The sequence below is a fragment of the Gobius niger genome (assembly GCF_951799975.1).
Source record: "Gobius niger genome assembly, chromosome: 3".
NCBI lineage: Eukaryota > Metazoa > Chordata > Actinopteri > Gobiiformes > Gobiidae > Gobius > Gobius niger.
Window position 1 is genome coordinate 21266006 of NC_136854.1, and position 144179 is coordinate 21410184.

A 144179-nucleotide genomic window follows, 5' to 3' on the forward strand; every position below is an offset into this window, starting at 1 on the left:
ATGTAAAGCGCTGTCCATTTTTTTGTAACTCACTTCGCTTTATATCAAATTATGTTTCTTTTTTGCTGCCATGCAAAGCTGCAAAATGGAGGATATGTCGAGCAACGCAATGCACCCCGAGGTCATATCTGTTGTTGCACAGGAGAGAAGTTTGTTTGTCTCTACGGAAACCGCTCGAAAACACACAGACAAGAGAGGAAAACCGCAGAGACTGAGGCACAGGGAGAGTCGCCTTTTGATGTGAACGGTAAGAGCTGTGCCGGTAATAATCCACATTGGGATGCTGTAACGTTAGCTGCTAAACAGCGGGTACAGCATTAGTGGTGTAAGTGTGGATGACGGTCAGAGCCCAAAGCAAAGAAATACAGCAAATTTGTGCTGCACATACAGGCTGAAACTAGGAACCTAAAGAATGTTATATATAAAGTGTAATAAAGAGTAATCAGTTAAAAGCACATAGTTCATTCAGTGGCTGTCATTGCACATAAATGAAATGACTTTTATTGTAAAGAATGTTGAAAGGAGGAAGTCGGTTTAGCATCCTCACAGTGTCGTAAGTACAAGAATACACACCCACACACACACTCTTGTACTGCTATCTTAGTGTTCTGTTCACCTCGGCTCTCACAAGTCAAATGTAGCTCCTCTAAACTGTGGAGTTCCTCAAGGTTCAGTTCTGAGAGAAATATTTGAAAGATACAACATCGCTTTTCATTGTTTTGCTGATGATGTTCAGATATACATTCCAGCAAAACCAAACACTATTGAATCTCTCTTAAAGTGTCTGCAAGAAGTAAAAACTTGGTTGGCCCAGAACTTCCTAAGTCTTAACGAGAAAAAGACAGAAGTTATTGTTTTTAACAACAGCAAATCTGCAAATGACCCGCATGACGCTCTTGGCTCTCTGGCTCCCCACCTTCGAGCCTCTGCCAGAAACCTTGGGGTAATTTTTGACAACCAAATTAATTCTGTGATAAAAGCCAGCTTCTTCCAGCTTAGAATTCTAAGCAAAGTTAAAGTTTATCTTCCGCACAGCGATTTGGAGCGAGTTATTCATATGTTTATATCGTCGCGTCTCGACTATGGTAACTCGCTCTATTGTGGGCTGGACAAATCCTCACTCAACCGCCTACAACAAGTCCAGAACGCTGCTGCACGCTTACTGACAGGGACAAGGCGGCGGGAACATATCACTCCTGTGCTGGCCTCCCTCCATTGGCTGCCCGTCAGCTATAGAATTGACTTTAAGATCTTGATGCTTGTGTTTAAATGTCTTCATGGATTTGCTCCTGAGTATCTCTCTGAGCTTTTGTCCGTTTATGCCCCAGTCAGATCAGTAAGGTCTGTGAACAAGCTGTCTTTGAACGTGCCCAGATCCCGTTTAAAGACGCGAGGAGATTGAGCATTTAGTGGGGCTGCTCCCAAACTCTGGAACAGTCTCCCCCTAAATGTCAGAGCTGCTCCAACCATAGAAACCTTTAAGACTGCCCTTAAAACACATCTGTTTGCGTTGGCGTTCAATTCAAGTTGAGCTCTATTGTGTGTACTTCTCTTGTTGTTTTGTACTGTAATTTTATATTGTGTACCTGTATGTGAAGCACTTTGGGCACCTAGTGTTGTTGTAAACGTGCAATACAAATAAAGTTGACATTGACATTAGTGAGGACACTCATAGACATAATGTATTACCCAGACCCTGACCCTGAACCCTAAACCCCTAACTTTAATCCTAACCCTAATCTTAACCCAATTCTAACCCTTACCCTAAAACCACATCTTGACCCTCAAACAGTCCTTCAATGAAGTGGTCCTCTCAATGTCGCAGTTACAAGAACACACACACACATTCACCTATCTATTGTCATAAAGTAGATTTCACTGTCCTGCAGTGTGGATGTGACTCTTGTGTCATATCCTCACTGTCCTGCAGTGTGGATGTGACTCTTGTGTCATATACATGGGGATTTGTAGTTAATCAGATCACCAGCATATTGTGCATTATGCTCTATAGCTTCAAGCTACATTTTTGCAGATTTCACATTTTCATTTAATTTGTCTGAAGATGCCCCAAGGCGATGTTGGCCATGTTGACTGATCTTGGAGCAGTGACCTTTAAATCAGGTTCACAACACCAATTAATCTGAACAAAGTGAAACATGCGCAGAAGATGGGAAATACAGGAGCTCAATGGTGAAAACTTTCTTTACATGGTTTGTTAAAATATGAATATTGAAACATTTCTTTATAAAAAATGTACGTTTGGGCTCAAATCCAGTTCTGGTTTGGACCCAACGTGCTGGAATATTGCCGTGAGTGGGCGGGTTTACATCACCGACATGAACAACACAGTGACAAGAGAAAAAGTATGCTGTGGCATATACAAACAAAAGTTTAGTTTAGTTTTGAGACTTGCCTGGCTGGCAAAAACAAGGTGCAAATGTCAGTAAATGTACAGCTCCGTACAACTTAAAGGGATATTTCAGTATTTTTGACATCGGGCTTCGTTTCCTAGTTATCTAGAGTGCTGTTGATTTCTGGAGCTAGATTTTTTTTTTTTATTAATACAATCCATATATATACAGTGCCTCTCGAAAGTATTCATACACCTTGAACCTTTGCACATTTTGTCATGTTTACAACCCTAAACATAAAGATTTTATTTTTATTTTTTTACTGAACGTTCACACACAAGTAACAGACAACTGTGAAGTGAAAGCAAAATGATACATGATTCTGTTATTTTTCAAAAAATAGAAAAGTGAAAAGTGGGGCTTGCATAAGTATTCATACAGCATGAATGAATACTTTGTGGAACCCCCTTTTGCTCTTATAACAGCACAAGTCTTTTGGGGTTTGACTCTAGAAGATTTGCTCATGTAGAGACTGACATTTTAGCCCATTCCTCTTTACAAAACAACTCAAGCGCTGTCACATTAGAAGGAGAGCGTTTGTGAACAGCAGTTTTCACATTTTTCCACAGATTTTCAATAGGATTTAGGTCAGGACATTGACTGGGCCATTCTAACACATTAATATGTTTTTATTGAACCATTCCATTGAAAATTTAGCTTTGTGTTTAGGGTCATTGTCCTGCTGGAAGGTGAATCTCCGCCCCAGCCTCAGTTCTCTTGCTGACTCCAGCAGGTTTTCCTCCAAAATGTCTCTGTATTTGGCTCCATCCATCTTCCCAACTATTCTTACAGTCTCCCCAGTCCCCGCTGAGGAAAAGCAGCCCCACATCATGATGCTCCCCCCCGTATATTTGACACTGGGGATGGTGCACTCAGGACGATGAGCAGTGTTAGGTTTGCTCCATACATAACGTTTTGCATTTGGGCCAAAAAGTTCAATTTTTGTCTCATCTGACCAAAGCTCCTTCTTCCACATGGAGCTGTGTCCTCTATATGACTTCTAGCCAACTTCAAACGGGATTTCTTATGGCCTCCTTTCAATAATGGCTTTCTTCTTCCACTCGTCCATGAAGGCCAGATTTGTGTAGATACGACTTATAGTTGTCCCATGTACAGATTCCCCCAGCTCAGCGGCAGGACTTCACAGCTCCTCCAGAGTTATCTTGGGACACTTGGTTGCATTTCTCACCAGTGCTCTCCTTGTTCAGTTTGTTAGTTTACGTGAACAGCTGTGTCTTGGTAAGTTGGCAGTGGTGCTTTACTCTTTCCATTTCCAAATGATGGATTGAACAGTGCTCCGGGAGATGTTTAAATCTTGGGAAATCTTTGTATAACTTAATGCTGCTTTAAACTTCTCCACAACTTTATCCCTGACCTCTCTGGTGCTCCTTTACCTTCATAATGTTGTTTAGTGACCAATACACTCCGACCAAAGCTCTGAGGGCCTAAAAAAACAGCTGAAATTATACTGAGAGTAGATTACACACAGGTGGCCTCTATTAAATGGTTAGGCCAAGGTGTGAACATTCTGCCGTCATTAGGAATGTCATAAAGGCAATTTAATGCACTCAGAAAATGCTGTATGAATACTTATGCACGCCCCACTTTTCACTTTTCTATTTTTTGAAAAATAACGGAATTATGTATCATTTTGCTTTCACTTAACAGTTGTCTGTTACTTGTGTGTGAACGTTCAGTAAAAAAAACAAAATAAAATCTTTATGTTTAGGGTTGTAAACATGACAAAATGTGCAAAAGTTCAAGGTGTATGAATACTTACGAGAGGCACTGTATATTTAAAGAGTTTAGTGGCGCTAGGCTAGTGCTAGGCTAGCGCATGTCTATGGTAACTAGTAGCCTGCATTAAAAACCTCTTCAAAATCATTGGATAGTCCTCCAAACGTTGCCATATCTGATTTGTAGAAAGCTCCTTTGTGAATAAACAAACTACTGTAGATCCGGAAACATAGCAGATCACTCCACCGCTGCGTAGCCAACCAGGAAGCTGATGCTGCTCAAATATAATTATTTTTATTTTCAATGCAAAATGGTTATATTTCAAAAATCATTCAGTCAACACAGACATCCATATCAGTAGTCTGGTGTTATAAGTGATTTGCCAAAGGCGCACGGTGACTGTTTTCAATGCAGGCTACTAGTTACCATAGACATGCGCTAGCCTAGTGTGGTAGTTCGGGGTGCGCTACCCCTCCCTGCCTATAAAAGGCCACTACCTTCATCCGCACTTTCCCTCACCTGACCTCCCACCCCGTGACGTCACACGCTGGCGCAGCTGTCATGGCGGCGAGACTGGGGCTCCAAGCTGTTTGGGCACGATAAGGCGCACCGTAGCTTCTGAGGGCGTCAAGCGCAGTAGCTCGAGATGGTGGCGCGTGCATCGTGGGTAAGCGTTGGAGCAGTCTCGTGGTTTTAAGTAACTTAGCGTGTGGCTAACGGCCCTGTTCTTTCTAGTCTTCGGCGGCTCGGGGATCCTTGCGGCTGTTGCGGGCCAAAGGGTGGCGCAGCGTCGCTCTATACGTCTCGGTATGTCCTTGGTGTTATGTCTTTGTTTATGTGCGCATGTTGCCTACTCATTTGTATGTAAACTGAATGTATCCATGTTGTCCAGGCTTCTGCTGGCGGGAGTCTCCCCCTTTTTCCTGTGTGCACTGGCCTTCGGGTGCACAGTTGTAACCACTGGACTCACTAACGGACTATGTTTTTGTTTATACCCAGTTGTGAATGGGATGTTGCACCACTTGTCTTTAAACGTCAAAGTCGAACATATATTTTAATGCTGTTTTATATAGCAGAAAATAAATTAATCTAAGAAACGAAACTTCCGTCCTGTAATCATGTGTTTCTGTCACTTCAGTCAACGAACCTGCGTAGCCTTTTGGTGTATAGAACAAAATCTTTCTGGTTTAACCAGTGGCGTTGTCATGGATCGAACATAATTGTATAAACAAATATCACCATCGCCCTCACTTGGTCACACTAGCACCACTAAACTCTTCAAATATAAGGAGTGCATGAATAAAAAAAAATAAAAAAAACATCTCCAAAAATCAACAACACTCTGGATAACTAGGAAATGAGGCCCTATGTCAATAATCCTGAAATATCTTTAAATTCAATAGGGCTTTTGCCAGGTTATATGCACACTAATCCAGAAGTTGGCAGTTGGGTCCCTGTTCTGACCAGTGCATTCAATAGCATTGTGTTTTTGGGCAAGACCATTCATCTGCTTCGTCTCCAGTGTCTGTGTCCACTGGTGAATGAACATGTTTTTTCTTTTGTGTCTGTTTCTTTTTGGCATGGGTCACAACAATTGCCACAATCCCAGATGTGTCTCATGTATGTTCCTTGACATGGAATGCTTGATCAAAGAAATATAAACTGACCCAATTAACATGTGCCTCGCTTCACATCACCACAAACCCATTAACATAGTCCCTTCCCCCTCCAGCTGCCCCCAAATGTGCAGATCTCAGTTCTTCAATTATGTGTTTACCTTTTAATCTACACTGCAATAACACTGCAAAACAACGGCACCACTATGTAAAAAGCCACAGCATGTTACTGACAGTAAAATGTGAAATAAAAGTTAGTTGTGAATTCTGGCTCGGGCTGGCTAATTTGACCAGGCTAAGCGATAACTCTGTGTACACAATACAAATATAGAATCTGAATGCAGGGCAGTGGTTGGCTGAACTGATAGGGTATACATTAAAGCCGTGGAGAATGCTGTCTCTAGGGCAAATAAGATCTTTGGGGAAAGTCGGCCGAGAAATTCATGAGACAAATATTTGCACCAAAAAGATAAAAGTAAAGGAGCTGAGATTTGAGTGGTACTCCTCAGTGAGCAAAGCTGGTCTGGTATTCATCGCCCCAGCTGAATGAAAGCAGGATTTAGAGGACACATTGATCTTTAATGTGTGATTCCAATTTTGCAACCATACGGCGCCAGCATTGGGACAGTGCTGTTTAGGATATAAAAAGATATACAGCCCTGGGCAACGTTATTATTGGGTCCTATTTATTGTTTATTTATTTTATTTTTTTACAGTATTTATGATTAAAATAATTTCTGGATAACGTGTGACTGACAGAAACAGATGAAATAAAAAGCTTGGTAGGGCTGCTGCTGCTCACCTCGCACTCACACTTGCTCTGAACGCAGCAAAGAATAAAGGGTTACCATAGCAATGGATGCACCTAAAAAAGGGAATAACTACTTCTCTATGTTGTGCGGGGTCACCATGCAAAATGCTGATTAAAGCGAGTGCCGTAAACAGGACTAACATGCATTGTACCAAAACAACAATCAATCATTTTCCGGTTTCGGTGTTAAATATTCATAATTTGTATGTGTGACTCTTCGCCCTTGAGTGAGACATTGTGCTTCAGTGACACCAGTCTGTGGTCACTGGCAAACACTACAGATGTACTCAGCTGCTCCCAAGTGTGAACTTGTGCCGTGCTATGAATGTTAAACAGAGAGGAGTCACAAAGACGCAGGCTCAAATAACTTTACAGAGATAAATAACCGTCACGAACGAGAGGAAATGTGAGCAACTCAAGGACTTTTTTTAACGGACAGTGCTTCAAAGGTTATGCAGAACATTTGTAACGCAGTGGTTAATACATAATACTACATCATTTATAAAACATTTACAAAGCATTCTTTTTCATTTTACCATTTAAAAGCTTGAGCCCTGGAGCAGCATTTCAGGAGTGGAACAGGGCATGCAATAAGGGGTTGTGTCCACAGCCTTGAAAGTGGAAAGATCATACAAAAGGAGCTTGAAAAGCACATCAAAACAATATTTTGGGGGCCTCAGCATTGATACATTTTACAATTTAAAATGATGTCTCTCCAAGAATGAAATAACAAGCTGCAGCTGTAGAAATAACTTAAAATTGGATTCTAACAATGACACAGTAGTGTCCAGGAAGTATAGAACGAAGTGCTGATAGAAGATGAAACAGTGACATTTAACAGGATTACAGGAGGATTACTCAAATATATGTTTTGATGATGGAAAAACATGACATGGTTTTAAACTTAAAAAAATCTACAAACATAAGTAAACCAATTCTTGCCCAGGAGGGAGGCCAGATTGTTCCAATTTGGAGCCACCTCTGCAGTGAAGTTTGAACTGGTCACCTTTGATATTGGTTTGCCAAAGGAGGAGAACACAACATGCCAGAAATTAGAACCATTATCATTTTTAAGATCAAAGCTAGCTTAGCAGCATCAGCAAACTTGACACAAGAGTGATACACCTACAGTGTTGTTATTGGGTAAAAACACTATATATGTACATATACTGCTATTATGAAAAATGTTTGTAAGTATTTCTATAATTTAGTAATGGTGAGTCTTTGTGGCGCCACGGTAGCGACACGGTTAGTGCTCGTGCTTCACAGCTTGAAGGTCCTGGGTTCAATTCCCACCTGGACATGTGGAGTTTGCATGTCTGTGTAGGTTTCCTCCGGGTACTCCAATTTCCCATACCACTAAACACGTGTACAATAGGCCAGGATGATTGAGAGTGCGCATGGGGGACGACAGATGGAAATTAGCCCATGGCTACAATCCGGTGTGGCGCGTTTATATGCATGAGATCCATGCATGTTCATCAACATGCACTTTCTGACCTAACAAACCAATAAATAAATAAATAATGTTTGCAGCATCAGAGTAGATAACTTCATTTGTGTCTTGTAAAAGAATACAGCGCTTTTTTTGAAAAGCAAACATGTACTTCTGTAATCTGTCGGTCTTCTGACAGTAACAGTTCAATGACAAGCTAGGAGCTCATTAACTGTGCTATTATTATCTATAACCTTGGGGGTAATTGCAATACATACATCAAAATAACACTCCTGATGGCTGTAATTGAACTCAATGTCTTTTGACATTAATAAATATCCTCATCTGCGACTGACTGAATGAAGATTATTAATTCCCCAAATTGCAAAACAAGTAAGACGCTTTCAAATAACAGGACAAAATGCCTCCATCAAAGGGAAACAAGTCCTTGCTGGTTTACGAGTATAGAGATGTAAATCTGCTGCTGTGGCCTTCGCACTCACCAGATCTTGCCCAATTGAACAGCCGAGGGAGAAATTTCAGGCCAATGTGGCAGGCAGCCTTGGATTCTACTTCCAATTACCACAACAACACAAAAAGCAAGGATATGGAGATTGATTTGAGAAAGCAATCGGCCAACACACCGCCTTAGACCTTCACCAAGGCGCTGGCATTGAAGGTGTTGCACATAAATATAGAGGAACCAGTCAGAAAGAAAATACATGAATCTTGATATAAATCTGGATGTGAAACTTAAAACAAACACAAAAAAAGTTATGGTTGGATAAACTTATAAAAGCTAAAAATCTGCCATGCTGTTACGGCCCCAGTCCTATAGGGTCTCCCTCGTTTTTGTGCAAGTTGTGCTTTGTGTTTTTCCCACTATGTAAATTTATTGCTGTGGTCCTTGGCTGTGGTTGGTGCATTGTGTTCGGAGTTCTGGCTGGTGATTGGTTCCATTGCTCTGACGCTGGCTGATTGATGGGGCAGCTCTACATCTCGGCGAATTTGTTAAAGCCGCCTGTGCCAACGACTGCTATAAAAGGACCCCACCTCGGATCATTCGGGGCTGCTGGTCTTTGTGGCCAGTACGCCATTTTGTGTATGTGTTCCTTCATGCCTGTACAGATGTTGATTTATAGGAACACTTTGTTTTAGCTAGGTTAACTTGGCTTTGCTTTAACTAATGCTGAAGGTTGCAATAAAAAAACAGGGTCAATATTGTAGGTTTAGAATTTTGAGAGCTTCAGAGACAGGATTGCAGGTGTATCTTTTGTAACGGGTTAGAAATTCAGAGCCGAGAAGGAAGATGAAATGTAATACATAAATATATTTAAAAAAACGCTACAGCACACAACACGCCGTGAGGAATCCGTCATACCTCATTAATCTTACATTTTCATTTCCAACATAATTCATCATTATGTACTCTGTTGACATTTAATCAAATCAGTTTTAGGATGTACCTACAATACAGTGCTGTGATGAACTTCCAAGTGTAATCCTCACGGGATTATCTTTGGTCAGCGGCGTATGAGGTATGAGCCCATATAAACCAATTACAATCTAATCAGCTAAAACAGTAGGCCATAACATGCTTTCTTCGGCACTGATCAGACTAATGAAGCACAGTTACCATTAAGCTTATGATTAATAATATGCCTAGCTGTGTACCTGTGCCACCACAACTCACGCTAATGCAGGCTAATACCCAACACCTACAATCTCCCAGTGAATAAGTGTTTCCCTAAACGGTGCAGATCAGGTACTACAGCAGCAAATTTAATCCCATAAGTGAAATGATTTTGTAGCTCAGTGGAGCAGCTCGGGGGATAGCCCTAAACAAATGAGTTGCCCCGGCAGGTTTTTGCTAGACCCCTGGGGAACACTTCCACAGGCCTCTATTGTTAATTCAGGCCAGCCTATAATGAAATACAGTCAAAAAGTGCTCGGAGTACAGAATATATGACTACATGGAGGGGGGAGGTTTGAGGGAGACAAGGCGTAAAGGCAGGATTTTAGCACTTCAGATCAACTGTAAAGAGCCCCAGTGGTGTGCATGTTAAAATAGTGGCAATATGTTCTTTTAGCCAGACCCTGTGTGTTAACAGACAGTTTTGGCTCCAATCGTGGCCTTGGTGTTGCTGTGACATGTCTGGTCAGTTGTGTAAAATGTAATTTATGTGACAGTTATGTAAACCAACAAAAAAGTGACAAAAACATGGCGAAGTAAGACGGGTAAGAGGTTCAAATGCGAACTAAAATCAAATGATTGTAGTATTTCAAAGAAAGAAAAAAGCCGTGACTCCTCCGCCAACATCCAGGAGCCTTTTAAGTGTGCTTTCTCTTTCCGTGGGCATAAAAAACACTCACTGATAAATCACATTTTTGTTGGACTGCTGTGTCAGTTTCTATATCTTGGTCTCCCTCAATGAGCTCTCCATGCTCTTTTCAAACTCTCAGAAGTCTTTAAAGCCAACAAAAGCACCAGCATTTTGTTCCTTTTCCCAAGCATCAAACAGCTGACCTTTAAATCACCAGAGATTCTGTCTGGGACTTTTTCACAGCACTTTTTTCCGAGAGCTGTAGGTTTTTGTCTACCTATTACGGGCCCCTTGCCATACTAACAGCTCTGAATGCAATAAGAGCATATGATAGAGCTAAGCAACAATTACATTAACATTATGCGCTGTGTTCTCTGCGGACACTATAGGTGCGCAACTCAATTTGGAGCGGTAAGCTTTAGAGCCTGACTCTGGAGGTCTGCTCGATGTCATAAATGCAACAATGTTTCGATTTTTAAATTAAAGACGAATCTTCTTCCATTCACATTTTCGCTATAAGATTAATTTGAATAATTGGGTCCTGCTTGGGCACGTCTTGCCATACAGGCCCTGCAGCTGATGTTTTTTATTCATTATTATTACCAGTGAAAGAGGGAGCAAATACACTCTGTTTGGAGTGGTCCAAGTACAGGGCCAGTCATTTTTACGTCTCTATCCCACTTTACAATCATTTTAACAACACATCATGTAAGTCAAAGTGTAGAACATTTGATGCCTTATGCCTTGTGGAAATGCGCCTTATACAGCCAGGCCAGAAATGTGCCCCAATGTGGTAAACTGGGCTTTTCTTCAATCTCCCCTCTCAGAGGTAAACTAACTACATTAACTCACTGTAGGGATCGATATATCAATCAAGAGTCGTTCTGGACTGGAGGCAGGTCTTATAAGCAATCATCCACTTGAGTTATCCTTGTGGTCATGATATCAGTATCATCAGCTCGATGTGAGAAGGCCCAAAGCATCCCCAGAAGAGGTCTTGAGGTGAAAGCTAAAACCACCACAAGTGTTCGATCAATATTCGCTGAACGTTACTATAGGACTTTTTGACACCGGGTTATTTTGTGTGTTTTTTTTTGCTATATAAATTGACAGATTAAACGCTTTTTAGTTCCCGTCTGATGTACCACCCCCCCCTCGTCCTTAGGCATCGCCCGCAGCTGCTAATCATGGCTCTTAAAGAGATACAACATAACCTCCTCTGGCAGCTCACAAATAAACCATGTGAAATGAAATGGCCTCAGGAGGACGGTGCACTGACGTTTGTGCTCGGTGAAGAGTAATAAAGAGTAATTTGTCTGAATACAGCAGCAGCCGCAGCGAGTTTACATTGGCAATCAAAATGGTGATTACTATTATAAAATTGAAACTGTGGTAGTGGAAATAAAATAGGTAATAGCAACTGTAATGTGCATGATGACCAAAAAAAAAAAATCCTTGTTGTGAACCTGTTCATAACCACGGCAATAAAAACAATTCTGATTCTGACATGTGTATATAGATTAAGACAGTTTTCCATAAGACGATTGAAAATAGAAAACAACTGTCAAAGTTTTGGAGAGGCCATAACTTCAAATAAGTTCAACGAGCAATGAGCAGAATGCTAATAATCTGATGTAGAGGTACAAAATGTCCCCATTATGGAGAACAGCGCAAGGTCATATTCGGGGCGTATTCCTTCATGAACTGATAGTGAAACCCATGAGGTGATTCAAAATGGATCCATTATGTCATTCAGGATATCATCTTGTCATTTTTATATTTATTTTTTTGGCTGCTTGCTGAACTATAATACGTGCGTCAGTATCACATATAGACTGTACACTGGCACATCGAACAATAGCCCGCTGCACAGGTGTTCCCTCGAGAACCGGTGAGACATGAGAACCCAGTCATTATACGGACTCCAAGAGTACTGTATTTGAACAAACGAGCAATGACAGGAAGAAGGGGGTTATGATAGTAATGGTGATGAATGTATTAATGCAGTACTGTCCATATAGGCCCTAAAGATAATGTGTTGTGGAATGGAAGTTTTGTGCAAATGAAAAGCAATGTTTGGAATTGTTGAAATGTTGATTTTATGCACTCACGTTTATCTTCCTACCCTATGTATGTATAATGTAAATACTGTACATTTTTACGGAAAATTCACAGCTAAAATAATAAAGATGTATATTTTTGTAATTGTACTGATGTGATTTGTTGTCCGTGTTTTTTTTGTGTTTTTTTTTTTTAGATCATTGGACATTTACCAAACTGTACTGATACCTGTGCTGTTGTATAGGTTGTTATGCTGCTTGACCTTTTTTTTTTAAAGCAGACCTAAGCAACTCATGCCCCTAGAGGCCATAAGCACCACTGCAGGTGTCTTAGGTTTTTTACTCATGCATTGTCCGTGAGAGTAAATACTACACTGCCAGAGAAGACAAAGGAAGAGAGAGATATTGTACATCCAATTACGCAATGGAGATCTTTTTTTTTCACTCAAACTTGGCTGTAAATACTGTTCAAGTGGTGCTAGCCTGCAGTTAGCATTGCCCGTTAGCCTGTTAGCTTCTTCTTCGTGATGCCATTAGTGTGTATTGGTGGCTCTGACCCGGAGGCAGTGGAGTTGTGGTTTTCTGTTAACACTTTCATTACCCCCAGAGGAACTACAAAAAGGATGTATTAAAGAGAGGGTATTATGCTTTTTTCAATCACATAGCACCAGTCTATAGCACACTACAATGATGACGAAAGCTTCTGTTGGTCTGTAAATGCAGTAAATGAAAATAACTGCCTTGTATAAAATTGCTCTCTCAAAATGGCTGTAGCGAATGTCTTGAAATAGGCCTCTGTCTCTTTAAGAACCTCTGACCCTTTCCGACACGCCCCCTCCACACGCTGTCTGTGGCATCAGTGGGGAGGGGGTTCTGCTGAGGAGCAGTGGTTGGTTACTCGGCTGGTGATGAAAGCTCGGAGGCGTCTCCAGGAGGTGGGGGCGTTCCTAGGAGGACTCAGGCAAACCTATCCCTAAGATGGCTGCCATCGGAGTTTTTACAGATTACTCAAAAATACGTGAATGTGCCAAGGCAACACTTCAGGCATGTTTTTAAAGAGGGAATGACATAATAACATGATGTAAAGCTTGAAAAAGTCGATTTTGCATAATACCCCCCCTTCAAGGTAAACAAGTTACCTAATACTGCTTTAAATCTTTTGTGTCCATTCTGTCAATAAATGTCACATGGGTCTTCAATGGAAAGTTCTGCTTTGCACCCCCAGAACGCAGTGATATTTCTTGGTATGGCAAATGTCACGCCATGTAACAACATCTTAAAACATATAAGTGTGCATGAGTGAGTCATATTTGCTTAGCAGGCCCAAAGAAGGAAAAATGTGTTTTTTTATTTTATTTTTTGGACACAATAAAAACTACACACTCAGGGATGTTGACAAAGGAACGCTATATTTATCATTGCCATTGCAATAGCGACAATCAAACAAATCGATTAAAGTTACAAGGGGTCTCTAAATCAGTGTTGGTGAATTTCTCAGTAACTAAATGAAACAGGTGAATGAAGCTTATACTACAGGATGGGCCGTGGGAACTTCCTTTTTAGACAAGGGGTAGTATCAGGAGGGTCACAGTGGGACCGTGGGAGAGGGCCCAAAGGATGCAAAGTTTTTGTCCATACCCGCTTCACTCGCTGTGGTTGAGGGAGCATCGCGCTTTTGACAGTTATTCTGTCATCACGTTGCATTGCACCTTTCGTCATCACTTTGAAATTCCCCAGTGAGGCCACGTTCCCGATCGCAAAACCATTTTATTTTGGGTGGATGCCTTCAGGGAAACAGGGAATGTGTCCAAAAGAAAGAAAGAACGACAAGGACCATCACCTGACACCGTCTGTCTAAGCTGCGCTTCCCCAAGTGTTCTACTCGTAAACATGCAGTTGCCAATCAAATTGTTCACCCATACAAAATGATTTCAATGGATTTTTTGAGAGAAGCCTTCCCTGGGCGACTGATCTCCCTGAGAGAGGACGTTGACTGGCCTGCGGATTTAGTCCCCTGTGATTATTTCCTGCAGGGTTATCGCAAATCCGTGTTTTTGTTGTCCAAGCCCTGGAAGACCTGCAGAATTGCCAATATATTGTCAACATGCTTGAAAGAGTGGACCGAAAATCTCTTCAGAATTCTTTTAGCCTGGTTTTTACCATATCCTCGTACTCATTTCGTTTCGCACCACGGTCTGGATCTTCACAGGTGGGAGGGGTGAACTCCTTTGAAACGATTGGATCTGATTTTCGCTAGCGTTTCGTAACTCTTGGGAGCATTCCTTGCACATTCCAAGGATTCAGTTTTAATTTCTGAATATTTGGAAGCTGAGCCAGAACGGATTGAAGAGCTTCTATTACTTTCGTATCCGCCGCCATCGCCAAACTACAACCAGCAAATGCGGCGCAAATGCTTGACGTCACCGACAACCCCCGCCTCCCCCGCTCGCTGAATGGTAGGTGGAAATTCAACCGATGTAACGCGGCCACTGAGATCAAACCCAGACGTACATGTAGGGAAATTATAATTGACCGGAGTTTACGGATGGCTAAGGGCAGGCTTGAACTCTTTAGGAGTGAAGATACTGCGCGGACGTCGAAGTGCTCCTTAGGTGTTATTACGCCGCACAATATAGAACCCCTCTTTATCCACTTAGAAAATCAACATGTTTAATTTTGTGTAACTATACTTAGATCGGGTAACTACTCGCTTAACCATATTTAAATAGTGGAAGAGCTTGCTCGCGTCTAATTTCCCTTTGGGACCATAGGAATATGCTGGGAGAGGCTAAATGCTAGCAACATCTTTGGTCCTCTTGCGTGACGGAGCGCATGCGTAAAGACCAGACAGGTACTCGTCAACTCGTCTAAGCTCAGACGCCTTGAGGGTTTTTTTCTTTTATAATGTTCTCTGTACTTTAAACCGTTTATAGATTTCTCTTTTTAATGATTATCATTTGCTATAAATACAACATTGGAGGCCAAGCTAAGAATAAAATGTAGCTGTAATCCCATCGGTGCAACAGTAACAATCAGGAGAGTAATCATCCCAGGAACACAGCAGTCTTTAAAAGCCCACAATGTCTCTGCTGAGAAAACTTCCTGCTTCATTTGTTCTTTTGCTTGGCTATCCAACACAGTACATCCATACATCATAACCATATCCATTTTTAGCACTAGACATTAGTACTGGTAGAAATGTGGGGCGCTCAGCTATCCCCAGAGCAGCTATAAAACATTGTTTGCCTTTACGCCTGGCTTGACGGATTATAACCGACCTATAAAGCACTGGTAATTGTTCTTTTCCCTTTTCGTAAATGTTCCTTTGTTTACTGCAAAACTATGAGACATGAGGCCGTTTTGTTCACTGTCCCTCATGAACGCATTTTATTAATGAATTTATTAAACCGTAAAATACAAGCAAAGCCACAAATGAGCCCTTCTGAACGCAGCCTTTTGTCTCACAGAAAATGGGAGAAGAAACTAATCCACGTCTCACTTGATAAAAATGGGCTCTGTGCTAAGATCCTTCCACATCCGCCTTTCTGTCCCCATTCCTGCCCTCAATTCCCAAAGCAATCTCAAGCCAGTGATTCTATTAAAACAATACTGCCTCATGCAAATTGTGAGCATCGGGGCCTCCTCGTTTTATTTTATTTCTTGTCCTACGAAGGAGCTATGGGTCGTTTTTTTTAAATAGGCACTGTACCAAACCGGGCTCGCTGTGCCATAGACCTAGATCAATGGTATCAATAAACCCATCTAGCCATGATTGCCAGCACCTCGCTGCTAAAAGAGGCTAGCCCATGTGCGACACGGAATGGATGGATGTTTTATTGAGAAGTGGAGCGAGATAATCTGGTTCAGACAAGTATTGATGAAATCACCTTGTCAGAAACAGGTTATTATTTGGGTGTGTTTTGTAGACAGTGATGAGGAGTGAGGTAGTGCGTCTGGTGATCAGATAAAGAAGAAAGATGGTTAGGGTTTTGCTGCTGAGGTGATGGGATGGAGTTGTAACCTCATGGCTTAGTGTACTTAGTATACTAAGCTGTTACGACCTCTTTGTTCTAGGGTACAAAGGAAGGAACACAGTAGATGGAATTACTAAAACTGCAGATTTTAATATTACAAAAATAAGGAATAAGGGAACAAAAGGAGGCCCAACAGGTAAAACAAAAATAACACTAACGAAATCCAAAAGATGAAAACGAACCACATAAGAACTACTTAGAAAAGTTAGCCAACAAAGATTCAAACAAATATTCAAATTAGTTCCTAAAACAAACAACACAACTTAAGGAACTAATACTAAAACGTCTGAACTGAAACAAACAAGTCACTAACAAATTTCGGCTAGCCATAGTGACAGAACATAACGACGCTAAGGCGAACTGGGTTGCTCAACTCCCAGCCGCCTCGAACAAGGCGAAAGTCCTTTGCTTTATTGGGAGTGGCCTTCCAGGAGCTGATTCCGATTGGCAAGCCGGTTGACGAGCCTGGTCTGTGGATTGGTCCGCCGTGGTGTCGGTTGTCCAATCCGTGACGAGCCGGCGGAACAGGTGCGGACCAGTCATACGGCGGGCCTCGCCAAGCGGTTTCGCATATATTAAAACAAAACAGAAATGCTGAACAGAAATAAAGGGAGTGCCACGGGGCTGAAAATCCCCATCCGTAACATAAGCCATGAAGAAATTAGTATAATAAGTAAGTAAGTAAGTAAGTAAGTAAGTAAGCGCTTTATTTGTCATTGTACAAGCACACAACAAAATAGTGTTCAGGTGTTAGTCCTGAGCCGCGCTATCACTGTGGGTGCCTCCTCTGTTTGTCCTTGTTTCAGAGCGTGGTGTCTTGCACTGGTCAGCTTCACCTCCTCCTTCCTGCGCAGCTCCCTCCACTCCAAACCAGGAAGAGTGAACGTCCATTAGTCAGAACAATATTATGTGTGGCTTAGCTGTGAGTCTTGCCTGGATACGTGCTTGTTTGTCCCTTTTTCCTGTAGCTCCTCTTGCGAGGCCTCCACTGTAAATGGTAAATGGACTCAACTTATTTAGCGCTTTTCTACCTTTATCAGGCCCAAAGCAGTTTACAGTAAGGCACCATTCACTCTCTCATTCATACACCAATGTACACTGGACACTGGAGGTCTTGTGCCCCAAGGACACAGCGACAGTGTGCATTTGCAGGAGCTGGGATTCGAACCCCAACTCTACCGACTGTGCCACCGTCACCCAGACTTTGCAGTGGGGAAGAAAGAAAAAAAATGCAGTTCGCAGAAAAAATGGCAAAAAAATTCAGCTGTACCAAGAGAGAGGGAGGTTGCTGTCTGTTTACACGTTACCATAGAGGTTAATATGCTGCTGATGTGGTGAGATGATGCTGAGTAGGTGGGTCTTCCGTTTTTGTGTTTTTCATGAGTAAAGTTTAAACTTGAAATGTAAGAGAGGAGCTCTATGGATGGTTGGGCTCACTTCTGCCCGAGCATTCCTCCTTTTCTTGCACACCAGTGGTTCCCAATTTGGGGAGCACCAGGGATTTCAGGGAACTGAAGCTTTGTCCTTTGAGTGAGTTTAGAGAAAATTCTAAGACCGAGAATAGTCCAAATTTAACAAATGACTGATTAATATATTTTTAATAGTCTGAAATGGTATTCTTATCTACGCCACTGGATATTTTTGGTTGTTTCATGATATTACTCAGGATTCCTCTGGGCTATTTTTGATTAATCTGAGCAATCTGGTTGGTTAATGAAAAGCTAAATATAGTCATTTAAACTTGAACCAACATTCTGGCTTAAAATAGAATCAAATACTTTGGTGAAGCAAATGCATTATAATGAATTGACTGTGACAGCAAGTGAGACAAATGTGTCAATGCAGAGTATTAAATATAAGGTCAATAAAGTCCGGATAATGACATATTGAGACTTTATCCCCCCATGGACACTACTCCTTGCTGAATCGTCTATAGTTCCAGAATGTTTCATGGTGGATGGGCACTCACTGACAGAGCTGAGTTCATTAGGACAGCTCCTCCTCACACCAGCAGCAGAGCTTAAGTCTGCGCTCCTGTAATGAAGCCTTCGCTGCACTCTGTGGGTGGTCAGCTAGTTCACACTCAGTGAATATACTTGCACTTATAAAGAAAATGATGGGAATAGTCAGCTCAAGGTTCACAACCACATGAAGCTTTTGTCAGCACTGCTTTTGTGAAGGTTGACGCCAGTGACACACGTTGCGTGGAAAAAGAAAAAAAGGAACTTAACTTTAATCATAACAAATTAGTCATATAAATGAAAGAAAGAAAACAATCAATGTTTGAGACAAGTCTAATTTAAGAAATCTAGACATTTGATTATTTATGGAGTTTCCATTAGCCTACTTATGAAGGTGTGTAGTCCATCCTAGGGTAATACAATTTGGCCAAAAATCAATATTGCTTCATCGTATTGTAATTAATTAGGCTTACTATTCACTTGTTAAGGACTTTGTAAGAATAAGTAGACCTATAAACATATCACCTGGGTCACTTACCATAATCATATGTAGAAATATAATTATGAATCATGTATATAAACTGTAATAATCAGGGCCAATAACAGACAAGGCAATCAGGAATTTGAACATAAAATATGAATGAATAAAGCCTGAATACTTTTACACTGGTTTGTATGTGCTACTGTTTGTAAAGCTTCATTAATTATCACAAATATGTTTGTAAAATAATGGCTTTCCCATATGCAGTGTATAATTATTATGAATTAATCTTGTATTTACATTGTTTATTGGACTGATTTCACCAGAGCAAAGGTCTGCAAGGCTAATTACACCACGGTTCTGTAAAGCGGCGTCAAACATTTGCAAACAGCAGATTACCAGCAGCAGGCCCACTTCTGCCAGCTCCACATCTTACGAGCGAGTTATACCAAAAGCTTATTGCAAGCTTTGCAACTTCAATACAGGAGCAAACTTCTAAGCTTCTAAACAAATAGGCTTTCTATCGCACTGTCAGTCACTGTGTTAATTCACTAATACAGATTAAAAAGTATAATTGTTGACAATGTATGCACAAAATAATGGGCCTGACTGCTGTGGCGCAGATAAGCTGTAGAGGGAGGTCCAGTCGAGGGCAATATACGCCTAATTACGCCTTTTTCCTGCTGGTGTTATAACTAAAATATGCATCAAAAAGAATCAAACACTGTAAACTTCGAAAACATATTACATTGTTAATAACCCATTGATTGAACCCATTTTGTTACTTAAATGTCCACCTTATAGATTGGTTTTATACGAACATTTTGTGATTGCACTCAATATGCCATATGGTTCCACTTATAAACCCATTTCCTACGTCCATTAAGAGCTGGTAGCACACTATACATAATCATTAGATACTGGTCCAAGTCAGAGTCATTAAAGTAAAATGTTTTAAGTAGTGTCAGTGCCACCTAAAACAAGTCCAGCCCATTTAAGAGGAGCTCTATCATAAAAAAGTGAATACTATTTTACAGCTTAAATTAGTTGGTTGACTTTAGGTTAATTAGAAATCCGCAAGAACAGTTCGAACAATGTGGCAGAAACGCCCATTTATACCGTTCTTTGACACTTTCCCTGCAAACATGTGTTGCTTTTCATTTCACAATCTGTTCCTCGCATGCAGTATGTGGAAATGTGCGCTCCCTATGCAGCCTTAAACAGTACGACGCGCTGCTATAATGAGAACGCATCTGTTTGTCAGGCGCAGCGTGTGGAAGCGTGCAGACAAAAACACAGCAGGGAAAGTGATGGGAGAGATGTTTCTTATTCAGGTGGACAGTCAGTCAGCAGCTCAATACATCTTACAACAAGAGTATAAGAAAACAAACAAACAGATCACCTAGGTTACCATGGCTTCCAGCCCTTAAAACCACTGTATGGAAACAAAAGCGAACACTGTGAACACTGAACAGGGTGTTATGTGGAATAGCATTAAGACACCATTTCTTTATTTATTCTTTCTGTGCAAGGTACAAGATCATGGCAGAAATTACAATATAAACATTGCGAGTGTGCGTTGAAAGATATTTGGATAGTTGTTACACACTGTATGACAATTCCACCATGAGAGTTGGGAAGCTTGTTTTCATGGCGGGCCAGGGGTTACAGGTCGGGGGTGCTGTTGCGCATACTTTAACTCAACAGCTTCCTCTTCTCGAACTCCTACAGACACAAACGAGGGGAGAGAAAAGGGAGAAATAAGTGAAAAGAAATCATTTATTCATGCGGAATTCACACGGCTTGGTTATTTCACCCAGCACATCGGAGCTGCAGGAACCTGTTGTGTTTTATTCCTAGAGTGTTAGCAAAGCTACGTCTGCATCTTTGCTAACTTCCAGTTGTCATTAAATCGGCTTCTTTTCTGTATGATTGATGCCTGACACATCTGCAAAATCTGATTTACGTGTCACAGTCTTAATGAGTCAAAACAAAGAGCAAGCATTAAGCTGGACATCATAAAGATATACACATTTACATATTCAATGTCGAACATTTCTATCAAACAATGAAAAACATGTCCGTCTTTTCCAAAGGAAAAGTAACTGCACATGTAATTTATCAGGTTTGTAGCAGAAAACACAAGTGCTTTTGAGCATGGCGACCCACTGCGGACTGGGCATACCTTGAGATATACTGCCACCTAGAGGACACTTGGCAAAGAGTACGCCCTAGTTGCTCTACCTATAGTTAAGTCAATGAGAAGATATTTATTTTGTTTGAAAGGTCCAGCAGTGCAGGTATAATGCTGGCAAACACTGGTTCAGATAGATGGAGGCGCAGGCAAAAGGAGTGGGAGCCTGAGTTTTAGTGAAAGTAACGTTTGAAGAAGGAAGAAAAACAGAGGAGAAAGGTAGAAGTGACAGTAGTGAGGGATGTGCAGGGCACAGGCAGGGGAAAGGCAGGGTGTCTGTGTGACAGAGGCAACTGTGAAAGCAATGCTTGTCAAGCCACGTCAAGATGAAGCACAGGTTGCCACTCGAAAGGAGGACAAGAGAAATACAGCTGGACGGGAAGTGAATAGACAGGGTATGTGAGGTGAACATCAACTTTTCAAAATGACTGACAGATCAAGACAGGAATAGACAACTCTGATTTGTGCATCACAAAACTGGACAATGGTGTCTGAAACCTTGAAATGACTATTGTGTTTCAAGTCAAATGCAATTCTTTCATAATTTCACCATTATTATTTAATTCTCTGACTTTCATAATCCTCACAACAGTTCAACTGAGGCCAGCATGTGATGGTACATCCTTCAAGTATTTAATACACAGGGACAGTAATCAGTAAGCACATCGTAGATTCACAATATTATGAGTCATCAATAAAACCTGCATTGTGCATTATCAATATAATAGAAATTGCAGGGAGTTTTCACCATTTACAGCACATTTCAGAATTGGCTTGCATGTGAAAATGTTTCATTTTAGCAGAGGAATACATCAAAATTCTTGAGGCAGAATTTCTTTTCACTTTCCAGCATCCTTGAAGCCAAAGGCTATTAGAGCTGGAAGCGTCTTTCTAATTTCCCTGAGCCAAGGGTTAGTTTTTACCAATTAAACCAGTTTCTGAACCATACTGTCAGGAACCTGAATAACCACGGGCAAGGTCTTAACAAATGGAGAAAGTATGGGGCAGAATTTGCAATGTGCTGGTTGACTTTGCACATAGTTTAAGCAATTTACTAACCTCTCATTAAGTAAAGGTGACTTTTTAGTCAGTCTCTCGCTCTCTCCAAGTTTAATATTAAAGGCATAATGTTGTTTATGTATGTTTATTTTTTAACCTTCTACTAAAACCAGTGCAATTTCCCCTGATCTACATTCAAAAGTCTGATTTCCCTCTTATCTCAAATTTCTCAATGTGCCACTTAGCATAGATTTTTTTTTAAGGAAGCCATTTTATCTTGTCTTTAAACAAGATTTATGGTTCAACCTACAAAAGCAGTAAAGAATATTTGTTCCTACCCAGCAGAAGTTTTGTTTTTAAAACATTTCACACTAACTACTTGGAGTTTTACATTCATTAAGAATTCATCACCATGTAACAAATGTACGCTGGGTGATAGAACTAAAATCCACAGAGAACCGTTTTGTCTACTGAAAACAAAACAAAACAGCTAAAGCATAGGAGGAGAGGGCAACTGTTTGGATGTCTTTATGAAATGTCAATGCAATGTGAAATGTGTTTGTTGTGATGACGCAGAGCTACTGAATTCAACTCAACTAATTTTAGATCTGTGATCTGACAATAAGCAGAATGCCCATTTCAACTGTGCATGCGTGGGTCAATCAGGTTCCTACATTTTGGCTACCAAACAAACCACACCGCCATTGAAATGTGTGTCGAGTCCAGGTAGTGGAGCGTGAACACGGAAGTAAGTCTCAAATGACATTTTTGCACTATTTATGCTGTCAACATCTTGAAGCCGAGAGGACTATAGCGGGCCATAGCGGACTATAGCGGGCCATAGTGCACAGGGAAACGAGCTGAGAGACAATGACACGGTCATTTTTGTCATTATTACAATTCGTCCTGGAATCGCAGAGAAAAGTTTCAAAATGGTGTTGATGTGAAACATAGTGGATAAATTGCCGCGTGTCAAATTGGCGATTCGCTGCGTTGTACAACATCAGATCACTCACAAAATGTAGACGGCATATGTGTGTGGATCAAGTGCACAGTTTAATAAGGATTTTGTTTCTTGTCCACCTTATTGATAAAAAAAAAAAAGATTATTTTCTTTCTCATCCCTGTTTAAATATTTAGCAATATCGGCCACAGTTTCAGACCCTGATCTTCGTCCGACCTTCCACCAGTCGGCTTCAAGGGTCAGAAATGTTTTTCTCCAACTATGTGAACATGAACTGGTCGTCACTTTGGACAGCATCTTTCCATTCCTGTCTATCGCCGTACGCAGTCCTGGTTATAAAAATATACTTTAAGCTAATATTGTAACAGGCTCCACGGTGACTTCAAAAACTTTTAAATCGTCAACTTTCCAGCGGTTGAAAAGGTCCAAATCACAGCTTTCTACGTTGCTTTACGCCAACTATCAATATTGTTTGGTAGCCAAAAAAATTCTCTTACCCATAATGCAACACGTGGCCCGAGATGGGCATTCGGCTTATAAAGTATTAACTACCAAAGACTGCCGCTGATTTTTTATCATGTGGATAATTGAGTGAAAACTGAACACATGCATTGAAGATTTAATCAATAGGTATATGTTGCAAATCATGCCATTGTGTCATTTTTATGGATCAAGTAAGTAGAGTGAAGATTTAGTGAGGTAGAAAAACAGCACGGTAAATAATGCATTATCATAATTGTTTGATGGAAATTTCATCTCAAACGTCAGTAATGGCCCAAAGGCTACATTAAGGCATGTGTTCTAGATCAGATTCTAGTTTGATTTCATCACTTTAAAGCCTTAAGGGGAGACATTTTCATACAGTATATTAGTGGATAATTTATCACAGAGAGATATGGGGTTTGTGGTGCCATTAAGGCTCAAATGTAAGAGCCCTCATCTTTGAATTCAAAACCAATGGCCCAAGTGTGGTCAGTTTTACAACTGTAATTGGAGAAGGTGCCCAAGAAGTTTTTTTTAGAAAGTGCCACAAACGCAGGCCCGCGGGCTGAAAGAAAACCCCTGCCCCACACATCACTGACCTCTATTGTGACACACGCTTACACAAAGCTCCCAATTCTAAGACATACTTTCATTAAATTAATTATGCCAAAATTAAGGCCTTAAAAGCATTACACTGAATTCAAACTGACATTAAAGCTAAATTTCTTAGAAAATACACATTTTCTTTAGAGACAACCCACCACAATGCCTTTACTATATGTTTATAGTAAAGAAAATTTAGTTTTCCCCTCATTCCCGTTTGGTTGGACGTCAACAAATCTTGAATGAAATATGCATCGATAATTGGCCTTTATTCATTTATATCAATCTTATTAAGTAGATCTGTGTAATTTGAATAATAATGCCGCCACTGTCGTAAAAATCATCTTATCATTTACCTTGAAACATTTGCAGCCCATTAAGCATTGAATATTCAACATGCAGAAGTCAATGCCATGTGATTACAGAGGTCTGTATTGTAGTTGAATGAGTATGACCTGGCTGCGGTGGGAGGTTTCTCCAGTCCTCTCCTCGCCCACATGTTATTCCCTACATTATAATGGTCAATAAGATTAACAGAGATGTATGAACACCATGTGCGGCGCCGAAATGAGCGAGAGCGCGGCACGTTTTTCATCATTACACACAATGATTATGAATTAAACTTGGGGGGGGGAGAAACGTGTGTAAATCCATATTTGCGTGCAGTAGTTGCCAGTAGTGGTAATGAAAGTATAAGATGATGAATGGTTGTAATATACGCTTTCACTTTTTATACATCTTGTTAACAGCGTTTCCGAACAGATAAATTGAAATAAAAAAGCAGAGCTGCCGAATCAGCCGCCGTCAACACATGATTATTAATTTCTGCCCTATTCAGCCTCTTGATACGCTGAATTAAAAGTTCAATCACGACTTCGCCACTCACACGAAAATAATTTTCACAGTAAACTTGATTAGTAATGGGTTGTGCAGCATCGAGACGAGGAATCTAAAGTACTACAAGACTGTAGTTAGACGGACTGAATGTCAGCGTCTATTAGCTCGCTCTGTCGAGTGTATAATGAAAATATGACCTTTCAGATTGTTTTGTTTATCTGCATATGATTTCCAAAGATAAGGGAAATCAATTCTTCTCGCACTATTCATATTTAAATTTTAAATAAAAGCAGTGACCCCAGTAAGTCATTTGTTATTCAGTCTTCACTTGCAAATTTAGGAGAATAATGAGAAGAATTGCAAACAATAGGGGGCATTTGCATTTATATTTCAGACTGTTTTATACGAAAAGCTTTGATTGAAAAATATTGGGAGTGAGCAAACACAGATGAGTAACAGTGAGATTTAGTGTTTGGGCACGCCGACTAGAAGAACTTGGGTCAGAAAAGGAAAACAGGTTTGTTCCAACCATCTGTTCTCTGAAAACGTCAAGAGTTAGGTATAAACGGATTGGCATTTACCAAAACAGCATGCATAATACTATACTGTATATTGCTTTCATTTTGACAGTATTTGTGTTTGTCAGACTGTAACTTGAAATGGCAAGCCAAGAAAACATTTGGGGTAATATTCTTAATAGCTTTTGTACATTCAAGATGTGGTTTGTCTAAATAACGACTGAGCATGTTATTATCCATTCCCTCGACACACTTAAGGTCCTTTCTTTGTAAACATTTCTATGTGGTTGACATCTATGACCTGTTAAGGGTATGCAGATGATGTTAAGTCAAATGTTTTGACACGCAGTCCAGAATGTTGGGGTTTCTGTTTAGTAACGTCTCTGGGTCCTGTACTGATGGTCGTCATAGATTATCTTTATTAACCAAGTTAAACTGATTCACTCTCCCCCTTTGTCATCCCCTCCCCGTTTTGCACAAATCATGTGGTCTTTGGAAACGCTGCCACATGGAGTTACACGTGACATTTCCATGTGGCATTTTATTTCAACATGTAACGCTACGGTTCATGACTCGTGGGGGTTCAGCGCCTCGTGTCTGTGGCTGAGGTCTGCTAGACAGGGAGGGAGAATGAAATATATGAAAATATATAGCAATCTTGGTGTTAAAACAGCATCTGTTTGTTACAGTTACTGATCAGCTGGTTCAGTAGAGACATGCTGTAAAGAAGGCGACACTTGCTTTGCAAAATTGATTTCATTCAAGTGTGGTAATGTTAAAATAATAAGTCATAATTGACAAAAATGATAAAAACTAGATCATCGACTTCATATTTGTGCTTGTTGTAAATGCAGGGTAAGGGTTAGGGTAATCGAAGGCTGTCCTGTTTCTTAGGGCCAAAAGGGCCAGGGCTGAGGCTAAGAGGAAAAAATACTGAAATGGGGCCTCGTCTTATTTGGACATTTATCTTGAACCCTTTTGTGTTGTGTGTCACTTAAACTAATACAATTTGAATTAAGACCATACCAGAAGATTCTCTGATTGTAAATAGTGATTCTCATAAGGAAAACATCTCACCTTGTACATGGTGCTGCCCAGCTGAGCAGGGGACATGCTGACTACCACTCCAGCTGACTGCAGGGCTGCGATCTTCTCTTTGGCTCCGCCCTTGCCTCCAGCAATGATGGCACCGGCGTGCCCCATCCTACGACCAGGAGGAGCCGTCAGGCCCGCGATGAAGGACACCACTGGCTTGGCATTAACACCCTGGACACATCAAGCAACAGAGAGACAAACAAAACATAAGAAAATAGGGTGTGGGGTTCAGAATGGAAAATGTGAGTGCAATTAGAAGGGCCACTAAATGAAAAAAAAACTCAGGACAGGAAAACATCAGCACACCAGTGGTGCCAACTGTGCAGAAGCCGAAATAGTGTCTGCACCTGCATTTGATTCATTCATTAGAAATTAAACACTGCATGTCCCCCCATTACAGGTTTCCATGATAACAGGATTGTCTCAGCAGCCATCTCAGTCTCAGTCTCCATTATTAAAACAAAGGGTCAATCAAGCCATTTAATTGCAAGGCTTGCTGTATGACCAGATAGGAGCCCGGGCTCCTGCCATTTCCTATCATCTCATTTCTGAGGTGGTAATTAGTCATGCAGCCACTGATTAGCCCAGCGCCTGTCTATGCTGCTTGCTCCGTGATGGATGTTTCGTTCAACAGTTAAGATCATTTCCAAGGTGAAGTGAGCTAATATTTCATCTTCAGCAATAACATCATAACCGGCGTGAGAGGATCTGGGCGTGAACCGCGTGTGTGGCTAATATTTCATACTTAGGAATAACAACATAATTGAAGGGGAAGGCTTTTGAGGCACATGCACACGGACACACACATACCCTCCCTTTTCAGCACAAGCCGGAGATCATCTGGCACTCTCTTTTCAGAGAGAGTGAATGAGACATGTTCAACAGCCACATTAACACAGAGAGGTCCTTTAAAAGAGGTTCACGTCTCCAACTTCCAATTTAACATTTGTCTCAACGAGGAGAAATTCTTCTTGGAGCAGGGTTACTTAAACATTGTATATAAATGCAAATAGTCAGGGCAAAAACAGACAAAAAAACATAATATAAACAACAACAAAAAAAGGGAGGTACAGTATGATTTAGACACTTTCACAAACCGGTGCTCAGTCCATGTGTTATTCAGTTTTATAGCCCAAGGCAGGAAGGAGTGAACCCTGGATCTTCTTCCAGGCTGCGTAAGCTCATACACAGAAGATTTTTAGATTGCAGGATGCAAGATTGTTAAATCGTGAGCCTGAACTTCACTGTGCGATGGTACAAAGAGAATCTACGGCCAAAGTTTGTCGTAGTGAGTGTTTATTTGAGGCACGTTTGGTTTGCCATGTTTATTTTCCAGAAAAAAATCTGGGAAAGTAAAATGTGGCCCTGTCTTGCCTGAGCTCTATTGCTTTGACAGTAGTCGGACAGTGCAGATGTTGTATTTTGTCACCGAGACAGTTGACAGAGCTCCTAGTTGTAGCGAGACAAGGCTCACTCTGCGACTAGCATTCCAAAATATCAGACACTGCCCGATGTTCATCCAGTTCACAATAATTATGCTGCATATCCAAACAGAAAACACTGGGGGGAAAAAAAGGGCAATATTTCAAAATACTGAGGGGATGAGAGTAATTTCTAAATATGTTTTAATCCTCGGATCGTAAATTGGCGCTAAATCCCATTTAAGTATTAAGAATTCAAATCACACCGTGGATAGACACCTCTCATGTGAATCGGGTCTTAAATCTACGATAAACCAAGCCGCATTAATTGCTTTATTAATCCGTGCCTCCCTGGACTGCTAACGATGCGTATGAGCGAAAGGAGTGAACGCCGCCATTCACTTCACCTCACATATATTAGGCAAACTTTGAGCCCAGTGAGGTCGCTCTGCACCTTTGTGAGTTAATACAACTGCGGGGAAAGCTGTGCATTGTTAATAAACAGGCCTAAACATCTGCTTACAGCATTAAAAAGCCAAGACAATGAACCACTTCTACGCACATGGCGGATAGACCCTGAGAATGCATTATGTTGCTCGCTGCAAAATGACAAGGATTTTGCGACGCTCAGTGGGAGGCAGATGAATCAGACGCATGATAGAACGTAAACCTGCGTTAGAGGTGCCGAATACCCTGACCTACTTGATATGCATGAAGCAATTTGTTACATGGTTATTTTGTGTAAACGCTATTCCCGACTTCAGAAAGCGCGTGTAACTCGAGCAATGATAGGCAGCGCTTTGATGCAGACTTTTAACGGCATATTACATTGGCGAGTGTGGCAGCTGTTGATGGGACGTGAATCCTCAAATGTGCCCTGGAACATGACATCTGACAGCTAACCCAAGGTAGCGAGGGACTTTTCTACCCCTCAAAAAAAAAACGTGTAGATAAGCTATGTGAGGCAAAGGACAGGAAATTCAATACTATAACCTTGTGGTCCAATATTAAAGAAGCTTAATATAAGTCAGGATGCACGATGGCCATCGACTGACACTAGACCCCTCATTTTCCAGAGGATTTAATATAGTACGTAGGCTCTACATGATTCACAAGAAGAGGTATTATGATTTTTGCAGGTATTGATTATCGATTTCATTATCACTACCATACACTTTGATTGATAGAAAAATGCAACATTGATCTAAAACGGCTCAAACAAAATATCCAGTAGTTTCACTTCCTGACTTTCACGCATCCTCCCATAAGCTCATCACACCTTTCCTGTGTTTCAATAAAGAGAACTGCAGAAGCTCACCAAGACATTTACATGTAAACTGCCTGTCCGATGGCGCATCATCTATTTTTCTTTTTTCCTCGCAGACCCCACCCAAAATCAGAGCTCACCAAGTATTCATTTTCTAACCCTGTTACTTGCATATCGGTGAATGTTTGCTACATTAATTCTTGCGATTTCAGGCTCCAGACCCGATTCTCATAAGTCACTAGCTCAGGCCGAACAAAAGGAAGATAGAAAATTGGCTCTTTTGTTCAGTATTAGGGCTGGGAACCTCACAACTCAGTACGATACATGGCTCACGATAACCTTACTATACGGTGTTACTGCGATAATCGATGTAGAGAAACATAATATTCAGCATTTTACATTTGTTTTACGTGAGTGACTATGTGACAGTGTTTGGTCCAAGTGCTGCCCTCTGCTGTTCTGACTGGGTTCTTCATTATTATTGGCCACTGCAGGGCTGGGTACCGTTCAACAAAAAAAAGGTTTGGTACTACCGGTATAAAAAAAATAAAAGTAGCGAAAGTAGGTACTGATAAAAAATAAAATAAAAAACTCTTTAGTTCCAAGTTTTGATGCTGTTGGTCCAGGGACGGCATTAAAGGAAGTGACCAAATTTTACGTAATTTTTTCCATATGTTTTTTTATTTTTTTGCCCAATGTTTGCCCCATTTCTTTTTTACATTTTTTTTTCAAGCAGTAGAGCCTCAGTAATATGCATAACGTCATCAAAAGTATTGATATTGTTATGGTGTCATGCCGCAGAATATCGCGATATAATGCATAATCTATCACAGCGTGATTCTGTATACATTTTAATCACAGATAAAAAAGTAGTCCAAAAGATGATACAGGCAAATTATTACAAATAAAACAAAACTGAGACCATGAAAAACCGCTCTCAAAAATTTTACAATGAACAGACCCTGTGGATTCAGGAATTTAAAACGGACAAATTGTATTACGATGAAAGAAGATGGAGGTCATTTAAATGGACGACGGCAGCTTATTTGAATTGTGCATTCATCAACCTATTAAAACCATTTGAAAAGAAGAGCTCAAAGGAAGTCTCAGAAGGCCTTCATGGTGCATATTTTGAAAGTATTGGAATCTTTTTACAGCGGCCCCATGTGTCATGTTAATACGAACACCTACGGGAGCTGCTCTTGGTTATTGTTTGGGCATCTTGAATTCTAATAAGTTCCTGTCAGAAGGAAAGAAGAAAAAAAAAAGTACCCTTGGAAAAAGTAAAAAAAAAAAAAAAAAAAAAGGTCTACCACAACACTACTGTTCTTATTACTTCTGAGTCAGAAATGCAAAAGTACAACACAGAAATATTGCTCTCCATTTAACCCCCTCTATTTCTGTCTTATTTGCACAGTCCCTCACCGTGCACACTCTTACTGGGTGGGAGGCTGGCTGCAGAGATTTGCATGCATTAGAGCAGCAAGGGCAAATCAAATCCATATTTCAGCTGGGGAACGCCATTGTCACATGCACGCCCTCTCATACGCTGAAACAAGACTGTGCAAACAAGCCGCACAGACCGGCAAAACGCACAAAGAGGAAAAGTCGTGTCGCAGAAAATGTCAATTACAAGTGTTGTGGGGACTGCGCAATAGTGGAGGCACTTTGTGTGGAGAGGGAACATCGCATTAAGATTGTGAACTTGTCACAGCCATGAATTCCAGGAACAATTTCTGAATTCTACCTTCATCTCACCTGCCAGGTTTTTATTTTTTTTATTTTTCCACCACACAGACCCACGCGGTCACCAGAGAAAGCCTGAGGCAGGGATCAAACGTAAAAATAGGACATTTTTACAGCCCCTCTTGTTCTGAAGGTACAACTCTTTCCGCACTTCACTCACACTGATATATATATGAAAGGGCATGACTAGGAGCTAATTCAGGGAGGGATGAATAATTGATGGGAGCTGATATATGAGCGAAGGTGAAGTGGAAGTAGGAGAGAGTTTTGTATGGGTTCCGTACCGAGTTGTGTTCTTTGAGGAACTCGGCGGCATTCTCTTCTGCGTTGCCTCCGATCTCGCCGATCAGAATGATGCCTTCTGTCTTCGGGTCCTGGAGGAACACTTCCAGACAGTCTATGAAGTTTGTTCCGTTGAATGGGTCCCCGCCAATCCCTGATAAAAGACAGAGCAAACATGTGTAGTACACTTGGGGTTCCCACACGGATCATTTGAGTGAATATGGAAGGATTGTGCGCCTGTTTAGCTGCGGGGCAAACAGCAACGTAGGTGAAAGGTTTACTCAAGCTTTTCTTTCCACAGACAAAGTCCTGACGGTGTTTCCAATATTTGCGCTCAACAAAAATATTGATTTCAAAAAGTTCTTCTTTGTGGAGGGACACGAACCGGTTAGGGTAAAAGGCCAAACTTGCTTTTCTTTTTCTCCAAGTAAACTGATTTAATGCGAGGACTGGGAGCTAAACAAAACAGATCCACATATGAATTACATTATAGGAGGAGCAAATCTGTTTTAGCTATCATAAAGACAATATGCATTTTATTTCAATCTGGTTATCGCTATAATTCACTGAGGGATATTTTATTTTAGCAACATCTTTTATCATTGACTCAGTAATGTGCAAATTGTTTTATAAAGGACTTCCAATGATTGTGTTCAAACGCAGACTCGCCCTATAGTATAGCAATTGTACTAGCAATCTAGATTCAAAACAATATCTATTTCCGGAAGGTATAAAAAATAATAATCACGATCATTTTAGTCATAGTTGAAATCTAAAACTATTATTTGTTGCCTTTAAAAAAAGTATATCTTTATCTTATTTATTTATCAATCAAAAAACTATGCTGAATATTTTCTGCTTTCTGAACAGTCATAAAAGTACAAATGCTTTCAAGTATGCCTCGATAAAGAAGAGGTCTCTGTTTCACAACTGCCCCCTGCTGGCCAGCCCGCACACCTGCGCAAGTAAACTGAGCAGCGCGGCCTGATGACATCGCACAGCGCCGTTTGTTTTTATGTCAGGCAAAAACATGAGAGCCATGACACGTGAAATGCGAAGGGAAAATAATCCCAGCGGCATGAAATAATGTAAATTCGCTTTGCTTTGTGAGATCGTTTCGGATGGACAAGCGGGAGGGCATCCTTAATAATCGTTTTTACTTTAATAAGTTAACAGGATGAACACCCTCATCATCAACCAAACATTTACTAAAGCGAATCCCTGCTCCCGCAGGAGCACATTGTCATTGTGTCCAAGGGAAAGACATTTCACCCTCCAGTGTCGGCATGCATTGGTGTATGAATGAGTGCGAACGGGTGAGTGGTTCCTTGATGTAAGTCAGACTATTTAAATATTGTTGTGCTGCACCTTTAACAAGAAATGACAACAAAGATATGTATTTCAGGGATCTGTCTGAGGAATGTTATGTGTGCTCTATATATTTCAAGATTTAATTGCCACACTGACAAACTACCTACAAGTCCTTAAACGAAAGGAAAATGTATAAAACGTTTCACATTCCTATACAAGTGTTTTGTTCCTGTACTGTAATTAAAAAATCCTGAGCACAGACAAAAATCATTGCATAATTATAGCTAAGGCGAGCGACATAGCCAGCAACAAAGTCTGCATTGACATTAAATATTGTGGTAAGTGCAATTTGTGGGAGCCCTTAGGTCATTCTCAGATTTAAGAGGTCTCCTGCAGAAGCACTAATAAACCCCTTTAATGAACTCTCCAATGCAGCACACCATTACAGCATTGGCTTTATGAAGTCTGGCGGGGACAGTCATTAATTAAAATGTCTAAATAATAATGTAGCTCGCTTGTTTTAAAGCATTTGGGCGTCCAAGGTGCTCTTTGACATACAGTGAAATGTGTAACCTGCAGATGGAAGGGCCCAAATGTTTTCATTGGATTGTTACTAAAGCCCTATTCAGTCATCAGTAATATTACATAAAAGCATTTTCCAATTTCTGCAGAGATAAACGATAATACTGATGACCGATTAATGCTTTATACTGTAAAAATATGTGACCCTATGTGATTATTTGACCCTCTACAGCAGGCCTTCTTGGGGAAAATTGGGAGATTATAAAATTTGAATTTGGTGAGTATGTGACTTGGTGTGTGTGAAATATGAAGAAAAATATATATAGAAAATAACTTTATCTTTGTGAAAGTGCATTCTTCATCGTGAGCGTTGGAAAGATCATCAAGTGCAGCTGTCTGAGAAAAGTACATTTAGATCAGTCCCAGTTCCTTTCAAGAGCTCACAGACAACAGACTGTGCTACTCTGTCTCTCATTAGAACTGGAGTGAATTTCTCCATTGTGAGATCAACAAAGGCTTATCATAGGGCAGCTTTTTATGATATATAAAAAAAGAAATTCCAATATTATGCATTTTATTGCTCATATTAAATGTACTCTGAATTAATTATATTCACAAATGCATTTTATATTTTTACTATTTGAGTATTTTCAGTTTAGTGCAACGAGCATTTTCAATTATGTAATGGAACACATTTATTGGACCTTTTACTTCTGTGAATTTTATTTTTCTGACCTTTTAATTGAAAGTTTGAAAAACCCTGCTCTACAGCTTATATTATTGAACGGCAAATAAGATTCCTGTTCCAACACAAAGCTTCCATTTTTTGCAAATAGTTACATATAGTGATATGCAAAAGTTTGGGCACCCCTTTAACTTTGACATTTTGCCATACTATGGACCATAAACATAAATATATTTCACTTTTTTTGTGTGAAAGACACACACTAAGTGACACACAATCGTGAAGTGAAATGAAATTTATACATGATTTACCAATGACCCAATGACTAAATGGAGTCTACCTGTGTAATCTAATCTCAGTTCAAATACAGCTGCTCTGTGATGGTCTCAGAGGTCTGTTATGAGACTATTGGGGAGCAGACAGCATCATGAAGTCCAAAAACACACCAGACAGCTGGGTTAGGTTATATAAAGATTTCCAAAGCTTAGAACATCTCTCAAGAATGGAAAGAGTATGGCGTCACTGCAAACCTATCAAGACCCGGCCGTCCTCCTACACTTACTAACCGAACAAGGACAGCACTGACCAGAGCTATTACCAAGAAGCCTATGATGACCCTGGATGAACTGCAGAGAGCTACAGCTCAGGTGGGGGAAACTGTCCACAGAACAACTATTAGTCGTACACAGCACAAATCTGGCCTTTATGGAAGAGTGTCCAGAATAAGCCATTTTTAAGAGAAAACCATAAGAAGTCCTGTTTTCTGTTTGCCAGAAGCCACATGGAGGCTTCTGGCAAACAGAAACGAGACTTCCTATGGTTTTCTTTCAAAGATTTCTGTCATAAAGGCCAGATTTGTGCAGTGTACGTTTTTTAATAAAAAAATATGAATTCAGGAGTGTTAAATCAAAGAAATTGAGAGCAACTATTACTGTGAATGCGTCTGAGAAATCCTGAAGAGAATTTCGCATTGTAGCAAGCACTGGTCTTATTATTTCTTTGGTTTGAAAAGTGTAATTATATTGCTCAAAGTGCAGTAAGATATTTTCAATCCAAGCTGAAAAGCTGACTAAAAGAAGGCCCATTTAAAAGGTTTAAGGTGAACACATTTGTTCTTCTTCCGCGACTAGCAACAGTATGCTAATGCTAACGGCAACTAATCAAAGCTGGTACAAAAGTTATGATTGAATCACCTACAGTAATAAAATATGCTGGAGTGGCCAAGTATTTATTTAGAGACATTTGGAAAAATCATCCAAAAATGTCAGCTGCGTATATCGGCCAAAAAAAAAAAGGGAATCGGCCTTAGAAAAACCCATATCGGTCGACCTCTAGACATTTCAAATTAAATCATCGAACCGAAAAGGAAATAAGGTATCCTGCAAAGTACCCCCCACTTTGGAAAGTATCACAGCTTTTTGTAGACAACCAAGAGTCAATTATGTTTAGATCAGGAGACTGAAGGCCAGCGCCTCTTGAGGAAGTCCATTGTGGATTTTGAGGTGTTCAGGATCATTATACATTTGCAGAATCCATCTTTGTTTTAACTTTGACTTTTTCATAGATAGTGTTGTGTTTGCTTCCAAATATCTAAATTGATTTTCATCTTCCCCTCTACCTGTGAAAAGTTTTTTTTGCCACTGGCTGCCATAAAACTCCAAGCATGATCGATCCACGGCCTTTCTTCTCCAAACGTACCTCGACTCATTCCGGCCAAAAAGTTGTATTTTACCTCATCAGCCCACAGAACTAGTTTCAACAATGCATCAAGCATCAGAATGTTCTTTTGTCAACTTCCGATGGTGATCTTTGTGGTGAGGACGCCAGAGAGGTTTTTGCATGTCCCTGTATATCAGAGTGGGGGCTGGCATTTTGAGTGGAGCAGAGGGAGACAGACAGGATTACCGAAACATGCACAAACGAAACAAAGCCACTCTAGGCAGAGGGTATAGCTTCATGACATAGCTAAAACCTCTAAAAGGTCTATTTTGCATGATAAAAGCACTTCAATTGTTCTTATATTACATTACGGCTGCTATTGGGTCTCATATATCCAGAAAGTTAACATTCTGCGCAGGTAAACGTGCAACATTTTAGGTTGCCTTTTTCCTGGGGGAACAAAGTGTAGTAGCTTTCAAAACCTTGACCTTTTAAGAGCTGCCACCGAGTATGCTAAATTTAAATTCACATGCCGGAGAGGTTAGTGGAGGCTTACCCACGCAGAGCGACTGGCCGAGGCCCACTTGTGTGGTTTGGTGCACAGCTTCATATGTCAAGGTGCCCGATCGTGACACAATACCTAAAACAAAGATTTAGAGACTTAAGTATTGGGCTGCAAGTAGAATTCTTCATAAAACAGCGCTGCAAAGAAGACATATTTTCGTTATGGCACGGCTCCGCAACAGCTGTTCCGTCCGAGCCGCAGGAACGATGGCTGTCAATACCTTAAGGACTCACAGGTTCACTTGCCAACTACAACACACTGTGCTGAAGAAGCTGTCAGCAGCAAAGGAAAGCAGACAAACCATTTACTATCCTCTAATAATTTCATGGCTATCAAAATGACAAAGTGTCCTTAAATTCTCATGCATTTCAACTGAGTGTAACTATTCCATCCTTACCAATTCTTCCTTTCTTGTGAATGTGACCAGGCATGATCCCTATTTTGCACTCTCCAGGCTGGGAAAACAACATTTAACTAAACATTAAAAGACAAAAATATAACACATATTAAATGGACAAAGAACACAACACTGAAACTTACAAAAAAAATAAACTCCTGTTGCTTATTTGATTTCCCAGATATTCCTGAACTCATGTGGAAGACAACTCCTTAACGCACTAGTGCAGTTTGGAAACTTTTTTTGATATTGATATTTTGAAAGAGGTCATAGATGCATCAAAAGGGAATTGATTCATTTTTGGTGTTGTTCCAGAAGACTTGAGGGGGCGGGATCGGGCCAAGGACAGCCGAAAGGGGTCTGCAATCAATAAACTATAAAGTATTGCAGTCTGCTCGTTGCCAAAGTCATCATTTTTTATGTTGATTTAATGTGCGTCAAACATTTTCTTTTTTTTTTTAATTGAAAGTGCATTAGACAGGTCACTAATGCTTTAGAACATTAAATCCTTCAAAACTCTTAAAATGGCACTTTACTAATGTCAGTGTATGATTTATACCACAGGCACTCTTGCTTCTAAATAAGTAACAATTCGAAAAACATGAAAGAGTTGTGTGGACTAGGAAGGTACAGTGAATAATCTAATTAAGATTTCTATTTGCCTGTGATGAATAGTGGGAGTGCGAGCTTACATTGATGACTCCAGGGCAGTTGGGGCCTATGAGACGTGTAGTGCCCTGGCGCAGCAGCTTGTGTTTGACTCGGACCATGTCCTGCTGGGGGATGCCCTCAGTAATGCACACGGCCAGGGGTATCTCGGCGTCAATGGCCTCGATGATGGCCGCCGCAGCAAATGGTGGGGGCACATAAATCACGGTTGCATCAGCGCCAGAGCCCTCTCTTGCCTGAGGAGTGCAGACAAAGAGGTGTTAAAGCGTCAGCATTATTCAACAGTTATGGAACAGTGCCACCTAATGTCACCCAAGAGTCTGAGCATACATTGTTTTTTTACTATGCAGTATTTCTGAAAGATATCCAGCATGACACGCTTGTTTATATCATATGTGCATCAACATGGATTTATTAATAATCAACGATCTTTGCTGCTCAAGTATAGGCTTCGGGTGGGTTTGCATTATGAAATTCAGAGGACCAAGACTAAACATGTTAAAAGTAGACAGATGTGTTAATTTGGCTACACTTATCTTTATAGAAATATTCAAATTTAAACTTATTGGCATTAGATGTGTCAAGGTCCATTTTAAGTTCATGTCATTCACACACAAAATGTTTTTATATATATTTTTAAAAAGCATTTTACCTACCTGACCATTTAAAGTAAATATGTCTGTTTTTTTGTGCATATTGAACAAAACATGAGACACATGCATGTAAACGCACCACAGTATGGCCTTTTTTCCATCTGTCTATCTCACAAACACACACACACACACACACACACACTTAGGATGAAGTGTCTTGCCCATGGATACAGTGACTTACCTCCTTCACTGAGTTGAATACAGGCAGTCCAAGGTGCTCTTTCCCGCCCTTACCAGGGGAGACACCTCCGACTAACCGGGTGCCATAGTCAATAGCCTGCTGACTGTGAAATGTTCCCTAAAGGAGAGAGGAATGTGAGCACAAGTGTGTAATGGCATAAACTCAGAGACTTGTGCAGCACCAACTCTGAGATATCACTCCTGACAGAGACTGGCACGCTGGAGTAATCACCTGAGTAAGAAGACATGGAGGGGAGTTCGGGTGCAGTTTGTGCGAGTAGTTTCTCGACACATGAATAATGATGTAAGCCTAGTTTAATCTGCTTTCAGAAGTGTCACAAAACAAATCAAATGCAAAGGATTTGCTCCAGAGCAGACTGTAAAGACACAGGGTAGCTCAGATGCTTGTAAAATTGAGGTCTTACGCTACACAGGTACAGGAATATCTTAACATAGACGTTCCCCGGCGTATTTTGGATGAAAGTAGTGCTTAATGGTATCATTAAATTAAGAGCATCAAATGTACCAGGGAGGAAAACAAATTGATATGGCAATGTCATAATCAGTCTTTTGAGAGAGAATCAGAAGTTATGAATCTGCATTTTCCTACTTGAATCATCTCTCATCAGTCCTTCACACTGCCAGTGCCGACATTGCCATTTTTTGCTTTGAGTATTTGTGTAAATGTTGGGACAATCAATTTGATAAATGACATCAGAACTGCACTCAAGAGCACTGCATCATTCCTCCTCCTCTTCTAATTACTCCAAGTGTTCACAGAGACAATATTAAATAACTCTTTTGATGTTAAAAAGAAGATGGGAGATGGAAGATGGAATGTTACAGGGGAAAGAATAGGATATAGTAAAAAATATATTTTTACATCTTAAACACCAACATTTTTACCACCCTTGATTAGATGTGTGGGCTCTGTATGTTCTCTTGTGTATTTAAATAAGGGATTGTTGTTTTAAGCTGAATTGAACACTTTCATTGTAATTTAGTGATGAACTCCTCTTAATGTCGTAATAGAGTATGATTCCTGTGTGCTGAAAATGTTATCATATTTCCTTGATTATCAAACCAGTTCTCTCATTCAAGATCATTAGATTCACTTGTTCCAATGCTGTTGTCTGATTAACAACCACTGGTTCCAGTGTCGTGAAAGTTACAGTAAAGCAACACCTCAAAAATGACAAACCTGCTTCCCTGTGAACCCTTGGCAGATGACTTTAGTGTCCTTATTGATGTACAGGTGTTTTCTTGATCCTGTATAACAGTGCCTCACTCCCCGCTGCTGCACTAAACACAAAAAGAAAAAGAAAATACATTTTCATTTCAAAACAAGATCCAGAGTTTACAATAATTCTGTTTTTTTTTTTACTTTTTTTTTTTACAATTGTAATTTCATTGATCATTATAATTCAAGTCAATTGGCTCCAAAAGACAGCAAATACCATGTCACAACCTTCAATGATTTGTATGCTAAAGGTCCAAAAGAACACCGGTCTAGTGCTAGACATATTTATATTATTCTTGAAATCACTTACATTTTTACTAGTTAAACATTAAGTACATAATCCACCCTACAACATTATTTATTGTTTTTAACATATTGCAGCCACAAAAACATCACTGTCAATCAATGCTGAGTTGATCTTTGACCTCATGACTTTGTCTCAGTTAAGACCTGACTTATCAACAACCAGGAACAAAGTCCAGTTCGACCAGGAGAATATCGATGTGGTCAATATTACTATTATTATTATAGATTAGCTTTGAGCAATATGACCCTCAGAAATGAAGCACCACGTGAACACCTAATGTGCATTAAACATTTACAAGATAGATAACACAGTAGTTCTCAGTACTTTCACACAGAAACCTGAAGACTAAAGAGATACCAGCACCGACAACAAGAGGTCACAGATCACCAGGGCTGAGGCAAAGTGAGATTTTAGCTGCATGTCACACTGGTGCAGTTGTTGTCCATGTCTATTCTGACAAACTGTCAGTAAAGAAAGTGGTGCTAGTGCTAATCCTGCTAGCATACCAACTGACCGCCCGTCACAGAGGCCAGTCTCATGAGCCCGTCTACACACGTTATCTGCGGATATGAAAGTACACAAACAATGCTGCTCAACATTTAGTTATGTCAAACCTGTAAAAAAGTGAAATACTTACGAAGCAGCTTGGCAAACAACCTGCTATGGGACATCTTCGGTCACTCACCAATGACACCGGAGCCTGAGGACCTAACACACAACGGTTAGTTTGCCTGAATTATCGGTGTTGATTTCCGAAAAATATTGTGGATAAAAAACCTTCTCTGTGCCACAGTAGCAATGAAAAAAAAATTTCACACACCGCCTATGGACTCTGCTCATTTCTGTTCTTGGCGCAGATGTGGAATTTGCGCTTTTATAGATTTTATTTCAAGGCAAAAGTAGTGGGCGCGCTTCTGATCACAGTGAACTATGGGTAATGAAGTCCTCGGGCAGCTTCGACGGTTCCAACCTTTGACCATTAGAGGGCGACAAAACCACCTAACACACATCGATGCGAATGTGTCCTAACCTAACCTAACCTAACCTAATCCTAACCCTGACGATAGCGAGCATATTTCACTAGAATAATATATGCTTCATGGGTAGAAAATATAAATGTGCTGCACTAGTGAAAGAAAAATAATAATAATTCTCCCACACTGCCACCGGCTAGCTGTGTGCAGGAATTACTGTTTTATTCGTGTACATTGGGATTGTCCCTCCTCCTCCTCCTCCTACTATTAGTATTACTATTACTACTACTAGCCTACTGCGTCGCCTCCTACTTCTACTACTACTACTTGCTTAAAGGTGCACTATGCAACTTTTTAAGTGAAAAATATACAATTTTAATATTTGTGTGTTTGACCTTGTAGTGACTCAGTGGCTTTATGGGCTCAGCATGGCACCTTTGCTTTTCCACACAGTGCCGTCCATGATGCTCCAGAATTACTTGTTTTGGGGTTTTGTTTGGGGACAGTTTCTGGTATCGACCCACAAAAACAACTGATCCTGGGGCGTCATAAAGGTCAAGCTGCACCCATAAACCACAAGGTCAAATATACACAAGATTTTTCTTTCTTTCTTCCTTTTTCCACTTCAAAAGTTATAGTGCATCTTTAAGTAAAATAATCTGATCAAATCTCTTCTAAAGTAAAGGTATAAAAGAAGAATCCACGTTCGGATCAGTGTTTTTTTTTTTATGAGGAAGTTCTGTTAATATCAAACCAAATTAGATCTAAAGTCTGACTGCATATCAAAACCAACCCAGGTTAAATGTCGACTCACCTCACCGACTGAGGTCACTGTGAAAAATGTATATAGTAAGTATATTATGTACTTGGCTAAAAGGCTCTTCTGTTAAGAAAAAGTAAAAAGAATCCATAAAGCAAAAGTATCTCAAATGTGTTTCCACCACAGAGTTTGGACATCAGAGCTCAATGCAGGTCATCATCAAGATGTTTTGAATGCAACCATTTCCGTAAAACATTGCATTTTATTGACTAGTTGACGTTTTGTTTTGTTTTGTTTTGTTTTTAGAACGATCAACAGTTTTCACAAAATTCATCCAATCCAAAGTCTACAACTCCTTGAACGCCCATTGGCTCCGTCTGAAATCCGCTGTGACGTGTATTCACGGAGGTCTTTGCGCTGTCTTCAGGTTTGTGCGCTGCGTTTTCTAATGGTTTTCTAAAGAGTTCATCTGAACTTTACGCACCGAAGAGAGGAGCTACGGTGCTGGCGTTATGACATAAACGAACATCAGGAACTATCCATGTCGAGCAGAAAACTTGTCCATTGAGCATTTCAGAATGGTTTTAGAAGCAATTTCCAAAATAATAAAAGTCCAACTTCCAGCCTATCTCAAGCGGCTGCCACTTCCTGAATCTATCGGTGGATTCGCAAGATTAACAGGTAAATATTTGATATTTGTTGTAGGCTTCACCTGAAAAGAGTTTTCCATCCTTCAAAAGTATCCACCTCTTCAGTTATTCACCGCAGTCCAGCTGTGTTGTGTTCTGGTTTAATGGTAATCTGCTTCTGATGAAAAGTATAACCTACTGTGCCCTTGTGACTGGACGTATGGAATAGTTTAGTGGGTCTAACATGGTCCAAATAGCATAGGGCTACATGGACTGTTAACATTTACACTTATTGATTATTTGACAACTAGCATACAAGCAATTGTGTTAATTGTGATTTAATTTAATTGTAATGATTGCATTCATCAAATCTCAAAAGCTGACTTACTTAGACAGGCTAATATAAGTCCACAGAACACATCATAAATAATCTGTCTCCAGTGGAAGGGTTTACCTCCCTAATATTTTAGGTCTTTTAGTTTAGACCTAAAAATATGTTATTTTAGTTTAGCAGTTCATGAGTTTTATGTCAAATGTTGATGTACTCACCTGAACATGTGTAATACGTGCACTGCATACAGAACCCAAAACTATTTTGTTTAAAACTAAAGGAATTACAAGCTCTTGTCATGCATCAGATCAACAAACATGGGTCATGTTTGCAGTTTCAGAGTGGCTTCGGTTGCTTCCCCTTCTGGGTATTCTGGCATTGCTGGGTTACCTCACCATTCGGCCATTCCTGCCAAAGAAGAAAAAGCAAAGGGACAGTTTGATCAACCTCAAAATCCAGAAGGAGAATCCTAAAGTGGTCAATGAGATAGACATTGAGGACCTGAATAGTGCAAATGTTTGTTACTGTCGTTGCTGGCGGTCCAAAACGGTCAGTATACTTCATATAAAACACATAAAGCATGGACTTATTCATTGTTGTAATTTTGCATAAAAGTTCAATGCTAATGAAAGTTGTTTCCTGTTTTAGTTTCCTGTTTGTGATAAGTCACACTTAAAGCACAACGAGCTGACTGGAGACAATGTGGGACCACTTATACTCAAAAAGAAGATTCTTTAACTTGCTGCTTTTCTGTCTATTGTTTCCATACATGTACAAGAATGTAATCTCTCATTTCTATCACCTATGCTGTTCTGTTTAAATGTGTCTTTTACATAACACAGACCGGCACTTGTTCTAATTCTTATGTATTTACTCTTACATTTTGTTCAGTTTTCACAATTTTTGTTTGGGGTTTTTCTTGTCTGTTTGTTTTGATGGGGACAACAGAGACCACCAAGTACAACATGCATCTTTTCTGATGAGTTTTGGCAAACAGCCTTATCCTTACATGCTTTTACAGTTTAGGTCATTTGACTTTGAGATTGTGCCATTAGTCTCCAAGTGAAATATCTTATTGTTTTTTACATAAGTTCATTTATACATAAAGATTTGTTTGCGATTAATTTAACTGCAATATGTTTAAGTTATTGTGTAGGTTTTAGTGTTTGTTTTTTCACATACTATATAGTGACAATGCCAAGTTTGACTGAATCGCTTTAGCAAAAGGGGTTTCCTGCACCAACGACATATTTTGTGAAACTATTCAAAATTCTCATGTAACAAAATACAAGTTGATATAACATAGAAACTCAATATACAATGCACTTCCAAATGTTAACTTTTTCTATGCAGTCCTGATCTAAAGACCAGTTGAAACATGGCAAAACTCTTCCAAGTAGAACTTCAATATTCAGCGGCAAGAAATGCAAGTGAGATAAAAAAAAAATAATCTAAATCTGTTGAAAAATGTGGACTCATTTCCTGTCAGGCATTCACACTGTCGTGATGTCCTGATGATCCCTGTCAAGATGAGATGTAGGAAGACATTTTGACTTTCTTAAAGGATCCTGAGGGTTATGCAACACAAAATTCAATGGGAAGATCTAAAAAAAGTCACCAGCACTAAGAGCTTCAGGTGGTGCAGGGCGTCGGCCGCGGGCTATGTGCAGATGTTGCAGTTGCAGAGAGTCTCCCTCAGACTGAGACTCGTCTGTGTGGAACAACTGAGTTTATCAACAGACAGTGCCCACAGGACAAAGGATCTCTTCCAGGAGAATAACATTACTCTGTTGGACAACCTTTGGGGATGGATGACAAGGGAAGTTTCCATGTACAACAGTTTCAGACAGTAGATGCCCTTCGCGAGGGGCATCTACTGGGAGAAAAGTTCCCACTCACCTCCTAGAAATGTTTGCATTAAGCATGCTCAGCGAACTAGAACGGTGGTCCAAAACTTGTGATCAACTTTGATCAAAACTGCCTGTTCAATTTAAATGTTGCTTTCAATACAGTAAACAAAAAACTGTTTTTGTCTCACTCTCATTTCTTCTTGTACAGAAATGCCTTTAAACCGATAATAAAATAAGCCGATAACGTAATAACTGTTGTGCCAATAGCGTAATACACTGGCCGATAATGTAATAATTACTATGTTATTGATGGGTTATAACATTAATAGCCTGTCAAAATTAAAATCATTTACAAATGTAATAAATTCAGCAAATAACATCATAATGACATCATTGGCCGGTAAATCATAATTACGTTATTGGCACAACCAGCTTTCAACTGGTTTTAAACATTTAATTGGGACTGTACCTGTTAAAGAAATAACAATGGTGTTCGAGAGGATAGATGAAAAATAGGCGGCAGTCTGGATGTCTTATGCAGGAGAAGTTTATTTACCATCAGTGCGGGACCTGGAGACATGAACTCGAGACATTGCTAGTCCTATCATTCAAGTCTGTCTATGCTTCCACAGAAAAGGGATAAATACTCTCTCAGAGCGTCAAACTGATACGCAAGAGTCTGAGCACCACAGTCAAGGCTGTGACAGAGATAGTATGACTGTACACAGCCTAGTATGATAAATAGCGATTTAATGTTATCCTCTAACAGTACCTTAATGTTTTTTTGTATTGCCACCCTCAAATATATTCCTGTAGGGGAAATGTTCTGTGGATAGAAGACCTTTTTGGTATGGGGCATGTCTTATTACTTTCTTTCCAAAAAACAGCACATCTCAAATGTACACCATACCTCATTGCAAGTGTTCTTGTGGCTTTTGTGTTAGGACCCGGAAGAGCAGATCACTCCATTTGCTGACTCCTTGGCTCACTGGAGTCAGAACACCTGCAGGTGATGTTTTCATCGAGGGCCGCATATCGAAGTGTGTATGGTGGGAGGGCCAAAGATCGGTGGTCAATACGGGGAAATATTCACTCGAGTGAATTTAAGAGGTTTAAACTGTGCCCCAAACTTATGTCAGCTGTCTCACACTGAAATGTGAGTATTTGACGTTTTAATTGTGTGCCATTTCAATAAAAGGCCTGAGGGCCACCAAAAATGTGTCTGAGGTCCGCATTTGGCCCCCGGGCCACCCTTTGGGCACCACAAGGGTTGGTGACCATTTCTCTTTTCTCTCATCCCTATAAAATTGCCAATCCTTTTCTGTCAACAGACTTACATTTTAGTGAGATGTACAAAATTCAAGCAGTTAAACAAAAGTTACACCATTGACTGCACAAATACAAAAAAAATACTTTTGTTTGCAAAGTTCTGTATTAATGTACTGTATTTTATACAAACATTCAAACTTACAGCTTAATTCAGATCGCTTTGGCAGTATTTATTGCTTTTTTGTTGTTTAAAAAAAAAAAAAAAAACATGAATAGTATCAAATTGGCTAATAATATCAAAATCTTAAATTACACAGTATACATTTGTTTGAAATAATATAAAACATAAATTTTGAATCTATCAATCACACTCCATAGTCACAAATTACACAAACAATAAAACAAAAATTCTAGCAGCAGAGAGCAAACCATAAATTAATCTCCTGAGGTTTTGTTAAACTATCATATTTCAACAATCATGGCTAATACATGAGACATATAAAAACACTCAGTGCACTAAAAATAAAAGTGATTTTATGTAATGTAAATAAATGCATTGTCCTTTTTATATAAATGAAGAAATACAAATCTATTGTATGGATCTCTTTCAGCCAGAGGCCCGACTTAGGACTTCAGTTGATATAGTGTAGATCAGAATGTAAACCGTTATCATAATACTGAAACCAGGATTTGACTACTTTACCTGGAACCTCTTGAATGCTTATCATGCGGTAAAGACACTACAATGTCAGGCGTTTGTTTGCAGCTCGTGGCCTGGAAAATCCCATGGCCTAAAAATAAAACAATGATTCATGTGTCCTTGTAAAAAGCATCTTGTTAAGAGGGCAGCACATACAGAAGACAACCCCGTTTCTAGGTGACAATCCTATATATGTCAGAGAGTGCTTTCATATGTAATAGGAGTCTCCTCTTCTTCATCACTTCCACCTGCAATGCCTAGAGAAAGAAAGAATACGTTTGTAATTTTGTGTAAGACTGCATGTATATGTAACTTTAGATGTTGTAAAAGACAAGGACTTCTATTAATTGAAAAGGGTGCGATGAACTGAGCTAAAAGTAGTAGTCCTATGCAAATCTACACACAGATCTCTACTGCAAGCATTTGTTTATTCTAGCACAGGGATATTAAACTGCATTAGAGAGTTTTTAATATTTACCCAAGAAAAAAGACGATAAATTTGGTTTGACTCGCTCACCACAGGAAGAGTTCTTGGGTTTCTGTAGAAGACGAGGTCCCGACAGTCCGATAATAAGAGCTCCTACAGGAGCTGTAAAGAGGATGGCCAGTACAGCCACAGTCAATACATCCATCCCATACTTCTGAAGTTGCTCATCCTTTTTTGTTCTGGCCATATCTAATGCTGTGGAGCCAATAGCTGCCTATTTTATAGAGAAAAAAAGATGAGCCTTCTATTATTCAGAAGTACATAAACATGCATATATTCTCCCGTACCTGCACTGTGGCTTTGGGCATCCATGCAAGGGCTATGAAAATCTTTTCTTTCAAGTTAAACCCAGCACACAGAACACATACAAAAGTAAAGAGAACTCGAACCAGCAAGGCAATGAGTAGAGAGGCTATGCCGAGACCTAAAACATATAGACAGAATTTAGACAGTATATAACAACAAGATGAACTATTGTTTTTATGCAATGAAACATCCAAGTGTGCATTGTGTAGAGAATGAATATGGGAGTTGCTGTTTGATCATGCAAATGAAATTATTTACATCCACACATGCAAGTCTTTGTGAGGAGAGATTACACAGTCACAGTAATACGTGGTTTATGTGGACTCACCTACTGCGTGGCCTTCCATTGCTGAGATTCGTATTTCTGCACCTATGAGTCCAAACAATAAAGGCTGGAAGATATCCCACACCCAACTGACAACTTCCTCCACTTGAGCCTGAGTGCACATGCAAACATTAGTTGATAGTTGCCTGGTGAGAATCCATTGATACAATAAATGAATAGCACACCTTTCCCGCAGTCCAGCCAATGCCTCCAAGGAATGCTAAAACCAAAGTGCAGAGACCTCCAGAACCAGGAAAACCAGCTACTGCACTGCCAAACACAGCAAAGACTGACAAGCCCAAGACCAGAAATGACCGCTTCATCACCAGGTGTTTCTAGACAACACAGAAATGAATGTACGATTACATCACATTTGATAATTTGTTAAAAATAGTGTTTGTTTTGATATGGTTAGTCGAACAAGTTCTTGTTTATTTACCTGGTCAACACTAGGGAAATACTGGATGAGGAATCCAAGAAGGATACCAGCAACAGTACCACCAACAACCTCCAATACACCTCTCAACAGGTTGTACCAGGTAGAGCCTAGAAAGAGCACAGGCATTAAAACACTACCATAAAATAATGATTGCATGGCTAAGAGGAATAAAAATGATCATAACTGTGATAATTATTTTCTAAACAACAGTATTGTTGAGCTATTGTGTATGTAGGCCTCCCCCTGCAGAGAAGGCCAGCACTGATTAAAATATTGATTCAGCATTTTTCAAACCTTAACACATTTACCTGTGGCAAAGGCCATGCCCAAGCATGTTGTAAATCCAGTGATGGCAAGAATATCATCAAAACTACCAGCTGCCATCAGCAATGTGGGGATGCCCTGTTCTGCACCGTAACCCTCCTTCTGCAGCAGTAACATGGAAGGCACCACCACAGCTGGAGACACAGCACCCAGCACGAACCTATCAAGTGAAGCAGATACTTCAGTTCAACCCATTTAAAAAGGATTTTTCACTGATTATATAGTCATGCAATTGCACAGAGACCTACCCAAGGATGAAGCCCCAAACCCAGGGCAGGCCCATGAGGAAGTGTGACATCACTGCTACAGTGCAAGTCTCAATCATACAGGGACCGACTGACACTCTAAAACAAACTGATTTAAGTTTCTTTAATGCCTATGAGGTGAAAATGGACACAAAGAATTACAATGTGTGAGTACGGTCAAAGAAAACACAATACAACTATTATAACATTACTTTCATTCATCAAATTATTTACCGATGGATCTAGTCCCAGACCAGCTCTGGCAAGAATCACCGCCAAGGCAATATTCCTGAGGGCTGCAGACCATTTGTAGTCCACATACACTCCTGCATTAACAACTGGGATGTTTCTCAGCAAGAAACCCATCAGCAGCATACCTACAACACACCGTGAGAAAAAAAAAAACAAGACATTGAGGCAGAAATTCACGTGGAGGTATGACTTTCATAGGACTAGATCATGTTTGCTGAAATTGTTTCGTTAAGACATACTAGAAGACAGCACACAGTATGGGACTGAGAACGGCGCGCAAACACAAAAATTATGACAATAATGTCTCAGAGTTAAACATTAGATCGGCACTGGGAATCATAAATTGTTAGATTTCCTTGAACATTATACTGTATCGCCTTGACAAAAAGTTGTAGGCCTACCGTAATGTAATCGCCCCACTAGTACCATTTCTCATTTCAAAAGGTCAATAAAGATGTTGTGGTATATTTATTGTATTTGCATATAATACAGGATGTCATACCAAGCAAAGGGGGGAACGGTGGAAGATTTGGCAAATGTATAAGTTCAACTAATTTGCCACCAATCAGGGCACAGAGGAAGATCATAGTAATGCCAAATAGGTTTCCTCCAGGTAGACATTCTTCTTCTGTGATGGACCAAACAACTCCAAAGAGAACAGCTGCCAAAAGTACTGCAAAGAACAAAGATAACTCACATTGTTTATTTTTGCAGAGAATATTTTGATAATGTCAGATTTCCTAGATTAATAGTTATAAAATACAAGAGATAACTCAGAAGACAGACCTTTGGTAATAAGAGATGCCCAGAGCCCACTTGGAGGGCAGGGGCAGAATCTGTGAAGCAATGGACAGCAGACCACGGGTGGGTCTGTGTTGGTGCCAGCATCGACCACTGGGTTTCGGGGAATGAAATATGTAGTCTCCTCTGTTATATTGGGACTTGAGCTGCGCCGTACCACCACCTGGATCTGATTGACATTTAAATGCTGCAAACAATAATAACACTCAGTTGTTTAATGACAGTTGATGTTGATAAAAGACGTATGTTGTTGTTGTTGTTTTTTTACTTCAATAAATATGGCAATATGCATTACAAGATAAACTACTGTTATGTACCTCCACATGGTTGGCTGCTGAAGCCAGTTTCTCCAGCAAAGGGCTAGGTGCAGGACTGGGCACAGGACTGGGCGCTGGACTGGGTGGTGCTGGTGCAGGCTCTGGGCTGGGCGGTTTAGCCTGGCTTTCCTCCATGGCAGGTTACTTTACACGTCTGATCCACTCACTTCTCTTACTAGCTTTGTACATTCAGCAAGTGGGTGGGGCCGGCCATGAATGGGCTGTAACTTCAGTTCATGCCCGCGTTGACCTTAATTCATAAAACACACCTTATCAAAATAAAGGAAGGGAGGGGGCAAAAAGGACATCAACATGGAAACGTGTATATCAAACGCTAGTAAGCCAACAGAGCTACAGAAACAACGTGTCGACTTTGAGTCATCATTTGCTTTAACCCTCTATCCGGTGGTCGACATTCTTGGATCACATGTCCTTGATGAAACAAGTGAATAAAATCTCTTAAACGGGGAGGGGGTGGACGGTTTACCCCGGGATGCTGGCCGGGTGCATGTGCATTCCCTCCATTGACAGTGAGTGAATTGACGTATATTCTGCACTCGGGCGTTACTATAATGTTTTGACAGTGGCTTACGGCAGCAGGCGTTGGCTAATCCAATTGTGAACGGACCACACTAATCAATGCTTATAGCTCAGCCATATGGCGCTTGCTAACGTTAGCTAAAGTGGGTTAAAATAGACGTTAGGAAGTAGCGTTATTGTTAAACTGCCACAATTGATACACTTACATTGACAGCCAAAGCCTTTAATTCTCATAGCAATAAAACAAAAACAATGGAGCCACAAAAATAATGTCGGCACGTGACGATCAACAGTAGCTCCAGTAGTAGCCAGAATAGCCACGGGTGTCAAAGCCTCCATGGATGGCGCTGCCTGTCAGTTGTCATGCCTGCTGTGTGGAGCACGCATAATCTTGTAGAGAGTATACTACAGCGCATTATAAAGAAGAGATTATGATAGTAAACAGTCAATGCTTTCGTTTACTATGAAGCTATCGCCACCGAGGCAACGCTAACGTTGGCTGCAAACCGTAGTCAAGACAAACAGCAAAGTTTTGCCTAGCTACTACTCGACCCTATTTGACCATTGGTTGGCAGTGTTTGCCTTGACACCTTTAGTTTAGCTAACGTAATATTTCCAGAATAAACAGGTGTTGATTGATATTTGAGCGATCCCACAGTGCCCACGCAGCCTAGCAGTAAATAAAAAAATAAATCAATAATAATAAAGGATCCTCACCTCTGACTTGAGCGCTACTCCCTGGTGACGGCGACAGCTTCCCCGCCGTGGCAACAGGTAGGCAGACTTCACCAGCTGGGCAGTGGGAATAAGGCGGATTAGGGGTGGCCAGGCACATCACGTTAACAAACGCTTGAATAGATGGGCAATAGCTATGCTGTGTTTACTCCTGTTTTACAAGCTGTTTTCATTATTTATTAATCACCAATTTAACGTAGTCATAAACAATGAATAGAGCAGACTTCTCCTCAAAATTGTTTATTTTATTGTGACATGATGGGACACAAAAACACCCACAGTTGTGACTGACTTTACAGGAATCTCTTAAAGCCTCCATCCTCCATCAATGATTTGTTCAGTTCCCGTTACATAGGCCGACTGTAAAGAAGCCAGAAAAGATATTTAATTTGTAGATAATATTACATCAGGCAACATTTACAATGTAATAAATTAACATGTGAAATCCAAGAAGTGAAAATCCACAGACTTGACTCATTGTTCAGTTAATATTAGTTTGTTTGGTAGGCAAAGAAAATATAGAAACATTATCAAAATTAATATCACATCACCTCATCAGAAGCCAGGTAGACACACAAGTGTGCAACCTCTTCGGCTGTGCACATTCTTCCAGTTTTCTGCCTTGCCATAAAGTCCTTGTAGGCCTGTAAATACATTTTACAGTATTAGTAGATGATTATCAGTTTGTTTGTTTGTTTGTTTGTTTTTATTCATAACATATAACATTACAGATCTTTTAGAAACAAGATGACCACACTGTTACGGTCAACATGACCTGCAAAGTATTGAGGTGATGTGAACAACATCAGTGCTTGACTCATTTGCAACGGTCCGACATTTGAAAGTTAGTTTTGTAATACTTAATTGTTGTTGTTGTTATTGTTGTTTAAGGTAATTTACTTATTTTTTGTGTTTTCAAATATTTAGCATACAAAAATAAATGTATACTAAATACATTTAGTATAAATGTGTCTTTTCAAATTCTATTTTGATAAATCAAACAGCAAGTACCTGTTCGGGGTTAGGCTGAGCCTGAATCCTTCCTCTCAATGATGGAGTGTCAACAGTACCTAAATGATGAAGATAATGTCGACACTGGATTTAGAGGAAAATCTTTCAGAGTGAGTTAGAAGTGCTTTACAGTGTAAATATTTCGAACTGGCATATTTAAAGTAAGTAAGTAGGGCTGGGTACTGTTAAACCAGGGGTTCCCACACTTTTCAGGCCGCGACCCCCAAAATCAAGAGCTTGGGACCCCCTTCTATAAAATGTAATTTGCATTTATAATAATTTAAGTGTTACCTGGTTTAATGATGTTAGCTTGGACACTGTATTTTGTTATTTTACTTAATTTCACGTAAATATGCTGTTTTCAATCAAAAATACATCCAATTCAGTGTCAGAAATGTAAGATAAATGATAGATGTAAGATATTGTCTTAAATTATCTGGTGACCTCGAGTTCAGTGCCCCGCAATCCCCCAGGGGGTCCTAACCCCCACTTTGGGAACCACTGTGTTAAACAATATCAGTATGGTATTGGAAAAAAGTTTAGGTACTACCGGTATTGAAAAAATGAAAGTATCAAAAGTAGTAAAAACAATTGTCTTTCTTTAGATTCAAGTTTTGATGCAGTTGGTCCAGGGACAGAATTAATGGAAGTGACTTGGTTGTTTCAGCTCAAATAAAAAAAATGTTGACCCTTTTTTTTTCATATTTTTGCCCCTTTTTCCCCCCCACATTTTTCCTCTTTTTTAATTTTTTTACTAATATTTTCCCTATTTCACCCATTTTCCCCCCAATTTTCTAGCCTGGCTCACGCCAGACTAAAATCCCAAGTGATATTTAGTCTGGGGACCACCAATTCATTTTCTCGTAGGAGAGGTGTGGTTTACGATTGTCCATAGCCGTAGCCACAGCCAATCGTATCATCGTATGAGATGACGTACGACGTACCCACTGTAAACTTTCGAGCTAAACTATTTAGAACAAGGTCGAAAGCTTGATCGAAAAATAGCGTTGCGTCTGCTGCTGTCATGTTTGATCCGTAAATAACCGTTTTTTTTTTAATCCGTAAAGAAACTACAAGCTTCCGTATATCGAATAGCGCGTCATTGTCTTGCCTTCCCTCCTCGTTCTGTGATTGGTTCCCAAATCCATGCGAAAATTTCGGCCATGGTCCCCAAGCTGCTGTGCAGTTCGAAATGATTCCAGCGCACACAGCAGTCTGGCGTTAGCCAGGTTACCAATTTCCCCTATTTTTGCCCAATTTTTTTACACACATTTTCCTTATTTTTGCCACAATTTCCCCCCATTTTTCCTCAAATTATTCCCCATTTTTCACACATTTCTTAAAGCAGTACTAATTAACTCTTCCCCCTAGAGGCCATAACCGCAACTGCAGGTGTCGTAGCAAGTTACAATTTTATAACTTATTGTCTTGGAGAATAAATACTCCGCTGACAGGAAAGGCGAAGGGAGAGAGGGTTACTGTGCATCCAATTATACAACGGAAATATTTTTTTTCACTCAAACTTGGCTGTAAATACTGTTTAAAGACGCTAGCCCGCTGTTAGCTTTGCCCGTTAGCATGTTAGCTTCTTCTTCGTGATTCTATTAGTGTGTATTGCTTTCTCCGGACCGGTGGCAGTCAAGTTGCAAACATGGTTTTGTGGCCAGAGACACCAGGGGGAGATGAAAGATCCTCCAATCATCCCATAAACACTTGTATTACCCCCACAGGGACTACGGGAAGGATTTATTAAGGTAAACACGTTACTTAGTACTGCTTTAACATTAACTCACTTCCACACATTATTGTTCTGTTTTCTGGTTCTTGACGACAAATATTTTTGTATAGGTATCGGAAAAACTATAATTCATGTATCGGTATCGAAAACCAAGTATCGTTTAAGTACCAGTATTGAAAAAAGATTTAATGGTACCCAGCCCTATAAGTAAGTCATATTTCCATAAGAAGGTTTTTTACACTTACCAGGACACACACAATTGCAGCGTATGCCTTGCTCAATAAAGTCGGCAGCTATGGACTTTGTGAGGCCAATAACGGCTGCCTTAGAAGTGCTATAGACACACCGGTTAACAACACCTATGCAGAGGAAACATATGTCAGTCACACAGACACACAGTGCAGTTATCTGAGCTAAGAGGATTACACTGAGCATGCTCATACTTCTTCTAAGTTAATGTTACTTAGCCTCCACATATTTTCTAAAGACACATAGGATAACCACTTTACATACAACATATCACCTTTTATGCTTGATGCCACTGATGCCATGTTAATGATGTTTCCAGACTTCTTCTCTAACATCTATTTAAACAAAATAAGGGTTTTCAAAGAAAATTGCATTTCCATCCAAAGTACTGTTTTACAGTGATCAGACAAACAACATTTTGACTGAGGTGATTGATGTGAATAACACAGAAAATCTTCAATTGTTTTAACTGTTAGGGGGGAGCTTAACTCACAATTTGACCAAGCAGTTATTGGCAGGTTTAAAAATGCTATGCTGTCTGGTGTAAATTTTCTCATTCTGAGGATTTTGCTACCATAAAGCTAAAGCTGGATTAGTAAGTGGACAGTCACCACCCATAATGTCTTGGACTCAACCTGAAAAAGTTAATCCAAGAGGGACCAAAACTGGGAACAAATTTTAAGCATATGTCACGGACAGAGAGCAATGTGTCCTAACCTACCCTAAGTAATAAGTAAATCAGTACCTTGGGTAAAAAGGCTTTGCACATGAGGTACATGCTCTTCACATTCACATCCATTGTGAAGTCCCAGTCAGCTTCTTCACAATCCAAAATAGAACCATGGTGCACAAATCTGAACAATAAGGATAAGGTATTTCAGTGAACACAGACACACCTAGACACACATGTACATATACATATAAATATACACATACATATACTTCACTATCTATAGATGTAACATACCCAGCAACGTTGAATAAAACATCAACATGGTCATGTTCTTTTGCAAGTGCTTCAACTTGGTCTTTCTTAGTGACATCCACGACTTTGGTCCTTATCCCTGTAATGAAAGGTTTTGCCCTTAACAAATTTAAATATATATATTGAGTCATTGCTATCAGTTTGTCTCCTTTTATCATTTTGGTTCTTGTTGTGGATTATCTTCATTGAACACAACAAAGGGTACAGATTGCTAAAAAAAAAAAAAAAAAAAAAACAGCTCATATTTCAGTCCTACACAGACATACTTTGAAGCAACACTTTTTGTGTAAAACATCTTTAAGAAATAAATGAATACATTTAAAGCCATTTGTCTTTTCTGATTGTAATGGTACTGCTGAAAGGGTACGTTAGAAGAAAATATAATTCAATAAAAATACAATACCTTAGTTGGCCAACAGATGGCACTCTCAGACAATTATTAAAAACACAAATCAAACCTGGTATTCCATCCAGCTCTTTTAGTTTTTCTCCATTAATATCTGTTGCTGTGACCTGGGCTCCTTCCTTAGCAAAAGCCTGATAAGAAACAGAGTAAATTGGGAAACTATACTTGAGGCATAGCTTCCCTATGACAACAAATGCAAGACATATGACATAGGCCAATAAGTCTTTAAATGCCCCCTTACACCTGCTAGGATCAACTTGAGAATTTCAAACAACCCCTTTTATGTCAATGGTTACAAGGAATTAGAAAAAAGTCACTTTAGTAAAAAAAAGCCAATCATCATGATCTAGCAGGTAGGCCTAAAACAACAGTATGTGTTATAGACAATAGACTGTCCGCCTATTGAATCAAAGGCGGATTAAATGATGTATAGTGTTATATTGTTCAATGTAATTACTATTGCAGAGGCACGTCCAATCCCTTGTGCAGCAGCTGACAACACAATCACTTTGCCGTCCAGGCGACCCATGTTGTACCTTGTTGCTGAGAATAATAAAAGATAGGTGGTTAAAATAAAGCAACACTTTCCCCCAACTGTGAAGTAAACAATGAATTCTTAAACTTTTTGCACACACTTTTTGCTATCAAATAAAATATTTGACCTTCCAAGTTCCAGGCCTAGATCAAGATCAGATCAGGAGTAAACCAGGTGTAAAAAAAAAGTGTCTACAATATGTCTAAACAGGGTGTAAACTAAATCAGGTCTAACCCAGAGAAACACCAAGTGTGTAAATGAATTACAAAAGTATAAACAAATGTTTCTCAAATCAAAATGAATACAATTGCAGATGATCATGAGAACCAAAGAAGCCCAAGTGCTACCAGTAGCACACGTACCACAGTTTGTGCAACAGCCACTGGTAAGTAAACTAAATATAAACGAATAGCTCAAATGTTAATGAATAGGCTACTTTCTTGCAGCAGCAACATGCTAACTAAGTACAGAATTGAGAAAGTATTAACCAAATGAATAAGAGCATGAATTATTGCAAAGACATCAGGAGTGTACACGAGGTCGTCTTATAAGAGTTGTACTATTACTTATTCTACAATAAACCAATTTCTTGTAGAAGTTGATTGTAGCAAAAGTTACACAAGCTCGCCTTTGATGGCTCTTATTGGTACATTTTGAAATGTCAGGTATCATTTCATACAGTTATTGAACAGGTATGAAAACAAATGAAACTTCTTGGTTTTAAAATGATGAAACACAGTTTGTTAACTCACCAACAGTGTAACAACAGCAGCAGCCGTAGCCTTACAGCACTGTGCAATGCAAAAAAAAAAAAAAAAAAGTTCTGAACATGTGACTCTTTTCTGATGCAGCCATTGGTTATATGCCAGGAAGGGCTTGACGCTCTTGGACTTTGGTGTCGTGCGTCCATCCGCTCCACTGGCCATATGTGCTGTATAATTCAATGATTTATTCATTCTGGAAGAGCACAGAACAGCCACTGGTGCAAGGGCCTCTCAATTTATACACCTGCACATCTGTGAATATATTACCGCTGTTGTTCTGTGTATATAGTAATATTCTTTATGCATGTTTTATAGTTTTAAAGTTTTCATGGCTTATTTTAATCTAAATGCTGTGTTATATGTTTTATGTTGCATGAGTGTACCCAGACGAATTCCTGTGAACCAGTTCTCAAACAATGGCAATAAATACAATTCTGATTCTGATTTACTACTCTACTTATGCACACATCAGGCCAGGGGGCGCTGGCGCCCAGCCCTGCGGTTGCACAGCGAAGCAGCAGAGAAACCGCTAGCTCACTACTCTATTATTTTTACAGTACTACTCTGTCAATGCTCTGAGCATTACTCTCTGAGCACGTTGCGAAAGGCGAGAGTTGGGGAAACCTGCAGACCCGGTGCACAATGCCCCGAGCAGATCCGTGAAGCGAATCCATCGTGATAGTGCGCCCTCTGCTGGATAAAGCGGTTCTAGACCGATCAGCTTTTAGGAAGGTTGATGTTGATCTAAAAAATAACAAAACTATGAACTAATTTGGAAAGTGTTACTAGATGGTTTTACTAATTGATAAAGATAACATAACTTTGAACAGTATCGGACCTGCTTGTTTTTTTTTTGTTCCTAAACGACCCTAATCCTAACAACCCAAACCCTAATCCTACCGACACTAAACTAACCCTAACAATAATTGTAAAACATAAAATGAGAACAAGTAAGAAGAAAAGGGGAGCAGCATAAAGGAAAAAAAACTGAAGGCACTTAATAAAATATTTTTTCTCTGTTGTTGTAGTTAATTGGTGGTGATACAGCAATTGTGGAATAAAAGTTTCCGTGAATTGATGTTAAAATATGTTGGAAGTGTGCGTTTACGCTAATTTGGGCCGGGCTGGTCAGAGTCCAGGGCCATGTTTCAGTCCCAGTCCACCTCTGGTCATAGGGAGATGAAGCTGGAAAAAATGTATATTGATGTGTTGTGATGTGAAAAATGCAAATTTGACATAAAACACTGGATTGCATTAATTTTGTTGAATAAATTGTAAACTCATACTGCCAGACTGCGTTCTTTTTCTGGGAACAAAGTATATTCTAATCATATTTTAGCTGTGTGTTTGTTGGTATGAAATCCTGTCTTTAACAAATAAATAACATCAGCATTAGGTATTCAGCCTGGAGTAGTGCTTCTCGCCTGAGTGACTATAAGCTACAAACTTGCCAACACGTATAATGCATGCTTGTGGCAACAGTGGATTATCGCAACTTTGACTTGCTAATGAATGAAGTTGACTGTCACGGGTTCAAGGCACACCCCAGAGGAACACTTGTCCGTATTGGAGTCTTTCCTGCATACGTAGTGATGTCCATCTGACAGAATGTTGGTGGCTCCCAATTACTGCACTGTAAATCCAACACAAGGTCACCAGCACTATTAGATTAGATTGCTCTGGGACTCACCTTCAACCTCTGATGACAAGTCTTGGCTAAAAATAAAAGTATTCGTTTATTTCATGTTATTGTAAAAACAACTTTGCACATTGTATGATATCCCTGTACTGTAAATCCTCTTTACGATAGCGATTTACCACAAACATGACATAGACAACAGTGCATAATATTTCAATTCAATTTTGTAGATGAAAAATAATTCAAATGTATTAAGTTTGTTAAAGTACATTTGCACAAGATATGCGCTACAGTATCTTTGACACGTGATGATGAACATTATAGTGAACCGTGTTGGTGGCTTCTAGGTGCACACGCTGACCTTTTAAAGTAGATACCTGTCAGTCATGCGGTCGAATATAGACCATGTTTCCATGTCAGCAGAAGTAATTATTCCCCTGAAATACCACTATATGTGGCGTTGCACCATTCATTGCACAAATGTTTTTCTTATAATGGTATTTGTCCTTGAGTGAAGATGCATTGCTCAAATGTTGCACACAATTATGCTGTACTACACATGTTTTGTTGTTTTCCAGGAAAAAGCTCCTTTTTGGTCTATTTTGGTGCCTATAAAGGTGAAAATTGAAAGTTTGGTTTGGACAGATTTGCAAATGTCAAACCCATTTGCCTCAACTGTGTATGAATGCTGCAGAGACCTTTATTAGTCTAAAAATAATATAAGCTTTTAAATCCAAAGGCTCAAATTACTTTATCTTTTTAGAAATATGGCACTAATGTGGTCTTTTGTCCCCAACAGATTGCTGTCACGTCTTGAGCAGTACTTGGGTATCAAAGGCGTGGATCTAGACTAGTTTTGCTCCTACCTGAGCAATAGAACATTCTCTGTTCATCTTGGGTCTCACTCCTCGAGCTTAGCCACTTTCTAGTGGGGTTCCACAGGGCTCAATCCTGGGACCCTTCCTTTTTTCTTCACATATGTTGCCACTTGGTTTGATCCTTGAAAAACACAAGCTACCCCTGGCTCATTTCAAATCTTGTCAAGTTGTCTGCAAGATGTAAAAAAAAAAATGGATGGAACAAAATCTTTTAAATCTAAATGAATAGAAAACTGAGATCGTATCATTGAGAAATTTTGATGCTGTGGGCATTGATTTGCTGGGTCCACTAGCTTCTTGTGTCCGTCCATCTGTAAGAAACCTTGGCGTCATGTTAGACAGCTCTTTTAAATTTAACAAGCAAATCAGCTCAGTTGTAAATTCCATTAAACAAACTCGAAAAGGCAGTGCATGTGCTTATTACCGTCCGTTTGGATTATTGCAACGTCTTGTATTGTGGCTTCGACCAAGAGTTCATAAACAGGCTGCAAATGGTCCAAAAGCAGTGGCCGGCACCAGTGCAGAAAATGTGTCAGTGCCACTGTTGTGCTGCGTTTACTTCCTGATAGAGAGAGTGTGACATGCCACCTCTTGTGCTCCCTCCTGCCTGCTGGCGGCGCCCTGTCTATAAATGGCCCAACAATTAGCTTCTTATTCCCTGACCTCAAGCACTTCCTGCTTTGTGTGCACCACCACTCCTATCTCAGATAGCCCATTCAAACCATTATATTAAAAATAACTTGAAGACCCTTTTACTAACTTGCAACTCTTGTGGTAGACGCTGGCTCCCCTGGCACAAGTTATTTTTTTTAAACAAAACTCTTCTGAGGAGGTGCCGACTCCATTGGAATCCTGTTTTCAAAGTGACTTTTGGGGGCGATTTTCTTGTCCATTGATTTTACAGCCTGAAGATGGACAATCCCCCCTCCCTGTGTTCAGGGGTGTTTTGTTGTTGAGTCTTTTTTCGTTGGGATGGGGCGGGGGGGTGGGGTGCTTTGTTGTTGTGTGAATGGTTCTAGTGGCAATCCCAAAAAGAGGGAGGCCAAAACACTTCAAATCACAGATGTCACACACACACACGCACACGCACACGCACACGCACACACACACACACACACACACACACACACACACACACACACACACACACACACACACACACACACACACACACACACACACACACACACACACACACACACACACACACACACGCACACACGCACACACACACAAAGATAGAAAACCGATAAGTGGGGAGTGCATAAGTCTCCATACATCATGAATTAATACTTTATGGAACCCCCTTTTGCTGAAATTACAGCACAAGTCTTTTGGGGTCTGACTATACAAGATTTGCACATCTAGAGACTGACATTTTAGCTCATTCCTCTTTACAAAACAACTCAAGCTCTGTCAAATTAGAAGGAGAGCGTTTGTGAACAGCAGTTTTCAGGTTCCTCCACAGATTTTCAATAGGATTTAGGTCAGGACTTTGACTGGGCCAATCTAACACTTTTTTTTATTTTTATTTTTTTAACCATTCCATTGTAGATTTAGCTTTGTGTTTAGGGTCATCGTCCTGCTGGAAGGTGAATCTCCGCCCCCATCTCTTGCTGACTCCAGCAGATTTTCCTCTTATTTGTCTCATGTACAGATTCCCCCAGCTCAGCGGCAGTACTTCACAGTTCCTCCAGAGTTATCTTGGGGCACTTGGTTGCATTTCTTACCAGTGCTCTCCTTGCTCGGTTTGTTAATTTAGAGTATGGCCGTGTCTTGGTAAGTTCGCAAGTTGCAATACTCTTTCCATTTCCGAATGATGGATTGAACAGTTCTCTGTGAGATGTTCAAATCGTGGCAAATCTTTGTATAACTTAACGCTGCTTCTAACGCTCTAACTTCTCCAAACCTTTATCCCTGACCTCTCTGGTGTGCTACTTGACCTTCATGATGTTGTTTAGTGATCACAGCTCTGAGGCCCTCACAGAACAGCTGTACTTATACTGAGAGTAGATTACACACAGGTGGCCTTTAATGGTTAGGGCAAGGTGTGAACATTCTGGAGTCATTAGGAATGTTATAAAGGCAATTTAATGCTCTCAGAAAAATGCTGTATGAATACTTGTGCACTCCCCACTTTTCACTCTTTTATTTTTTGAAAAATAACATAATCATTTTGCTTTTACTTCACAGTTGTGGGGGGGGGGGGATAATCTGAAAACTGCTGTTCACAAACGCTCTCCGTCTAATGTGACAGAGCTTGAGTTGTTTTGTAAAGAGGAATGAGCTAAAATGTCAGTCTCTACATGTGCAAACCTTGTAGAGTCAGACCCAAAAGACTTGTGCTGTTATTGTAGTAAAAGGGGGTTCCACAAAGTATTCATGCATGCTGTATGAATACTTATGCAAGTCCCACTTTTCGGTTTTCTATTTAAAAAAAATAACAGAATCATGTATCATTTTGCTTTCACTTCACAGTTGTCTGCTACTTGTGTGAGAACGTTCAGTAAAAAATCCAAATTAAATCTTTATGTTTAGGGTTGTAAACATGATAAAATGTGCAAAAGTTCAAGGTGTATGAATACTTTCGAGAGGCACTGTATATATATATATATATATATATATATATATATATATATATATATATATATATATATATATATATATATGGGCCTATAGGTTCTGTCATACTGTATGGCTGTATAACATGTAAAAAATTAAACATTAATACAGTAAGAATCCGATTTTCTCATACCATGTGCGTTTAAGAGAGATTAGTGCGCCATGGCCTTTAAATGCTCTGACATTTAGACATATTCTGAGACCAGTGCTGCACTGAAAGCACACTCTACCAAAGGAATTGGCCTACACACTGTGTAATACATTTAGGACAAACAATTTTTCTCCAGGAGAATAGGACCTTAAAAAATGTTTTTGGTGGAAATGTATGATTAAATAAGTTCTTGATCCAATAAGGGAGCACCTTTACAGAGAAAGGGGATGCATAATGAGAAAGAGGTTTGAAATTGTGACAGTGTATTCTGATACAGATTGATGGATGATGATATATCTGATAATTGATATATTCTTCTTTAGTAGAGCCAGTGCCAGTGTGGCTAATTGGGAGAGTTGAGATTTTTCCCGACAGGCTGGTCGGGTGATATACAGGTACTGTTAGTACTGTTAGTAGTCTCTTTGGTCCTCATGGCGGGGAGCTGACATTGCTGTAATACCACCCCCTGGTGGCCAGGGAGACTCCAAAAGACACTTGGTAAACAGGCTTCCAATGGTGACTTTACACCTCCCTAGCGCTGCTTAAAGAAAACTTGCTATGACCCATGTGACAACGCTGGTGTAGGTATCATATTTTTAACCACACTGTTTTTTGTACACTAGCAATAAAAAGTGGAAGCCTAAATCTATGACTGACAGGCTCTGGAGCACTGTGGAGGCTCATAACCGTTTGCAGGTCAGGGCTTCCCGCCTTTTTGCCCTTATATTAAGCAGGCTTCATTGGAGGAGATTGACCAGCCATGTTAATGTCACAGACCACTCGGGATCATTACTATGAATGGGGCTGAATGGAACACCGGCTATCTCTCTATTTTACAGTATATCTATGGGGACTACGCTGTCAGGAGCAGGGGCAGAAGTATCATATTGCAGAATGGGGCTCAGGTTGGGGCCCTTTGGATACAGGGGGCAGCCACACACCATTCAATTTAAATACCCATTTAAAACCTCACTTAAACCCCACCAAAAGAGAGGAAATGCAGCCTGATTTCTTCAAAGGTCCCCCGAACATAAAAGTTTATTTCCTGTGGCAACACTAGATTTGTATGAATGCACAACCTGTGACAACAATGAGTAGAGCTATGAAATAATAACAATAATGAAGTGAATGCGATAGTGGTGGGCCGTTATCGGCGTTAACGTGCTGCGTTAACGCAAGACTCTTATCAGGCGATAAAAAAAATATCGCTGTTAGTCTATTCTCAAAGCTGGGTTGGGAGCTGGGTCTATACTCTGCAAGCTATGATGACTTTCACCGTGATATTTTATGGTCAGCACACATTACACGACTTTTATGCCCAATTTCGGACGCACAGGAGAAACGTGAGTGAATATAGCGTCTCCAAAGCGACACTCAGAAGCAGCGGCCAATGACAGAGTGAAGAAAGACAGAAAAACACCACGGCGCCTCCCTCTTTAAAGGGACTATAGGGAGTTTAAAAATGTTAAAATTAAGTATTTTCCTCCCCCTACATGTTCCAGCCATGTCCTAATGTGTAGAATGAGCCCAGACCTGTTCACCACAACTGCCTCTAAAATCCTGCACTGTCACTCAAAAAGGTGTCACTTCTGCCCGAATTGCCGTCATGCACGAACTTAATATAGAAGGTGCAGTTACACATATGGCCTGAGGTGGCAGTAGTGAGTATAAAATGGCCAACTTGCATCTAGCCCCTTTAAAAACAGTGACATACACAACTCATTTCATGGCCACAGCCCCACACGAAACATCCCCACACGAAACAGCGCAACTTTATCACCAAAAGTTCACGAGAGCCTTTTCCAGCTATATTTCAACCGCGAGCAGAGTTTAACCGCAGCACTTACGGAGTTTGGAGACGAACTTTCCAGCTACTTTTCTCCGAGTCCGTTAGCTTCTCTTTCTCCGCTCCGCCCGTTTCCTTTTCTTATCAAATCCAAAGAAATACGTCCCGCATCTTCGTGTCGCTGACGTTTATCTCCATTTTGACAGAACTATCGCCAGGTTGGAGCTCGTAGTAGCAGCAGCAGCAGCAGCAGCAGCATGAACTGTGTTGTTGTGACAGTGATCACGTGACACTGTTGACCAATCAGGAGACGCGCACATGTTTCCCACGCTCACAAACAGAGGCCTATATTTTCTGATCTGGTAAGATGGCCCACATTACCCATAAATAAATACTTGGGAACTCCTGCCATGTTCTTTAGCAGGTCATAGTTGCAGAAGAGGAGATTTAGTTTGTCACAAAGCTACTGACTGTAAACAGTTCATCAGGACCTCTTATGTAGTCGGCCTACAGTTCAAAATGAATGTTTAACTGAATAAACAGTTAGTAAACACAAGTGCATCTTCTTGAACATGAATTATTTTCATCACCAATTATCATAGTAGAATGTTCTCAAGCAGTTTGTGATGCATTTTGGAAACAGGAGATGAGCCCCTGGTCTAACGCACCACCTGACTTGAGAAACTCGTTCTCAAAGACTTACTTTTAGTCATTATTTGGGTAGCACACATATTCTGAATGGCTTCGGCAGAATTCAAGCGAGCCATTTTAATCTAGATTAATCTAGATTAATTTCAAAATTAATCTAGATTAATCTAGATTTCTGTTTCACAATTCGTCCGGTTAATTGTGTACACACCTTTAGAGGAAAGACACGCACATCCACAGCTCTAAACCAGTGTGCCGGATCGAAGAATGTACAGTGAAAAAATTAAGGGCCGACTGATAGCCTATGTATTTTTGGTCCAGTACTGATATAAAGGGGGTTGGCCGAAAGCCGTTATATAGGCCGATATCTTAAGTAATTTAATTGGATGTATTTTTTAATCTCTCAAATGGCATATAGTGATACATTTATTAATATAATAAAGGGTTAAATCATAGAAATATATCTATAGATATAGATGGTCAGACAATATTGATTTTTTCTTTCATCTTTCATCTTTTCGATGCCGATATGCGCCACTGATATTTTTGAGAAGATGTCTCGTCTATAATCGTGTGTACGATGCTTCTTTATGTGTCAGGGTTGAACTCTGACAGCAGAGGGCGCTGTATAATCATTCAGAGGGAGCTTGTTTGAAAGACAAAAATCAGTAGATTCCAAAAAACGAAAAAACGGCAAGTCTCTATCTCTTATTGTTCAACATTAAAAAAAAATAATAATAGGTGAACAAACTTGTGACTGATTTTCACCACGATATTTCTTCACTGCTTCCCTGGTTTTACCTTTGCTGGAAATTGTTGTCAAAATAATATATTTTTACATGTGGGTTGGTGCTCTTTTCTCAAAGAAACTAGTCATCATACCAAATGTTCTTGTGTACTGATTCTACATATAGGTGCTCTCTGTTTAATTGAATAGTTGAAACACTTTTATTCTCCTTTCTTTTTGTTATTTTTTTACGGTATAATCCACTGAGGCTCCCTTTCACAGATCAAAGCCCTTCTTTGTGGTCGGTGCAAAGACACATAGTTGGACAAACTACAGGCAAATGGTTCTGCAGGGGAAGATAGAGCGTACTGGTGGAATAGCTTAGTGGAGGTTGTGATAAATGAAAAATCTGCATTAGAATGAGCAATATGTTTCAGCACTGTTACTTACTGTATGTTGACATAAACCATTTTAGATTCATCTTTATCACACACAAATGTAAAGGATTTGAACTGTTTAGCTTATAATTGTGTATTTTAAAGCAAAACTGCAAATATCATTTTTAGAATTCTGTTTCTAAGCAAGAAGCCATTATACTTGTCTCCCAGATTCCCACAGTGAGCTGTTATGAGTGTTTCTCAAAATGACTATCCTGCCAAGTGGTTGACAGTCTAAGCAACAGGGTAAAAATCAATACATTTGCTTTACAGCATCCGGGCCTTTAAAATAGCAGTTCACACACTGACATTTTAGGCTTTTTGGTGGCTAAATGTTGTTTTACTTATTTGGATCAGTTACTGTATGTATCAGTTTTACGTGTCATTGATGGCAAAATAAAGTTGCTACACTTTTACATATTATAATATATATTTTTAGTAGCAGTATTTGCATGCAAATGCCAGGTTTATATTGCAGTGCAAATAAAATTCTGATCTTATGACAATCTAGTTTGCAGAGCAAGGTACAGTAGATACTTTGTATTTGAGAACACAAACTGTTGAGGCATTGAGGGCCACAGATCAGAGTTCAATGCAGTGAAACATTCAATAGGATGTATTAAACTGTGTCCCACACCTGTATTTATACTTGGAAGCTTAATGCAGCTGTCTCACAGTAAAATGTTATAATTAAATTCACAGTGTAAAGTGCAATGTGTGCCATAACCAATGGCCGCTGGCTGCTCTGCTTTATGCCCACGACACTGGGGGCCGCCATTGCTGTAGTACCTCCATATCGCCGCTAGTTCCCCATTGAAAAGCATTGGAGTTTAAACACCTTAAAAACAACTTTAACGCCTGGTTTCAATTTTGCTGTCCATTTATATATACAGTTTATGGCCAAATCAACAAAAATCCAGGGCATTTGGCCCTCGGTCTGCACTGGATTTGGCTGGTTAGTATCTTGACAAGCAGAGTATTCCAAAGGAATATTAACTACTAAATGTACTGTTCATTGCAACATGAGTGTGCATACTTTTGCATACTTTTCAAGTGCATAGTGGTTGAAGCTTATTCAAGCAGAACAATATTCCAATTAATTGTTGATCCTCAGAAAATCTGTAGTCACCTAATGCATGTTGGTCCCCATATACTGTAAACAGTTCCCTCTGTGGCCCTAAGGAATTCAACACAAATCCCTATGAGAGAGAGGGGTGGAGGTTTGACTTTGTTACCCTGGGTCTCAAAAAGGGTTACTTAATGCAGGCAATGTTTGTTGTGGGATATTGCAATTTTTTTTATTAAGATTAAGTAGCAACAGACAGCAACAAATAGATTGCATGTGATGATCTGCAACATTTTGGCTAACATCACTTTGGATATTCAGCTGTCGACGGGATCCAAATGCACTTGTATCTCAGTATTTTTGGAGAGATTTGAAATTCTACATAATTTTGTTCAGACATATCTGAAATGTATATGTCAGCACACATTGCACTGATATAATTTAAATACTTTTTAAATTGTCAAATGTTGAAGAACATCACACCAAATATTTTAGATAATTAGCACATAAAATATTGCTGTTTCTTTTTCATTTGTATTTTTCTGACAATGTTTTCGAGCAGATCCGTGTAACAAAAAGCAAATACACAAAAAATACAAAAATGATATTTAGCATTATTATATTTAACATTTTCCAACAAATTATAATGTCTTTTGCAAAAATAACGCATTTCATTCACATAATTTCTGCACTTTTTATCACAACGTTGTATTTTCAGAGGCACAAAATGTCACAACGTCATGACAAACTAAAACTAGTTCTATAGCCACAAAAAGTTAATTCTTTAAGACACAAACTATGGAGGCACACATTGTACAATACATTCAACCAAATCACTGTGCAACTAACACAATACTGAGAAACAATACACAAATATGACATCAATACCACACACAGACACCACCCGGTGGTTGTTTTGTCAAATTAGAGCTTCAAAAACACCAACACATTTTATCACATTCCTCTAAATGTACGTTCGAGGGTCTCCTGACATTCAAAATGCCTTGTAAATTTTCTTCATTACAAAATAAAAGGTATTTGTCTGGCACACAAATCAGACAAAGTTTATTTTAGAAACAGCACACACCACAAGCTCTGAGCGTTCTTTGGACTGTCCTCAATCCTCCACCTCACTAGCTGGGTTTCTCGATATACATTTTCATGTAATCCTATTAAAACATCTTATTTACAAAGCACTCTTCATTAGAACCAATCCTAGAAGTGTCACGAAGAAGAATTTGATGGAGTAACGCATCTTGAGTGTCCTGAAAAAGACACATTTTATATGATTTATTTTTTTCAAATGTTGGTTAACCCAAATAGTTAACAAAAAAGGAAACTAAATCAACATCACCAATGGCAATATTCAATACTGGGAGGTGGAAGTTGTTGACATTGCACACTCTCAAAATATTAGCATTTATAATAATAATAATGCATCGGTTTTATATAGCGCTTTTCTGGACACTCAAAGACGCTTTACATTGCATTATTCATTCACTCCATACCCGGTGGTAGTAAGCTACTATTGTAGCCACAGCTGCCCTGGGGTAGACTGACGGAAGCAAGGCAACCAGTCTGCGCCATCGGCCCCTCCGACCACCACCAACCACTCACTCACACACTACATTCGCAAGGCTTCCTGGTGTTACTAAACGGTCTCCCATCCAAGTACCGACCAGGCCCTTCCCTGCTTAGCTTCCAAGGTCTGACGGGATTGGGCATCACAAAGGCGGTATGGCCATAAAAGTCTAGTTGAAAGTTACAACTATAAACACTTTTTTTTATCTTCTTATTTTGCATACTGACATTTTTTTAAACAAATTAGTCAGTTGTTAAATGCCTAAATCCACAGAAATACCAACAAGGAAATAAGTTGTTGTTTTTCACATTTGGAGAGAAACCCAACTTATCTGTGTGTAAAACATTTATACTGCACTTTTCTACATTGGGCACTCAAAGCGCTTTACATCAAGGAACCACTCACTCATCCACACATTCATTCATTCATACAACAGTGCCAGACACTGGAGGCAAGGTGGGTGAAGTCTGTTTATCCGCAGGATTTGAACCGCCAACCCGCCAGTCACAATACTAAGACTAGTACCAGCGCCACAACAAAGCACTAGAAGAATCCTGTCATTCTGTCATTCTTCTATTCAGAACAAGTCATCTATTTACAACATCTTTTCATTTATCTAAATGAAGTGTTTGTCTTCTGACGCTGTCCATTATCAGCACACAACACCATATTAACCTTTATGTCCTGGTGCTGCATGTTATGTCTCCCTATATACGTATATACATCAGCACAGAGAACCTCCCAATGCCTTATTCAAACATTTCCTCCTCTGTTTGTCATACAGTATTTGCACACCGGACACGAGAGGTTGCACATGCTGCTTTTGTTCTTGGCCCGATGCTCACACTAGCCGTGAGTTCAATGACGTGTGCAGTGGCCTGGGACAAACTGCAGACCACAGTGTCTTCAATAGTTCTACTTCACAGTAGCCAAATCAATGTAAACAAATCTGTAAACGTTCCTCTGTGTACTTACGTATTTAAACAATATGTGTTTTAACGTAGTAAACATGTCAACCACTCGCTCAGACCAAATCTGTGCTGGCATAATTATTGATGTGCCACAAATGTACACCATGGATTTACCCAGTGGCTTGCTAACCACTAACAAGGTCTTTACAACTGTCACAGAGCCTAAAGGCTCGCTCAATAGTTCAGAGCTAAAGAGAGGTCAGTCAGCAGCGTTTCCATTGGCAAATGCGCTCATTCTTCCACACTGTGAATCCAGCATGGGGATCGTGTTCACAAACTATAATAAATTACTACTTTTTTATGACCTCAACACATATAATTAAAGTCATGGCTGATTTTCAGAAATAGAAACTAATTGTTATATACAATTACTGAAGGTTTATTGATCTCTTCTTCTTGTTGATAAGCTATTGTATCTGTGATTCAAATTGTAAATAAAGAGAGTGAGAGCGAGAAAACGGCTGGATTTTCACAGTACATTATTTAACCAATGAGTGGAGTGGACTCAGCTCATCTGCAGTGAAATGGCAATGTCACAGCACAATCTATCACATGCAAGTCATTCACATCGTAAGGCTGCAGCATATGACATACTGCATCAAATGTATACTATTCAGTCTCTCTTTAATTTATTTACAACATCGATCGAGGCTCTCCGGTCGCTAAGGAGCTTCCAGTGGCTCTTCAGTCCATTCTAAGGAGCTCGTCGAAGGCCTTATCTGACTAAACTATCATTACTGTCCTGGTCCTGGTCCTGGTCACCTTTATTAATGCTATTGTTTTATGCACCAAAAGATTGTGATTTATGATCAAATTTAGTACAATCTGCAAACATCACGGAAAATGCAAGGTTTTATATCAGAGGAAATGAAATCCCTTTTCTGTCGAATGAAGAAAGTAGCACTCTAATGGGTTTGTGTTGTGAATGTAGCCTATGGAGGAAATAATCCTGGAAACCTCTGATGACCACTTCACTGTGACTATAGATACATACATTACACGAGTGTTTTTGATGTGCTGCTTCATGAGAACGCCTCAGATTGCGTGTTGGACAATCTTCCGTTCTGAGCTTTCCCATTGCAGCTGCTGATGGCCTCTGTCTGTCGAGACACGATGTAGCTCTTCTTCCTGGACGACTGGGAGAGCTTCCTGCCCCCTTCGGCGCCCCCTTCCAGCTCGTTGGGATCATACACCATGACTGTAGTGGTATCCATGCGCGACAGCGTGTACATGCTGCTCTGCCGAGTGGGGCGCAGGCGAGTGGAGCGCAGTTCCAGCTCATCGTAGCTGGACACCTTGATGAAGGGGCACCAACGGAACGCTCGCTTGAAGCCAGCCCGAAACCTACAGCCGAGATAAGGAGGAAATGCGAGGTTATAGAGACATGAATTATGTACAAACAATGAGCATTTGGGCGTGTGTTTATAATCAGATTTAGAATTCTGCGGGTAATTTCTGCTTCAACTGAAAATCGAATTAGGACAGATAAAAAGCTCAGGCTGTTTTCTCTGGTACTATAAATGAGGAAGTAATGGATGAGTGGCTCAAAGTTGCAGTCGATATGATGCGACTACTTTCATGTCTTGAGGCATAATGTGGTGTTGGCCTAATAATTGACAATAAGTCTTTGTGGAAAATACTCTTCACTTCTTTTGTCTATTGACTATTGGGTCACAGGAGCAATATTTTTTGGCCTTAGATATCTGTCAACATGGAATAGTAACCAGTAAAGTGACCAGTCCGTTCTATGTTCAGAACATTTTAACGGGAACATTCATCATAGCATTTCACACTCCTATTTGTGACTGTTGCTGTACATGTTGGAAATGTTGAAATGAAAAGATGTGGGCATGTCACCTGCTGTTGAGGCAGCAGTAGATGATGGGGTTGTACATGGTGGAGCTCATGGCCAGCCACAGCACACTGAGGTAAACCTGCTGGATGTACTTCCACTTGCTCAGATCTTTGTTCAGACCCGTCACGATGAAGTAGACGTGGTACGGCAGCCAGCAGAGGGCAAAGGTCACCACCACAATGATCATCATCTTCACCACCTGAGACATGCAGTGACAGATTAGCTACAAATGCCCACTATTACAGAAAGAACATTTCATATACAAGAACTGCACAAGACACATTTATCACCATATGATACTGTACCCCACAAAAAGTGTAGAAAGCGTCATTTCATTTTTTGAAATTCTTAATAACTTTTCACTTTATTAAATACAGTATATCACAGAGGGCTTTTATTAGTCCATTACATCAAAGATAGTGCACTGGCGCACGGTGAATTGGGGGGGGGGGGGAGGGAATGGGGTCACCATGAACTCTTAAAATTCAACAATGTTCAAATCAATGAAAAAGATAGTTCGAACTCGCAACAAGAAGTTAGCAGAGGGAACAAGCCGATAAAGTTAAAGCCAATAAGCCTAACACAAGGCTAATATATAGGTCGCCAGCTTTGGAATCTTATCTAATTTCTAACCTGCCCAACTTGATCCTTCAAAGCTTTAAAGTATAGACAAGGAGAAGAAAAAGAAACTAGAGATAGAACCAACATCTTTCTTCTTCTTTTTCTCCTTGTCGAACATGCAGTGGCCTCTTACTTCAGTTTCCCGGTGGTCAAAGGGCAGACAGTGCATTCTCTCCAAAGTCAGACACTTTTAGAGCAAACTAACATGTTACACAAGCACGACCATGGTGAATGAATTACAGAGAATTATTAATTATATTTTCAAGCATTCCCCCATTTTTCATAACATGACAAATTGGTCTGTTCTAAGTGGATAGGCACAGCGAAAATTCACTGCTGCGAATGGGGTGGAAAAAAAAACATCTGTTTGAGATTAGCACCATGAATCACAATGATTAATATTCAAAAGATGACAAATTATATATTATTTACATTTCATTGGCACAAGACATTAATCCTGTCACCTGCTGCAATGATGTTCACTCTGGGAACACTTGCAAGGCATGGCCAATGCACAATGTTTTCATTTTTTTTGCACAATATAGGCTTTTTTCCCCTTTATCATGAGCAGTGAATTGTATTTAACACGCAATGTACTTTTATAAATGTTCAAAATTAGCAACAGTGACTATGAGATACCAAATATATATTTAAGGACTGCAGATTCCATTCAATACAAAAGAAATAAAGAAATGTACGTGTTTTTCGGTATCAGATTGCTATAATAAAATCTAAATAATAATATGAGGTCTGAAAACATTCTGAACCCACTAACTGGATATGAATAGGATATGGATGTTGTTCAATCTGCCCTTTTCCTTTTCTCATTTGTCTTCAGATCTCTGCAATTGAAAATGAAGGACCATCATGCCCTGCCCATACTGCCCCCATTTGGGCGTATTATACATGATACTAAACACATTCATGTCAACAATGTTTTTCCAAATAGAGACTAATAAATATGCAAAGAAAGTTCTAGCGATCGTAAAAACAAAGTAAGATAGGGTTCTATGGAATGAGTGGGTGATCAATCTAGAACAGAGGTGGCCAAACTAAGGCCCGAGGGCCAAATGCGGCCCACCTAGCCTCTCAACCCGGCCTGCAAAAAATCAAGCCCAATAAGCACGGGCAAAAAGGGTGAAAACCACAAATGTTTCCCTGACACTGGGGTGACAGTGGCGCAGATGGTAGAGCGGGTCGTCTCATGATCGGAAGGTCAGGGGTTCGATTCCCACCTCCTGAAAGTGTACACTGTCGTTGTGTCCTTGGGCAAGACACTTCACCCAAATTGCCCCCAGTATCTGCGTATACTGGTGTATGAATGAGAGTATGAATGGGTGAGTGGATCCTTTGAGTGCCTAATGTAGGTGGAAAAGAGCTATATAAGCTCAGACCATTACCATGACATAAAGAAAAATCATACATAACATAACTGTATTTTGTTACGATTTAAATGTGTTTACTCGATTGCAGTCTATCTGAGAACTCTGAGATTATGTAAAAGATTTCTATTCGCCCTCATGCCGACTTCAAAAACCCAATGTGGTCCTTGCAGTTTGCCCATACCTGATCTCGAAGGTCTGCCAACACAGGGAAGCAAGTCGTGATTCTCTGGCAAACAACGGCCTGCAGGAGTCAGCTATCAACCTCACTATTACAAAATAATTATACATTACTTCACTGAATACTTGTTGTTTACGTAATACAGATTTTAAGCCCTTTTCAGTGCACATATTGCAGTAGTGGTGTGCAACATGTGTATTCATTTCTTTCCAAATGTTTTGATGTTATTTCTAGCCATGGTCTGGCCTTTTCTCTATTCCAATTCATTTGTGTTAATTTCTATTCGGTCAAAGGATTCACTGCAAACCCAAATTAATTTGCATCTCATTTGGCTGCACAGTCATTGCTTTTTGACATCTGCGTAACACCCCCTGTATCTGTGTAGGATGATTGCGTGGTAAATTCCTGTCCTGCTTCTGTCTGTCTGTGTACAGGTTTCAGACTTTCTTTGTATTCAAATGAAACGCATTCCTCGTTTTCGTGGGCCTGTTCGAATTACTTCAGATCCGTCACATGTGCGCAGTCATAAAAGATGAGGGACGTCTATGGTCTACACATGAGGCACATTCGACAAAGGGAGGAAATCTTTTGTTCCTTTGAAGTTAATTAATTCTATACTATAGAGAGAGGGAAATGAAAAATTGACCAGTGAAGTAATAAAAATGGTCCCATAGGTGTCCCAAGTGTGCGAGTACAAAGAGCATGGAATATGCATAAGAGGGGAGGTGATACTGGACAATCAGCCTCAGCTGCAAGTGCCGTACATTTGAATTATCGGAGGGTGTAGAGGGTTGTTTTTATTCTCATCAATCTACACACATTACCCCATAATGACAAAGTGAATGAAAGTTTGAATGTTTTACATGCAAATGAAATAAAACTCTAAAATATTGCATGTGCATAAAAATGCACAGTTGCACATCCTTTGCTATGACTCTCAAAACCGAACTCAGATGCATCCTTTTTCCACTGATCATCCTTGAGATGTTCCTACAAACTGTCCACCTGTGCTAAATTAGATTCATTGGACTTGACACACACAGAACCTTTCAGATGGACAACCATCTCTACCATAAAGTCTGATTAGTGGAATGCAGTTACATTTTTCAGACATTTGCAAAATTTAAAAAACCTGTTTCACTTTGTGATTATCTGGTATTGTGTGTAGAAAAACTATTTTAATCCATAATGGAATGAGGCCATTTCGGCAGCTCTCCACTGATCAGGCCTTTATGGAGCACTGCAGAGATGGTCGTCCGTTTGGTTTTCCCATCTTGTCAGAATACCACTGGACTCCTGTGTTGGTAATCTGGGTCATGTTAGTCAATACATCGAAACTAATCCAATTTACTTATTCTCGATTTAACTCATTCAAACACGTGTTCAGTAAAGGAAGGAAGTTTTATGTTTTAAGATGTTTATGTTCACATCAATGTTTTCATATTTTTCCTGAGACTGAAAATATGCCTGACCATAGATTTAATATTGCAGGATTGTTCTAATGATCTACACACCACGCTCTGAACTGCACCTCACGATTGCTTTTCTTTATAAACAATACATTAAAGCTTACGATTCAAATACCCAATTATTCCGTGTCCTAAGGCCTTCAAAATGGCACTGTATTATTGGTCAGGAGATCCAATTCATCGAAACAGAAGAAAAATAACATAGCCCTTTTCCTTCCTCTTTTCTTTTTTTTTTTTTTTTAGAGGGTCGCCAAGCACACACGATGTATTATTTGCACTTGTAAACACCAAATTGGCCCCGCTGTGACTTCATGCATATTTCTGTAACCATGCATCATCCTCTTATAATGGAATGAGCCATCTAAGTTCTGTTTGAGGGTCACTTGTTAACAATAGATATCTCTTTGGCGACCCATGTATAAGCAAACAAGGCTTAGTGTGAATAGTTACGAATACATAAAGCCTTGCAGCTGCGTGTCTCACTGAACATTCACGGTATCCAGCCAGACCATAATCTACCATCAGGATTTTTCACTATATTTTTCTACGGTTAAGGTGTACATCATTGTCCTCATAGGGAACAATAAACATGGCAGGATAGTGGAACAATAAGCACGTAGAAAAGCAGGAAAAATAACATTGTCTTTCAAAGTGTTGTTTTATATTACTTTTTATGACCAACAAATATAATCAGAGTATATTTTATCATACACTCATGATACCACATTAAAAGTAGTATCCCCAACTGTGAAAATCCCTGATTAGTTCCATGATCGAGCTGTATTTACAAAAAATCCCTATTTAGTTGCCAAGGACCTAATGGCAAAAGCTAAAAATAAAAACGGCTGAAATTTGGCAAAATTGCAGCACAAATCACTCATTTAATTTATTATTAATTTATTAATGTATTTGAATGGGACAATGCATATTAATGAACAGACAACCAGTGCTGTAAATATGCTGGATTTAGCTCCGAGCTCATTTCCATCCACAGTAAACATATTCTAACATGTTACTTTGCACACTGCGTTCCTCGTACATCCTTTGTACAATCTGAGCACTTTGAACAACTCCAATTTATATCTCGTGCCCTGCACTTTGAAGCCGTTTGAAGTGTTTAGATTCACCTCAAAAACACAACATGTCCATTTCCCAGCCTCAGCCGACGTCTGGTCCTACAAAATGATGGATATATTATACAAACACGCAAGCACCTGAAAAGGCACTAAACCGAGACAAAAAGAAGATGGCATTTTCTGGGTAAATGTCAAGGTTGCAGGCCGATGGCGAGGGTCTGCTTGTGGTGAAAAGTAAAAATCTTTGACACGCAGAACCAACACAGCCAAAGCCATCAATAATCACAAAGGTATTATGGTCTAAACTGAAAAATACTTATTTATACCATGCTTATGAAATAAAAACAAAACCTGTATAACACATTTGAGGCTCAAAACGTCTAAAGAAATTCAAAACTCCTCTTTTTGATCCGGAAGAACAACTGATAGCTACTACGTTTAATTAGAAACGATCCAGAGCGCTCAGCACCCTCCCTTCTAAGTGTGTTTATTCTACTATGTAATATATTATCAAAGGGCATGAATAATCCTAAACTGATTTCAATTTTCCCTCAACAAAACCTATGTGGAGTGGAATCTTGTTTCATGTGCATGTAATCCTGCATGAAAGTATATCTCTTCCACTCTCAAAAGGCCCTCACATTATGCCGGAGCCATTACGACTTTGCAACGCTAGGAGCAAAAAGTACAATCCCTCGTTGTTCTAACTAGATTATGACACTGAGCTAAAACTTGTAAGAAAATTCAAATCAGTATTCTATGGAGGACACATCGCTCTTATAGGAACCGGCATGTGGCCTTACACTTCTGATTTTCTTCAAGATCACTCATTAGAGGGAGGAACAAGCGCTATGGCTGAGTGATTGAGAGCTCACACCTATGAACAGTGCACCGACGATGGACATGACATTTCCATTGCAGAAAATGCCCATGCCTTTAACTCGCACACTTGCTGTCAGTAACACAGTGACACACTGTAGTGTTGATCAGCCCTCCTATTACTGTGTGTGGCGACTCAAGTCAAAACGACACACTACAGCTTAACTCCGACAGACTTCATTTCTTCCCCCAGATCTGATCGGGGGCGAGGTAATCCACTGGAATCCTCCCATTCAGACACGAGAACACAGAGGGGCTGTAATCTCCGACAGAATTGGATCAGTGCTGGTGGTAAACTGGCTGGACATTGATATAGCCCCGCAACCCAACATAATACAGCTTATTGCCAGAGGCCGCTAGTATGTCACCGATTCATTTCTATACACAAACAATAGCCAACCCTCCAACACACAATAACAGCAGTGGAGAGGTGTCTTGAATGTCTTATCTAAATGTCGTCTTTGACCCTGTCTTACAATGGGAAAGACGATGTTCCAACATCTGGAGTCAAAGAAATCCTAGGTGGACATGAATAAGGGATAAATAGTGGAAGTCGAGGCTAATTTTTCTGTGCACCTGGTTACATCATGTTGGCCAGTTTGTCATTTGTCTCATTTGTGTTATTTATCGATTCGTCTCTAATAGGACCACACATATTGGAGGTGCATATACTGAATGAGAGAGGTGATCAATGCTTGTCACAATGGTGTACACAAACGTGTGCACTCACAGAGCCTCCATAGGGCCAATTTATCAGCAGTTATTATGGTGAACTTCTGTGCGACATTTCCAAACTACATTTAGCTGGGGGCATTGGCCTAAAATAGCGCACCTGGCTTTGCTCCTGTCACACAGTGGATTAAGGCCAAACATCAGAAGGGTGGAACCGTGTTTTGATGAAGAGCGGGGCTTTTATAGTTTCCTGCCTCATTACGCTGTGAGGATTTATTCAGCGTTTGTCACTAGGCACTAGGGAGCGCATTGGAAAGCAACAACACTCCTTCATGTAACGTCACTTCTTTTATTACTTTGACTCCTGCCTCTACAATACACAATCAGGAAGATGTCTGGAACAGTTGCACACAGCATCAAGGGCATCATACAGCATGTGCCTGTCCAACCCCACAGCAGCTCGGGGTAAAGGCTCTTATTTCCAAGTCGGCAGATGTCAGAGCTGTCACAAAGCACAAAGCTAACAATTCACAAAAAGATAACAGAAGATCTTGGTTTGTGGAAGTGTGATGTTTTCTCTGTTTTATCGACTTTTCTTTGCCACAGCAAGACATTTAAATGTCATGTCACAACCTAGAAATATACATCCCCAATAAAATGGCAAAAAGCAGCAAAAGCGTATCTTATTTTTCTGTATTATAAGACTATTATTACTTTTTATGTAATTAGTTTGCACCAAACCACCAAAGCATATTTACAGTGTGTGAATCTTGACCGGCACTGGCAATAATGCTTATTTCTGTCCTGATTGAGGAGCACCAAAAATGACTAAACGTAGCTTTTGTAGCTTTCTTACAACAACGGATATTCGTAGTGAAATCCCACACAGGACACACTATAAACACAATTACTGAGCTTACTTTATTTTGCCAAAAATACATTGCTTGAAAACTGAAGAGAGCCTGTACACTGCCCTGAACTTTACTCTGTTTGTTTCTGTAACCTTTTCTGACCATGACTGTGAGTGGCATGTCCACAGCCCCAGGTAAAAGACACTCCGGACTCTGTATCCGGTGTTAGGAATGTAGACAGTAGAGGGGAACACAAGTATTAAGATCTAAGTTTTACCATTTCAATACAGAGAGTAGAATGATTTATTTTGTACTTGTATATTGTGTTTATAAACTGAATTTCTCCCCAGCATTTGACCCATCATTCAACCAGGAGAACAAATAACTGCAGCTGAATATACAAACTGCACACAGGCTGGCCCCTCTTCGCTCAGGAATTAAACCATCTTACTGTGAGGCAAGACTAGACGAGACACTCAACCACCATAACATCGAACAGTGACCTGCATACAAATCAGAGCCAAGTTGTTTGCAGCAATGTGAAACCCCTGATCACTTATTGATTCTCACAGTTCGTCAAGGAGACTACTCCACAAGCTACTCGAGCACAGGCTTCAGAAATAATAACTGCAGCAGGCTGGCCTGTGTCCAAAGAGATAAAAACCTTTTGAAGCAAAGGCCAATTGTCGACCTGGATTGCTTCTTCTGCCCTTGTGACATAGCTGAGCAGGGAAACTTAAAGTCTTGCTGACCAAGGCCTGATTGGAAATTGCGGAGTGGAACTTCAGTGCACAGAGTTTGCTGACTACAATGGTTAGAAAGCGACCCTCATATCTGTTTACGAAAGGAGAGTAAATAAACAGATAAATATCCGAGCTATGTCACTGTCCTTAAAAACTAAGCTAAGCTATTTTCTTAATAAGATCTCCAAGGGTTCATTAGCAACTCACATAAGAGATCTAGTTAAGTCCTGGCTCAAGCGTAGACCATCTGCGATCATAATAATACGTCCACACATTAGCAATTAGACTTTTGTGTCGTTTTTTTTTTCATACCGTCTAATCACAAACTGTTCCCAGAATGACAGGAACCAATTATTTGTGTAGACAGCACATCAAAGGAGAAGAAAACAGAAACAACATTACAATCACGGCTCGAGAAAGGCCGCCGTTGCTTCAACTTCAGATAATGTGTCCACTCACACCACTCTCCGTTTATTTCACCTGCAGTGCAGACACCAGGGTGCTAGATGCCTTCTTGAGAAAATTGGTTTACATTTTATCAAGATAACCTACAGTATGTGGGAAATAAGCAATGTGCATTTCAGGGGATGTTTTCATACCCGCTCCACTGCTACGGTATTGAATAAAACATGGTGAGGCTCCGCAATGTGCTTCTCTTGATAGATATGACATTCATGAATAGAAAACGTTTATTATGAGGAGTGTGGACTTAATTAATAATTAGAAGCTTACACATGTGTCACAAAACAACCCCCCCCCCCCCACACACTTGTTGCAAAGTGCTGAAAAGCTGCTATTGCCCGGGGACCCAGTTGCTTTTTAAACTTCTGTGTGTCTGGGTGTGTTCACATGCCAGGACAAACAATTGATCGAGGATAAGTGACAGGCCCAAAGGTCTTGTTCAGTGCACTAAAAGGTTTCTGGCCCAATAACAGCCACGGCTCTGATTTAACACAAACTGCTCTTCTTCTGCTATTCTTACACGCTGTAGCTACATCAAAGTGTAACTGATATCCAATACGGCTCACTGCAAGCTGTGGTGTATCAGGCGCTGAAGCGGAACATCAGTGTGCATGTGTAATTTTAATGCCATATTGGACAAAAGAAGATAATGTGTGACTATTTCCAATTGAGCTTCAGTACAGTTGCATTTTTTCTTTTTCTTTGCCATCCTAAACTTGATCTTTTAGTGCAGTAAAAAAAAATACAGACAGAAAACCATTGAAACACTAGAACCGCTTAGCCGAGGGTGGCACGGTGGCCTAGCAGTTAGAACCATTACCTCTCAGCTAGACGGTTCCGGGTTTGATCTCCTCTGTTGAGTTTACATGTTCTCCCCAGCAAGGAGTGTTGACACGCTAACATGAATGCTCATTTAAAAAAATAATCTATTATAATTTGCACCCTGGGTATTTGCAAGATAAGTATCGGAAGTTTCCAGTTCCGTTTTACTCCTTTGGGAAATTAGCAAAGTTTCACTCAAATACATAAATATTAATCAGCTCATCTCATTAGGAACAAAACATTGTATTCCTGACTCGATGCAGTCATCAAGTGAACCAGGTGCTTTTAATGAGTGTCTGTTTTATGCTGATATTCAGGGGTGGAGTGAGAAGCTGGAATCTACCAGCAGCTGTAACACTGCTGGCCATATTTAGACTGTTAGTGTTCTTAAAGTGTTATTATTAATCGATGTTTAGTTTTGTGTGACTATACTTGGATCGTGATACCACTCACGTAACCATATTTAATTGGGGGAGAAGAGGAGATGGCTAAATGCAAACCAGACAGGTACGCATCAACTCGTCTAAACTCAGGTAAGAACATTTCTCATTATGGAAAAATGGTGGTCTATTCCTTTAAACCATTCAAGAAACATATACAAAAAAACAACACATGCATGAACCGTACAAGTTATTACACTTAAGGTGTTAACGTGCAGTGCATTAGACACTGTTGCTGGAGTTCAGAGGTCTAACGCGGAATGGAACAATCTGTTGATTCTGCACTGTGGCACCCTCAGTCTCCTTCCTGACAATAGCAAGACACTCTAATTATAAAAAATAAAGTAGTTCAGGGTCAGTGGAAATTGCTGTTGACCTTCTCATAACTGTAGGAAGGCAAGAAATGGCTGCACCAAATTGATAGCACAGCAGAAGGCAAAGAGGGGTCACTCCGAGCATGGAGGATGTCAGCAAAGCCCCACCGGCTGCACTGAGCTGGCAACGCTGCTCCATGTGGAGCATGTCGACACCAGCCAATTTCAGCACCGGCTGACCCGTACCTCTCAATTGCTGCTGCTCGTCTGCCGATGATACGCCAACAGCTCCGGTCAAGAGTCAAACAAGATAGTTGGACACCACTCTGTGGGTAGTAACCTAGGGGAATGCAATTCAATCCAAGCAAAGCTAAAGCAATGTTTTTGTTGCACATCAATGTCATGGGCTCTCCGACTGAAAAAGTTAAAGTCTATCTCCATTTAGGACAATAGATGAAAAATTCCATCAAGTTCTAGTAGGTCAGTAGAAAGGTTGCAGCTAAATGTTTTCTCCAGTGTAGCTTTTCTCTCTGTTTCTGACAAACCTCTTCTGTTAAAATGATTATACAATCCTATATTCTGCCCATTGAGTATGCATCATCTGTCTGGTCCGCACGGAAGACCACACAAACAAGTCATTTGGAAAAACTCCAACGCCGAGCCATATTACACATTTCTACACAGTATCACTCACAGACGGAGACTAGAGAACATTAAAACTGGCTCCATTAAAGCACAGGAAAAACCTTGCTCTAATGCGCAGATTACTCCCACAGGCTCTCCAGTCCCAATGTCCTATCATTAAAACTACTACTATTCAAACACAGCCTACTGTTTCCAATCCCACCAGCCGAGCACTGGGCTGCTCACTGTTCCGTTTGTACCTTCTAATAATGTTCCAAAGTTTACATTGTTTAAAACACTCGTTACGGTGTTTTAACATTATAAATGTTTGTTTAATTAATGTAAGTAATTGTTTATCCACGTTGTGTGTAGTACTCTAGTGCTAGTTACTTTATCAAAAGGGTCATCACATCATCATTACTAAATGTGATACAAAAACAATTCATTAAAAGGAGGGCCAGGGGATTATTCAAAACACAGTGCAAATTGACATCAATATGCTTTGGTCTTCTTTCACTCTTCTTCTGACTTTTCTCTTTTGAAGTCACAGAAAATGGTCTGTGAAGTTCTGATGACACCTTTCTGAGGGCACCTACATAAGAGGAGAAAATAACACTGATTGGGCAATTGAATGTGTTCCAATTCCTTCAGTCTCCATCTTGTTAACACCTTCTGAATGAAATGGTGCCATGGTTCAATACTAGACTGAGGTCTGTTCGCGAGTATCCTGGAAGCACAAAATAATGCATGCTTCCTTTATAATTAACTTAGACTAGCCGGCCAGAATGCACGCTTTTCCTATTCTTTGCAAAGACTTGTTTTGAACAGACACAAAAAGCAGGAGTAGATGGCCGGCCAGGCAATCATTAACTACTAATCAGCTCTTGGTACTACATGGCTTACCTTCCTCTTGGCCTGGAGCTGTCCGTGGTAGTTGTCACATGAATCCCCTGGAATCTCTCCTCCCCACAGTGTCACGCCCACAATGGTGTAAGTGATGGCCATTATCACTAAGGGCAGCGCGTACACTAGAACCGTCACGATGATATGGTACCTGTGAAGCATAGAAGAAAATCGAGGTGAGAGGTCATATGATTCAGTGACATGTACAGACAGCAGATGTCTTCTGAGAGCATGTTTGTGGTTGAGTCTGGGTAATTCACACAATGACAGTAATGCTACACATTCATTGAAGGTACAGAATGCGTTACGTTTATGCCGGAAGTTCACACGCGCAAGAAATAGACATACGAGCAGTTCATTTTAATTGACACACACGTAAACTACTCTCCACACGCACTTTGAACCCACGCTGATTCAGTACCACGAGCTCCAATATACACACACGTGTGCGTGCTCATGATGTGCACACTCGTGACTTGCCTTCCACACGTCTGTGGTCTATGTCTATTTCTTGCACTCATGGATTTATGGTGTAAATCTAATGCCATAGTACGGCACATTTGAAACAACTATCAGCATAAAGGCTGCTACCGTTTACTTCAGTTTGCTTTTGACTTAGTTCATTAAAAAGACTGAACTAACTTTTAAACTCCTACTACGAGTTTAAATCTCGAAATTTTGTGTTTTAAACAAAGAATTATGACTTTAAATCTCGTAATTTCGACTTCCTGTTGGATTTTTACTTTTTAAACATACTTTTTAAATATTGCTATTTATGGGCTTCCATAAATAGCAATACAAATCTAGCTTACTCTATTACAAATGTACAAACATGCAAAGTTGTGACTTATAAACATTCTTTTTGGCACCTCAACATTGAAATTGTATGTTTTTCTAAATTAAAAATCAATTCTATATGTGGAAAATATGAGTGAAGACTGTGTTGCCAGGTTTTCAAATTGGCCTGGAGCACCGTATGCTGGCAGCAGTGGGAATGATAAAAATGGCAATTCAATTGTGCTATGCATGGACCAAGCCCCAGCTATTCAAAATGGTGCTGTATTTATTCAATGGCCTGTGCTCATTGTCACATAGTGGCAGAAAAACGCTTTGCTTCCCCTTTAAGTGAAATGATTGACATTTGAGAAGGTTTCTTTTTTTTTTTTATCTCTTTCAGGCTAAAAATAAGTAGTCGTCATCATCATCTTTTTTTATATGAGCATCTGAGTTCCACAAAGTTCTACTTAGGAGAAGAGTTTAGCACAGTAAGCAAAGCCAATGGAAAGATGCATGTGCAGATGAATAAGTAAATAGATAAATAAATAACATGGATATGATGCTCAAAATAAGTAGGCAGAAGCTTAAGCTTGTTGGCGCCTACCCCCCCATAGTTATTTCGTCCTATTCCAGTGACTGTCACAGGCATAACACAATAGCTTATATTCTCACATGAAGGCATCCTTCGCTTTGCGGGGCCAGGCCACGTAGCACAGTGTCCGATTAGGCACTGTGATAGTGGTGGAGTAGTAGCACAGGGGAAAAGCCAGGGCCACAGCCAGACACCAAATGACCACTATGATGCACGTGGTAGCTTTAGCTGACAGTCGAGGCTTCAGGGGGTGGATGATGGCCATATACCTGCAATGACAACAATACATCCTTATTTGCACACAGAAACAGAATTAAATACTTTATAGGTGCATAATAATAACAATAATGAGTAGAAGAAAACACAACACTTAAAAATGTGACACTTTTGCTGGCGGTAGCTTTCAAATGAGGCATCACGGTGACCAAGCTCTCTAGTCGAGAAGCTTTTAGGGTAAAGCCGAACTGGAGAAAATGCACTCGCTTCAGGTGGGGTTTGAGAGATTAAGCGTGTTAGACCATGTTTGAGGTTCTAGCAGATCATGCCTGTCGTCTGTAGCTATAACATTAAACATGAGGCTGGACATGCCCATACATTGATTTCCTTTACCAGAAGGAAAGCCATACACACAGAACATTCTACAGCAAACCAATCAAAGCCAAGCCCGCCCGTCTAAGCCTCTCTGCTATCTATCATTCTGAGTGTTTTTACCCTGCCCTGTATATACCACTTACTCGAAAGTTTTTAACGATGAGTAAAGGGAGAGTTGAGGATCATAAATTCAGGACCAGGCTGTCTTAATTTTACAACACGCTGTTTCCAATTGAATTCCTCGAAAAAGGTTTATTGGATTTTTGTTGTACTCCTTGGAGATCCTGCAGGTTGTGAAACGCACTGCAGTAATGGAAAGTTTAGGCAGGAAATCTAGAGCCCAGCTTTATAAAGATAACGAAATTCCAATATTGCAGCCGGTTACCGCAGAATTCTCCTATATGGCGTCAGAGACTGCAGCAGTGTTCAAAACAACCAGAACTGAAATGAACAAATAGGCTGCAATGCGATCAATATATATAAAGCGTTTTTTATCACAAACCAACCAGACATAAAGTAAATGACAACACGCACAACAGCCACACAGATTAAAATGCATTTAAAAAAAGGGTAACTTAAAAAAAAAAAAAAAAAAAACGACCTATTAATTTAACCCATTCAACATACAGTATTTATTCAGGGATGGTTAAGATAGAAATTGTAGCATGGGTGTGTCTGTAATGGAGACTTCCTGTCTTCCACTTAGGGACTGAACTTTTTTCTTTTTTGGTCTTTTTGTTTGGCCAATAGAAAAAAATATTATTCAACATTCAGACTCAAACAAACAAAAATGATTAACACTCTATTTATCATAATCTGAAACCCTTTCTGTGCCGCCTCCCCATTGAATATGTGTCTCGGTGGATTGTGTGGTATTTACCCTCGGTCCCATCAGTCCCGCAAATGGCAGATTGTGAATAGTTTGTTTCAGGCTCCATCAACAATGTGGCAGAGCTGCGTGCCATCCATCACGCTCGCACAAGAGGACTCACACACGGCAGACATGAACTCCACAATAGTGCAATAACGATCGATTAAGATCAAGTTCAGTTCAAAACATTCAGTCATTTCCCATTCAGCCTCTGTTATTCCCGCAGGTGCCAGCCTGGACTTTATCCCTGCACCCATGTCTGTTTACCTGTTGCTAAAATGCACGTCCCCAATGCTTTGGGATTGATTTATCAAAGACATAATTGCTCCGTCAGTACAAGAAAATATAATTACCCCTGTGAGTTGTGTAATTAAATGTTGCAACAGGAGATTGGATTATGCACAGAGTAAATTATACAGCACAGTGTATTGCAGGATATACCTTTATTTTAGAGGGACAGACAGACAATAGAAATATAGCATTAAGGCAAATGCCACATTGTCATAATGTATTGTATAGAGCCAACACATATAATATTGTCAGGGTTGAGATCAATGTCACTAAGGGGGTTGGAAAAGGCCAATAACCAATATAATGTGTCTATGGTAATCTATGGTGAACATGAGCTTTTTATGTTCCAAATTGAAAATAGTTCAAACATGTCCACGACTACAATGGTTAATGACAGTTATATGGCAGCATTTCCAATTTACATGTATATTACATCTATATCAGTTTTTATTAACAGAGGGATTGGTGAGCCCAGATAAAAGGGTGAGGCGCAGATATGTTAATGTGGGTATTCTGTATATACTGAATCTTGGTTCGCTTGCGCTGTCTTTAGCCAATAAAAGTAACACAAATACTTTATATGGGCATGTAGAGCAATGGTTCTCAACTGGTGGGTCACGAACAATTTAGTTTCTACATAATAATGTTAATAATGATTCTGTTCTATTCTATTGAACCTACTAATTGCATGATAGATGATAAAATTATAATAAACATATGGTTAACCAATTACTAGAACAATAAACTTTGAAAGAAGTGATTAACAACAAAAGATGGAGACTGGTCATGTCAGTTATGATTGGTATTTGCCAACATCAGGTGTAAACAAAATACAAAATAATTGACTTTTGACATTGTTATACTTGGCTCAATATATTGAACTTTCTCGTATTTCTGCTAACCACGGTCTAGTAGTATGCTGGATGTTGTGTTAACATTATCCTTCCCGACATAATGTGTTAAGGAAGAACTTCTTAATACATACTTGTACTATAGATGTATAACTCAAAAAATGTACAGTAATCTTTATACCTTGTGACAATATACATTAGGTGGAATGTAGCTACAATCTCTTACCATGTCAAATGTTGGAAATTGTAAGGTCCATATCACTGATTGAGTGTGTTGTTGAAAATGTTATTGCAAGAGGAAAATGTGACTCATAATCAGGTACCTGCTCGTGGCTCTGTGTGCATGGCGATGAAAAAGGTATACTTGACCTTTGCATATTCTTATGGTAACTTACTATCAACGTAATGTGAATTGTTACAGTTGTTATTAGTTGAGTACTTAGAGTATTAAATATAGGGTTAGGAGCATAACAGCTTGAGCTTCAGCCTACTCCTTTTGAGCTTCCATTACTGTGTAATGACATGATGTCTGTAACTAAATGAATGTAAAGAGCTCAAATAAACTAAACTGAACATGTCTTTCAATCTTAATCTGATCTATAAGAAACTGAATCATCTATATGTATACTGTTGTTTGGTTCATAATTTCTGCTTTAAAAGATTATTTAATATTTATTCAACAACAATAATCTGTGATGAAAATACATTACATCATATATTAGAAATCAAATTCTTATTGGGGTCACAGTTTAGGATTTTGGTGGGTCCTGACAGCACCCCAGTTCAGAAAGAGCATATTGTATATATATTGTGTGTTTGTTGGTCGCTTTCGCTAACTCACACATTACCTACTTGAAGTGTAATTTCCCTGAACAAAACCAAGACTTCTGTTTCGGTCCGGGAATATTCCATGGTCCTTTTCTACCAGTTTCATTTACATCTTAGCATCTAACATCTGTAAGTGTCCACTGGGGGTGAAAACATGCTATATAAATTGAGACCATTTACCATGAGCAAATATATAAAACTTGGCCCTCAACAGTTTCCTTCATTAAAGGAATAGGCCACCGTTTTTACATACTAAGATATGTTCTTACCTCACTTTAGACGTGTTAATATATCCCCGTCTGGTCTTTGTCCGTGCGCTCTGCCAGGCAAACGGAGCACATACGCAGCCTCTCCCACATGTCATATAGCTCCAAAAAAGCTCACGATAGAAGCTACCAAGCTCTTCCACGTGTTCCCTATTTAAATAAAGTTACGTGAAGTGTCCGCGTAGTAACTCCTAAAGACTTCCCCCGCTCACTTCCGTCAATAACCTTTAGGAGTTACTGCGTGGACGTTTTACTCCTCGTATCATTACGCCTCACAATATAGTCCCCCTTTTTATTTGCTTATAAAAGCGACATGCCACATTTCTGGGTAAATATACTTCGCATGAAAACACTTCACGTAACTTTATTTAAATAGGGAACACGTGGAAGAGCTTGGTAGCTTCTATCGTGAGCTTTTTTGGAGCTATATGACATGTGGGAGAGGCTGCGTATGTGCTCCGTTTGCCTGGCAGAGCGCACGGACAAAGACCAGACGGGGATATATTAACACGTCTAAAGTGAGGTAAGAACATATCTTAGTATGTAAAAACGGTGGCCTATTCCTTTAATTCCTTCTTCTTCTTTTTTGGTATTGTATTATTTTATTTTGTTTACTTTGCTTTATATGCTTGGAAACATTTAGCACTAACTTTTGATGAGTTGTCACTAGTTCTCCTGCTCCTTCTCCATTCATATTCCTACTCCATTTTGCTCCAGGCGTGAGATGGAGCATCCAGAAAAAGCACCCATTGATAATAAGACTCACTCGTCTAAACACAAATCTTTCACACGGATTCCCGTCGGACAACTTACAACAACCCCATCAAAGAACAACTCTACAAATGAAAATGTTCAGAGTTGCAATAGCTATCATATCCAGTGTTGTTGACTGGACGCGACTGGACTCAATGCAAAATTCCTGGATGATTAAAGACGGCTTGTAATAAAAGGTAAAGCGTATTTTGCAGGGCTGATGTTCTGTGTCTTCTCCTAAAAAGAAGACAAGTGCTTTGCTCAGAAATGTGTCTGTGTACATTGTAATTGTTTTGTATAAATGGAAAAGTCTTCACTATGAGCCAGACTAAACTGTATGTATAAAACAGTGGCAGGGTAGTAATATAGTCCTGTCAGTGCACTGTCTAAACACTCTTCATCACTTTCTGTTGAAACATAACACATTGGAGAGATGAGACCAGCAACACAAGAGGCCCAGCAGCGAATGGATAGATAGATAGATAGATAGATAGATAGATAGATAGATAGATAGATAGATAGATAGATAGATAGATAGATAGATAGATAGATAGATAGATAGATAGATAGATAGATAGATAGATAGATAGATAGATAGATAGATAGATAGATAGATAGATAGATAGATAGATAGATAGATAGATAGAGTGTGTTAGTGGTCTCGCTGTTAAGTTTGCCCTTCGATGTCAACACGAGTCTCTCTCTACCTAACACAGCACCCTGCTTTGCCTTGGAGCCTGAGAAACACTGAGCGTACTAAAGGCAGCGGAAACAGCTTCACACACGGGCGAACTGTGGCCCCGTGCCATTTCAAGACATCAGGGCCGCGAGTTACATCCGCATCATGTGTACGCTGCTGCTGCTGCTGCTCTCTTTCTCAGTACACCGGTGACAGAATTATAAGGACACAGCTGACCGAAAATCCAACACACAATAGAGCTGCTGGAACTATGCAGGATCCAAAATCAGCCTGGCCCTGGGAAAGTGTCAGAGAGTCGGAGAGAGAGCGGAGATGCGCCAGCACAGCCAACCGAGCTTCTCATCATGAGCGCCTGTAATCCCTTTAGTGGAACATCATGACGTAGAGCGGACCACTGATCAAGAGCATCAGATAGTGACTGCACATTACATAAAGCTGCCACACCAGTATTTCAAAAGTACAGACAAACCCTCTGGACCCATCTTCATTTTGAGAGGATTAGTAATCCCAGCAGGTAGCGGCAAAGGAAGACTGAGCAAATGTTCTACTTTGAAGAAAGAACTCCTATATTCTTTTGATATGTTGTTCTTACACCCCCAAACCGCACGCTAAAATGTTTGTTTCAAGATCAAGTGTATGAAGAATCGACAGAGTGTTTTTGCCAACATGAGTGGTTAACATGTTTAGGTGTACCAGCCTCGAGATACTTGCTAAAACTATACCCTACAACTGCAGGAGTAATGACACTTTACACCTTAATAGACCACAATATATTGTTGTACTTAATTCTAAGGCAATCGGTGCAGAAGATGTACTACACACGTTGGTGGATGGACTGCCAATTTCCTCAATCTTCTATATTGTCTTACAATAAAGAAGTAAAAAGTACTACTTTTTTTGGAGACAATGAGAAGCATCAATAAATCCCTAAGGCGACATAAGGTAAACTGTTCTCATAACTTTCATAACTTTCTTTTATTGTTAATCATTAATTGGATTGCAATTCTAAATCCACAGTGAAAAGATCCAAGATAAGAGGACCTGTGTGAGTGCGCGCAAAACATATAACAAGCTCATGTGACAGAATGACGGAGCCGAGCCAAGAGCTGAAAGTGTGAAAAGACGGTTGACTTGTTCTAGGTGTGAGACACAAATAGGGGTAATCCACACTATATATAATACTGGGGAAATGTGTTTTTCTCCAAGCCCCCATTCTCTTTCCCTTCAATTGAACATGGGCAGATTCATCTTTATCTTGGACTAACATTTGATGGAGCGACTTTGAAGGAGTGAAATGGAAGCTGCGCCTCAATGAGAAATTATCATGCAGATCACAAATAATTATCATAGTCATTGTCACAGTGTTAAAGGAAAAGCAAAGGAACAGCAGGGGAGTCATCAGTCAGGGCCTTAAAAGGAAATGCTATCATGATTGCAAAGAGGAAAATAGCCTAAATTGTTTGTATATTATAAGCTTGGAAATATGGTCAAAAGGAAGGAGTGATATACTTTGAGTGGTGCAGGTTTGGTGCACTGCAGTCCATGGGCGATTTGAAAGTTGGCAAATATAAAAAGCGAGCCTGAAACCTTCAGAGACAAACACGTCCACATTATGACTCATTAATTGGTGAATGGCTGCCTGCATCTTCTCACACAACTTGAAACGCTCCCCTGACATCAGATCACCACACTTTCTGCTTTGAACCACAGCCGGGTCTCAACTGGCACCCCATGTCACGACAGCAGCGCGATATACGGTACAACAATGGGTGCATCATTCCGAAAATGGGTTGCACATCAAACACGTGAGAATGAATGATCCTTTTTTTTTTTTTTTTTTTTCCCCCAGATTGAATTTTCCACCTGCCATGATGGAAGTAGTATGCCGAAGTGGAATGAAAAGAAACTAGATGTCCACAAAATCATGCGTGAAGCCATGATGAAAGCGTTTGAATCGCATGGAGATATTAACATGCAATGCACCGTGGCATCCAGCGTCTCTCTGCTTCTTTGATCATTGCAACCTCTTAATCTACTTCCAAAAATTCCATTGGAAAAGATATGGAGCGATTTTAAAACCACGAGATTTCCGCGTGGGGCTAAGCTACTATGTTCAAACAATAAACCACAACTGAGGCTAAAAGTCCTCAGCCAATCATTGCATCACAAACCTAATTGTACAACGCTCACCTGTCCACTGCTATTGCCGTCATGGAGTAGATGCTTGCGAAGACAGATGTAACGGGAAAGAAGTTATGGAATTTACAATAGGCTTCCCCAAAGTACCACACCCCATGCGAGGCGTAGATAAAGTTTATTAAAGTGTTGAATGCGGCCATTGACGCGTCAGAAAAAGCGAGATTGAGGAGAAAATAGTTGGTGACTGTTCTCATGCGTTTGTGCGCGAGGATTATCCAGATGACGATCAGGTTTCCAAACACTGCCACAGCCAGGACGGAGCTGTAGGCGACCGACCACAGCGCCACGCGCCACGGTGGCTGGGCGAACTTGTTGGTGTAGTTCATTGTGGCGTTGGAGTCGTTTTGTGAGGCTTCCATTCTTCTTGTCCTTTCCCGAGATCTAGCCAACTTAAAATGTTCTCGACATCAAGTCTTTTCCGCTGGGAACAGGCAGCCTTTAAGGAATCATAGTGCGTATTTCTGAAGTCATCCCAAAAAAGAACATCTTCTGTTGATTCCCTTTATTCCACTGCCCCGCTCACTCTTTAGCAATAAAACAAATGCAGTGGGTTGTAAGCTCAAGTGTCCTCGGGCGCCTGTTGAATGTAGTGGAAAGCGCTGTCTCTCCAGCAGTGGCGGCAGCTCCGACCAGCGCACTGTGCGCACTAGTGACGCACAAATGGCACATTGCTGAAAGAGATTGATTGATACGCGTGGCTGCTGTTTTAACATGAATGAAAAACAGATGCCTCCTGCTGTGTGTCCCTGGACTGTGCACCGTGGCCGTGAGCATTGTACCTTTCTCTTTATCAGTAACTATTTTAAAAGCTGCCTCAGACAGGATATTGAAACAGTGAGAACAATAGAAAGGCTCATTTATTGTTGCACATGCACAGCATCTATTATTCAGAATGAAACTGTATTCTTCCTTGGAAAAGAAATGTAAACCTGTTAAGCTGGTGTTGGTATAGTAGTAGTAGTAGTAGTAGTAGTGGTAGTAGTAGTAGTAGTAGTAGTAGTAGTAGTAGTAGTATGACATTTGGGCGCACATTTTAAACTTACATAATAGCCTAATGACAAACACTGAAAAAACGTTTTAGTCCAGAGATTATACTGTAGAAATATGTTTTACTGAAATACATCTTCAAGGCCATATTCAATATAATTCTGTATATTTAAGGTGCTGTTTAGACTCCAGCATATGGAAGCTGGCCCTGCGGGGTGTTCTTAAAGTGCCACACATGACGTGATTGTGGCTCGGGTTTAATCAACAAACAATCTGTGCTGAATACAAAAAGGATATTTACGTCATCTGGAATCACATGCCATGTTGGCTATTTCTAAGTGTAGTACATTTTAGAGAACTGAAATGAACAGGAAAAATCTTTAAAACATTACATCACACACATGCGTGCCTGAAGAAGCAATTTTATGAAGGCAAGTTTATTAGACTTTCTCAAACATAAGTGATATAGGCAGAGAGACAATTCCATATTCCAAGGATAGAACTGGCACTCAGGTGACATCAGTCTCAATACAAGAGAGCCACAACAGGAGCACGAAACATGACAAAGTCCTTAAAATAGAGTCCACAATAGGAAAGGGTCGCATTGCCACTAACTGCATACATTTAAGTGTCTCAACAGTGCCTCACAGCCACTAACAACAGCCTAAAGGTGTCGTTATAGGCCACAGGATAGATAGGGCACTGCCTATAATTCCACCACATCAGGGCTGTGTACAGTGGGTAAAGGCTCTGAACAAGTTGCACATCACATTCGGAGAACACACACTGAATTTACACTGGAGCATGTTTGCCTGTGTGTACAGTTTACATAGTCAAAGAAAGTCCATGGTATTAAACCTCATTAGAGAGCGCGACAGGTATTGTCCAACCTATGCATTTTAACAGCTACACTGTGATTTTTCATGTGTGTGACATTTTCATACTGCATGCTTTGACCCAATGCTTTTGTCCGAGCTTGGAACTGAAGCTGTGTATAAAAACGTCTATAAATTATTGGGCATTCAAATTGTGCACAGAAACACTATCTTGACATGCAGATTAACTTTTGCAAGATGCTTTCCCCACTCGCTTAGTGCCGTAGTCCTTCACCGTGATAGGCAGAGCAGATACCATATGGCCATCATAGATACCCATCAGCAGCATAGCGACAATAGTTGCAATAGAAGCTTTCATTTGCATGTGAAGTATACTTCCTCTCTCTCTCTCCTCATGACCCCTGTGTTCTCTCACATCTTTGAAGCCGTTGTCTAATGAGCTGCTGTCTGCCTATATTATGGCCCCAACATAGAGATGGCCACAGTACGGTAAATGGATTCTCTAATGCTATTTTGAACATAATGTAAAGTATACACTGGGCTGTGCAGAGATGTGTTTTCTGTGATTCAATTCTGAAAACATCATAGGGAAAGGTAGAGCCCTTCCTGTGTGTGATGTTATTTCAGTAAAGTATATACTTATACATACTTTGCTGATACATATATCAGCAAAGTATATATATATATATATATATATAAAAACTCTTCCTCACCCTCCGCGGGCGGTCTCTTTTTCCTCCTGCTCGGGTCCTCTACCAGAGGCCTGGGAGCTTGAGGGTTCTGCGCAGTATCTTTGCTGTTCCTAGAACTGCACTTTTCTGGACCGAGATGTCTGATGTATTTCCTGGGATCTGCTGGAGCCACTCCTCCAGTTTGGGGGTCACTGCCCCGAGTGCCCCAATGACCACGGGCTCCACTGATGCCTTCACCCTCCAGGTTTTCTCCAGCTCTTCTCTGAGCCCCTGGTATTTCTCTAGTTTCTCATGTTCCTTTTTCCTGATGTTGAAGTCGCTTGGTATTGCTATGTCCACCACAATGGCTTTCCTCTGCTCTTTGTCCACCACCACAATGTCCGGTTGGTTCGCCATTACCATTTTGTCCGTCTGTATCTGGAAGTCCCACAGGATCTTGGCTCGGTCATTCTCGACCACCTTTGGAGGTGTTTCCCACTTTGATCTTGGGGTTTCCAGCCCATACTCTGCACAGATGTTCCTGTACACTATACCAGCCACTTGGTTATGGCGCTCCATGTAAGCTTTCCCTGCAGCATCTTACACCCTGCAGTTATGTGCTGGATTGTCTCATTGGCCTCTTTGCACAGTCTACACCTGGGGTCTTGTCTGGTGTGGTAGATCTGGGCCTCTATTGCTCTGGTGCTCAAGGCCTGCTCCTGTGCAGCCATGATGAGTGCCTCTGTGCTGTCCTTTAGTCCGGCTCTGTCTAGCCATTGGTAGGATTTCTGTATATCCGCCACTTCAGTTATGTTTGGGTGGTACATGCCGTGTAGGGGCTTGTCCTCCCATGACGGGACCTCCAGCACCTCATCTTCTGTTCCCCATTGTCTGAGACATTCACTGAGCACGTCATCTGTTGGAGCCTTGTCCTTGATGTACTTATGGATCTTGGATGTTTCATCCTGGATAGTGGCTCTCACACTCACAAGTCCTCGGCCTCCTTCCTTACGGCTAGCGTACAGTCTCAGGGTGCTGGATTTGGGGTGGAACCCTCCGTGCATGGTTAGGTGCTTTTGCGTCTTAACATCTGTGGTCTGTATCTCATCCTTTGGCCAGCTTATTATTCCTGCAGGGTATCTGATTACTGGTAGGGCGTAGCTGTTTATTGCCTGGGACTTGTTCTTGCCATTGAGCTGGCTTCTTAGGACCTGCCTTACTCGTTGGAGGTATTTGGCCGTAGCCGCTTTCCTTGTCACCTCTTCGAGGTTGCCATTTGCTTGTGGGATTCCGAGGTACTTGTAACTGTCCTCAATGTCTGCTATTGTTCCTTCTGGGAGTGAGACCCCTTCTGTGTGGACTACCTTCCCTCTCTTAGTCACCATCCGACCACACTTCTCTAGTCCGAATGACATCCCAATGTCTGCACTGTATATCCGGGTGGTATGGATCAGTGAGTCGATGTCTCGCTCATTCTTAGCATACAGCTTGATGTCATCCATGTAGAGGAGGTGACTGATGGTGGCCCCGTTCCTGAGTCGGTATCCATAGCCAGTCTTGTTGATTATTTGGCTGAGGGGGTTCAGACCTATGCAGAACAGCAGTGGGGACAGGGCGTCTCCTTGGAATATGCCACATTTGATGGAGACTTGTGCAAGTGGCTTGCCATTGGCTTCAAGGGTGGTTTTCCACAACCTCATCGAGTTTGCAATGAAGGCTCTTAGAGTCCTGTTGATATATATATATATATATATATATATATATAAAAAAAAAACTCTTCCTCACCCTCCGCGGGCGGTCTCTCTTTTTCCTCCTGCTCGGGTCCTCTACCAGAGGCCTGGGAGCTTGAGGGTTCTGCGCAGTATCTTTGCTGTTCCTAGAACTGCACTTTTCTGGACCGAGATGTCTGATGTATTTCCTGGGATCTGCTGGAGCCACTCCTCCAGTTTGGGGGTCACTGCCCCGAGTGCCCCAACGACCACGGGCACCACTGATGCCTTCACCCTCCAGGTTTTCTCCAGCTCTTCTCTGAGCCCCTGGTATTTCTCTAGTTTCTCATGTTCCTTTTTCCTGATGTTGAAGTCGCTTGGTATTGCTATGTCGATCACAACAGCTTTCCTCTGCTCTTTGTCCACCACCACAATGTCCGGTTGGTTCGCCATTACCATTTTGTCCGTCTGTATCTGGAAGTCCCACAGGATCTTGGCTCGGTCGTTCTCCACCACCTTTGGAGGTGTTTCCCACTTTGACCTTGGGGTTTCCAGCCCATATTCTGCACAGATGTTCCTGTACACTATACCAGCCACTTGGTTATGGCGCTCCATGTAAGCTTTCCCTGCCAGCATCTTACACCCTGCAGTTATGTGCTGGATTGTCTCATTGGCCTCTTTGCACAGTCTACACCTGGGGTCTTGTCTGGTGTGGTAGATCTGGGCCTCTATTGCTCTGGTGCTCAAGGCCTGCTCCTGTGCAGCCATGATGAGTGCCTCTGTGCTGTCCTTTAGTCCGGCTCTGTCTAGCCATTGGTAGGATTTCTGTATATCCGCCACTTCAGTTATGTTTCGGTGGTACATGCCGTGTAGGGGCTTGTCCTCCCATGACGGGACCTCCAGCACCTCATCTTCTGTTCCCCATTGTCTGAGACATTCACTGAGCACGTCATCTGTCGGAGCCTTGTCCTTGATGTACTTATGGATCTTGGATGTTTCATCCTGGATAGTGGCTCTCACGCTCACTAGTCCTCGGCCTCCTTCCTTACGGCTAGCGTACAGTCTCAGAGTGCTGGATTTGGGGTGGAACCCTCCGTGCATGGTTAGGAGCTTTCGCGTCTTAACATCTGTGGTCTGTATCTCATCCTTTGGCCAGCTTATTATTCCTGCAGGGTATCTGATTACTGGTAGGGCGTAGCTGTTTATTGCCCGGGACTTGTTCTTGCCATTGAGCTGGCTTCTTAGGACCTGCCTTACTCGTTGGAGGTATTTGGCCGTAGCCGCTTTCCTTGTCACCTCTTCGAGGTTGCCATTTGCTTGTGGGATTCCGAGGTACTTGTAACTGTCCTCAATGTCTGCTATTGTTCCTTCTGGGAGTGAGACCCCTTCTGTGTGGACTACCTTCCCTCTCTTAGTCACCATCCGACCACACTTCTCTAGTCCGAATGACATCCCAATGTCTGCACTGTATATCCGGGTGGTATGGATCAGTGAGTCGATGTCTCGCTCATTCTTAGCATACAGCTTGATGTCATCCATGTAGAGGAGGTGACTGATGGTGGCCCCGTTCCTGAGTCGGTATCCATAGCCAGTCTTGTTGATTATTTGGCTGAGGGGGTTCAGACCTATGCAGAACAGCAGTGGGGACAGGGCGTCTCCTTGGAATATGCCACATTTGATGGAGACTTGTGCAAGTGGCTTGCCATTGGCTTCAAGGGTGGTTTTCCACAACCTCATCGAGTTTGCAATGAAGGCTCTTAGAGTCCTGTTGATGTTGTATAGCTCCAGGCATTCAATGATCCAAGTATGTGGCATTGAGTCGTAGGCTTTCTTGTAATCAATCCAGGCAGTGCTCAGGTTAGTGTGTCGGGTTCTGCAGTCTCGAGCGACTGTTCTGTCTACCAGGAGCTGGTGTTTGGCACCTCTGGTATCTTTACCGATTCCCTTCTGAGCTGTGCTCATGTATTGATCCATGTGCTTACTTATCTTAGCCGCTATGGTGCCGGACATGAGCTTCCACGTTGTGGAGAGGCAGGTTATTGGCCGATAGTTGGATGGGACTGTACCCTTTGAGGGATCCTTCAGGATCAGGATTGTGCGCCCTTCGGTTAACCATTCAGGGTGATTCCCATCCCTCAGCAGCTGGTTCATTTGCGCTGCCAAGCGCTCATGGAGAGCCGTGAGTTTCTTAAGCCAGTAGGCGTGTATCATGTCAGGGCCTGGTGCTGTCCAATTTTTCATACCTGAGGCTCTTTCTTGGACGTCTGCCACTGTGATGGTAACTGGATTCTGTTCAGGGAGGTTGCTGTGGTCCTCTCTCAGAGCCACCAGCCACTGTGCATCACTGTTGTGTGCTGCCTCCTTCTCCCATATGCCTTTCCAGTACTGTTCAGTTTCCAGCCTTGGTGGGTCTGCTCTGTTATTGTTACCCTGCCACTGAGCGTACACTTTCGCTGGTTGAGTTGCGAACAGACGATTTACTCGTCTGGCTTCGTTGTCTCTCGTGTACCTCTTTAGGCGGCTGGCCAAGGCTTGGAGCCTTTGTTTGGCAGTTTCCAATGCTTCAGGTATGGGCATCTGGCTGTACCTCTTGGTACAGCCAGATATATATATATATATATATATATATATATATATATATATATATATATATATATATATATATATATATATATATATATATATATATATATATATATATATATATATATATATATATATATATATATACACCTGCAGGGTAATCAGATACCCTGCAGGAATAATAAGCTGGCCAAAGGATGAGATACAGACCACAGATGTTAAGACGCAAAACTGAAACATAACTGAAGTGGCTGATATACAGAAATCCTACCAATGGCTAGACAGAGCCGGACTAAAGGACAGCACAGAGGCACTTATTACGGCTGCACAGGAGCAGGCCTTGAGCACCAGAGCAATAGAAGCCCAGATCTACCACACCAGACAAGACCCCAGGTGTAGACTGTGCAAAGAGGCCAATGAGACAATCCAGCACATAACTGCAGGGTGTAAGATGCTGCAGGGAAAGCTTACATGGAGCGCCATAACCAAGTGGCTGGTATAGTGTGCAGGAACATCTGTGCAGAGTATGGGCTGGAAACCCCAAGATCAAAGTGGGAAACACCTCCAAAGGTGGTCGAGAATGACCGAGCCAAGATCCTGTGGGACTTCCAGATGCAGATGGACAGAATGGTAATGGCGAACCAACCGGACATTGTGGTGGTGGACAAAGAGCAGAGGAAAGCCATTGTGGTGGACATAGCAATACCAAGCGACTACAACATCAGGAAAAAGGAACACGAGAAACTAGAGAAATACCAGGGGCTCAGAGAAGAGCTGGAGAAAACCTGGAGGGTGAAGGCATCAGTGGTGCCCGTGGTCGTTGGGGCACTCGGGGCAGTGACCCCCAAACTGGAGGAGTGGCTCCAGCAGATCCCAGGAAATACATCAGACATCTCGGTCCAGAAAAGTGCAGTTCTAGAAACTGCAAAGATACTGCGCAGAACCCTCAAGCTCCCAGGTATCTCTCTCTCACACACACTCACACACACACACACACTCACACACACACACTCTCACACACACACACACACACACACACACACACACACACACACACACACACACACACACACACACACACACACACACACACACACACACACACACACACACACACACACACACACACACACACACACACACACACACAATTTTGATAATTATGGCTGACAAAATCCCAAATTCATATCATATACTAGTTTCACATTTTAAGAGTTTCACCTATATATATATAAATTGCTCCATTACATGCACCATAAAACACAATGTTTTGAGTGAGCGAGAACCCTGTAGCAAGATGGCCGCCCTGTGCGGACATCGCCCTCCATTGGCCAGCAGCGCGTATGAGACATCTAGCCTTTATATCTATGGTAACACCCCCTAGGTTCTAATCACAATTGTACAAGGGGACCACAATGATACGTAAATATTTACATTGGTTTATTACAAAGTAAGAAAAATTATATTTAAAATTATTTGGGGGAGCAGGCAGTTCTCTGATGGGGTTCAGCTGTGGTAGTTTGGGGAGTAGGAGGAGATTGGAGGGATGAAGGACCAGTTTGATTTAAGGGTCCAGGCCTGGGTCAGCCCGCCATGGGCTCTGCAGTTCGGGTTAATGGCTGGCACAGCTGGTGTGGTGCTGGGTCCCCAGCATGCCCCAGTTTTTCCTTGCAGTGGAGCTGACGTATCTTGACACAGCCTGGGCGACCCTGAACAACACCAGTGGAGAGAGAGCATGAGAGAGGCAATTATATTATACAATCAGTTCTCCATAGGCTAATTATGGATTTCTTTACATGTATTTGTGCCCTTTAAATGTGCATGTATGTGAGTGGATGCTGCCAAAGAAGACTGACCTGGACGACACCAACGGAGAGCGTGTGACAGGGAGACCAAAGATGCACAGGTGTTTGAAGCCCTACCCTTTACAACTGCCCACTTTACTTACACTGCAAATAAAGGAAAACCCACAAAGAAACCCACACCCAACTCAAAGTGGCAGTACAAAGATACAGCTTGACCTGTTACAGTCACACCATGACAGGAAGAATGTCTGTGCTGTATGCCGTGACTACAACAAAGTTTAAGTTGAGCTGACTCCCATTGGCGTATGTATTAAACACATATTTCAATGAATGCACTTTTTGGCCACAGTTTGGGCAGTTTTCGAGCATGTTTAGGGGGTCAAAAGGAGGAAACGGGCGAATACCGAGCGTGAGGCATTGCCTATGTGTGCACTGCGTTGCAATACCAATAGGCCCTGGCGCCATGTGGCGCTTGGGCCTAATAAGTACAAAATTCCTTACGAAGATAATGTTAACTGTATGTTTTCGGAAGGTACTCTTACCTCACGGTATCGGGGTCGCCCATCGACTTTTTTAAGTCACTGGGCGACGATTTGGACAATTAATATTTTTTTATTTTTGCATTACATTCTATATGTTAAATGCATGACGAGAGGAATTATGTTTGACAGGAGGGGAGTGTTCCACTTTGCACTCTGCTCCAATTACAATGTTAATTTTTCCTTTGGAAAAATTAACATGCGTATGTGCACGAAACAATAATCCTACCTCAGCAGTAGCTGTGCAGGGATTTTACTCCATCAACACCTCTCTCATTGGTACGTCACTCCTGGGGGGCTTTCTCTCTGATCAATTACACCAGGATGCCAATTTATTTTCTTAATGAAAGAGCACTGCACCTCAATAACCAGCTAATTAGGCGCCATTCCTGGCATTACCATGCTGATATGCTGTTCCTTCCAGGAGCATTATGCATCAGCGTTCATTGTCACCTTTCCCTCTTCCTGTTGAGTGACATCAAATGCAGTTCCAAACAGCATGCTAATTCACAAATCAATTAGGGTAATCAAGGGGCATCAGCGGCTCTAACACACACGCACACACACATCGTCCCAGAAGATCTATCACCTTAACCGGTCAGGTTTTATGTTTGGGCCTGAATCAATATCACTACAATAGACAATGTGCAGAGAAACTTTTTCATCAAGCTGTTCATGACCAGGAAATCTATTTTAATCTATTTTAAGTTTGTGATAGAGTAAATGCATGAACATGCCATTTGTTCATGTTACATTTCATTTGAGTGTTTAATTTGTAGTTGAAATGTCATTCTTTTTACTTTCAAAATGTTTTGTCTTCACACATTTAGTTGCGAACAAGACGCCAAGATACTTGAACTCCTCCACTTAAGGCAAGGTCTGACTTACTGCCAGGAATGCGAACCAAGCTCCTGCTGTGGTCAAACAGGAACAGCCCTTAGCAGAGGGCCCCGGACTCCATACTCCCGGAGCAGCAGACACTCCCGAAAGACCCTCACGATATGTTTGGGTCTGCCAGGCCAGCTTCCTCCCCTGCCAATGGATCCTACTCACCACCAGGTGGTGATCGGTTGACCGCTCTGGCCCTCTCCTCACCCGAGTGTTCGAGACACGCAGCCGGAGATCCGATGACACGGCTACAAAGTCGATCATGGACCTCCGGCCTAGGGTGTCCTGGTGCCCGTGCACTTATGGACACTCTTGTGCTCGGACATGGTGTTCGTTATGGACAAACTGTGACTAGCACAGAAGTCCAATAACAATGCAAAGCTCAGGGTCAGATCAGGGAGGCTGGTCCACCCGATCACCCCATCTGTGGGTGTTGAAGGCACCCTGAGTACAGTCTAATACTCCTCCCAAGGACTCTAAGAAGGCAGGGAACTCTGCACCAATGTTGGGCCTGGAGGACGGTGACAGACTTGACCCACGACCCGAAGGCGGCCTTTGTTTTGGGCAGGGTGGTCGGTGAGGGCCGATGTATTTCTTATTATTACAAAGCTGTAATGTAAGTATGTCTGGTTTTGTTTTCTAGGTGTAACCATGCTGAAGGTAGCGCTGACTCTGGGATGTCTCCTTAGTCTCACATTGCCTTCTCCTGTAAGGACACAGACAATTATTTCAAAATAGTTTTTTTGTACATCTTTTTGACCTCATGAAATTGTCATTACAACAATCACAAAAACCCATTTCTCAATACTATAATATTACCTTTTGTAAGTAGGAAACTTGCGGTAAGAATTTAAAATGATTGACGTCAATGACTTTAATAATGTGTTTTGTACATAGAGGAGTGATGAGCGTGTCCGTTATGTTCACTCTGAGACGGTTGATTATTCCCACTAAGGGCATTCACATCAATGTAATAAACGCATTCGGCATCAACATACTGGGGAATGTCTTACTAACTGTAATGTGAGTGGTTTATGTTTAGTCATTCCTGTAACAGCCACTACAACTGCCACCAATATGCCAGCCACAGTCCCCAATGCTGCAATCCTCCAGCTAATTCAGAGACTCTTGCTTGGATTAATGTTTGAGGAGTTAAGTCGAGTGTGTCTACTAATGCATATGGAAAATGAATAGCATCACTATTCAACTCAACTATTTTAGTGCTTCATCTTGGATTGTTTTATATGAAAACAAAAGACACACTGATGTTGTCACGTCATCACAGAGAAAGGATCAGGTGCAGGGGCATCGATGATGGAGAAAGTAAAAGAATGAATCCTGAGCAGCTCCTGTAACACCTCAATGAATTGTTGTTAGCAATGTTTTGGGCTGGAGGCTAATAAAACTGGACGTTCGTGACTGCATGCTCTAGAGAAGGGTTTCCGAAAGTGGGAGTGGAAGCCCTGGGCAGGAGTCACAGGATACTTTCAACCGAAAATTTAAATCTATTGGAAGTTTAAAATGATTTGCCTAAAACAGCATTTCATTAAAGAAGTCCAGTAAAATCTCAAAATCAGCTATAAATACACATTCAGAACTTTAATTTAAATGTTTGTGTAGCATTGTTGGTAGTATTGGGAATATGTTATAGCACATGTGCCACTGCCAGCTTTCAAAGGGATTTTGCCTGAAACAAAAAATGATATGCTGAGGTCATTGACACATCATTTTATTCTTGAGGAATACACGCCACGTCAAGAACGAAATAAAATAAATCAAATTATTCAGGGGTTTTTTCAGTTTCAGTTTATTCGGTCAAAATTATGACAAAAGATTTACATTCAGTTAAGTATACTTCTTCATAACATAACATACAAAATGACCGAAAAGGTATAGGCTGAAGCTAATGCTTATTTTGCCTACCCTTGTTTTTTTTTTTAAACTTACATCACGTGTTTTTGTTAACTTTCCAACATAACATCAGACATTCAAAAGGATTTTATTTTTTATTATATTATATATATATATATTAAAGTATTATATAGTATTATGAAATTGATCAAACTGGCAATAACTGACAAAATAAATCAACATTTTTGTTGTAAAATTAAGGCGTACCTGTAATCTTTTGACAGCAGAGAAATGATCCCCTCTAAGTCAGGGGTTCATTTAGCTAAAATGCTAGTTTCAATCAAAAATACATTAAATTTAATACTATTTCTTTCAAAAGTATTGTCTTGAAAACATCTCGCGACCCCCACCTTGCTCTCAGTGGCTCATCATGCAAAATGATTTGCTGACTGCTGCTCTAGAGACAGTAAGAATCTATTAACTAGACATTTTAGTAAATGATGTGGACATCAAACTTGAGGGGGGAAAAACCTTTGTATTATTTTCAAAAGTATTTACTTAAAAGGTGCATTGTGCAACTTTTCATGTGGGAAAAAAAGTTGTCACTTGTAGTGACAAAGCCACGGTATGAGCGGTCAGCATGGCACCTTCACTTTCCATCATGGTGGTCTCAAGAACGCTCCAGGATCAATTGTTTTGTAGGTTTTCTGGTGAGAGGGTTCGTCCGCAGTGAAAACCTTCCAAACAATTGATCCGTTGTAGAGACCGTCGAGATCGAAAGTAAAGGGCAATGCTCACCGCTCATGCAGCGGCTTTGTCACTACAAGGTAAAACATGCATAAATATCAACCATTTTTTTCCATATAAAAACTTGCATAATGCACCTTTAAGGTCCCTATCTAATTGCACTTTAATATACAGTTTGACTTTCTAAAATAGTTTTTGTGTGTGCTGATTATAGGGATGTTTAATGTGTGTTACAATCTCCTGTATATAGAGAGACATTAGGGAGGCTGGGGCTGGTTGTTTAGGGTCCACTGCTCATTAACAGTACATCCCACATGAGTCAAACATAATGATAATGGAAGTGCTTTAAGTTTAGGGCTAGTCAGTATCCAAGGTAACGAACATCCCATTATACAGTTTAGCAACACTATTCATAATTTAGATGGATCACACAGGTTTGACCAAGCATAAAGACTGGACAGAGGCAAATCTGTACATAAATATCATTTAGATTAAGTTAGTTCGCTCAGAGTACGTAGCAGAAAAAACATGGTAATGTTGCCGTTTTCCACATTGAATCCGTCTTTACTGCATCGCTGTCTGTTACGCAGGTTGTTCTGCTGCAGACAAAAAAAACCCTGCAAGGTCTAGTAAAGGCTGATGAGAAAATCATCTTCTCCGCCCTGCCCTCTGGAAGACCTGGTCACCTCACTTCCCCCCCAGTCTCAGACGTCCAGCCCATTACCTGTTCCATCCGTTGCAATTGCACAGACGGCAGGCAATACAAGGGTGAAAAATAGCTTGTACCCAACAGCGATTATCTATGCTTTATACAAACATTAACTGACTGTGACATCTCTTGGCCTTATAAATGTTGTCTTGTACTGACACAGGAAGTTGCTAAGAAGTGAATGCATACACTGACAATAAAGGACATGAATCCACAGGCTGACGGTTGCATAATAAGCAGCAAAATCTTAGTTACAATGAAGAAGAGTGAGATAAGAGTCAGTGGGGAGTTTTGGCCAACCCCTAAAAATATGTTATAGAGGCAGACTAACCTAAAATGATTTTATATTATACAGCACAACAAGGTTCATACCTAGATCTTGCTGTTGTATGGGACCCAATACAGTTTTGATCACAGTAAATGTTAGTTTTTGAGGTTTTGATAGAAATATTAAACTTGCAGTAAAAAGTTCCATGTCTGCCGATGTGTGCCCAATCAATAAGAAGCCTGAGGGCCACCAAAGATTAGTCTGAGGGCCGCAGAACTTTCTAAACGCACATCATTTTTGATGATTTTCCTACCTTTTAAAATCAAACTCTTTTATTCAGATTTTCGTAATTTTATCACATTTGTATTACTTTTCTGTCAGAGGGTTTATAAGAATTCCACCCTGCGCCACTGAAGTCTGTTTGAATCCCTCCAAAGTCTCCCTTGTCCCTGTGTGCCGGCACAGCGCTGTGAACAGATTAAATAAACTCAACTGCTGCTTTCTTTATTAATGAGGTGTTGAGCGCCGTCTGCCTTTGGGGAGTCGGCAAAGCAGTTGATGTTGAAAACTTTGAATTATTTATGACTTAATGGGATATTTGCTTGGATTTTTAAAATGTTTGCATTTCACACTTTCCGCATCTTGTTGGATTTCTGTTTGTTTTGTGTTCAGTCTTTTTCCAAAATAATGGGTAATTCTTCGATCTGGTGTTATTTTTCATCGATTGTTCATTCAGAGATGTAGGAATGAGCCACGTTTGAAAAAGCTGTGGATAGGGTGATATATTAAGTGTGATGCAGGGGAGCAATTCTTCTTTAAAAGTGGCACTGCTCGATACAGTCAGTCTCTTCAGGCATAGCATCCCTCAGAGAAATGTGTCCTTTGGGAAATCAGCCATAAAGAAAACAATCTAACCACATTAATGACATGCACTCTATCACCCACCACTGCTTTCTCCACCAACATGCGTCTTTAACTGCTTCAGCTGAGGAGAGGGTGGGGCATGCAGGCTATAACCAGTGTTCACTATAGGTCATCAAATCAAGAGGTCATAAGTGTTGCCCTGCATCAAAAAATCTATAAGAAAGCAGAGTCTCTCAGAGGTGATCCGTCTGAATCTATAGTGTATAGAGATTTCCATATTGATTTGATTTGACCAGACCGATATTCACAATGTATCTGAATTAGGACTTATACGTTCTGAGCGTCTGTATATGGGTTTATTACTCAGAGAACAGAACGTTATGATGACGCAATCTTCTTCAGACATGTTCACTTTTGTCTTTCTTTTAAAGCTGCCAGAACATGTGCAGTGTTATTTTGTCACACTATTGTATCAAATGTTGGGAACAGGCTGGAGAAACTGGAATTAGACCCCTTAAGCAGTGTCTCGACACGTTTTGAAGATTTGTTATGCATCGTGTGACATGTTAATAAAATGGAACTTTCTGAGCTTTGAGAATTATAGAACTTTTTCAAACCGAAGAGCCTCAGTCATCATGGAAATTAGAAAAGTGAGTGGCTCATTAGTGATCATTTTGAAAATGAATTTTAGAAGCAAAAAGGAATAACATTAGGGTAACGCTTTATAATAAGGGTACATGAATTCATGCATGAATTCATGACTTAATTCATTATGAATTCATGGGAGGTCATGATGATTCATGATAAAATACTCATGAATTCACACCGTTAATTCAAGCAATGAACTCATTAATGGTAATGATTAATTCCTCATGATCACTTTTTTTTTGCGAAGAAACCAACCACGCCAAGGACCAAACTTTGTATGAACTTACAACTAAAAATGATCTAAAATGAAGCGTTGCAGCTTTGATAACTTAAAAGATACAGAACCTGTTTTAGGAGAGCAATTACACACAGAAGAGCTTAAATCAACATTCAAGACTTTATTTATTCATTTATGATTACACAATACAAAAATGTAACAGTGCTTTAGTAAATGTTATGGCAGTATGTTTGCAGAGGCTCTCAGTCACCCAGGAAGTATTCATTTAGTGAAGCTCTAAATCGTTGACAGGCCTGAGTTGGTTGATTTGAGGATGTTTTGCTTCTTTTTTAGGAGGGGCCTGAGTGTTATTGGAGCCATGTCGCTTGTTACATTTTCTGACCACCAGAGCTAAGAAGCTTCAGCGAATAGAACGAAAAATCCTCAATTCAACAAAGAGTCCAGTTGACGATTTAAAGCTTCAGGTGTTTAGGGCAGCAACAATTATCTCAACAGAATTGAAGTTGCAGTTTCAACAATTGAATAATTACAATGTCACAAAGCCTGCAATTAATATTTTCTTACACAACTGTGACATAGGAAATCTGCTATTTTCATTTTTGTTGTTGTTTGTTTGTCGTCTGAAGTTGTAACGCAGCTCATATTTCACACTGCTCAAAATATCAATTTATTAACATCCCAAATGACATCGCAATGTTGGTCATTAAAGTAATAACCATAATCAAGCATTTCATGAGTTCATATCAACAATCACAGGAAGAACAGTTAAACAGTGTGTACTGCTTGGTATCCTTCAAAAAACATCTGTGTTCATGCCCTAATCCATTTAATTGGTTCCCAACATAAAGGGCCTACAGCCATACCCGTCGCTATGGGCGGGCCATAGGGGGCGGGCCATAGGGGGCTGTGCCCGTCCCCCAAAATGCTTGTGCCCCCCAGACACAGATGTGTTGTCGTCTACGCCGTATAACCACGAGAAGCCACTACAAATTGGGCAAAGATCGGCTATGTATCACTGTTACTTTTGCGCTTTCTGCCTGATTAGAGACCAGCCCAAACTCCACTCCTGACACCGAGGCATTTCATCCCTCCCTCTCTTTCTCTGGCACGGTTCCCTCGGCTCCCGTATTGTCTGGGTACAAAATAAAATATAGCTGATATGATAGAGGAGTATTAACGATCATCCTCCGCTCTGAGAGTCCACGATGTCGGCCTCTTTATGCTCATTTCCCGTCCCGGCTCGTGAGAGGCAAAGGCAGTGACAGGTGCTTGTGTGTATTTTACTACAAAGCGCTGAAGTCCGCCAAAAAGAGCCGGCGTTCGAAGTGTCCGTTATACACTCAGACACTGGAGCTTTAGTGAAGGCTGAGAGAGACTGAAAAGTGGACGCGGCCACAGCACTGACCGCGCGAGTGTGGGGGGGAGTGTGGGGGGGAGTGTGGGGGGGAGTGTGGGGGTGCAGGTGCTCGTTCTACAGCCCCAGAGTCCGGTCGTTTTCCACGCTCAGAAACGTGTTTTCGTTGCATCGGCGCAATATTCTGCACAGACACAAGGCCCAGCTCATTCATCTGCTTTTGAAAATGACCTCACTCTCATAAATTCAAGTTTGAGTTGAAGGATGTGTTGATGAGGAGGTTCAACTCGGAGAAACGCCACCTGCAACTGTACTGACGTTTCCGCCACGAGGACTCATGTTGCAGCTGTAGTTGGTCTGGTCATATTTGCTGTTGATTATGTTTAATGTAATGATCAGTGTGCGCCAGGGCTACGTGAATACCATATGAAAAATATTTATTTAGTAAATGTGCCCCCCCGTGGATTTCATATGCCCCCCTTAAGACTGACGTCTGGCGACGGGACTGCCTACAGCTTTGTCTCGTCCGAAGGTCAGGTCATAAGCAACATTATTAGAGCAACTTAAATGGGTAAAAATCATAAAATAGGACCTTAAAAAATCTGCATATGCAGAAACACCAATTTATGAACATACTATACGTTTGAAACAAATACTTTGTGCCAAAAATTTCTATCTTAATATTTGTGGTAGTCACAGTGTGGCCTGACTACAGCATGCACAGGTGCTGTCCTCACAACACGTGTCAGTGCTGCCAGACAGCCAACCATTAAGGAAACTCCAGACTTTTTTTTTTTTTTTGTGAAGCTTTCAGTGTGTGTGATGTGGTAACTATAACAACAAAAATGGGGCAATTACAAACCATATATTTATTCTACATGTAACATGTAAACATAGCCTTCTCATTCTTCATACATCTTGGGTGTCATGACCTACCATGAATTCATAATGAATTCCTACATGAAGTCATGATGAATTCAAGCATTAATTTATGTACCCTTATTATAAAGTGTTGCCAACATTAGTACTATGTGTGATGCTTTAATGATTTAAACTGTCAGATACAAAGTTTTGTTTCCATCCTCTTAATATGTGAAGAACCACTCATCCATTTTCTTCCGCTTTATCCGGGGCCAGGTCGTTGAGGCAGCAGTCTGAGCAGAGATGCTAGACTTCCTGATCCATGGACACCTCCTCCAGCTGTTATGGGGGGACCCTGAGGTGACACCAGCTCAAGACATAGTCCCTCCAGCATGTTCTGGGCCTTCCACGAGGCCTCCTCTCAATAGGACATGCCTGGAACACCTCCTGAGGGAGGCGGCCAGGACACATTCGGAACAGCTGCTCTAGCCACCTCAGCTGGCACCTTTCGACATGAAGGAGCACAGACTCTACTCCGAGCTCCACTGAGCTCCTCACCCGACCTCTAATTCTGCGTATTTAAAAAATATTTCATTGTCTGGTAACACGTTTATCCAATACAAAATACAATTGTAGCTAACATTTTGTATCATATTGACTGAACAGTAGAAAGACTGTGTTCCATTGTAATAAATTATATCCTCAATAGGTGGCTTTAAAGTTTTCATTAACTAACATAAGTACTTCAAATTAGCCTGTAGTGTCTGATCACCAGCTGCCTAATCCTTGGCTTGGCCCTTGTCTTGGTAGTGAATGTGACTTTCCTTTTCGACTGCACAATAGATGGGCCATGGCCCATGTCATGTGCACACACAAACACTTATTAGGGCTATAATCCCAGCTTTGATCAGGTGGTTTCTCCGAAGGTTTTAACCTCAATGTTAAAATAAGCCGATTTTCCCTCAAATACAACACACAAAGTGGATTCTGTTTCTGATGGCTTCTCGCAGTCGATATTGGCTCTACACATTTGTGGCAATTTCTTAAAGATTCCTTTGTCTATTTTTATCCTAATCCTATTGATAGCAGGCATTGCTTGTGCAGATTTATATTATTTTGAAAAACAGTGTGTACTGTTCCTGCCTCCTATTTGTAGTTTCTAGTCAATAGCACCATTACCTTTACAATATAAAAAGACCAACATAAGATTGCACATTTGTCCACATTGTGTCAGTTTATCCTTTAACAATAAGAACTCTCCAGAACAGGTAGGTTTGATAAAATGGCTGATTTGAAGCAGAATCGTGCACTTGCCTTCATAACCAAGCTTTTTACTATCCCCCAGTGGACAATAGCCTGCACTGCAGCTGCGCCCTGTAAGGTCAGTGTTTCCCAACCACAGTTATGGGGACCCCTGGGGGCACATCAGCACTTAGCTGGGGGCGCTCTAAATTATTTTCAAAGGAAATTTAATTCTAATTATGTTTTTCTGTAAAGGCTTTATTTTTGAGGGTGTTGTATCATTTTGAGCACAACAGCCTTCTAAATGCCAAATAGTAGTTGATCACTTTGTGGCAATATTGGCTGGATCCTTGAGTACTCTGAGTTTAAATAAATGGCTTAAGGGGGACGCAAGACAAACCACTGCTTATGGGGTCAAGAAATAATTAAGTTCATTATTATTGCATCATTAATTGCACCCTAATTATTATTCAAGTATTGGGCAAATTAAAAGCAACAGAATTGCTGAATAAAAAAGTTAGTTAAACATTTTTCTAACAGTCACAGTGACTGTTAATGCTGCTACATTATATAGTCGTATAGTAATTCAATATTGCAATAATTATTTTTTCTTTGGCACAGGACAAGAAAACATTACTCAGTGGCCAATGTTAGATTCTGATTCCGATTCAGACCACTTTATTTATCCCACATGGGCAATTCCCTCAGAGCAGAAAAAACAACGCTACGCTAAATTAGCGTAGTTTAAATAAAGTTTAAATAAGTAGTTTTAAAAAAATGTGAAAAATATTACCTATAGCACTTAACAAACAAATATTTTCTTAGTGTCAGTGAGAAAAGATGCTGTGGGTAAGTGGTGAGAGACAGGTGTGAGCGTCCAGGCAGGTCACCCATAAAGAGGGGATCTACGACTTGGCCCAAAGATGCTAGTGTGTGAACCGGCTAAAAAAATAAATAATCCGATCTTCCCTGCTAAGGTGTTCAGTTACACATACAGGCGTCTTCCTCATTTGGCTTAAACTACTGTTTCCTTTGTTCACCTTCCTGTTTCTTTCGTTTTGGTTTCCATGTTTAAGTCCAGACTGAAAGCATGGTTGTTTACTGCTGCCTGTGGCAATTGAACGTATTTTAAATCATTTTAATATATACATGCAGTATGTAGATATGTATTTATTTTCTAATTTCAATACTCCAATACTTTGCTCTTCTCTTTGCATCAATAGTTAGCTCACCACTACTATTACTACTAAAGCCACTACCACTCGTAATAATGCAACTTCTTCATTGGGAAGGGGATATTTTAGTTTCCATGTTATTTAAAGTTCAAAAGATTCTGTTGTTGTTGCAAAGCTGGAAATGAAATTAGCAGAAATTGTTTAATTGAGCAAAGCACATTTGGGAAAATGTTAATTCTAACCAATTTGAAAGTTTTGCTAATAAATTATTCAACAACAAAATGTACTTTCATCTCTCAGGGACTACAGATCTTGAGCCAAGATCTTGAGCGGGACAACCAGCTGGAGGCGTTGGGTTATTTCAGTGGAGGTGGTCAGTAATAATTTTACTCAAGTACTGTACCCTGTAGGAACTGATAGTGTAACGTAATAACATTGGCCAGTTTCAAAATGTTATAAGCTGATAACATAATAACAGGCCAACAATAACAACACTGTTGTGCGAATAACGCAGTAGCATTTACCGGCCAATAATGTAATGATTACATTATGTTCCTACATACCTTATTAGACTTTATGAGGATCAGTACATTGCTTGAGAATTACTTTTACTCCACAGCATCTGAAAGATAATTATGATACTATCTATTCCACAATACTGTTAAAGGACTGCAGATTATAAGGTGCTTAATTTGGCTGCATGTTTTGCCCATAGGCAACACTATTGTCTGATGTCGACGGCGCACCTTGAGCTTCTTGATAAATGATGGGGCCTCGCTGCCACTTTGCACACACCCTTTTTAAGAACATGCTCTGTAAGAGGGGCAAGGTGCACCATTTTAATATTGCATATGACAGTGCGCACTTCTCGTGATCATAAGTCATGGTTTTGTCCCACTACAGAACAATAGGTGGCCGTGTCCAATGCCACTGACTCACAACAAGAAGAAGAAAGTTTGTTCCCGCTGTGTAATCATACAAGCTGTGATACTCATGCTTTTGAAGCCGCATAGTTATCATTTATACTATACTGTTTACACTTATCTAAACTGTTTTTTCAAAGTTTTGGCAACAGCAGATACTTCACTATCTTCACTCACTTTTTACTCAAGTAATGACTGTGTAAGAGTCACCACCCTGCCACTAACAACGTGTGTGTGCTGCTGTAAATAAAGATAGAAGGCAGACATAGATCAGACCACACAGGAGCAAAACATAACATGTTTATTAACATTACACTTCATGTACATTTCCCACCCAACTCAACTTATTTCTGTCAATGTGCCTAAATATGCAGTATATACAGTCTGTAGCCATAATTACAACCAACTGTTATTTGAACAAAATATTTTCTTAGTTATTTCAGAACCTACCTAGACCCTGCACATATAGCCACAGTCATATGTACAAAGACGAGCTATATTTTTTGACATTTGTTTTGTGGTATTTTGCCTGTGCTTGTGAAGTCCGTCTTTATTTTCACTCTTCTTTTCCTGCCTCCTTTGCATCAGTTGCTTCGTCTACTTTCTTCTCCTCTTTCTCCTCCTCTTTTGGGCCTTCTCCTTCAAGATCCTCATCCTCCACTGGCTCTCCCGTGAGTCGCTCCAAGTCCGAAAGCCTGTGTTTGAGACCTTCCTCCGTGGTGTCATAGTTGATCAGGATCTTCTTGATCTTGATCTGCATGAGTTCCATAGAGCCATATAGCTTGTTCACTTTCTCCTCTAGTTCTTTGACTTCGGGCTTTATATTAGCGGGGTCCAGATCTATGAGACCATCTTTCATGAGAATCTGCCGCCCCTTTTCCTCCAGCATACCCTTAGCATCCGGGTATTCTTGCAATGACTCCATCAGGTCATCTTTAGACAAGCAGAAAAGGTCAGAATACCCGACACTCCGGATGTTCGCAGTTCGCCTATTCCCCGCTTTGCTGCCTTTTATATTAAGGATGCTGATTTCTCCAAAGTAGCTGCCACTTCCTAATACGACAAACTGTGTCACTCCGTCATCGGCCACAACAGCGAGCTTCCCGTCTTTAATGATATACATCTCACGTCCAATGTCGCCCTTCTTGCAGATGTAGTCACCAGGGCTGAAAACCTGGGGGCGGAGCTTTAGCACCAGTTCAATCAGCAGACCCGCCTCACAGTCAGCGAATATCCGGACTTTCTTCAGCGTGTCCATGTGAACTTGGATGGCGATCTCTGCCCTCAGTTTGTCCGGGAGATACCTCAGAACTTCTCGCTCATCCTGGGCTTTACCGTTGTTCCACAGGTAGTCAAACCATTTTATGACCCGCTCCTCCAGTTCCTTGCTGACCTTCCGGGCCTACAAAAGAAAGCCATATGAAGTGTAAACTTAAAGGCGCATTATGCAACTTTTTATGCATATTTCACCATTCAGTGACCCAGTGGCTGTATTGTGGTTAGCATAGCACCTGTAGGATGAATAGTTTTTTAGTTTTCTGGTAGGTTTTCACTGCTGATTGAAGCGTATCCATGGCTCCGTAAACCTACCATGGCTCCGTAAACCTACCAGAAACCTACCAGAAACCTGCCTAAATAGAATGGAAATAAATAAATAAATAAAATTTATCCTGAAGCATCACAGGGGCTACTCAGATTGCGTCTATCCATAAGGTGTCAGTAGTAGAACAACTTATTCAGTTATTCACCAGATTTAAGAAAACAATTCCAAGGCCTTTTTGTGTGGGCAAATGTCATTCTTTACTTTGGGTGATTTTTAAAATACAGGGTAGGCTAACATAATTAGCAATAACAATTCAAGTATGTTTTGTAATAAGGTGCAACAACAAAAAAGAGTATAGTACAATTAGATAATTTATGGTAACATATTGTACATATTGTAAGTGCACATTGGTAATGTATTTGTAAATCATTTTTTTTAAAGCGTTTACAAAGCTAATCATTAATCATTTGTTCCTAATCATGTATTAATCCTTTTAAAGCAGAACTAAGTAACTCATGCCCCTTGAGGCCATGAGCGCCAGTGCAGGTGTTGTAGCATGTTGCTTTTTTTTAATTTTTACTTTTTTTATTAGTTGTCTGTGAGAGAGTAAATACTACGCTGACAGAAAAGACAGAGGGAGAGGGATATTGTACATCCAATTACACAATGGACATAGTTTTTTTTAATGATAATAATACTGCATTAGTCTTATATTGCGCTTTTCCAGACGCTCAAAGTCGCTTTTTCATTCAAACGTGGCTTTAAATCCTGTTTAAATGGTGCTAGCCCACAGTTTGCTTTGCCCGTTAGCCTCTTAGCTTCTTCTTCATGATTCCAATAGTGTGTATTGGTGGCTTCGACCCAGAGGCAGGAAAGTTGCAATTGTGGCTTTCCAGCCAGATACACTAGGGGGGATGAAAGACCTCCCAATCGTCCCATTAACAATTGTACTACCCCCTGAGGGACTACAGAAAGGATTTATTAAGATTATCAGTAAGTGCTTTAGTGATAAACATTATTGCTCAGACAAGATTTTTTCATTTGTCAAACCATGTGAATGGTTTGAAATTATATTTCTGTCATCCTTGATTGTGGAGCGGGGGGTGGAAGAGGGGGGGGAGGGAGAGCAGGGAGTTCAGCTTCCCGATGGCCTTGTGTATGAAACTGTTCTTCAGTCGAGTGGAACTGACCCTTAGATTCCGCAGTCTCCTCCCTGAAGGCATAACCTTGAAGAGACTATGTGATGGGTGCAAAGGGTCCTTGGCAATTTTGACAGCTTTGCGGGCGAGATGGGTAGAGTACATGTCCCTGTTTCAATGTGTGTCCTAACTTGTCCCTAACCTGAACCAGACAGAGGGATTATTACTATTGCATCTATGTAGCTGCTTATAAATGGTGGAAATGTGCATTCCATTTTGAATGATTATACGAGGTGCTTGCAAAACCATAACATAGCAACAATAGTTTGGTGATAATACATTGTGTCATACCCGCATGTAGTGCTTGATATTGTCTATCCTGGACTGAAACTGGGCTTGAGCGGCGTTCATATTGGAGATCATCGTGGCTATGTTTCCAACTATAGTGGCAAAGATGAGGACACCAACCAAGAAATCCACCACATGAAAGAGAAACTCTGAGTCCAGGGCGGGTGGTGGCGTTTCCCCAATAGTGGTCAGTGTCAGCGTGGACCAGTACAGACTAAATGCGTACTTCCTCATTGGCTGACCATACTCGGGCTCCTCAGGGTTGTCCAGCGCCGGGTAGACCCAATCATCCGCCCCGAAACCGATCGACTTTGAGAAGGAGAAGTAAAGGCAGGCGTTCCAGTGGATGATAATAAGGATGTACATGATGAGGTTTCCAATGCGAAAGAGGTTGGGGTAGTTGGTCTTTGTTTCCGTCTTGGTGAAAAACTCCATCATGCGGCCGATTCTCAGCAGCTTGTTGATGCGGATTTCAGGGTAGTCTATTCCAAAGTACAGATAGAAGACGTCGGTGGGCAACATGGAGACCACGTCCAGGCGAAACTGGAAACTGGACATGTAGCGATCTTTGAGAAGCTGCTTGTCTTTCACCAGCAGGCCTTGCTCAAGATAACCTGCATTCACCAGAAATATCGTATCAGTTGTCAAAATTGCAATAATGAGCTCTCACACCTTGATTAGACAACCTCGTGCATTCTCAACCGATTACGCATTTCCCACAAGGATCCTTGAAAATCGCGCAACAAGCTCTAATTTGCTCGTACGTATGCACTGATTGCAATTTCGAGTTCCATTTTTCTCACCTGTTCTGGTCCGAAAGAACATATCACCGAGATAGATGAGATCGGAGGTGTAGTCCAACAGAACCCAGTAAACAATGTAGTCATGTTGTAGCTCCTCAAAGCAGGCCCTGTGGCACAAAAAAAAAAAAAGAGTTTAACGAAAGCACTACCAGCTTGAACTTTGGACTGAGCAATTGTTCGGGGGAAAACTGCAAGAACACACTTCTGAGTTATTGCACACTGGGCTGGATCCATTTATCAATTTATTAATCCTAGACATCGAGTTTCTAAATGAAACCTTAAAAAAAAACCCACAAAAAACACTTGAGAATAATGAGACAGTTTGCCTTGACATTTCATTGTGCATTCAAGCAGAGAAAATTACTCTTTTAGGGGACTCGAAATAAATGGCCTTTATCTCATTGTTTTGCAGTGGTGTTGGCAAATTAATCAAAAAAATACACGATAAGTTCAGAAATATTGCGGTTTTAGAAGGCAATTGTTAAAGGGTGTGGTGATATATGACATACCAATGGCTACTTGCTTTGTATTATAAGTAATAACTAGAAAGATGAGTTCAACACTGTTATGTATATCAGCTAAAGCCTCAATAGGCCATACAGCATTTAGAATTCAAACAAATGGGGTTTGATTAAAGGCTAATGTTGTTTTGTGAAATGCAGCAGGGACAACAAACAGCCATCCATTTTGATAAAGGCCACGGGAGAAGATTACACTTCACATATTGTAATTTTCTGACACTAAACCACACATCTTCCTTTTCATTTTCGAAGAGAAACAGGAAAGTCTTTGGCTGGAGTCAGTTGCTTCGGTCGGTGTGCAGTGTGGTGCGTTCACCTTGCTATGATCATGGTCCAGTTGTACATGACTGGAAGTGTGATAACGAAAAGCCAGTTGTAGTAGAGGTTTCCAGCTGGGTTAATCACGAGCAATTCCTTTGGGCTGGAGGGGGCAGAAGGCGACAGGGAGTATGACACATCCTGAATATATATCATGGTGTTTGGGAAATAGAGTACATTAGTGGCACACCTACATTTTTTTCTCATTTTCTTTGTCCTTCTTCTCCTTCTCTTCCTTTTCCTTTGCTTCTTTTTCTTTCGCCTCCTTCTCCTCTTTCTCTTTCTGCTCCCGTTCTTTCTTTCTGTAAAACCCACATTAAAGCTAAATCATTGTACTGACTGCACTTTTGTGACACTTAAATCCATGGTTCTCAACTTGTGAGAGATTTTACGGTAAGAAACACAGATATTACTCTTTCTTTTCCCTTTTCTCCTTTTTTCTTTTTTTCTTTTTCTCCCTGTAAGAGAGATGAAAATGTTGAGGGGGAAAAAAACTCATCACATAGAGCATCAAAGAATCTGCTGACGACTGTACGTACTCTTCATTGTTGTTACAGTTGTTCATGTTGAGTAGGCGGTAGCTGCTACCAGGCATGGTCCTGAAAATGAAAAAAAAACAACATCAGTGTAGAGCACAGTGTTAGTGTGTGTGACTTGTGGTCTGCGGTGCAAATGTCCTCACAGGTCTTCCTCGTCCTCACTCTGTTCTTCACTGTCAGAGATGAGTGGGGCTGGGATGAGTTGAGGAAGAGGTCTTGAGGTCGCCATGGCAGCAGGTCTGACAGCACAAATCAAAATATTAGAAAAGATTCTTGACATCCTGTTCAGGGAGCGCAGACGACGGGATTGAAAACACAGTTTGGCTAAACTCCGGCATATTTACAATGATGTGAATTGATAAATACTTACAGAAAAAAAAATGCTTCTTTATCGCAATGAGTTGATGCAGCAACAGCGGGATATTGTATTTAACATTGTGGTAGCCTAAAGCAGTGAGCAATTTCTTATTCATGTTCAAATACAGCCATTACTTTTACATGTACACTACTATTACACATACACTATAAATACAGCCCTTACTATTGCAATATAACTATTACAATATTTAATAGGCCCATAAAGATATTATACAAATGCTTTAAAATTAAAAGTATCCTCTAAATGTAGAAACTTTTTTTTAATCTTTTTATCTGTCTGGAATATTTGGTAAAATAACGCTGTCACTTCACACATCTGTTTGTCATGATGATAATTTCTTCAAACTAATCAAGCTAAGTCTGCACAGAATGATGCAAATGAACTCACCTCTTTGGCTTGTTTAACGCACGGTGACATCCATTTGGGGTCTTTTTCCGTTGAGAAATATCAGACCCAGCTGTTCGAATTCATGTTTACCCTAATCATTTTTTGCCTATTTCCAAATCAAGCTCTAGAAGTGGCATCAATGCGCGGCACGTCTCCCTAAGTGTGTCATGCAGTCTTAGTGACCTTGATGAGGATTTGAGGATTACATACTAGTGAGAAGACACCAGTGCATTGTCCTGATTTGCCCACACAAGAGAATACCAATGTTCACAGTTCCTTTAAACTTTTTACTCTCTCAATGAAGGAACCAGACAAGTGGAAACCATTTTGTGTCATTTCTTATCTCTCAAGTTGTAATTTTCCTGCCCATGGTGCGGAACAGTATAGGGGCTTTAGTCCACACTATTGCAGCACACAGGCTCCTCCCGCAGTGTCAGCACTTTCTCTCATATCCAAGTTTGATCCTATTAGTGCAACACCACACGGCTGATTTGGGATCAGCTGCTAAATTGAAATGGGAATGTAGTGCCAGACCTCCTGTGGTTTAGTGGCTCCCCCTGTGGGCTGATATTATGGCTGCGTTCCGTCCTATATTATCATTCTCTCTCATCCTCTGGTAGGCTGTTCTTGCAAAGTGGTCAGTGAGTGCAGTAAGATAAGATAAGATGGTACTTTATTGATCTCACAGGTGGAGAAATTGCATTCGATGAGAGAGCATCCGGCAGCAGCACCCATTCAGTGCGCACCACTCATTATCAGGCAGTATCAGGCTCTGTTAATTTCTTTTGAGTTTTAATCATGCGGAAATGAATACATTTGCATGGTTAATTTGTTGTAGAAAAATCTTTATTCATGAACTAAAGAAAACAGTGTTGCCAGCATTTCACTTTACAAAAATACAAATGACAAGCTAATTATTTTTCTCACACACTCTCCATAAACTTTGCCAACAAATCGTGCAACTTCTTGAAATACATTTAGTTAGCGAGACAAAAAGACAAATTAGACAATGGGAACCAGGCCAGGATCTGCTTCAGCCGCGACTGGTACGTCCGCTGCTGGGGCCACATCTGGGGCCACATCTGCCGGGATGACATCCACGGGAGCCACATCCACAGGGGGGACATCCACAGCCCCCGTGTCCACAGGCAATACCTCCACCGGGGCGTCCACTACCACTGGTTCAAAGGGTGCTGGGTCAGCCGGCAGCGGGTCCACAGGGGCAGGATCGGCAGGTGCGGGGTCAGCAGGGGCGGGGTCTGCGGCCGCAGGATCAACAGGGGCGGGGTCAGCAGGGGCGGGGTCTGCGGCAGCAGGGTCTGCGGCCTCAGCTGCTTCGACCTCCTCCACCTCCTCCTGTTCGTCTGAGTTTACCGGGGCAGCAGCTCCGTCAGCAGCGGCTTTAGGGGCGGCTCCCTCCTGAATACATGTGAAAGAATGGAGTTCACATACAGCATTCACAGCACTCTATTCAGGATTTACAAGCAGACTAATCATAGGGAAAGGCATACACTTGTGTTTGTCTTGTCTTGTGTTTCCCACCCACAGTGTCTGCATACAGGACTGATGTCACACCCAGTGTTTTATCATTATTGCAAAAAGAGTTAATAGCAGCTTTCGAGAAAGTTGTTTTGAAAATAGTAGGCTCCCATCTTTACAGTATGAGGTACCTCATTTAACCTGAAAAATGCCAGGTAGCCTTCACAAAGAGAATGATCAACTATCACTGAATAAACAGAGGCTTAAGAAAGAGAAATATAGTGGGTTTGAACTAGGAGGGTGCAAATTGCATCGTGATAAAAAGTGTGATCACCTCTGCCTCTTCCTCTGATGTTTCCTCTGCTGGGGCTGCTGCTGCGGCGGGGGCAGGGGCCGCATCCACCTACACATAGTTGATACTCAGTAAACTCAATGTATATAGTGCTTTTTCACCCACATTGGGCTCTCAAAGCGCGTTACAGCAAGTAACCACTCACCCATCCACACTCTCATTCATACACCAGTGTACACAGACACTGGAGGCAAGATGAATGAAGTGTCTTGCCCAAGGACACAACAACAGTGTGCGCCTGTGATTCAAACCCCAGACCTTCCGGTCATGAGTTGCTCTATCATCGGTGCCAGTGTCAATAGTGTATTACACAAACATATACACACATATCACAGTGAGTTACCTGGACCAAAGGAGCGCCGGCAGCTGCTGGGTCGGCCTGAAAGGTTCATAGGTCAGTTCTATTGCTTTGACTTTACATGTTATGTTACATGTTGTGGCGATTAGTGCGGTAACTTACAGGTGCATCTGCTGGGAGGAAGGGGTTTACCACCCCCTGCAAACACACAAGTAGATTATTATAAAACATTCTTTATCTGATATTTGCTGTGCTCATGACATGGGACTAGCCTGTTGCTGATACATCCTGTACATCTCCATCCAGCGCAGGGCCTCATTAGCATGGGCTGCTACCTGCTAAAGAAACAGCAGACAGCTCCAGACGTGTTTGCAATAAAGACCAATTACTCTGTGGCTCTCAGACGCCTATTACTCTAGATATTGTTTTAGATATGACATAGACAGGGTCAGACATGTACCAGTACTAAGTTATTCTAGGTTTTACAGTGTGTTTACAGTTTATTTACCTCATTGCTTTCACTCCCTGGAGCCTGCAAACCAAAGGACAGAAATAAAGGGGTCACTTTGTGCACTGCCCATAAGAAAAAATGTTTACATACGTAAAGATAGCAGAGTCAACAAACTAAATAAGTCATTAGACTTACAGGGGCTGCTCTGGCAGCGACCAGCAGGCACGCAACCACCACGAAGTTCATCCTGAAGTCTTGGACATATGAGAGCACATTTCATTAAAACAGATCACTTTTATACACTCCCCATACATTGAAACACATTCACAATGAAAAGCATACAATTTGACACTTTTGATTGTGTGTAAAATTGGTTGTTACATTATTAAATTTAAAATAACTAACTTTAACTTTTTTGTCAAGAAATATCTAGTCAGTCTTACCTGCTGCGTGTTGGAGAGAAAAGCAGAAGATGTCTCGGTGTTGGAAACTAATCTAGTCCATCTCTTCAAGGATGCCATTTATATCCCAGAACATCCTATGACAACCAATCACATGCGCACATGGCTGTTTGCAGAAATGCCCCACACTTCAAAAGTGAAAAGGAGGCATGCACGTAATGCATGTAAGGCCCCTCTTATACTTAATTACATGCTGCACAGGTTGGCTCAGAATACATGCCCCTCTCTATTGCCCTAAACCAAACACAAGGTGGTTGGAGCTGACACAAGCACATGCCTTGTGGTGATAAGAGGAAAAGTTAACCCAAAAATTGTTCTAAGGATAATAGGACCTTAATGGCAGGAAGGTCCTCAGGCGACGCACACAGTGACATCAGAGTATCGTCTCACATGTCTGTGTCGCTGAATTTCCAGAGTGACTGACAGATGGTCCATAAACATGCTGCTTCATGACTATTCTGCTGTTCAGCTCTTTGTATTTCTCATCCTAACTACTTTGTTTTTGCATTGCACTTCCAAATCAGATAGCTTTAGTCTCAAAACGTGTCTCCCAGACATCCACACATCCGACTTGCTGAGCTCATGAATTTCTCTGAAGTTGATTTCCCCACCGCCCTCTTCCAAAGCGAGATAAACACAGAGTGCAGGCATTCATGAGGCTTGGAGTTAAACAATTTTTATTGCTTGATAACTGAGGCTGCTGTTGCTGAAGTATGTGGAAACACTATAATGAGAATATACAACTTTTAACATTGTGAGTGAGTGAACATGAGTGAATGTTATTTCAGTTCATATTAACCGGACTACACATTGACTTGTATTTTTTTTTACGTCTTATATCCACATGGCCAACCTTTTATGGTTTCTATTAAATGCTTTGTGTATTCTGTGAACATAAGCAAATAGACTGAAGTAAAATGATGTAACGTTTTAATGCATTGGCCTATACAAACTTGCACAACCAGCCCCTTATACAGCTGAACCAAAAGTATGTTGATAGTGTTTATTTGGCTGCTCATATGGTAGAACACGCTCTGTCCTCAGGGTGGTTTCTAGGGCTGGGTCAAAATATTGAATTGGATTGGATTGCAATACTTTTTGTTGCTATACCAAGTATCGCAATACTTTCAATATTTGTGTTTGGAGACATTTTTATCATCACTCCTTTGTTTTCCAGTGACAGCACTTTGTTTCATTTTGTGTTTATGCACTTTTCATTCTTAACACTTTGATAAATGTCAAGTGGAATTTGGTTTATAAACCTTGAACACATGACAGTTTTGTTTTTACACATTTTAAGGAAAAAATATGACTAACTGTATCGCAATGTGTATTGGATCGGCCCCTGAGTATCGTGATACGTATTGGATCGTGACCAAAGTGGATCGGGCCAGACCTAGTGGTTTCTTTCAGCCAGTGTGGTCCAGTCCAATAAAGCCTACAGACCAAAAAGTCCAAATAGATTTATATAGAAATCTTAACTATCAAGCATGAATATCTTGTGTTTTGTGCCGAGGTGCAGCCTGTACATAAGGCTGTTTGCTTCACTTTTGCTTGTTGAACTGTTCAATAGCCAATTTTTGTGATTGGGCTATTTTATTATTGAGTACAAACATCTGAAACACTGTAGAGGCACCAAGAGCCCCCACACCTGCAGCACAGTGGAGGCGTCACAAGAGGAGCTACAGGAAACAAAATAGGGACTAACAAAAGGAGGTATCTGGGCAAGACTCGAGCTAAGCCTACTACCCTTACTATTGTTCTGGCAAATGTACGTTCACTGGAGAATAAGACGGATTATGTTCATCTGCTGAGCTCGTCCCAGAAGATGGTGAAAGACTGGAGGGAGCTGCGCAGGAGGAAGAGGAGATGGAGCTGACCAGTGCAGGACACCATGCTCTGAAACAGAGACAAACCCTGGAGGCAATGCACCCTTTCAGAGGATCAGAGGAGCACAGAAGGCAGCCAGCCAGGTTTCCTCTGGGTGCTACAGTTTCCCCGACCTCCAAAAACATGCTGGTCAGGTTGACAGTGGCGGCGCAGCTCAGTCGCAGCAGCTCAGGACTAGCACCTGGGCACAATTTCGTAGAAATAGAGCACTTATTTACTTACATAATTTATCTAATATTAGTGATGATATTTATGTCTCTTTTCTGGGGGCCAGGTAGTCTTTGCAGTCTTTGGGATCCGTTCTTTTCAAAGAGCCATTCTGGACTGGTTCTTTTTAATGAAACATTTTTTAACAATCCCAGCCAGATAACTCACAATATCTAAGATGTGATCGATAAAAGGTTAACTTTTTTAATTTAACTCATCTAAAATCACATGGGACTGATATTTACGCTTTGAAAAAACGTGTTTGTGAATAAAATCTTGCGCAACAACTTATAAAAAGAGGCTGCAACTGTCTGACAAATCATTTAGTGTCAAAATTGTCAAATCATTAGTGCATTCAGTTTTGACTTTAGAGCAAAAAGCTTTCTCTTGTGCCGCCTGCTGCATTGTTGGGCCGATTCTTGTGTTAGTTTGGGGAAGTTCTGGGCAAAATTGCCTGAAAGAAATATCTTCACCTTGAGATTCGGTTCTAACCGCTCACCTTCAAAAGAGCCGGTCGGTCGTGAACATCACATCGCAATCTAATATACACATAAGGTCAGAGACAGAAGAGAACACGGTGCTCTTCCTGCACACACAGGCAGCTCTACATCTGACATTTTGGGGTCGTTTATCAAGACATGTGCTAAATAGTGAATGCTAGTTATTTATGGGCATGTTTCTCCAAATTCACCATTGAAATGACCTTCATTACAGCGCTAGGGCCCCAAATCCAGTATGCAAATGAAAGAATGTTTTAATGACTTGGCTTTGTGCAGTGAGGTGCAGATCAAAGGAGACTGCAAGCCAAGATGCGATATTCATCATCTCACTTTACTCACACTGACAGCACTCATTCATTTATTGTTCAAGAGGTGTGGGCTCCACTCACTGTCCCTTATCTGATGCAGCCTGGAGTCGCCTTTGATATAAAGCCTGGAGTCCTATGCCATAAATTATCGCCTGTCATCTCCCCTCTGATGTGGCTGAGTGTACTTATACATTTTAGCGATGCAAAGTTCCAGGAAGGAGGACGAGACAGTGGTAGCGTGAGAGCTTGGCGCCTGTGTTTAGTAGGTGCCGTTCAAGAGATAAGTGTTAAGCACTGCTGTGACAGGCTCTTGCCCTCAGGGAGCTGGGGATTTGGAAGTTCTTTTTTTCCCTCTTATTTTAAAGGCACTTACATTTCATTGTGGGGAAATGTACAAAACCACGTAGGCCTTTTATTTTTACCATGTGTCGTAATTGTGATGTAATGTCACTGTAAAATGCCTATCTATGTAATATCACCAATATTTTTTATTTTGGCAAAACTATTGATTATAAAACAAAACTCCCTGCTGATATCTGGGCTGAAATAGAAGGGTCAATCTTGTATCCAACTTTCATGAATGTTAAGTTAATCCATTGTCAATATTCTCTGGGGAATGTTGTCTCATACAGCTCCTATATAACAAACAAACAACAACCAACAACCAAAACCTTGCTTGAAATCTTTATATAAATACATTTAATTTAAGTGTAACATTTTTTTTCCTTTTTCTTAATGTGAATAAACAAACTAGAAAGGGCTAAAGTTAAATAAGGAATGGAAGAATCTGAAAAGGCTTCTACAAACATACATTTTACATTTGAAATGTTATTTTATATTTCAGGGTTAAATTGCAGAAACGTCTTCACGTGTGCGCCCATTGCCAAAATCTCTATTTCTCCATCCCTTTCAAGCCTTCAGTGGCGCCTGAGGACAGACAAAAATCAGACATTTAGCACACGTTCCAAAACCAGCCTCCAAATGTGTCTGATGTGCACAATAGTCAACCTGGCTGGTGAGAGCAGGCTGGTCATGCTGTGCCTGGTTTAGGGGGTCCTGCGACGGAATTGGATTCATGTCAAAACTTGGGATCTAGAAGCAAAGAGTGTAAAATTCAGTCGGAAGTAAAGCCATTATGGACATAGCAGGGAGTCGGTGAATACGAGTGAACTTACATTCTGAGGAGGCTGCGGGATATTCTGTGGTGGAGGTGGGAAGTCAAACGGCAGAACCTATAGACAGTCATGGCTCACGTCAGCAAGAGAAAAGCAACTGGACGCTATTGAACGTTAAAGATAAGGATTCTAAAATACATGGAAGAGCATAAATGAAATCAAGCGGGCCAAAGACGAAGCCTTGTTGGACACCACCATTTAAACAATGGGATATTCATACTCGATTGTGTAAATGAGTAAATCAAATGTGGATCCAGGTAAATATCAAACAAATAACATTATGGTCATGTAAAAGTGTGTCTTACGTTGGGGCTCTGAGGAACATTTGCCATGGGGGGCATGTTTGTAATTATCTGTAATCAAATTTTAAAAGCATGTTTTTAATGAGAAAAAACAGTTCATTCTGGCACATCATAGAAAGTACAATAAGGTTATTACCCTCTGCTGTGCAAAATCATATGGGTAGTACTGAAAAAAACATGGATATAAAATGATGAATGATTTGTCTGACAATATTAAAATAATTTAACAAGGTCATACTTACCACTTCGACGCTCTGTCTGCCTGGAGGCTGGGGAATGGAGTATTTGATGAAGCCTTGAGTGGGGAAAGACTGAACAAAAAGATAAAGGAGAATGAAAACAACATTCGACTGAGGTCATTGGGAAACTGTGGGCAGAAGTAAAATATGTTCTCAATTCAAGCACAATAATTCTACTTGGTACTTTAATAAATTAAAAATAGTGTCAAGTTGTTTGCCACTGCTTATGTGTAACTTACCTGTCCCGCATTTGGCCCTCCAGGAGAACCACCAAACGTGTGAGGATAAATCTAGAATAAAATGCTGTATATTAAAATAAATGAACCATGGTGTGTCTGTCAGTGAAGTATGGAGTGTTTACTCACCAGCTCCACGCTATAAGCACCAGGGCCTGTTTGTGGTAAAGCCTGGGCACCGGGAAAGACATTTTTCACCTAAAAAACGCAAACAGCTTACATTACAGAAAGTGTTTTTGCAATTGGAAAAGCAGTTCCTTCACGTGTTAGAATAATTTGCTCTCGTGAGTGATGCGTCATTACCTGAGGTGGGATTTGTCTGGAGCCAGTATAATGAGGCAGGTAGTGAAAGAATGACTGTAAGAAGATAAACGTGTAAGTAAAAGGAAACAGACAGTGAATCGTTTAAAGAAGGTATGTGTGCCTGAAAGATCTGTATCTTCATTACGAATCCCCATTAGTTATAACCACAGAAATAGCTATTATTCCTGGGATCCACTTGAAACAACACAAAGTATCTGGTGTTGCTGGTGCCACATACTGATTTACTGAAGCAGTGGCACACAAATCATTCCTGGTGCATTACTTTATGCACACATTTGTATGTTTTATCTATAAACTAAACAGCACAATGACAACCTTTTGCTAAAATTGAAATCTGAATTTGATAGAGTCGCTCTAACCACAGCAGATTAAATGTATCATTCTTACTGGCGCAGCGAAGGCCGTGCTCGCCAAGCACAAACACAACAAGGCCACTTTCATTTTTGCAGTGCGTCCTTGTGCTGAAAAAGGAAAAAAAAAAAAAATCAAAATAAAATGATAAAATATAAAATATTTTTTTGATAAAAATATGCTACATAACTTCAGACGGGATTTGTCATTGCTTACCTGATGCTCTCCTGTAAAGATCTCTGTGGTCAGGTCCAGTTGTATGTTCAGACCTTGTGATGGCTTTTGTAGGGTTCAAGTGGACTCTTCAGCCAATCAGAGGCCAGTGATGATGTTATTAGATGAGTAGGTAGAGGTGTCTAGTCTTCAGCTTTAGTAAACTACCTGTGGTCACATCCACTTTCTGTGTAATAACAGACTATTGTAGATTACATAGTCTAGAGCAGTGGTACTCTGCCCACTGCTTATGCCAGTTTGATGCAGGTGCCACTTAAACAATGATATAGACAGCAATAATAATAAACGTTAACTTAAAAATGCCACATTAAATATGTGAATCAATTTCTTAAGTTGAGAGGGAAAATGAGGAACAATTTTAAAACTTAAAATACATTGTAGTGACTCGGGGCACGAGCAGGAGACCCCATCCAAAGGTCCTCAAAGTATGACCAAAAAGGTCAGTGACATGCTCAGTGTTATCTGCATAAATTAATAATAAATCAGGAGTGTTTAAAGATCTTACTTACGGGAAATATATAAGTAGTACATAAGTAAATAAACACACAGTCGTCTTTTCTGTCAGCATAGTATTTACTACTCTCAATAAATAAATGAGTAAAAAACACAATGCCAGCAGTAGCACTTACTAGGGTTGCTTTAAAGCCACACCGTGTAGAATTTTACCCAATTCATAAAATTTAAACACAAGCTTTATTTTATAACAGATATTTTCATCATCTAAAAATACCTCATAAATGTACAAACAAACTGCTCTTGCTGTGAAAACCTCACCTCTCCTAAAACATGACAGTAGTCATTAGTTAGTAGAATTTGAGATTGAAATTCTTTGATTACCCACTGTAGTAATAGCATTGTCTCTGTGTTGAGCTGGTCATTGGGAGCATGTTACGCAGTGTGCCTCTAAATATTGCTTCAGGACTGATTTCAGAAAGAAAAGAACGAAAAAATAATAATGACTGCATGATTAGACCAGTGTTAGCCTGCAAGATTATTTCCAACATTTTATTGAGACCATATTTACTGGACTGGCTTACACATCTCCAACCTATAATTTCACTTGTTGAATAGTTTTTGATCAAACATGTATTCACTGTCAAGTTATTCAGGGCAACAGATAAACTACACACAAGTCTAAATATGTTGGTTCACCATCAAAGGCATCTCCTACTGAGACTGGAACTCCATCTCATACCATGCTATATTTCAGTTCAAAAGCATCTCACTTTTCAAATTAATGAGTGAAAATTAAAATAGTGTTACTTTTATGTTTTTTTTTTCTTTGTAAATCTGGCTCTTTTCCAGAAAAATGTGGTCATGTGTAGCTTACACATGACACATACGTGAGTTCTGCACATGAGGCTTATCATGCCTGTTGATTGTTAAAACCTCTAATCCCTCACAGATGACTTTCGCTTTATGTCATATTTGGAAACATCTGGAAAGCCCCAGAGCCAACCCCCTTCCCCTCCCAGCATGTCCTGAACATGCCTGCACCCTTACTATGGATGCTTGCATTTATTCTATATAAAGGTATAATTTATTTTATTGGATATTTGGATCTCAAAAAACACACATTTATTGCCTATGCCTTTATTTTGAAGCAACAGCAACACACAGTATTTGAAGAATCAGAAAAATGTAGAAAAACAGTTAAAAAAGAAAAAAAAAACACACATACAAACACATATTGAAATGCAAAGAAGAAACATAGCACCATTTTTCAAGCCCGTGTCGGGATAGTTGAAGCACCTTCTCTATTTTTATTGTAGTAGGTTGTTGTCCATTATGAACCAACAAGTGTAGTCGATGATGTATTTCTTTAAGTGTATATGAGTGTGCACAGGCACCTGTCTGCTGAGGCAAGATTTTAATCATCCTCTTCCTCGTCCTCTTCGTCACTTCTCTTTGCCTGAAACCACAGAGACTTAAGGTGAGTCAGTCACAAATGCAGAAAAAGTCAGTCTTCAATGTGCTAAGTTTACACATGTGTCTTTACGCCCGGGCGCAAACAGCAGCAAGACGTTAACTCTGACGCAACTGCTACAGTTCTGTCCCGAACTCTGACACCTCTGTCTCCCACTGACACTCTCAAACTACATACAGTTGTTTACAGTAGTTTTAATTAGTCCAAAGATTTTTAAGATCTTACTGCAGGAGCGGCTGCAACAACTGGGGCAACTGGGGCAACGGGGGCAACAGGGGCAACTTCAATGATTGGGGCAATAGGGGCAACAGCAGCAGGTGCGACAGGGGCAGCGGCAGGAGCAGCAGGGGCAGCGGGTGCTGCAGCTGGAGCTGGAGCATCAAATCCAAATGGATAGAACTAGGGCAGAGGACAGATCATTAGCTCACTCTGGAGGTAACAGTAAACTGCAGTGGCTCCTTTTTAAGCTGCTGCAGTCAGGCGGAAAGTGGCACTTACCACCTCTTTATCTTTGCCATTTGGCTGTGGGATGTCCTGTTTGATAAATCCACGCACCTTTCAAATCACACATAAGTGCACTTAGACATAGGGCTCATCGAAAACAATTATGTGTTGGATTAGTGTTGAGTAGTTCCTCTTACTGGAGCTCCTGCAGGGGCGTTCAGAGGCAGGAGCTGTGGATGCAGGTCATTCACATTCAGTCGTTAAACATGACGATGGACATGTGTAAATTTGAGGAAAACATTTTGCACTTAGCTCTTACCACTTCCAGGCTTCCAGCAGGAACTCCTGCGGGGATAGCTGCTGCCGCCTGCAATGATTTATGGACCATATTATAATTTGAAGACTTTCAGTGAAAGGCAAAATGTCAAATGAGTGAGACAGTTCCAAAAAGAGAATGTGTCAAGTATATAAGACTCATTAAATGCAAAATACCTCAGCAGGAGCAAAGTGAATATCATACTCCACGTACATATCAAGCTGAAATAAAAATGAACACATATTTACACACGGAGCATGCAGGAAGTGGTTAAACAGAAGGAATTAAAAAGGTTATAGTGCATAAAATGTGGTTGGTAATTTAAAAAAAAGAAAAATATATATATATATCTTACCGGGAAACAAAATACTGTCCCAAGAAATAAAGCAACCAGGATAATGGACTTCATTTTGGATTGTCTGAAAGAAAAAAGAAAAACACATCAGGAGAGTTATTCTTAATTACCTTTAAAAGATAAAATGTAAAGCAAATGTCTAACTGCTCTTGCTGCGCAGCTCTGGAGCAGATGGGTTGTAGAGGAGAGATGTGAGAAGTGGAGGGCGAGCTCTACTCCTATTTATTTGCTCCCAAAAACGGATCTGGGGTGAATTCTGACAGCCTTTGGTCCTGAGCCAAACATATTTGTTTTATGCTTTGCACATTGGCAGCAACAGCTCAGGGAGAAATCTCATGCTAAAAAAAACACACTGGCCTGAACCCTGCACTCATCACATTGGAGCTCTCTTTAAGGTTGTCATTTTCTGTGGAGGCCCCTTGCAACATGCTTGGAACTATAAATGCATCTTCTGTAGTCTACAGTCTAAAAATTCTTCTTCAGTATTTATACTTTATGCACGTCCATCTATTTGGAGTGGCTCAGCAAAAGTGGTCTTAAAATCAGAGGGTTGGCTCTGACCAATGTATACTTTTTCGCATCTTTGGGGAAGGCTCTTTTTCTCCCCTTACGGAAGTAGAAATGTGGTGTGTTTGGCAGCCACAGTTCAACATTGGCTACAAATTACCACCATCGGGTTGAAGACCGAATGAATAACACAAGCGTCTTGAAGTGAAATCTAAAAAAAAAGCCCCATATACATTGTTTATTTAGTAAACAGACAGAAAGAGTCAGTCTACCAAATATGCTCTAAATGCAGAGGAAAATGAGCCACCTTAATTTGGCCAACGAGTAAAACATATGCTCTCCACAGCAAACATATGCTCATCTTGAAATTGCTTCCCAACTCAATTTGTTGAGTGTCTCTCCTCACCCCACACCTTCTAAGTTCTTCCACTCTGTGTCCTGTGCATGTCTGCTGCCAAAAGTTACAGCACTCGCTCGGCACAGTGGTGCTGCGGTTAGCGTTCGTTTATTTGCTCAAGTGCAACAGAGACTTGTTTGAACAGTTTTAGTGAAGCATACAATACAGACAACAACTGCAACATAGACATTCAATAAAACAATTAGCAATACTTAAAGAGACTAGATGCAAGTCGGTCATTTTTATAGTCCCTTTCAAAACAAGAGCATTCACGTGGTGGATAGTCCTTCACAAGGGATTTAAACTGTTCGAGGGTCATACGTCTGTCCAAGTCTTCTGTGCCTTGTTCCAAACATATGGTGCAAAGCTGCAAAGGCCTTCGTTAGACTTCAGAAAGGTTGGGTTCATCAAGGCTCTGGTTTTATCATACTTGGCAATTGTCGTCCCTCTGCATCAACACAATTAAGAAAATTGTGTTTTCGTAAAGTACAGTCACCAGGGCCCTCTTGTCTCTGTATTAAACAAGCACGCACACTTGAATCAACCTCAAATTAATCCTGGGTGAATGTTTGACTGGAAGCAGACGTTCTGTTCTTTCTTATCCAGAATTTCTGAGGACTCATTGATAGTAAGAAATCTGCATCCAATGGTTTACTGACAATAAACCGTTGGACAATTGGACTTCTTTTTGGAAACTCTGTCAAATTAGGTTGAGAACTCTACAGTCAATTTTGAAAACCTGAACTTGAACATACAGTCTTCAAGTCGTTTAATTTTTTACTGCACAAAGTCCTTGGATTCCACTCAGCTAGAATTCACTGTGTTATTAATGCCCAGTCCAAGGTGATAACTGATGTGTTAGAATAAAAATACGAAGGAAAAGGGCAGTAATAAATGAACAGGTATGTCTAAAAATTCCACATTTAAGGGCTTCACTGTATGTAGGCTAAAGGGTATAGTGATCTGCTTATACAACAGCTTAATTAGTGTGTTTTATGGCTTTGCATTGGAGATCGCAAGCCAAGGCTTTGTAAAAACATGTATTGGCCACAGGTTTAATGGTCAGGTAATGTGCTGCAGCTGTACTCACACACCAATAACAACAAAACAATGAGGACTGTGTGCGATTCTCCTTATGGTATGTTATTAGTAAGCAACAAAATATTTGAGAAAGCCCTTAAATCTACAGGAAACCTATTTAAAGATTTCACTACATATAGGAAAAGATGCAAGTGTGTGCTTCTCCGCCTAGTTAACCTCCTCTTGACATCTGGTGCAGCCAAAGTCATTTGGGTATTTTTACCCATAATTCTACATAATGTATATCATCCTTTTTAGTTTCCAGTATTTGTTCATATCTATAGGCTGTCATTATGGTTAACAAGACATTTTAACCCAAGCTCTCCCTGGCTGTGTGTCACGGTGCGATGCATGGATCATTGAAACATTTAAAGCAATAAAAAAATCTTCAATAGCAGTATCTTTATAAGTATGCACTTATAGTATTTTCACTTCAGGCCAAACTGAACTGTCACTTCACATAATTGCTTAACGTTCTGAGCTGTTTTACAATCTCTCGATCTTCAAGTTGACAAGTCAATGACAGATGCTCACTCAGGAGTGGGAATGCCAAACTCTGAACCAGCTTTCTGTGCAAACATGAATTAAAGGGATATAAACAACGACAAAACACTATGTTAATTCTATGTACATGTATTTGATTGTACAGTAGGTGGTATGGTACAGTAAGACGGTATATAAAGGTAAACATGCCCCAATTGCCCAAACTTTTCAAACTAATGACTCAATTGTAGAAGTAAAATGAATGTTGCTTTCTAGTTGAGGTCTTGGTAGGTGGTTTTTCTGATTTTCTTCAGTCCACATCCGCTGCAGCAGCAGGTTCTGGGGCCGCTTTCCGTGGGCCCATTGAGCGCTGGTTGTTTGCACAGGGTGTTCCTCCTCGGGGAGCTTGCATCTTCTGGACACTTGCAGGTATGACGCCCACATTTGCATTCTCCTGGTTGGTGATCCCTGCACCTTGGTTCAAGGGCTGCACTGCGCGTCCACCGGCATTATTCAGCATAGTGAACATCTGGCTCAGTTTGGCAGCGACCTGAAATGCAAAGACAAGGGGAGACAGTAGTTTGCATTCACTTTAGAAAATATTCTAAGATCGATTGTATGGTATGTATTGTATATTGTGATCTGGTTTATGGTTAATGAATCCGTAATTACAAGGTCTCTCCACATGATAAATAGATCATTTCTTTCATTATAGTGTCAGATCAAATCCAATCACAAAGGCACAACTATTGTCAGGTAAAGCCGCAGGATTAAAAGGGCAGATCTGTGAACGTAATCCCAATCCAAAAAATGATAAAGTTCAACTTATAGGTGCTTTCAAAAACAGTGAATCGCTTGTGGAGTTGCAGAAGCCTATTCCCTCCATCTTAAATTACGACATCAAAATTCTCCAACAGTGTGAACGCAGCACATTGGCTTGTCTTCAGGATCACTGAGTTCATGGTGCTCTTGGTTTGGACAGGCTCAGCGAATGAAGCATATTAAAAAGTTGGCAGTGGTTTTACCTGGAGCTCCTCGGAGCTGAGGCCGCCAAGCTGTGGGTTCTGTTCAAGAATGAGAAAACATGAGACTTAACACAGTGGCAATGCAAAATGAACTTAAAATGGGGGCATGCGCATATATGCGAGAGTGGCTTCCTTCCAAAATGGGGTGTAATATTATGGAAGCACAAAGGAGTTGTACACCCTTTCCCACACTTTTGAAGCCATCTCTTGTGCTGTCTTTCCTTTTGCCTGGGGTGACCATGTTACTGGCTGAGAATATTTTGCAGTTCTAGCTTAAAAGTGTATTACTATTGTGTGGAGTGCTATGGGAAACATTACTTAGAGCAGTACAATGTGACTTTTGCTTTGGTTGACTGGACTCTCAGCAATCAGTAATGGAACGTTCATCCTCTATAAAGTTCATACTAAATTCATGCTGGAGAAAAGGATTTTGTTGTAACCCCACTTTGCAACTTAGCCTCTTAACCCCCACCTTAACCGAGTGCATTTTCTCCAGTTCAGCTTTACCCACATAAGAGCTTACAGCCTATAGGCCAGAGTAACGCCTCACATGAAAGCTAAGACCTACAAAACGGATCGGAACGGATCTTTTCCTTGCGTTGTTGCAGTGTGTTGTTGTCGCACCCTTTTTAACATTTCTTTTCATTGCTTTTCTGCTGCTCTTTTGTAGCGTTTTTGTTTGTGTTTTCATCCTCTTTCTCAGCTCACTTTTGTCGCTATTGTAATCCTTCATCAGAGTTTTCTGTCTCTTAAACAGGACCTGACTAGATCTACTTTTGAGCTGCCTAAACCTAAACGTCCATTAATCGTTCCACCATTTTTTCCTGTATTATATTTGTAGCACGACTGCCTCTTTTAGAGTCTAGAATGTCTATTTACCATTGGCTGCTGCATCATGTAGATGACTTGTGGGTTCTGCAGATGAGAGACAGGTTTAAATGCAGCAATTGTGGATAGAAAAGTAAAAGTGAGGAAAACCCATAGAGGAACCTGTTGTTGTTGTTGTTGTTGTTGTTGGAGTTGGAGTTGTTGTTGTTGTTGCTGCTGCGGTAGTTGTTGTTGTTGTTGTGGCTGTTGTGGCTGTTGTGGCTGTTGTGTCTGCACCACTTCACCTACGGGGGTCGCCGTGAGGGACCTTTCGGCTGGTAATGCATTTGGCGCCCGATTGGCTGGCGCTTGTGGGAGCGGGGCTTCAGGGAGTCTATATGGAGAGAGCTGGCAACACACATCTGGCCTTCATATAAGGTGAAAAAACAATTCCAAGCCCTGTTTACCTCCAGATGTATAGAGTATTGCAATATAGTGTCAGTTGTTTCCTTGCCAAGTTAAGGCTCAACCTCAGAGTCATAAATCACACGCTGTAAAGCACTATGTTTCAGCACTATGTTTCCACAACATAGTGTGTTAGGGGTTCAGTTTCCCTGCCACACATGCTGACGCCACATTTAAGAGCCGGAAAGTACACACTAAGTTTAAAGAACCCTCAGGTCACAACTCAAAAAACGTATAGGAATTTTGTGTGTGTGGAGCCAATAGTAAACACAGTACCATATGTGAGTAAGATGGGTATGATCTCACCAGCTGGTTGGTATATTGAGGAAACAGGGGTAAGTATCCGAAATGTGGAAACATCTACAATAAAGCAACAAAGCAGAAACATAAAAAACAAGTCACTAGTCTTTACAGAACAGCACATGAGAGGCCTTGGTCTCCTACCATCGGCTGCATAGGCATTCCAGGCTGATGTGCAGCTGGCTGAGATCCAGCGACGTTTGGCTGGAAGGGGTAAATCAGTGGGGCGCCTCCCAGCGGAGACCAAGGGTACTGCTGCAGAGGAGGCAAGAGCTGGGGACTGGGCAGAGGCTGGGAGGAGGGCTGGGGCTGAGGCTGTTCCGCAATGGGAGCAAGTGGGGCTTGGGTTTGAGCCTCTGTGGCCTCAGCCGCATGGATCCGTGGGGAAAGATGAGCTTCTAGAGGAGGGGCTGGCTTGGCACTCAGCTAAGGATGAAAAGGAGAATACAATCTAATTGATATGGACTCCATTTTTGACCAGTGCAGAATGTACTCACAAAATAAGCAAAATGCCAATGGCAGTAAACGGCTGAAATACAAAGAAAATAAGAAAATGCATCAAAAATACTTACAGGTACTGGAGATCCCATGCTGCAGAGGCATGATAACAAGATTAACGCAATCATTCTTGACCAGTGCAGAATATCTAGATACAAAACCAAAAGTGTCCGATTGTAAAAACCCCTGTGGCCGGTATATGCGTTCATAAATCTACTCTGAACCACTTTTACAGGGCCACTGACTTATGCTCTGTGCGCCACTCGAGACGACCAATCATTGGGCAGAAAAGGCCATCTCAATTTTTGTGCAAATGAAGCAATGGAGCTGAAAAATGCAGCAGGTCCGTCTAAAGTGCTAATTTTGGCCCATTATGATGGTGTCATGTCTACTACAGTGATGGAGTTTGCACACAAGCATCGGGACAAGAGTGTTCCTGTTACGCATTGCGCTTCTGTCAGCTAATCACGCCGTGTGGCTGGCTTTCTTTGTGTGTGAAGCAAAAAAAAAAAAGAAAAAAAATCAAAAGGCGGATTTGGCAATTCTGCAACCCCAGGGTGAGGACAAAATGTAAGACACAATAACAAAACCTCGACATTACTGACCGTGACTATGCTTGCACATGTTTTTGTCTATTCAGGAAACCAATCCGGGGCGGACTGAGGACAAGAATTTCACAATGTTGCGCTATACACGGAGGTGGCTCCCTTTCCCATTGCAATGTGATCGGGTCAGACGGGGCACGCAGCATTGGGCCATCACAGTACGGGTTTGAGGGCACTTAACTCGAGAAACTCTGAACTTGTCTGCAGATTGATTGAAAACAAAAAGGGAGGCGGTGTCTCATGGCTCCAGAAGACGTGAGATTTGAAGGTGGCAGCACATAGGCCTAGGTACTGCACGCTTCATTGTCTGCTTTACAGGCTGAAATCCGTGTCTTTGGCCTTCTCTACACAATACACAAAACACGTCAAGATATTCCATCATCTGGGAATTGTACCACAAATGATATACTCAGTAAAAAAAAAAAATACAAAACAGTGTAACACATCATATTGGTTAATTATTTATTCTGGTTTAAAACAAACAAAATTCAGTGCATGATACAGATGACACAGAAATAGTTTCCATGGTTACATTCATTAACACCTGAGAATTTTGGGGTATCCGGTGCCCAGAGCAGCGGGTCAGAATTCGAGGGCTGAGTCAGGACACATCGTGAAGAGGTTAATCTCAGACCTGCTATTAGAGGCTCAACACTGATCCAGGGAGTGAAGATTACACCCGAGTGTCAGCCACCTCCCACTGACGCCTCCGCCCCGCGGCTTAGGTCATACTTAACCAAAGGAATGCCTGTTTTTATTACCCATAGTTTCAATCATTCATGAAGTTAATCACAATGTGCACCGCTGATATACAGGCGATGTTGAAATATTCAAAAGGGACATAAAAAGGTAGTTGCTGCAGCTTTCAACCAGAAGGATAATGTCTTAGTCGATCAATTATTTATCTCTTCTAGAGCATTTGTTTTATCTACGTGTCTCAAAAGCAATAACACATGATTTTCCTCCACATCCTCATAAAAGTATTTTATAATCGAATTGTTGTCCACCTCGCCAACAAACAAACCATCACAGACAGTTTATTTAGAAATAAACATGCAAAAATGAAGGAAAAAAATACAGAAATAAAAATCCATTAAGTCAACAATTGGAGTGGGCTTTTAAAGAGAGCATAATACATTGCAAAAAACATACACCATCAGAAATACCACAAAAATATGAATACCATTTAAGACATGACCAACACAAAATGTAATGTAATGTAAATGTAATGTGAACGATAAAGAACAAAAAATGTATTCCACAATAGAAAAACATACTTTTGGCGGTATCAGTTGGTGCAAAAGATAATCACATTTTTATCAGTCTATCCACTGTCTCCTCTCGTTGTTGACTGCGTAGTTGTGGTTGTCGTCGTTGTAGCCGTTGTAGTACTGGTCGTTGCTGCAGTCGTTGCTGCAGTGGTTGCTGGTGTCGGAGGCAACAGTCCAGAAAGCAGAGATAAGAGAAACAACCAAGACACATCCTGTCCCTGGAGAAGAAATCAATGTCCAAAGTGTGTATTAACATTACACAGCTTCGAAATATATGACGGTAAAAGATCGTACCTCATGACTGTCGGACTCACTGCTATACGAGCGGCGAAACCTCAATCTTACGTCGTTGCCATGACTTGTCTGTTAAAACAGCAGAATTCAAACCTTAACGTTTTGAAGCACACTATTGTATATCATATTTTAATTGGACATAACATGTAAACATTCACAGGACAGCGTGGAATAAGTAAGTACACCCAGAAATACACCCAGGTGCAGAAATGTGAGAAATTCCAAAGCGTTCACATACATTTTCCTCCCACTGAATATGTTAGAGATTTATCCAGGTTTGGGACTTGCACGAAAAGCATACATCCTGGGTTTTACACAGCTCAAATAATAATCCATATTGTACTTACAGCAGTTGTAGCTTGGATGATGCAAAAGACCATCAGCAGACAAAGCTTCCTGTGCATTTTCCCTTGTAGAAGGTGAGCCCAAAGTGTTTTGCTGAAGTCTTAATAATATTTGCCCGGGTGTCTCGGACTCTATTAGCTTTTAAACGGGGCTTGCGTGTCCTCATTGCACCCAGCCGCCGAGGCGTGGTGCAATGGCTCATAATGTGGTCTGTGTGGTGGGAGTGCGAGAGGCCTAATCAAAACGGCAGAAGAGGATCGGTTTATTAACTTACTGGTGCAACACAGAGGAATCCTGACACATCTGTTCATTGAAACAGTGGTGATGATTAAGAGTGGCCACATTATTCTGACTATTACTCAACGTGCCTAATGCAGTGGCGTGTTTCAACAGAAGCGAGTTAAGTGAGGTCAGTGTGGAGCTATAAAAGCAAAGACAACAGCACTTGCTCAATGTCTTTCCGCATCTGAACACTGTAATCATCTTGTTTACTGATGGTGCAACCGTTATTATGTGTAGCTGTTCATCTTTTTGGCATCCCAGTCGTCCTTCATCAAGAGGTACGGAGGACCAAAACTGCCAAGTGAATAAATAAATGTCCATATTGGTAAATAATTATTCAAATATCATCGCAAATGCTGAAAGGACATGATTACATTTTATAGCCGTCTTTTTTGGGTGTTTGTGCCGCAGTGCGTTATGACTAAGGTGAGCCAATCAATGGTGGTGTGATCGCGTAGGTCTAACTACTATATCTGAAGCTCGCCCCCTTGGTTAGCATTAGGAGAAAGGAATCAAGAAAAAAGTGTAAATAGATGAATAGATGAATAAATAAACAAACGCAGATGGAAAATAATTAGAGGCCTGTATTATTTTTATTTTAAACATAAAAGAGAAGTTTCATAAATAGGCAGACAAAATAGATAAATAATTATAAGCCTTTTTTTATTAATGTTTAAAATAATATATACATATAAAAAATCAGCCTTTGCAATTATATTTTAGAATCATTTGCCAATATAGAAATGTATTTATTTGGCAGTTTTAGTCCTCCATATCAGATTCAGATTCAGATTCATTTATTGGCCATTTGCAGTTTGAAAAACCACATTGGAAAAAAATGTGCAAAGAGCTCAAAGTGCGATATGTAAAACACGTAAAAAGACACAATATAAAAAACAGAACAAACAAACAATGCCACATTAAAAGCTTAAGGGCAAAATATTGTACAATAAAAGTCCACACAGATAAATGTAATAGAAGTGCCTGTTTAAAGTGCCTTGTTTAAAGTGATCACAGCTTGAGAAAAGAAACTGTTAATATGTCGATCAACATATGATGGAGCGATACCTTCTCCCTGAAGGAAGCATCTCAAAAAAGGCCTTAGCAGGGTGGCCTGAGGCATCATTGTGTGCACATAAAGTGTGCGATTGAGGGATTATACTAACTGAATATGGAGATGTTTGTACATAAGGTGACTCTTAAACATAGCAAGTTTTTTCATCTTTAAATTTTAGATACATCTGATTATCTGAAATCACTTGCACTTGTAATATTTTTTGGGTACACCAGATGGTGACATACTATAAGGTTTCAAATTAGGTTTCAAAAGTTTCAAATTACTGCAAGCTTCTGCTCAACCCCATGAGACACTTCCATTGGAATAGCTATATATCCACGTGTACATACACCGCTATCTGCCTCTAGAAAAAAAATATTGTACCAAATTAATTGATGCAGGTCATTGATTGGAACCTTCTTAGCCAATCACAATCCATATGGGCCCAAACAACATGTCCACCTTACCTGCCCTACTACAGTATTTGACTATTCTATCCTGATCTGACTGTCCTCTGCTAGACGCGTGTTTGTTTTAGCGCGTCGTTGGCAAAACTTGAGGCGATCACTGCCTGGGACACGGGAGACAGCCGAGCGAGAGCGGAGATTGTCCCGCACCACAGGGGGTGACAGGGGGAAGCCGGAATGTCTCTCCTGCACATCCAGCCGTCAGACTCAGCTATTGTTTTGACTGCAGGTTTTCAAACAAGTATTCACATGTCAGTGTATGCCTCAGGGGAAATGTGTAGCATTACAGTGACAATTTGTGAAAATACATCAAATGTGGAAGGCCAAATGTGTCAAAATTGCTTTTTTATGACTTGGACTTCCTATGCCTATTTATTCTGTTTTTTGTTTTGTTTTTTGCGTCACAGCTAGAACGTCCGGGTTCAATTCCCACCTGAACGGGGCCTTACCGCTGCCCACTGCTCCCGACGGGTCATCCAATGGCGTCGAGGGATCGGTCAAATGGAGAGGACAAATTTTGTTGCACTGTTGATGTATAATGACAAATAAAGCACTTTTATTACAGGCATATGATAAAGTCGTTGACAAGCCTGGATCATCTTATAAAGCAGAATCCTGCTGCCTTTATCCAATCAGGGGAGTCTGACTGGACATAGTGCCACAAAAACTGAAGGATATTATTAAATTGGAGGATAATCCTAAAATCCACTGTCCATGCAAGACTCTAAATTCACCTCAGAGATTAGCAAAAAGTAAATGGTGTCACATTTGACATTGAGCCTCAAATCATTGAGCTGATATGTTGTTCCTTTAGAATTGTAAGGTCTGACATTTTGTCTAAACATTTAACATTCTTGCTCTTTAACCACTCCACAATATCCTATCAGTTTTTCTTGTTTTTAGTATGTTGTATTTTTGAAGGGTTGTTTTTGTTTTAACGCATTACCCATTTACCATTTTGCTATAAGAGTGGCCAAAACTAGAATATTTCAGAACTCCAAACCCACATAGGACCTTATAATTGTGGGTAATGATGTGGTACTTACAGGAACTATAGCCAATGTAAAGGACTGTAAATTGATAGAAACATTACTTTGCTCAGCAAAGTCATTAAGAAATACAAATGATCAACAGTGGTCGCCTCTCGTGGCTTCATGTGAGGTCCGGGTGGTCTGGAGTGGCACTGACTGCCCCTGTGATGTGACTGGCCTTCGGCTGGTCTTCCATGTGGAGTTTGGATGTGCCTTAGAATAGTTTGTACCACAGACTAATCCAGTCCTTAGGCATTTGCTGTAACAATGTTATCACATGCCATTTCTCTCAGAGAAACCTTAATTCTTTTGAACTTCCTTTTGCCTGTCGCTGCACTCCAGCACGGTGCTTTCTTCAGCGGATAAACACAGGTAAGGCCTTGTTACCCATCCCGCATTTACTTATTATTTATTTATTTATTACATAAAGTCAGTAAGATAGGATCCGAAAATGTGTGGATTATTATGGTACCAAGTGCTAGTGGAAACATTACTATCAAATAAAATATAGCAAATGAATGTGCACTTATCAGTGTTTGTTATCTGTTTGTTTGTTTGTTTGTTTGTTTGTTTGTTTGTTTGTTTGTTTGTTTGTTTGTTTGTTTGTTTGTTTTTAATTAGACTTAGTAAATTGAACGTGTATAGTGAAAGTTTTAATTTCTCAAGTTCATCACCATGTCCCAACAAGTCACAGCTGAAAAACTAAAACTAAATAAGGAGCTAAGTGATCTTGTGTGACTCATTTGCCTGATATGGGAAATACAGTATTTGATGCACATGTTGTTTTATTGTTTGACAGTCATGTTATCCATCTAAGGGAGACCAAAGTCGAGCACAGGAGACGTCCCAGAATAAGGACAACCTTCAACACGGCAAAGGCACCCATGCTCCTGCCATCTACAACTTTGCTGACTTTTGGACATAACGCTGGACCGGAAAGTCATTGAAACTTGCCGTCTTTTGCGTTAAACAAGTCCCCCCTAGTCGTTCTAAGTACACTGAGAGCTGCTATGGAACTGACTCTCAACTGCAGGGATTCACTCAATGTTTTTGGCTCGGATATATTGCTGAGAGACAGAGAGGAGTCAATGCAGAAGGGTAAACAAAAAGACAGTACACAAGCAATTCACATCCGTTGTTTTTATTTATTCTGAAAACGATTTATGTTACATTTCCAACAATATTTAAACAAAACAAACAAACAAAAAACAGAAAAAGAAGAATTGCATAGTAATTTTCCCATCAGCCTCGTAAAACAGCGAGCCACAGTGCAGATTTTACTCTGCAGGTGTTTGAGGGATAGTGGTAGTTGGTGCTGTTGTTGTCGTTGTTGTTGTAGCCGTTGTTGTGGTCAACAGGTTAAACAAGAGCTGGAGCAGCAGTTGATTAATCATCCGATTGTTCACCTGTAAAAAGAAAAACACCTCATCAACAATCGAGCTTTTGTTACTTCAATCTTTTTTTTTCTTTTTGTTCTATTGACCTCGTCTGACCAAGAATCGGAGCGAGCGAGACGTCGGCGATTCTCATCCTCACGTAGCTTTGAAAAACAAAACGAAAAATACTTATTGTTAGTGTACTGCACAAATTGATTCATATTTTAGAGTATAGACTTACAGGAGAAGCTAGAGAGAGACTCAAAAGACATCCCAGAATTAGAGCTACCTTCAGCATGATTACACGACTGGAAAGCAATAAAGCATTAAAACATACACACACAAAAAATACTTCATAATGATTCTGCAAGAACTACTTCATCTATAATAACTTATAATAAAGATATATGCGTTACCTCAGAGTCTTCAGCTGTAACACAAAGGATGTTTTGCTTTTCTTATATACCAGCTGTAGCCCACCCATTAGACAGCATTGAGCAACTTTATACCATTGGAAATCCCTCTTTTCCCCAGGTGTGGTTTGTCTGTCTTTGCCACATTCCTGAGAAAAAGTCGTACAGTGCTAATACAGGAGGTGATCAATTGGAGCTGTACAGTATTTTACTTGCATTTGTGTTGAGAACTTAAAGGCCCTATACCTGATTTGTTTTGTCCCTTTGTTTGCTTTCCTTGTTTGTAAATATTGAATTGCTTGCTGTCTCCTAAACACATTCCCAACATTCCGTGCATTTCTAACATCTCATCTTCATTGATATGAGTTTACAAGAAAGTTTCACAATTTGCCTGCTAGTTCTTGTTTTTTTTTTAAAGCATCCTAATGAAGTGTTTTTTTCCTCCTCTATATTTATGTAAAAGCTCTTCAGTAAAATGTCTAAAATGTACAGCTAATTTTGTCTCATTTTGTCCCAAGCTTTATGATTCACACTCATTACTCACGATCATAGACGTCCCTGTTGAGTTGCCATACAGCTGGTCAATTTGGTCATCAATATATCATTTATTTTCCATTTTGTGCCACTGCTTGTAGCCAAGGAAGTTCAGAACAGAGCCAAACTTGTTTTACATACAGGCTATATATTAATACTCACATCTGAATGAGCAAGGCAGTTGAGCTCCACATTTTACTGTAAATCTGAAAATAACTGTTTAAAATAGTTTCAATGTAATCAGTAGCAAATGGTAGTTATTCTTATAGGCTCACAGGAACAGCCAGTGTCAGGCTCAAAAGCCGGACACTGGTTCCAGACCTTTGTAAAACTCAAAGAAGCACAAAAAAAGATTGACTATTACCTCAAATCGATATGACCAAAACAAATGCTGAAGGAGGCTGGTTGTTTGCTGCTTATTGCGACGCTTACCCTGCTTTTTATACAGATGCTAGAAATGTTTTACTCTCCAAGGGCTAAAGTTGAAAAGTGCTACTGGGCCGTGGGCCATTTTAAGCATGAAACATAATAAATATAAAACTAAAGCTCTTTTATTGTTAAAGTATGTATTTTTGAATTCTTTTTATCAATGCCAATAACATGCTACATTTGAAAGAGCATTACATGACAAAATAAAAACAAAATCTTAGAACAAAAACTCTCAATGTTATGCTCTGCTCACAGACAAGGTGTTGTGACATTATAATGTTATGAACCCCCCACAGAGGGTTTGGTTTCCTTAGTTGGCCCCACCGACCTCTGACCTCTGATGTCATGTGGCATCGATGCCGTTGCCACAACAGCAAAGACAGCTATCCACTGACTCCACTACGGTGAGGCCCCTTAATGGGGACACCAGTGTAATAAGTAAGTAATACCTGGGTCAAAAGGGTCGATATTGGTCCACGTGCTGCATCAACAGCTGCACAAAACAGTCTTCCATATAGGCTTAACAACATAACCATGATTTTACACTCACCATTGCTATAGCTGCCCTCACCACAAACTGTTTATTCTTGCTTGTTACTGGACACTTTACACACACAGTTTTGACCAGCTGATGCTTCTAGAAGTGAGACACCTCAACCAACCTAGTCCAGTTAACAATATTTGAACATTTCTACCACGATGGATAATATGGATGACGAAGAGCCTACACAAACATAAATATTCAGTTTAAGCAATCCAAATATGCCTTAACCCCAAATAGAAGCAAGTTATATGAGGCCATTGTATAACATGTACTGTATTAAATTTCA

At 40.6% G+C, this 144179-nt stretch overlaps 8 protein-coding genes and 1 long non-coding RNA gene across 13 annotated transcripts; 1 reads left to right on the forward strand and 8 right to left on the reverse strand.

Moving 5' to 3' along the window:
• Window positions 1–20173: 20173 nt before the first annotated feature.
• Window positions 20174–40197, reverse strand: suclg1 (succinate-CoA ligase GDP/ADP-forming subunit alph). The gene is made up of 9 exons (XM_079553116.1): window positions 40105–40197; window positions 39122–39222; window positions 37922–38038; window positions 37111–37323; window positions 36419–36476; window positions 36013–36096; window positions 31282–31433; window positions 26546–26734; window positions 20174–20595 (listed from the first exon to the last, which is right to left on the reverse strand). The coding sequence occupies exons 1-9, from the start codon at window positions 40136–40138 to the stop codon at window positions 20566–20568; spliced, it is 978 nt and encodes a 325-aa protein (XP_079409242.1). The 5' UTR covers window positions 40139–40197; the 3' UTR covers window positions 20174–20565.
• Window positions 40198–41701: 1504 nt separating this feature from the next.
• cisd2 (CDGSH iron sulfur domain 2) lies at window positions 41702–43064 on the forward strand. Its single transcript, XM_079554460.1, has 3 exons — window positions 41702–41882; window positions 42496–42710; window positions 42810–43064. Exons 1-3 carry the CDS (start codon window positions 41780–41782, stop codon window positions 42897–42899), a joined length of 408 nt encoding a protein of 135 aa, XP_079410586.1. The 5' UTR covers window positions 41702–41779; the 3' UTR covers window positions 42900–43064.
• A 2928-nt stretch (window positions 43065–45992) lies between these two features.
• On the reverse strand, window positions 45993–50865 carry LOC306960679 (sodium/hydrogen exchanger 9B2). Of its 5 annotated transcripts, none has more exons than XM_079553153.1 (13): window positions 50734–50865; window positions 49477–49726; window positions 49145–49346; window positions 48861–49031; window positions 48341–48483; window positions 48110–48237; window positions 47846–48021; window positions 47538–47644; window positions 47284–47433; window positions 47102–47210; window positions 46755–46891; window positions 46459–46681; window positions 45993–46237 (listed from the first exon to the last, which is right to left on the reverse strand). In XM_079553153.1, the coding sequence occupies exons 2-13, from the start codon at window positions 49609–49611 to the stop codon at window positions 46176–46178; spliced, it is 1743 nt and encodes a 580-aa protein (XP_079409279.1). In that variant the 5' UTR covers window positions 49612–49726; window positions 50734–50865; the 3' UTR covers window positions 45993–46175. The 5 variants fall into 5 exon arrangements, with proteins under 5 accessions (XP_079409279.1, XP_079409278.1, XP_079409280.1 ...); XM_079553152.1 differs by having other exon boundaries at window positions 49477–49745; XM_079553154.1 differs by lacking the exon at window positions 50734–50865 and adding an exon at window positions 50223–50355.
• Window positions 50866–50985: 120 nt separating this feature from the next.
• bdh2 (3-hydroxybutyrate dehydrogenase, type 2) lies at window positions 50986–55678 on the reverse strand. The gene is made up of 9 exons (XM_079553996.1): window positions 55598–55678; window positions 55193–55271; window positions 54717–54813; window positions 54495–54603; window positions 54024–54084; window positions 53746–53859; window positions 51763–51821; window positions 51303–51395; window positions 50986–51111 (listed from the first exon to the last, which is right to left on the reverse strand). The coding sequence occupies exons 1-9, from the start codon at window positions 55667–55669 to the stop codon at window positions 51058–51060; spliced, it is 738 nt and encodes a 245-aa protein (XP_079410122.1). The 5' UTR covers window positions 55670–55678; the 3' UTR covers window positions 50986–51057.
• Window positions 55679–69932: 14254 nt separating this feature from the next.
• tacr3a (tachykinin receptor 3a) lies at window positions 69933–91579 on the reverse strand. The gene is made up of 5 exons (XM_079552779.1): window positions 90951–91579; window positions 83690–83878; window positions 82241–82391; window positions 70804–71000; window positions 69933–70290 (listed from the first exon to the last, which is right to left on the reverse strand). The coding sequence occupies exons 1-5, from the start codon at window positions 91316–91318 to the stop codon at window positions 69969–69971; spliced, it is 1227 nt and encodes a 408-aa protein (XP_079408905.1). The 5' UTR covers window positions 91319–91579; the 3' UTR covers window positions 69933–69968.
• A 20834-nt stretch (window positions 91580–112413) lies between these two features.
• Window positions 112414–117121, reverse strand: cnga1a (cyclic nucleotide gated channel subunit alpha 1a; the record flags this gene model as incomplete). The annotated part of the gene is made up of 7 exons (XM_079553650.1): window positions 117069–117121; window positions 116943–116987; window positions 116724–116831; window positions 116528–116632; window positions 115691–115797; window positions 114891–115501; window positions 112414–113259 (listed from the first exon to the last, which is right to left on the reverse strand). The coding sequence occupies exons 1-7, from the start codon at window positions 117092–117094 to the stop codon at window positions 112414–112416; spliced, it is 1848 nt and encodes a 615-aa protein (XP_079409776.1). The 5' UTR covers window positions 117095–117121.
• Window positions 117122–119129: 2008 nt separating this feature from the next.
• Window positions 119130–120024, reverse strand: LOC306961584. Its single transcript, XR_013792782.1, has 3 exons — window positions 120009–120024; window positions 119648–119716; window positions 119130–119253 (listed from the first exon to the last, which is right to left on the reverse strand). It is a non-coding gene; the product is annotated as an uncharacterized lncRNA (long non-coding RNA).
• A 4665-nt stretch (window positions 120025–124689) lies between these two features.
• Window positions 124690–126497, reverse strand: scpp5 (secretory calcium-binding phosphoprotein 5; the record flags this gene model as incomplete). The annotated part of the gene is made up of 9 exons (XM_079553651.1): window positions 124690–124707; window positions 124789–124872; window positions 124956–125012; window positions 125261–125308; window positions 125394–125423; window positions 125500–125568; window positions 125862–125930; window positions 126036–126089; window positions 126444–126497. 9 exons carry the CDS (start codon window positions 126495–126497, stop codon window positions 124690–124692), a joined length of 483 nt encoding a protein of 160 aa, XP_079409777.1.
• A 1721-nt stretch (window positions 126498–128218) lies between these two features.
• Window positions 128219–129859, reverse strand: scpp7 (secretory calcium-binding phosphoprotein 7). Its single transcript, XM_079554388.1, has 8 exons — window positions 129828–129859; window positions 129684–129747; window positions 129505–129549; window positions 129332–129379; window positions 129210–129242; window positions 129067–129123; window positions 128794–128967; window positions 128219–128553 (listed from the first exon to the last, which is right to left on the reverse strand). The coding sequence occupies exons 2-8, from the start codon at window positions 129735–129737 to the stop codon at window positions 128512–128514; spliced, it is 453 nt and encodes a 150-aa protein (XP_079410514.1). The 5' UTR covers window positions 129738–129747; window positions 129828–129859; the 3' UTR covers window positions 128219–128511.
• Window positions 129860–144179: the final 14320 nt, after the last annotated feature.

Coding starts and splice junctions, on each gene's coding strand:
- suclg1 (XM_079553116.1), bottom strand. CDS start 40,138: ATGTCCCATAGCAGGTTGTTTGCCAAGCTGCTTC. Junction 36,477..37,110: donor ACTGCCCTGGAGTCATCAAT/GTAAGCTCGCAC, acceptor TTGTTTTCCCAG/CCTGGAGAGTGCAAAATAGG. Junction 31,434..36,012: donor CGGCCAGTCGCTCTGCGTGG/GTAAGCCTCCAC, acceptor GTCTTTTATCAG/GGATTGGCGGGGACCCATTC.
- cisd2 (XM_079554460.1), top strand. CDS start 41,780: ATGGTTTTAGAAGCAATTTCCAAAATAATAAAAGTCCAACTTCCAGCC. Junction 41,883..42,495: donor TGGATTCGCAAGATTAACAG/GTAAATATTTGA, acceptor TCATGTTTGCAG/TTTCAGAGTGGCTTCGGTTG. Junction 42,711..42,809: donor GTTGCTGGCGGTCCAAAACG/GTCAGTATACTT, acceptor TTCCTGTTTTAG/TTTCCTGTTTGTGATAAGTC.
- LOC306960679 (XM_079553153.1), bottom strand. CDS start 49,611: ATGGAGGAAAGCCAGGCTAAACCGCCCAGCCCAGAGCCTGCACCAGCA. Junction 48,022..48,109: donor GTTTGGGGCTTCATCCTTGG/GTAGGTCTCTGT, acceptor TTCACTTGATAG/GTTCGTGCTGGGTGCTGTGT. Junction 46,238..46,458: donor TTTATCGTCTTTTTTCTTGG/GTAAATATTAAA, acceptor TTCTTTCTCTAG/GCATTGCAGGTGGAAGTGAT.
- bdh2 (XM_079553996.1), bottom strand. CDS start 55,669: ATGGGTCGCCTGGACGGCAAAGTGATTGTGTTGTCAGCTGCTGCACAA. Junction 53,860..54,023: donor AGTGGCATCAAGCATAAAAG/GTGATATGTTGT, acceptor TCCTCTGCATAG/GTGTTGTTAACCGGTGTGTC. Junction 51,396..51,762: donor CTCAGCCTAACCCCGAACAG/GTACTTGCTGTT, acceptor ATGTATTTACAG/GCCTACAAGGACTTTATGGC.
- tacr3a (XM_079552779.1), bottom strand. CDS start 91,318: ATGGAAGCCTCACAAAACGACTCCAACGCCACAATGAACTACACCAAC. Junction 83,879..90,950: donor ACGGCAATAGCAGTGGACAG/GTGAGCGTTGTA, acceptor TTGTCATTGCAG/GTATATGGCCATCATCCACC. Junction 70,291..70,803: donor TACTGCTGCCTCAACAGCAG/GTGACATGCCCA, acceptor TCTCGGCTGTAG/GTTTCGGGCTGGCTTCAAGC.
- scpp7 (XM_079554388.1), bottom strand. CDS start 129,737: ATGAAGTCCATTATCCTGGTTGCTTTATTTCTTGGGACAGTATTTTGT. Junction 129,380..129,504: donor TTCACTTTGCTCCTGCTGAG/GTATTTTGCATT, acceptor AAATCATTGCAG/GCGGCAGCAGCTATCCCCGC. Junction 128,968..129,066: donor ATGGCAAAGATAAAGAGGTG/GTAAGTGCCACT, acceptor CCTCTGCCCTAG/TTCTATCCATTTGGATTTGA.